Source organism: Salvelinus alpinus, chromosome 30, assembly GCF_045679555.1.
Source record: "Salvelinus alpinus chromosome 30, SLU_Salpinus.1, whole genome shotgun sequence".
In the NCBI taxonomy this organism is placed as follows: Eukaryota; Metazoa; Chordata; class Actinopteri; order Salmoniformes; family Salmonidae; genus Salvelinus; species Salvelinus alpinus.
The window spans coordinates 12,723,780-12,832,549 of NC_092115.1; the positions used below are offsets into that span (position 1 = coordinate 12,723,780).

Here is a 108,770-nt window from a genome sequence, read left to right on the forward strand (position 1 = left end):
CCCTAGAAAGGCAAGAAACCTAGAGAGGAACCAGGCTCTGAGGGGTGGCCAGTCCTCTTCTGGCGGTGTCAGGTGGAGATTATAAGAGTACATGGCCATTAAGGTCAGATTGTTTTTCAAGATGTTCAAACCTTCATAGATGACCAGCACGGTCAAATAATAATCAAAGTGGTTATAGAGGGTGAAACAGGTCAGCACCTCAGGAGTAAATGTCAGTTGGATTTTCATAGCCAAGCATTCAGAGGTTGAGACAGCAGGTGCAGTCCAGAGAGCGAGGGAGAGGGATAGAGAAGGTCGACACAGCAGATCCGGGACAAGGTAGCACGTCAGGTGAACAGGTCAGGGTTCTGTAGCCGCAGGCAGAACAGTAGAAACTGGATCAACAGCACAACCAGGTGGACTGGAGATGAGGAAAGCGAGGAGTCGTCAGGCCAGGTAGTCCTGAGGCATGGTCCTAGAAAGAGAGCGAGAGAGAGAGAGAAATGGGAAAATTAGAGGGAGCATATTTAAGATCACACAGGAAGCCAGATAAGACAGGTGAATGACACCAAACAGGAATGACTGAACCCCCCCCCCCCCACACACACACACACACACACACACACACACCCCGCCACCTAGAATATTGCAGCATAGATACTGGAGAGCGGCGGGAGGGGGAAACTGTGGCCCCGTCCGACGATACCCCCGGATAGGGCCAACCAGGCAGGATATAACCCCATCCACTTTGCCAAAGCACAGCCCCCACACCACCAGAGGGAGACAGTCTACAGGAAGCAGGTGAGGGCCCTGGCGGAGTGGTGCCAGGAAAATAACCTCTCCCTCAACGTCAACAAAATGAAGGAGCTGATCGTGGACTTTAGGAGACAGCAGAGGGAGCACGCCCCTATCCACATCGACGGGACTGCAGTGGAGAAGGTGAAAAGCTTCAAGTTCCCTGGAGTACACATCACTGACAATCTGAAATGGTCCACCCACACAGTGTGCTGAAGAAGGCGCAACAGAGCCTCAACCTCAGGAGGCTGAAGAAATTAGGCTTGGCCCCCAAACTTTTACAGATGCACAATTGAAAGCATTTTATCGGGCCTGGTACGGCAACTGCACTGCCCGCAACCCCAGGGCTCTCCAGAGGGTGGTGCGGTCTGCCCAACACATCACCGGGGGCACACTATATGCCCTCCAGGACACTTACAATACCCAATGTCACAAGAAGGCCAAAAAGATCATCAAGGACATCAACCACCTGAGACACGGCCTGTTCACCCTGCTATCATCCAGAAGGCGAGGTCAGTACAGGTGCATCAAAGCTGGGACCGAGAGACTGAAAAACAGCTTCTATCTCAAGGCCGTCAGACTGTTAATTAACCATCACTAGCCGGCTACCACCCGGTTACTCAACCCTGCACCTTAGAGGCTGCTGCCCTATGTACATAGAACATCAGACTGTTAATTAGCCATCACTAGCCGGCTACCACCCGGTTACTCAACCCTGCACCTTAGAGGCTGCTGCCCTATATACATAGACCATCAGACTGTTAATTAGCCATCACTAGCCGGCTACCACCCGGTTACTCAACCCTGCACCTTAGAGGCTGTTGCCTTATGTACATAGACATGGAATCACTGGTCAACTTAATAATGGAACACTAGTCACTGTAATGTTTAAATACTGTATATACTGTATTCTACTGTATTTTAGTCAATGCTTTTCCAACAATGCTCATCCTAATATTTATATATTCCTTAATTCCATTCTTTTACTTTTAGATTGGTGTGTATTGTTGTGAATTGTTAGATACTACTGCACTGTTGGAGCTAGAAACACAAGTATTTCGCTACACCCGCAATAACATCTGCTAAATATGTGTATGTGACTAATACAATTTGATTTGATTTGAACAGACCACCAACTTACTAGCCAGAGACAAGGCGGAGTCTAGCCCACAAAGATCTTCCCCACTGCACGAGCCCGAGTGGGCGCAAAACCAGACAGGAAGATCACGTCAGTGACTCAACTCACTCAAGTCGAGTATAGCGAGAGAAAAAGCCTTGTAAGATGTGATGCACACCTAGGGACAACATGAGATAGCACTAACAAGCCAGTGACTCAGCCCCCGTAATAGGGTCAGAGGCAGAGAATCCCAGGGGGGGGGGGGGGGATCACTCTTCACTCCAATGCCTTTCCGTTCACCTTCACATCCCTGGTTCCAGACTACACTCAACCATAGGACCTACTGAAGAGATGAGTATTTAGTAAAGACTCAAAGGTTGAGACCGAGTCTGCGTCTCTCATATGGATCGGCAGACCATTTCATAAAAATTGAGCTCTATAGGAGAAAGCCCTGCCTTCAGCTGTTTGCTTAGGACAATGAGGAGGCCTGCGTCTTGTGACTGTAGCGTACGTGTAGGTGTGTAAGGCAGGACCAAATCGGAAAGATAGGTAGGAGCAAGTCCATGTAATGCTTTGTAGGTTAACAGTAAAAGCTTGAAATCAGCCCTTGCCTTAACAGGAAGCCAGATAGAAAGGCTAACACTGGAGTCGTAGGATCAAATGTTTGGGTTCTAGTCAAGATTCTAGCAGCCATATTTAGCACTAGCTGAAGTTAATTTAGTGCTTTATCCGGGTAGCTGGAGAGTAGAGCATTGCAGTAGTCTAATCTTGAAGTGACAAAAGCATGGCTTATTCAGAGATTTATCACACCCAAAAGTGACACCAGACCGTGACTGAAACAAAGTGCGAGACCTGTGATAGAGACATTGTCATTGGATGTCAGGGTGTTGGAAAAGGAGGTGTCTGGTTAAACAAAAGTGGAGATTTGGAATCTGAATTGAAGACGCACACAACCTTCCCAGTCGGCATATGTAACTGCTTTTGGATTAAAGATAATTTATAGAGGAATATCACAAGAGGACATACCACATTTATTTTATTGTGTTACAATTTTTTTTTTGTGTGCAAATATTCTTACTTTTTAACTCTGCATTGTTGGGAAAGGGCTCGTAAGTAAGCATTTCACGGTAAAGTCTACATCTATTGTATTCACCGCATGTGACAAATAAAATGATATTTGATTTCAGACTGCAACCGGACTGCAAATTGTTGTATATTTCATACATAGGCTACTACATACAAACGTACTGTACAAAATCTCTTGGTCCTTAAACAATGATTATGAAGCAAATGCCATGGTTTTATACTTGTATGTATTAGCAGTACCGAATACCAATTCATGCTTGCTGACTAACTATTGGACTTGACCATAAGGTTACAGAATGTATACATTTTGCACAGAGGTTGAAAGAAACATTTAAAGCTAGCAGGTATTTGTCACGCCCTGACCGTAGAGAGCTTTTTATGTCTCTATTTTGGTTTGGTCAGGGTGTGATTTGGGTGGGCATTCTATGTTAATTTTCTATGTTTTGTATTTCTTTGTGTTTGGCCGGGTGTGGTTCTCAATCAGAGGCAGCTGTCTATCATTGTCTCTGATTGAGAATCATACTTAGGCAGCTTTTTCCCACATGTGTTTTGTGGGTAGTTGTTTTGTGTCTGCACCACACAGAACTGTTTCGTGTTGTTCCATTTTGTTTCAGTGTTCAGTTTAAATAAATAATCATGAACACTTACCACTCTGCGCTTTGGTCCGATCCTTCTCATTCCAACGACGAACGTTACAGTATTGAGCAAACTGTGATGTGCTTCTCATAATCAGAGCCTAAATGGTCATCATATTGTCAGAGTAGTCATTACAATATCAATTCATTTTAATTGCACACATTTTAAATCAAGCAGCAGATAATAATCGGATCACTGTGCTAAAATAGGCCCTCTTCGGTCCTAAAACTGTCCTCTCTGTGTGTCCTCTTCCTGTTTCTGTCTTTAAAACACATTGTGTAAGGAGAGAGTAAAATCCACTCCCCTTAAAACATACAATTTATAAGAATAATAAACCTGATGCAGCTTGAAGATAATAACACATTGTTAAGGTAATCAGTTTGCCTTCCATATTTTAGCCAACATTGTCCTCTGGTGGAATGAGAAATTTACCCATAAGAAGGGTTTTACCAAGTTATGTGGAATTGTTTTAAGGTCATACCAAGGATCCTTTTGCTATTTGATTTATAATTTTAAGACCCCTTGAAGTATAAAAAAAAAAAAAAAACATTGTGGGGGGGCTTACTGCTATTAGCCGATACAATCACATTGAATAACAGATTCACTACATGGAAAAGATAGTCCCCCCCCAAAAAATGTAAGGACATTTTTCTGAAGTGTCTGTCCTATATCAGAGATATACAGTAAGAAATATCAGGATTTTTAATTTTTTTTTTTTTTACATGCATTTAACCCTGTTACGCGGAGCGGGTGAACCCAAGAGCAGACTCAGACGAGGAGACTGGGATAAAGTAACCAAGGTATTTTTTGAAAAAACGGGGAAGATGGGGTGCAGGGCACGAAAAGCTTGGGCGGGTTGCAGGGAGCTAAGTGCTGAGGCTGAGGCTGGAGCGAGGGGAGTTGGGGCTGGGTAAGCAGGTCCAGAGAGGAATCCAAGGAAGCAGTAGAGGGGGGGGGACCAGGACAGGGTAGCAGGACTGATGAGACGTGGGACTGGAGACAGGGACCAGAGTCAGAGCCGACAGAACTGTAGCGGAGAGGAAAACAGCGTCAGGCAAGGGAAATTAGGCACAACACGAAAACAGAATCAAAGCAGGAACAAACGGCTAAAAACACAGACAGACTGAGCAAAGGTTATGATCTGGCAGCGTGGAAGTGGCAGGGCTGATTATTTGTAGAGGTCTTGATTATGGAACAGGTTGCAACTGGTGAGGATCTGCTCTGACTCCAGCACCCCTATCTCCGCCCACACAATCACACACACACAAAGAGAGAGAGAGGGAGAGAGTACTGGGGGAGTGGCAGCAGGTTAGGGAGACACAGGATGAGCAGTAGAGGGCGTGGTAGGCGCAGATGTAACAAACCCCTTATTTTTGGCACTAAACAGTCTCCATATACAGTATACTGTACTTCCATTAATTTTTTCAACTGGTACAGGGGGACCTCCAGACGAGTCTTGTGAGGCCTGTGGGGTTTACAAGGACAGAATCTGAGTTTAGTTAAGGCCCAGTTTTCCTTTTCGTTTCTGCATCTGGATATGATTGATCCTGATTCTGTAATTCCCCTATTATGCAATCCAGGATCCGATCAAACGGGTTGAATTTAAGCCAGTTTTTCCGGAAAAGGACTCTTTAGGATCATTCTGATCATGGGTCACATTCAGTAGCCAAACGTTGTCCAAAGTTGCAGATAGAAATACCATGAAAAATAGCCAACGTAATTCCTTGTTCTACATGTGAGAGGTATGTTAATTCTAAAAGTTGCATCCTGCTGAACACACGAGTCTTGGTGGTTCCAAACTTCTTCCATTTAAGAATGATGGAGGCCACTGTGTTCTTGGGGATCGTTAATGCTGCAGACATTTTTGAGTACCCTTCCCCAGATCTGTGCCTCGACACAATCCTGTCTCAGAGCTCTACGGACAATTCCTTCGACCTCATGGCTTAGTTTTTGCTGCGACATGCACTGTCAACTGTGGGATCTTATATATGTAACAGTTTAGATTCCGTCCCTCTCCTCGCCCCTACCTGGGCTCGCACACATAGACAACAGCCACCCTCGAAGCATCGTTACCCATTGCTCCACAAAAGCCGCAGCCCTTGCAGAGCAAGGGGAACAACTACTTCAATGTCTCAGCGCGAGTGATGTCACCGATTGAAACGCTATTAGCGCGCACCCTGCTAACTAGCTAGCCATTTCACATCGGTTACACTCATCCCCCTTTTGACCTCCTCCTTTTCCACAGCAACCAGTGATCCGGGTCAACAGCACCAATGTTACCGTTTCACGTTCGTCCCTCTCCTCGCCCCTACCTGGGCTCCTCTGCACACATCAACAACTGCCTCCCACGAAGCATCATTACCCATCGCTCCACAAAAGCCGCGGCACTTGCAGAGCAAGGGGAAAAACTACGTCAAGGTCTCAGAGCGAGTGACATCACCGATTGAAACGCTATTAGCGCGCACCCCGCTAACTAGCTAGCCATTTCACATTGGCTACACATGGACAGGTGTGAGCCTTTCCAAATCATGAACAATCAATTTAATTTACCACAAGTGGACTCCAATCAAGTTGTAGAAACATCTCAAGGATGATCAATGGAAATGGAAGCTCAATTTCGAGTTTCATAGCAAAGGGTCTGTTTTTATTTTTAATACATTTGCTAAAAGTTTTCGCTTTGTCATTAAGGAGTATTGTGTGTAGATTCATGAATATTTTTTTTTTTCAATAAATGTATGAATAATGCTGTAACGTAACAAAAATGATTCCATTCCAGCCATTACAATGAGCCTGTCCTCCTATAGCTCCTCCCACCAGCCTCCACTGATTTCTAGACATCTTTGAAATGTGAGTCAGATAAATAGTTTTTTGTCTTAAAGGGGCAGTGTTGTATTTTGAGACAGGCTTGAATAAGCGAAGTAGCCAACAGACAGAGGGTAGCATAATTTGTCTGATTCTCTGTAATAATGGTATGGGAATAATAATGCTTTTTATTTTGTAAAGTGTTTTCTTGCATCAAACACAACAACATGTTCAGTCACCTCCTTGTCTGAAGGACAAGTGGATAAACAGGTTAATGTCAAGCCCTGCATTATGATTAAATAGCCACAGTAGGCTACATGGCCACTGTTAAGGGTACATGGAAGTTGTACAGAATTTTCACAATGTTTGAGTTTGTGCTCTGCAATATTGTCAACATACTGACATTTTCAACCTCTCCCTGTCTTTTCCTGTAGTGCTCGGTCCTCCTTTTCCTGTAGTCCACAATAATTTCCTTTGTCTTGATCACGTTGAGGGAGAGGTTGTTGTCCTTGCATCACACGGTCAGGTCAGGTCCCGTCTCCCTATAGGCTGTCTCCTCGTTGTCAGTGATCAGGCCTACCACTGTTGTGTCATCGGCAAACTTAATGATGGTGTTGGAGTCGTGCCTGGCCATGCAGTAGTGGGTGAACAGGGAGTACAGGAGGGGACTGAGCACGCACCCCTAGGGAGCTCCTGTGTTGAGGATCAGCGTGGCAGATGTGTTGCTACCTACCCTCACCACCTGGGGGCGGCCCGTCAGGAAGTCCAGGATCCATTTGCAGAGGGAGGTGTTTAGTCCCAGGATCCTTAGCTTAGTGATGAGCTTTGAGGGTACTATGGTGTTGAAGGCTGAGCTGTAGTCAATGAATAGCATTCTCACATAAGTGTTCCTTTTGTCCAGGTGGGAAAGGGCAGTGTGGAGTGCAATAGAGATTGCATCATCTGTGGATCTGTTTGGGCGGTATGCAAATTGGAGTGGGTCTAGGGTTTCTGGGATAATGGTGTTGATGTGAGCCATTACCAGCCTTTCAAAGCACTTCATGGCTATAGACGTGAGTGCTACGGGTCTGTAGTCATTTAGGCAGGTTGTCTTTGTGTTCTTGGGCACAGGGACTATGGTGGTCTGCTTGAAACATGTTGGTATTACAGACTCAATCAGGGACATGTTGAAAATGTCAGTGAAGACACCTGCCAGTTGGTCAGCACACGTTCTGGTAATCCGTCTGGCCCCGCAGCCTTGTGTATGTTGACCTGTTTAAAGGTCTTACTCATGTCGGCTACGGAGAGCATGATCACATAGTCGTCCGGAACAGCTGATGCTCTCGTGCATGCCTCAGTGTTGCTTGCCTCGAAGCGAGCAAAATAATGTTATTATTTTTTAAATAAATTAATTATTACATTTGCTTATCAGTCTATTAAAATCGACATTGATTAAAATGTAATTTCTTTTGAATAAGTTCTTCACTTTGCAATGTCTTGAATTCCGGACTTTTATTCTGAAGGTTTCTCATTACCATTAAAAAAAAGTGACGTCATCGTTAGTGCCGCTAGTAGTCCGAGACTAGCCTTGAATAAATAGTATTCTGCCAGCAGCACAGACAACGACGTCAATTAGTATGTTAATGATTAAAACCTTCAAAAATTTAAGACTGCATTTCAAAACATTGCATAACTCATTCAAATAATATTTAATTTTAATCAATTGCCACTTTTATTGTGGCGACAACAAAATACAAAACATTAATTTATGAAAACAAATATATGGTTCTAAAAACTTTTTTTTTTAGATCAATTAATGAAAAAAATACAATGTTGACACTGATATGTTAAAAATATTGGCCTGTAGAGAGAACATTTCTACCTGTCTCAGCTAAAGTGGGGTGGGAAATACTCAGTAGGGTCTCTACTAACCTTATATGTGTAGTTTTGGAGGGGGACTGTGTCGTACATACCCAGCAGCAATTTGTTCTTCACCCCCTCCATAGCCCCTAATGCTATACAATAGATTGTAAGTAGGATACATATTGACTTGTAGAGCGAAAACCTTTCTACCCGTTGCAGCTAAAGTGGGCTGGGAAATACTCAGTAGGGTCTCTACTAACCAAATATAGTTAGTGTTCTCTATAAGCCAATATGTAATTAATATGCAGTGTCTTGCATTGCAAGGAGTCATCAGTACTCTGTACTCAACCCGTTGCTCAGCACGAGACCCATTTATTTTATTTAACCCTTATTTTACCAGGTAAGTTGACTGAGAACACATTCTCATTTACAGCAACGATCTGGGGAATAGTTACAGGGGAGAGAAGGGGGGATGAAAGAGCCAATTGTAAACTGGGGATGATTTGGTGGCCATGATGGTATGAAGGCCAGATTGGGAATTTAGCCAGGACACCAGGGTTCACACCCCTACTCTTACGATAAGTTCGATGGGATCTTCAGTGACCATAGAGAGTCAGGACACCCAATTAATGTCCCATCCGAAAGACGGCACCCTATACAGGACAATGTTCCCAATCACTGCCCTGGGGCATTGTGATATTTTTTTTTAGACTAGAGCAAAGGGTGCCTCCTACTGATCCCCCAACACCACTTCCAGCAGCGTCTGGTCTTCCATCCAGGGACCAACCAGGACCAACACTGCTTAGCTTCAGAACAAGCCAGCTGTGGGATGCAGAGTGGTATGCTGCTGGCATTTAAGTTTATCTATTGAGTAATTCCAATAACATATATTTGTATTTTATTAAAAGTATTTCTATAAATATATGTCAAATTATCCATGTATTACAATGCTGTGAAAAACAGATGTGCTGCACCTGAGTGCAATTTTTTAAAATCGATTTCCCCAAACTTTAGCATGTCTTTGCAGAGGGACTCTTATTTTGAAGGAGAAAATAAAACGTGTGTTCGTAAGTGCACACTGGCGTGCCAGAGTATGTACATTCATGTCCGTTCATAAATTCAGAGCACACACTGGACGCTCTGGCCGAGGAGTAGGGTTTATCCGAGCGTTCTGACCTCAGAACGGTAGTCAAGCACCCAAGTTAACTGGTTAAAGTTAGCTTGCTAGCTACTTCCAGACATAAATGAGAGAAAACCTCACTCTGACCATTGTTCTCGCAATAGCAGAGCTGTTTAGGCTGTGTTCTTGTTATATAGAGTGTTGGTGACTGTAAATGTGCTGCTCGCAAAAATTTAATAGTTTTTTTTGTCGAAGTTTACTGACACCGGTCATATTCAACGGGTGTTGCGCGTTCATAAATTCATCAGTTATTCGGCACCCTGTCACACTCAGACGAGAGCGCTCTCAATTCGGATTAGATATCCAGAGTGAATTTACGAACGCACCCAAAAAGGATCCGCGATCTTGCGGCCAGCATAACATCCTGATGCTAGGAGAACGGTAATAGTCATCGGTCTGTATGATTCCCCAGTGACGCCCATAAGACCTGAAAATCAACTATTAGCTACGTTATTAACTAGTCACAGAGTGTGGTAAGTGCAATAACGAATCTATGTGATGTTTTTGTCTTCAAAATAGAAACCGGAAAAATTCTAAAATTCCGTATCGCTAGGCCAACTACTGTGCAAACAGTGTGGCTAACTACAGCTAGCTAGCTATCATCGCAGCCACATCACTAACTCTGGTCAATGTTGTTACGTGCGGTTTGATCTTTCTATTTTCCCCAATTTTGTTGAGTAACGAAAGTAAATTGATGCCAGTCACTAAACAAAGTCACTAGCTATGTTACTGGAGTGCTGACACACTTAGTCGTTTCCCAGAAATACCGGTAAACGTTATTGAGCACTTTGTTTTCCTCCAGACTGTCTCTGGTCCATACAGCCATTGGTCCACGCACATGCTCGTTAAGACCGGTGGAGCCGGTGTTTCGGCTCGGAAAGTGTACCTCAATCCAGGGATGAGAAATGTGTTGTACTCCGAATTGTCCCGTTATCCCAACTGTTAAAACGAGAAGATTGAAAGGAATTTATTTAAACGTATTGGTTTTAACAATTGCGATAATTGTACAACTGGGAGTAAAACTCATTTCTCGCCCCTGGTGCGTTTTCCGAAGCCATAATAACTTGCGCGGTGTCTGCAGTGATTTAATAATATAAACATGAAAGTGTGTCGGATCTGCTGGCTAGCTGCTAGCCAGAACTGCTCTGACTGTGACTCGAGTTCGTCTGCAAGTGCTTTTATGTTTTTTGTAATGATAATTTAAATCGTTGTCATGCCCATGGATGCTTGTAGTTATCTATTAGGAATGTGGCCATCCAGCTAGTTTGTGTGATAATTGTTAGCTGGCTAGCTACAGTACAGTAGCTAGCTAACATGTTAGCCAACATAAACTGACATAACCAAATTAAGCAGCTGCTGTGCATAGCATTTGGTTGTCTACAGTAGCTAGTTTCACAGTCATCTATGTTAGCCAGCGGTATGACTGTTATTAGCTGGCTAGCCATACAAGGTCTACGCTAAGTCAGCTAATAGGCTTTTGCATAGTAACAAAAAATAATGGCGTGCATAAATAGAAACATAGGAACCAAGACAGTTGTCTGTCTTGTTTGCTGAACATCGAGGTAAAGGTGGTTTTATATTCACAAATTCAACAGACATTGGCCAAAAGCCATTTTTAAAAATGTAAAAATCAATAACTAATTTACCATTTGTCACCGAATCATCAACCTAGATATGATTTATTCTATAAATGTCTAGCATACTTTTACAACCTTTTGTTTTGAGTAAAAAATCCAGTTTTTGATTTGTGGTCAAAGTTCTAACGAGTCTGTTATACCCTATTAGAAGGGGCCTGGCATAACATTCTGCATCTTCAGTCATATTAGATTACAGGAAAAAAGTACGGGATGAAGGGGTCAGGCCTGACTAACAAAGAAGACAGGTGGATGGATCAAGAGGACCAAGACAACCAAGAGGATCAACATGGGCATTCCACAGTGGAGATAAGGAAAACTAAGAGTGAACCATAACAAACACTACTGTTCAAAAGTTTGGGGTCACTTAGAAATGTCCTTGTTTTCAACAGTGAAGAGGTGATTCCGGGATGCTGGCCTTCTACGCAGAGTTGCAAAAAAAAAAAGAAGCAATTTCTCAGACTGGCCAATAAAAAATAAAATATTAAGATGGGCAAAGAACAGACATTGGACAGAGATATGGCTTTTTCTTTGCAACTCTGCCTAGAAGGCCAGCATCCCGGAGTTGTCTCTTCACTGTTGACATTGAGACTGGTGTTTTGTGGGCACTATTTATTGAAGCTGCCAGTTGAGGACTTGTGAGGCATCTGTTTCTCAAACTAGACACTCTAATGTACTTGTCCTCTTGCTCAGTTGTGCACCGGGGCCTCCCATTCCTCTTTCTATTCTGGTTAGAGACAGTTTGCACTGTTCTGTGAAGGGAGTAGGACACAGTGTTGTACGAGATCTTCAGTTTTTTGGCAATTTCTCGCATGGAATAGCCTTCATTTCTCAGAACAAGAATAGACTGAGTTTCAGAAGAAAGTTATTTGTTTCTGGCCATTTTGCGCCTGTAATCGAACCCACAAATGCTGATGCTCCAGATACTCAACTAGTCTAAAGAATGCCAGTTTTATTGCTTCTTTAATCAGGACAACAGTTTTCAGCTGTGCTAACATAATTGAAAAAGGGTTTTCTGATGATCAATTAGCCTTTTAAAATTACGAACTTGGATTAGCTAACACAACGTGCCATTGGAACACAGGAGTGATGGTTGTTGATAATGGGCCTCTCTACGTCTATGTAGATATTCCATTAAAAATCAGTCGTTTCCAGCTACAATAGTCAGTGATGAATGATCATTGATGTTATTTTAATGGACAATGACGTGCTTTTCCTTAAAAAACATGGACGTTTCTAAGTGACCCCAATCTTTTGAACTGTAGTGTGTGTGTGTGTGTGTATGTATATACCAGAGAGTGGATAACAATATAAAATGCTAGTATTTAGAAGTGGACGGTACATGTTTTGTTTTTAGGCTAAATGTATACATTATGATTTGCCTCAGAACTGTATGTGAACCCCTCTGCAATCTACTGGCACTAACCATTACAACCTAGTACTTCAACAGGCTATTTGGTCTCTTTCTCTATCAAACTGCTAGCGCAAAGCCTACGTGAATATGTGGTTTTTCACCCAAAAATATCAACTGGCTCTAATCAGCTCTACATAATTCAGCAGGGAGGTATGCAACTACCACACATAATACCCATTATACCAGTGGAGAAACTACGTCACCTACATAGGTATTACCATATCCCTTTCAACTCACATTCCTTGCAGAAAGAACTGTTTGCAAACCTTTTAAAACATCCAGAAAGACAGTGGTCTTAGAACCCTTCTAAGAACCCTTCTTAGAACCCTTCTAAGACCACTGTCTTTCTGGATGTTTTAAAAGGTTTACAAACAGTTGGTCAGTGGTCTTAGAAGGGCATTTATACTTTAAAATACATATTGTATGTGAATGGATGTGGATGAAAGAATTCTGCCAGTGTTTTAAAGTCCTAGTTTCATATTTTTTCCTTTACTTCCAACTCTATATATCCAAGTGAGCCTATGAGGACCTTGGGGTTCAGATGTACCATTATACCCTTTGATCAAACGTATAACAGACAGACACTGCTCAAAAGGAGTTGTTTGTGATATCTACACTCAGTTGCCACTTTATTAGGTTCACCACCCGATTCACGAAAATAAATTGCTCCTACATACACCAAGTCCCATGGTCTTTGCTTGCTAGACACTAAAGCATGCAGAGAAGTATTCAGGTATTCTGTTACTGTTTGGTTGAACTTTAGAATGTGCAAAATGACAGCACAGTCTGTGATGGTCTTTTGTAACTCAGAAAAGTTTCAAAACTTGTACTGACTGTAATAAACTCCAACTGGACTTAAACTTGAGCAGTCTTATCTCCTTTCCCAGTTTCATCAACAGTTTTGAATTCGCTCTGTTCCAGATGCATAGGGGGTTGTACCTAATAAAGTGACCAAAGACCACTGAATCTCTAGACTTTCCAGAATGTGTTCTGGGATTACCCAGGGTATTAAACATTTGGCTGTAAGTGTTGAACAGTTGAATCTATTACCTCAGGAGATGGTACCATTCAGCTTGTCTGGGGATGACAAAGAATGACTTTAATAGGAAATTATTGGAAGGGGCCTCTTTGCTGTTAAATTAGAGACGTGTAAATAAATGACTGTTGTGCCTTGTAACTACTTTAAAATGTGGAACTGTTGCACTAAAAATGCAACATTGATTTGGCATACAATTGAAGATTGTAAACTTACAACTTTATGTAAACATTGTGTAACTTCATATAGAACAAATTGCACTTGAAATTAACATTTCTTGCAAATAAATGCATATTTTCACTTTCTTCTGTGACAATCACTGATTTAATCATCTTTAAATGCAATATTTGAGATTTGATGTATTTCTATCAAATCAAAACTGGAATTTGTCCACAAAACATGTTGTAAAAGTATGCTAGACATTTTATAGAATAAATCATATCTAGGTTGATGATTCTGTGACAAATGGTGAATTAGTTATAGATTTTTAAATGGCTTTTGGCGAATGTCTGTTGAATGTCTGATTTAAATGTCTGTTGAATGTGTGAATATAAAATCAACTTCACCTTGGTTTGCTGCTCACCCCAGCAAACCAGTGCAATTGTCCATTCAAAAACATCTGTGTCTCTACCTGTGCATCCATCTGACAGTTTAGAGGAGCTATCACATGGAGCCATCGGGACAGGATGCCAACGACCACGGCCAAAACTCAGTTGGCGACAGTGAGCACCCATGGGAGGTAACAGACATGACCAGGCTCCGCCGCTTCATCTGCTACGGCTCGGAAATGGCCATCTATGACACCAAGGAGCACCGGCTGGGCATGGAGAGTGCCCTGGCTCTGCTCTCCCTGCTACAGGAGGGCAGGGGTTGCGAGGTGGTGGAGGAGGTCAAGAGGCTGGCTCTGGAGGGCAGGCCAGTCAGGGCCAACCCTTCCCTGTTCACCTTAGCTGTGTGCTCCCAACATTTGGACCTGAATACCAGACAGGGGGCGTTCCGAGCCCTGAGTGAGGTGTGCCGGGCCCCCGAGCACCTCTTCATCTTCATCCAATACAAGAAGGAGGCGAAAGAGAGGATGCGGTGCGGGATATGGGGACGGGCCCTGAGGAAAGCGGTGTCGGATTGGTACAATAAACAGGACGCCATGGGTCTGGCTCTGGCGGTGACCAAGTATAAAACGAGAGAGGGCTGGTCGCATCAGGATCTGCTCAGACTCTCCCACGCCAAGCCTGCTAACGAAGGTAAGCTGCAAGAGATTTACAATGTACACACTCTCCAACGCTATTATGAATATACAAGGGTCATGGTGCAAGATTTAGACTACGGAGAATGTTTTTTTGTGTTGATGACATGTTTCTTTTAACAAAAGGGTTATCCTCATGGATGAAATCAGTAATAAAATAGTATCTCAGTAAAGCCTTTATAGTAACAAGTGATTGGTGGTATCAGGAAACGTGGTTCAATGCTCATTTTCTTTTGTCTGATTTATGCTCTGACAACTCTGCTGTGCTTGCAGCGATCGTGTTGATCAGTAAATACGTTATGAAAGGATGGAAGGAGGTCCAGGGGGCATACGCCGACAAGGAGAACTCGGAGGAGGTGATCAAAGTCCTCTCGTACCTGGAAGCGGTTGAGAAGGTCAAACACAGTGCAGACGAGATGGAGGTCAGCCATCTAATAGAGGAGCATAGTCTGGAGCGGGAACAACTTCTGACAGACCACCTGAAGTCCAAAGCGGTGAGCAGTGTGCACCGACCAACTTATGTTTTTAACCAACTCTTTTTTCCCCGCTCAAATTAGTTGGTCCGATATTGAGATGTCCTCGTCACTGCTAGCTTTCTTTGTTAAAGAGTGTAGTCCCACTTTTCACATGTTTGGTTTATTAACTGTGATAGATAGGAAAGATAGAGGAGAGAGTGTGCTGAAATATAGCAGTGTGACAGATTCAAATCCATTACGCGGGAGTATATGTAGGCTGGGGCCTGCGGCTTAGACCAGTAGCCTACTCTAAGCCCAGTAGCCTACTCAAAGCCCAGTAGCCTACTCTAAGCCCAGTAGCCTACTCTAAGCCCAGTAGCCTACTCTAAGCCCAGTAGCCTACTCTAAGCCCAGTAGCCTACTCTAAGCCCAGTAGCCTACTCTAAGACCAGTAGCCTACTCTAAGACCAGTAGCCTACTCTAAGCCCAGTAGCCTACTCTAAGCCCAGTAGCCTACTCTAAGCCCAGTAGCCTACTCTAAGCCCAGTAGCCTACTCTAAGCCCAGTAGCCTACTCTAAGACCAGTAGCCTACTCTAAGCCCAGTAGCCTACTCTAAGCCCAGTAGCCTACTCTAAGCCCAGTAGCCTACTCTAAGCCCAGTAGCCTACTCTAAGACCAGTAGCCTACTCTAAGACCAGTAGCCTACTCTAAGACCAGTAGCCTACTCTAAGCCCAGTAGCCTACTCTAAGCCCAGTAGCCTACTCTAAGCCCAGTAGCCTACTCTAAGCCCAGTAGCCTACTCTAAGACCAGTAGCCTACTCTAAGCCCAGTAGCCTACTCTAAGCCCAGTAGCCTACTCTAAGCCCAGTAGCCTACTCTAAGCCCAGTAGCCTACTCTAAGCCCAGTAGCCTACTCTAAGCCCAGTAGCCTACTCTAAGACCAGTAGCCTACTCTAAGACCAGTAGCCTACTCTAAGACCAGTAGCCTACTCTAAGCCCAGTAGCCTACTCTAAGCCCAGTAGCCTACTCTAAGCCCAGTAGCCTACTCTAAGACCAGTAGCCTACTCTAAGACCAGTAGCCTACTCTAAGCCCAGTAGCCTACTCTAAGCCCAGTAGCCTACTCTAAGCCCAGTAGCCTACTCTAAGCCCAGTAGCCTACTCTAAGCCACACTCCTAGCTGTTTTTTACATCCAGCTCTATGTCTCAATGCCATATTAATGGGAAATATTAGCACCATATAATTATCATAGTGGAATTATCATTTTTTCATGTGTAGGGTCTCAAGACATCCTTATTACTTTTGTGGGATGGGGGTTGTTTTTAGTTCATGTATGATGCCTTTTCGCCACTGCAGGTATGGAAAGCATTGTTAAAGGAGATGCCCATGGAGTCAATGCTAAGGGCCCTGGGTAAGATGACCGCAGACCAAGTCCTGGAACCAGGAAGCTCAGACGTGGCAGCGGTGTGCGAGAGGATCCAGAGTGAGGCGGCTTTAAAGAAGGTGAGGCGTACCTATGTCTCTCTCCTTCTGACAACTGGGATTCATTCACATACTGCTTTCCCAGGGATCTATCTAACTGTTTTATTGTTGTCTTAGGCAAAACTCCACCCTTTCAGCGTCTTGACAGCCTCGGAAAACTACAAAAGGGGCCAAGGCAACCGGGGGAAAGTGAAATGGGAACCAGACGTTGACATCATAAAAGCACTGGACTCTGCTTTCTACAAATGTTTCACAGTAAGTTGAGCGTCACATATACCGATACTCACAGATAGGGCTGTTGGCGGTCATGAAATTTTGTCAGCCAGTGATTGTCAAGCAATTGTTAATTAACATAAACATATTTAGCATAACCTGCAAGCCACTGATGCAGAACTTTGGAACATCATTTAAAAAGTCTAATACATTAATTTCATATAGCTTGCACCATCACAATAAATCCATTATTTATTTTAGACAGGTCTTAAGAAACTTGATATGAAGAAAATGTAGTCTATTTCAGAAGAACAGAATAGCATACTCTGAGTTGTCCTGATCTAGCTATGCCATATGGTTGTGGGCTACACTAGTTCATTTAGCAGACAAGATTTGCTTAGAATTAGTGGCATTATTTTATGGTATGAAGAATAAATTTGAACATAGCTTAATAAAATATAAATTATATTTTCTCCAAACGATTTCTGAGGGAGTGCGCACGTGGCTGTTCTGTGTTGAGCGGTTAACAAAGAAACAGGTCCTCCTATATGCTTAATTTAGAGCTATTTATTCAACTTCAGTTGTGATCCAAACGTTGGGCTATAGGTTTTGATTTTTAATATATTCTAAGGCTGCATGATGCGGCTAATGATTAGAAAAAGTTGCATGAAAGGCATGAGCTCTGCTTTGTTTTTTGCTTACGCTGAACACACTTCATCAGTCTCTCATTCAGAATTTGACAAGCACTTGATAGTGCCTGGAATTTCCCAGCGGCATCCCCCTTGTGTGGGAATATAATAATAATTCCCAGCTGCGTGCTCCAAAGCATCCAGGAGAAGAGCATTCGGAAAGTATTCTGACCCCTTGACTTTTTCCACATTTTGTTACGTTACAGCCTTATTCAAATATTTATTACAAAACAATTCCTCAATCTACACACAATACCCCATAATGACAAAGTGAGAACAGGTTTTTAGAAATTTTTGCAAATGTATTACAAATAAAAAACAGATACCTTATTTACATAAGCATTCAAACCCTTTGCTATGAGACTCGAAATTGAGCTCAGAACAACAGCAAAGGACCTTGTGAAGATGCTGGAGGAAACGGGTACAAAAGTATCTAAAATCCACAGTAAAACAAGTCCTATTTCGACATAACCTGAAATGCCGCTCAGCAAGGAAGAAGCCACTGCTCCAAAACCGCCATTAAAAAAGCCAAACTATGTCATGCAACTTCACATGGGGACAAAGATCGTACTTTTTGGAGAAACGTCCTATGGTCTGATGAAACAAAAATAGAACTGTCTGGACATAATGACCATCATTATGTTTGGAGGAAAAAGGGGGATGCTTGCAAGCTGAAGAACACCATTCCAACTGTGAAGCACGGGGGTGGCAGCATCATGTTGTGGGGGTGCTTTGCTGCAGGAGGGACTGGTGCACTTCACAAAATGGATAGCATCATGAGGTAGGAAAATGATGTGGATATATTGAAGCAACATCTCATGACATCAGTCAGGAAGTTAGAGCTTGGTCGCAAATGGGTCTTCCAAATGGACAATGACCACAAGCATACTTCCAAAGTTGTGGCAAAATGGCTTAAGGACAACAAAGTCAAGATATTGGAGTGGCCATCACAAAGCCCTGACCTCAATCCTATAGAAAATTTGTGGGCAGAACTGAAAAAGCATGTGAGAGCAAGGAGGCCTACAAACCTGACTCAGTTACACCAGCTCTGTCAGGAGGAATGGGCCAAAATTCACCCAACTTATTGTGGGAAGCTTGTGGAAGGCTAACCGAAACATTTGACACAAGTTAAACAATTTAAAGGCAATGCTACCAAATACTAATTGAGTGTATGTAAACTTCTGACCCACTGGGAATGTGATGAAAGAAATGAAAGCTGAAATAAATCATTCTCCCTACCATTATTCTGACATTTCACATTCTTAAAATAAAGTGGTGATCCTAACTGACCTAAAACAGGGCCTTTTTACTGAGATTAAATGTCAGGAATTGTGAAAAACTGAGTTTAAATGTATTTGGCTAAGGTGTATGTAAACGTCCGACTTCAACTGTATATATACACTGCTCAAAAAAATATAGGGAACACTTAAACAACACAATGTAACTCCAAGTCAATCACACTTCTGTGAAATCAAACTGTCCACTTAGGAAGCAACACTGATTGACAATACATTTCTCATGCTGTTGTGCAAATGGAATAGACAACAGGTGGAAATTATAGGCAATTAGCAAGACACCCCCAATAAAGGAGTGGTTCTGCAGGTGGTGACCACAGACCACTTCTCAGTTCCTATGCTTCCTGGCTGATGTTTTGGTCACTTTTGAATGCTGGCGGTGCTTTCACTCTTGTGGTAGCATGAGACGGAGTCTACAACCCACACAAGTGGCTCAGGTAGTGCAGCTCATCCAGGATGGCACATCAATGCGAGCTGTGGCAAGAAGATTTGCTGTGTCTGTCAGCGTAGTGTCCAGAGCATGGAGGCGCTACCAGGAGACAGGCCAGTACATCAGGAGACGTGGAGGAGGCCGTAGGAGGGCAACAACCCAGCAGCAGGACCGCTACCTCCGCCTTTGTGCAAGGAGGAGCAGGAGGAGCACTGCCAGAGCCCTGCAAAATGACCTCCAGCAGGCCACAAATGTGCATGTGTCTGCTCAAACGGTCAGAAACAGACTCCATGAGGGCCCGACGTCCACAGGTGGGGGTTGTGCTTACAGCCCAACACCGTGCAGGACGTTTGGCATTTGCCAGAGAACACCAAGATTGGCAAATTCGCCACTGGCGCCCTGTGCTCTTCACAGATGAAAGCAGGTTCACACTGAGCACATGTGACAGACGTGACAGAGTCTGGAGACGCCGTGGAGAACGTTCTGCTGCCTGCAACATCCTCCAGCATGACCGGTTTGGCGGTGGGTCAGTCATGGTGTGGGGTGGCATTTCTTTGGGGGGCCGCACAGCCCTCCATGTGCTCGCCAGAGGTAGCCTGACTGCCATTGGACCCCTTGTGAGACCATATGCTGGTGCGGTTGGCCCTGGGTTCCTTCTAATGCAAGACAATGCTAGACCTCATGTGGCTGGAGTGTGTCAGCAGTTCCTGCAAGAGGAAGGCATTGATGCTATGGACTGGCCCGCCCGTTCCCCAGACCTGAATCCAATTGAGCACATCTGGGACATCATGTCTCGCTCCATCCACCAACGCCACGTTGCACCACAGACTGTCCAGGAGTTGGCGGATGCTTTAGTCCAGGTCTGGGAGGAGATCCCTCAGGAGACCATCTGCCACCCCATCAGGAGCATGCCCAGCCATTGTAGGGAGGTCATACAGGCACGTGGAGGCCACACACACTACTGAGCCTCATTTTGACTTGTTTTAAGGACATTACATCAAAGTTGGATCAGCCTGTAGTGTGGTTTTCCACTTTAATTTTGAGTGTGACTCCAAATCCAGACCTCCATGGGTTGATAAATTTGATTTCCATTGATAATTTTTGTGTGATTTTGTTGTCAGCACATTCAACTATGTAAAGAAAAAAGTATTTAATAAGAATATTTCATTCATTCAGATCTAGGATGTGTTATTTTAGTGTTCCCTTTATTTTTTTGAGCAGTGTATTTATACATTTGCAGAAATAACAAAAAATACTTTTTGCTTTGTCATTATGGGGTATTATGTGTAGTTTTAAGGGGGGTAAACAATTTAATCAATTTTAGAATAAGGCCGTAACGTAACAAAATATGGAAAAGTCAAGGGGTCTGAATAATTTCGAATGCACTCTGTGTGAAAATCGTTTTGTTTTAGAAGTGACCGTTATCATGCACCTGTCTCGGGAACAGATGCTGGGGGGAAAACAATGTATCATCTATGCACTTAATTTGCAAACGGTGGACGCTTTTCCCGTGGTTAATTTTCATGCCAGCCAGGTAGGTTATACTCTTGTTGTAAAGTGAAGCGATGTGTTTAGTGTTAAGAAAGTTGAGAAATAAATATAGTAGGCCTAGCCTATAGAAAGCTGATGGGATCCTCTTTTTAATAGAGGCCATCAACTGTTTTCTCGTGTTTGATTTTCGATCACTTTTGCATTGATGTCACAGTGATTAGAGGGACAATAGAGTGCTGAGTAGGCTACTAATGACCATTAGCAGCATCAGAGCTTGGAGAACCCTAGTTACCGTGGCTAAATGGTCACATGGAATTTGACTGCGGTCGTTACTCGTCACCGCCGGTGTGGCGGTAAAGCGGTCACCGTAACAGCACTACTCACAGAGCATCCCGCTGTTCTGAGTAGTGTCCACAAATGCGAAACGTTAATTGTCCACCACGATGAAATGGATAAGTTTGTCGCACACGATATCTGACGGCACTGGCTCAATTTTTACGAAACTTGGGTGAATGATGCGTCGTGCCATAGAGATCCGGGTTTTTCAAAATGACACTGACTTGGCCCAAGGTGGAAGCTATAGTAATTAACTGAAATGTGTTAGTCACACGCAATATCTTAATTGGGATGCATCATTCTTGGGGGACGACATGTTTACTGGTGCATGTTTTTTTTATTTTTTTCATTACATTTGAGTCATTTAGCAGATGCTCTTATCCAGAGCGACTTACAGAAGTAATTAGGGTTAAGTGCCTTGCTCAATGGCACATTGACAGATTTTTCACCTAGCCGGCTCTGTATCGAACCAGCAACCTTTTTCGGGATACTGGACCAGCACCAGCACCGTTAGGCAACCTGCCACCTTACTTCACTTGTGTTCCTTTCCTGAGAACGTGGAGCCGGCGGGGAAGCGCTTTATGGTGGCGGTGGACATTAGCACATCGCTGAGCAGCATTGTTAAGGGGACCTCCGTCAGCACAGCTGTAGCGGCTGCAGCCATGGCCATGGTAAGTCAACACACTATGAGCAGGTACTCCTAAACAAGGCTACTAAATGACTAATGTAGTAGTTTGCAGCTGTGTTTCAAAGCGGTGTCTCTAACAGTTGGAAGACGGGTCTCTGGAGGAAGGTATAGTCAAGGAAAGGGTCTGTTGTCACATTCTATGGATTCCTGCCACGTTTCCCCACATTCCCCCATCTCAAGAGAGCACAGGCATTGCATGCGTGCTTTGTAATGAGGACTTGTCATTTTTACATTTGAATGATAATTCCTGGCATCTTAGAGAGGGACTATTTCAGCATTGTGTTCTAAGTTGGTTGTATCTATGTTACAGGTTTTTGCGCAGACGGAGGCAGAGACACAGGTTATGGCCTACTCTGAAGGAGCTATAGTTCCTTGCACCATCACTGAAGGCATGTCTCTTCGACAAGTAGCAACCGAGCTGGTCAAGGTATGGAAACAAGAAGTGTCTCTCTGCAAACTATGCACCTCTGAATGACAAACTTTTTTTTAATGGAAAACTTGCTTGGAAAAAACGAATTTCACTTGCCAAAGTTTCTAAAAGTTCACTGAAAGGCAATAAGAAAAGCTCATTTCTGTTTTGCTACGCTGGGCCCTACTGAACATGATCAATTTCTCAGATAAAATATGAGGTTGTAAAATGTAATGACTATGGGTTGTGTTCATAGCTGACCTCCTGTGTCAACCACCTGTTCACAGATCCCCAGTGGCTATACAGACTGTGCTCTCCCCATCCTGTGGGCCTCGGAGAAGACGATCACCGTGGACATGTTCATCATATTCACCAACAGTGCCTGCTGGCACGGCGAGGCCAATCCAGCGGAGTGTCTGAGGATGTACCGACATGTAAGACACTTTGCTGTGGTGTACCACTGTCCTTCCCCTCTTAACTCCTTATTTTTTTGGTTGCATAGATATACAGCCTCATTATTACATCATTATATTGTATGTCATTACGTGGAACTACACACGTACGTGGAACTACAACACTGTAGTGGCAAACATGGCATGACACAGCCACAAATATTGTATGCTCTGATCGTTCTTAATCATGTCAAATTAAGTAGCCTGTTCAACCTCTCTTTCGTATCGTCTGAGATTCCCAAAAATTGGAAAGCTGCCGCGGTCATCCCCCTCTTCAAAGGGGGGCACACTCTTGACCCAAACTGCTACATACCTATATCTATCCTACCCTGCCTTTTTAAGGTCTTGAAAAGTCAATTTAACAAACAGATTACCGACCATTTCGAATCCCACTGTACCTTCTCCGCTGTGCAATCTGGTTTCAGAGCTGGTCATGGGTGTACCTCAGCCACGCTCAAGGTCCTAAACGATATCATAACCGCCATCGATATGAGACATTACTGTGCAGCCGTATTCGTCGACCTGGCCAAGGCTTTCGACTCTGTCAATCACCACATTCTTATCGGCAGACTCAACAGCCTTGGTTTCTCAAATGATTGCCTCGCCTGGTTCACCAACTGCTTCTCTGATAGAGTTCAGTGTGTCAAATTGTAGGGCCTGTTGTCCGGACCTCTGGCAGTCTTTATGGGGGTGCCACAGGGTTAAATTCTCGGGCCGACTCTCTTCTCTGTATCCATCAATGATGTCGCTCTTGCTGCTGGTGATTCTCTGATCCACCTCTACGCAGACAACACCATTCTGTATACCTCTGGCCCTTCTTTGGACACTGTGTTAACTAACCTCCAGACAAGCTTCAATGCCATACATCTCTCCTTCCGTGGCCTCCAACTGCTCTTAAATGCAAGTAAAATTAAATGCATGCTCTTCAACCGATCGCTGCACGCACCTGTCCGCCCGTCCAGCATCACTACTCTGGACGGTTTTGACTTAGAATGTGTGGACAACTACAAATACCTAGGTGTCTGGTTAGACTGTAAACTCTTCTTCCACTCACATTAAGCATCTCCAATCCAAAATTAAATCTAGAATCGGCTTCCTATATTGCAACAAAGCCTCCTTCACTCATGCTGCCAAACATACCCTCGTAAAACTGACCATCCAACCGATCCTCGACTTCGGCGATGTCATTTACAAAATAGCCTCTAACACTACTCAGCAAATTGGATGCAGTCCATCACATTGCTATCCGTTTTGTTACCAAAGCCCCATATACTACCCACCACTGCAACCTCTACGCCCTCGTTGGCTGGCCCTCGCTTCACCCTCGCCGCCAAACCCACTGGCTCCAGGTCATCTACAAGTCTCTGCTAGGTAAAGCCCCGCCTTATCTCAGCTCACTGGTCACCATAGCAGCACCCACCCGTAGCATGCGCTCCAGCAGGTATATCTCGCTGGACACCCCCAAAGCCAATCCTTCCTTTGGCCGCCTTTCCTTCCAGTTCTCTGCTGCCAATGACTTTAACGAACTGCAAAAATCACTGAAGCTGGAGACTCATATCTCCCTCACTAGCTTTAAGCACCAGCTGTCAGAGCAACTCACAGATCACTGCACCTGTACATAGCCCATCTGTAACAAGCCCATCCAACTACCTCATCCCCATACTATATTTATTTCTTTATCTTGCTCCTTTCCACCCCAGTATCTCTACTTGCACATTCATCTTCTGCACATCTACCATTCCAGTGTTTAATTGCTATATTGTAATTACTTCGCCACCATGGCCTATTTATTGCTTTACCTCCCTTATCCTACCTCATTTGCACACACTGTATATCGACTTTTTCTATTGTATTATTGACTGTTTGTTTATTCCATGTGTAACTCTGTGTTGTTGTATGTGTCGAACTGCTTTGCTTTATCTTGGCCAGGTCGCAGTTGTACAGTAATCCCTCGTTTATCGCGGGGGTTACGTTCCGAAAATGACCCGCGATAAGTGAAATCCGCGAAATATAAAAAACAATTTTTTTTACAATTAGCAACTATTACATGTATACAAATACAGTGACTCACGTGTAGGCCGTTTCGTCGACATTATGGGTTTAGGAGATGTTCGAAATTACAAGATAATTTGGCCAACTTAATGTAAATTTGCCAAGCTGTTTTATGTACGTACACATAACTGCACGAGACGACAAAATGATAGCACAATTCGTAGCATGTTTTGATACAAGAAGCGGGAGTGAGTTTTTAGCGAATCAGAATGCAGAGCACAATGCACCAAAAAAAAAAAAAAAAATGCATTATGAAAATCCGCGAAATAGCGAATCCGCGATAAGTGAACCGCGAAGTGGCGAGGGATCACTGTAAATGAGAACTTGTTCTCAACTAGCCTACCTGGATAAAAAAGGTGAAATAAATAATAAAAATAAAATGAATGGTATATTGCCCAAGCCTAGTCAGAGTCTGGAATATAAATATATGTACCAGTCAAAAGTTTTTATTTTGACTATTTTCTACATTGTAGAAAAATTATGAAGACAAACTGAAATAACACACATGGAATCATGTACTAAACAAAAAAGTGTTAAACAAATCAAAGTATATTTTAGATTCTTCAAAGTAGCCACCCTTTGCCTTGTTAACAGCTTTTCACACTCTTGGCATTCTCTCAACCAGCTTCACCTGGAATGCTTATCCAACAGTCTTGTAGGAGTTCCCAAGTATGCTGAGCACTTGTTGGCTGCTTTTCCTTCACTCTTTAGTCCAACTCATCCCAAATCATCTCAATTGGGTTGAGGTCGGGTGATTGTGGAGGCCAGGACATCTGATGCCGCACTCCATCACTCTCCTTCTGGTCAGATAGCTCTTACACGGCCTGGAGGTGTGTTTTGCGTCATTGTCCTGTTGAAAAACAAATTATAGTCCCACTAAGTGCAAACCAGATGGGATGGCATATCGCTGCAGAATGCTGTGGTAGCCATGCTGGTTAAGTGTGCCTTGAATTCTAAATAAATCAGACCGTGTCACCAGCAAAGCACCATCACACCACCACCTCCATGCTTCACAGTGGGAACCACACATGCGGAGATCATACGTTCGTTCATCCGCTCTGCGTATCAGAAAGACACGGCAGTTGGAACCAAAAATCTAAAATTTGGACTCGTCAGACCAAAGGACAGATTTCCACCGGTCTAATGTCTATTGCTCGTGTTTCTTGGCCCAGGCAAGTCTCTTCTTCTTATTGGTGTCCTTTAGTAGTGGTTTCTTTGCAGCAATTTGACCATGAAGGCCTGATTCACGCAGTCTCCTCTGAACAGTTGATGTTACCTGAACTCTGAGGCTGGTAACACTAATGAACTTATCATCTGCAGCAGAGGTAACTCTAGGTCTTCCTTTTCTGTGGCGGTCCTCATGAGAGCCAGTTTCATCATAGCGCTTGATGGTTTTTGCGACTGCACTTGAAGAAACTTTCAAAGTTCTTGAAATGTTCCATATTGACTGACCTTCATGTCTTAAAGTAATGATGGACTGTCATACGTACATCCAAGATGGCGTAGCAGTCGGACGTGTGTTTGTCGTGTCTTGTCCCGTGTAAATAGTCTTCGTATTTTTCGTATACATTTCGTATATATTTTAATTTCACTTTCCATCTAGGAACTGAATATACATTCCTACATTCCGCCTCACCCAATGTGGTACGGACCTGCTATTTTTTATACTTTAGAACCGTAACCCCAATCAGAAGCTAGCCAGATAACTAGCTACTAGCTAGTAGTCAGTTAGCCACTGCTGCGGTCTACACCCTTAACTCGGACACAGCCAGCTTCAATACCGGGCCAATACCTGCCAGTCTGCAAGCGCGATATCAACCCAGAGCATATAGGACTGCTTTTTCTCTACCACATCACCGGATTCCTGACGCAAGCTCTGGACAATTACACCGTATCATCACAGCTAGCTAGCTGCAACCGAGTGGCTACTACTGGCTAACACCTCTGTCCCGAAGCAAGCACCAGTTAGCCTTGAGCTAGCCTCGAGCTAGGCCCATCTGCCGGCTAGCCGAAGAGGTCTACCAGCGAATTCTTGGGCTACAATACCTCTTTTGCCAATTGGACTGGACCTTTTTTTGCCGACACAGAGCCCTGCCAATCCATCACAACTGGTCTAAATCAGCTACAAGCTAATTTAGCCATTTTTTTGCCGCTGCTAGTAGCTTTTACCTTCTGCACAGACACCAGCCCTGTTATTAGCCTGGATATTACTCACCAATTTACCAGCATCGGACTGTCTCTCGACAACAACGCCGGATTCCTGCCGTAATCCCTGAGCCACTACTTCTGATCCTCACAGCTAGCTTGCAGCTAGCGCAGCTAGCGCCACTGCCACGAAGCTAGCACCAGTTAGCAAACACAATTCTACAATTCACAACCTCTCTTTCGCCATCCGGCTTGGATTCTCTGTCGACACGACCACGTCTGAGCAGACCCCCTCCGTCTGAGCAGACCATCCCCCGGGCTACTAACTTTAAACGCCGCGTGCTAGCTTAGTGGAGGCCTCCCTGCTCCATCTACGGCTGCCCCCTGGACACTATGATCACTTGGCTACATAGCTGATGCATGCTTGACTGTCCATTAATTCACGGTACTCCATTCTGTTTATTTGTGTTTTATCTGTCGGCTCTGTGCTTTAACTCAGGATCTGTGTGTAGTTAATCCGACCCTCTCTGCCTAGTCGTCGCCATTTTTACCTGTTGTTGCTGTGTTAGACTAGCACCCTGTTATTGCTGCTGTTATCTTACCTGTTGTTTTAGCTAGCTCTCCCAATCAAGACCTGCAATCACTTTATGCCTTATTGTATGTCTCTCTCAAATATCAATATGCCTTGCATACTGTTGTTCAGGCTAGTTATCATTATCATTGTTTTGGTTTGCAATGGACCCTGTAGTTCCACTCTCCGTACCTCTGATACCTCCTTTATCCCACCCCCCACACATGCGGTGACCTCACCCATTGAGACCAGCATGTCCAGAGATACAACCTCTCTTATCATCACCCAGTGCCTGGGCTTGCCTCCGCTGTACCCGCGCCCCGCCATACCCCTGTCTGCACATTATGCCCAGAATCTATTCTACCACGCCCATAAATCTGCTCCTTTTATTCTTTGTCCCCAACGCTCTAGGCGACCAGTTTTGATAGCCTTTAGCCGCACCCTCATCCTACTACTCCTCTGTTCCTCGGGTGATGTGGAGGTAAACCCAGGCCCTGCATGTCCCCAGTCACCCTCATTTGTTGACTTCTGTGATCGAAAAAGCCTTGGCCTCATGCATGTCAACATCAGAAGCCTCCTCCCTAAGTTTGCCTTACTCACCGCTTTAGCACACTCTGCCAACCCTGATGTCCTTGCCGTGTCCGAATCCTGGCTTAGGAAGGCCACCAAAAATTCTGAGATTTCCATACCCAACTATAACACTTTCCGTCAAGATAGAACTGCCAAAGGGGGAGGAGTTGCAATCTACTGCAGAGATAGCCTGCAAAGTTCTGTCATACTTTCCAGGTCTATGCCCAAACAGTTCGAACTTCTAATTTTAAAAATTAATCTCTCCAGAAATAAGTCTCTCACTGTTGCCGCCTGCTACCGACCCCCCTCAGCTCCCAGCTGTGCCCTGGACACCATCTGTGAATTGATCGCTCCCCATCTAGCTTCAGAGTTTGTTCTGTTAGGTGACCTAAACTGGGATATGCTTAACACCCCGGCAGTCCTACAATCCAAGCTTGATGCCCTCAATCTCACACAAATCATCAAGGAACCCACCAGGTACAACCCTAAATCCGTAAACATGGGCACCCTAATAGACATTATCCTGACCAACCTGCCCTCCAAATACACCTCTGCTGTCTTCAATCAAGATCTCAGCGATCACTGCCTCATTGCCTGTATCCGCCACGGGTCCGCGGTCAAACGACCACCCCTCATCACTGTCAAACGCTCCCTAAAACACTTCTGCGAGCAGGCCTTTCTAATCGACCTGGCCCGGGTACCCTGGAAGGATATTGACCTCATCCCGTCAGTTGAGGATGCCTGGTCATTCTTTAAATGTTACTTCCTCACCATATTAGACAAGCATGCTCCGTTCAAAAAATGCAGAACCAAGAACAGATATAGCCCTTGGTTCACTCCAGACCTGACTGCCCTCGACCAGCACAAAAACATCCTGTGGCGAACTGCAATAGCATCGAAGAGCCCCCGCGATATGCAACTGTTCAGGGAAGTCAGGAACCAATACACGCAGTCAGTCAGGAAAGCAAAGGCCAGCTTTTTCAAGCAGAAATTTGCATCCTGTAGCTCTAACTCCAAAAAGTTCTGGGATACTGTAAAGTCCATGGAGAACAAGAGCACCTCCTCCCAGCTGCCCACTGCACTGAGGCTAGGTAACACGGTCACCACCGATAAATCCGTGATAATCGAAGACTTCAACAAGCATTTCTCAATGGCTGGCCATGCCTTCCTCCTGGCGACTCCAACCTTGGCCAACAGCCCCGCCCCCCCCGCTGCTACTCGCCCAAGCCTCCCCAGCTTCTCCTTTACCCAAATCCAGATAGCAGATGTTCTGAAAGAGCTGGAAAACCTGGACCCATACAAATCAGCTGGGCTTGACAATCTGGACCCCCTATTTCTGAAACTGTCCGCCGCCATTGTCGCACCCCCTATCACCAGCCTGTTCAACCTCTCCTTCGTATCATCTGAGATCCCCAAGGATTGGAAAGCTGCCGCGGTCATCCCCCTCTTCAAAGGGGGAGACACCCTGGACCCAAACTGTTACAGACCTATATCCATCCTGCCCTGCCTATCTAAGGTCTTCGAAAGCCAAGTCAACAAACAGATCACTGACCATCTCGAATCCCACCGTACCTTCTCCGCTGTGCAATCCGGTTTCCGAGCCGGTCACGGGTGCACCTCAGCCACGCTCAAGGTACTAAACGATATCATAACCGCCATCGATAAAAGACATTACTGTGCAGCCGTCTTCATCGACCTGGCCAAGGCTTTCGACTCTGTCAATCACCATATTCTTATCGGCAGACTCAGTAGCCTCGGTTTTTCTAATGACTGCCTTGCCTGGTTCACCAACTACTTTGCAGACAGAGTTCAGTGTGTCAAATCGGAGGGCATGTTGTCCGGTCCTCTGGCAGTCTCTATGGGGGTACCACAGGGTTCAATTCTCGGGCCGACTCTTTTCTCTGTATACATCAATGATGTTGCTCTTGCTGCGGGCGATTCCCTGATCCACCTCTACGCAGACGACACCATTCTATATACTTCCGGCCCTTCCTTGGACACTGTGCTATCTAACCTCCAAACGAGCTTCAATGCCATACAACACTCCTTCCGTGGCCTCCAACTGCTCTTAAACGCTAGTAAAACCAAATGCATGCTTTTCAACCGTTCGCTGCCTGCACCCGCACGCCCGACTAGCATCACCACCCTGGACGGTTCCGACCTAGAATATGTGGACATCTATAAGTACCTAGGTGTCTGGCTAGACTGCAAACTCTCCTTCCAGACTCATATCAAACATCTCCAATCCAAAATCAAATCAAGAATCGGCTTTCTATTCCGCAACAAAGCCTCCTTCACTCACGCCGCCAAACTTACCCTAGTAAAACTGACTATCCTACCGATCCTCGACTTCGGCGATGTCATCTACAAAATAGCTTCCAATACTCTACTCAGCAAACTGGATGCAGTTTATCACAGTGCCATTCGTTTTGTTACTAAAGCACCTTATACGACCCACCACTGCGACCTGTATGCCCTAGTCGGCTGGCCCTCGCTACATGTTCGTCGTCAGACCCACTGGCTCCAGGTCATCTACAAGGCTATGCTAGGTAAAGTGCCGCCTTATCTCAGTTCACTGGTCACGATGGCTACACCCACCCGCAGCACGCGCTCCAGCAGGTGTATCTCACTGATCATCCCTAAAGCCAAAACCTCATTTGGACGCCTTTCCTTCCAGTTCTCTGCTGCCTGCGACTGGAACGAATTGCAAAAATCTCTGAAGTTGGAGACTTTTATCTCCCTCAACAACTTTAAAAATCTGCTATCCGAGCAGCTAACCGATCGCTGCAGCTGTACATAGTCCATCTGTAAACTACCCACCCAATTTACCTACCTCACCCCCCATACTGCTTTTATTTATTTACTTTTCTGCTCTTTTGCACACCAGTATCTCTTCTTGCACATGATCATCTGATGATTTATCACTCCAGTGTTAATCTGCTAAATTGTAATTATTCGATTTATTGCCTACCTCATGCCTTTTGCACACATTGTATATAGATTCTCTTTTTTTCTACCATGTTATTGACTTGTTTATTGTTTACTCCATGTGTAACTCTGTGTTGTCTGTTCACACTGCTATGCTTTATCTTGGCCAGGTCGCAGTTGCAAATGAGAACTTGTTCTCAACTAGCCTACCTGGTTAAATAAAGGTGAAATAAATAAAAATAAAAATAAATTCTCTTTGCTTATTTGAGCTGTTCTTGCCATAATAAGGACTTGGTCTTTTGCCAAGTAGGTTCTATCTTCTGTATACCAACCCTACCTTGTCACAACACAGCTGATTGGCTCAAATGCGTTAAGAAGGAAAGAAATTCCACAAATTAACTTTTAACAAGGCACACCTGTTAAATGCATTCCAGGTGACGACCTCATGAAGCTAGTTAGTGTGCAAAGCTGTCATCAAGCCAAAGGGTGGCTACTTTGAAGAATCTAAAATATATTTTGATTTGTTTAACACTTTTTTTTGGTTACTACATGATTCCATGTTTGTCATTTCATAGTTTTGATGTTCAGTATTATTAGACAGTGTCGAAAATAGTAAAAATAAAGAAAAACCCTTGAATGAGTAGGTGTGTCCAAACTTTTGATTTGTACTGTGTGTATATATACAGTGCATTCGGAAAGTATTCAGACGCCTTGACTTTTTCCATATTTTGTTAAGTCACAGCCTTATTCTAAAATTGATTAAATAGTTTTTTGCATCAATCTTCACGCAATACCCCATAATGACAAAGCAAAAACATGTTTGTAGGAATGTTTGATAATTTATTCTAAATATCCCATTTACGTAAGTATTCAGACCCTTTACTCAGTACTTTGTTGATGCACCTTTGGCACTGATTACAGCCTCAAGTCTTCTTGGGTATGACGATACAAGCTTGGCACACCCTGTATTTGGGGAGTTTCTCCCATTCTTTTGTACAGATCCTCTAAGGTTGGATGGGGAGCGTTGCTTCACAGCTATTTTCAGGTCTCCAGATATGTTCGATCGGGTTCAAGTCCAGGCTCTGGTTGGGTCACTCAAGGACTTTCTGAGACTTGTCCCGAAGCCACTCCTGCGTTGTCTTGTCTGTTTGCTTAGGGTCATTGTTCTGTTGGAAGGTGAACCTTCGCCCCAGTCTGAGGTCCTGAGCACTCTGGAGCAGGTTTTCATCAAGGATCTCTCTCTACTTTGCTCCGATCATCTTTGTCTTGATCCTGACTAGTCTCCTAGTCCCTTCCGCTGAAAAACATCCGCACAGCATGATGCTGCCGCCACCGTGCTTCACCGTAGGAATGGTCTCAGGTTTCCTCCAGATGTGACACTTGGCATTCAGGCCAAAGAGTTCAATCTTGGTTTTGTCAGACCAGAGAATCTTGTTTCTCATAGTCTGAGAGTCCTTTTAGGTGCCTTTTGGCAAACTCCAAGTTGGTTGTCATGTACCTTTTACTGAGGAATGGCTTCTGTCTGGCCACTTTACCATAAAGGCCTGAATGGTGGAGTGCTGCAGAGATGGTTGTCCTTCTGGAAGGTTCTCCCATCTCCACAGAGGAACTCTGGAGCCCTGTCAGTGACCATCGGGTTCTTAGTCACCTAGGCCCTTCTCCCCCGAATGATCAGTTTGTCCGGGCGGCCAGCTCTAGGAAGAGTCTTGATGGTTCCAAACTTCTTCCATTTAAAAATGATGGAGGCCACTGTGTTATTGGGGACCTTCAATGCTACAAAAATGTTTTGGTTCCCTTCCGCAGATCTGTGCCTCGACACATTCCTGTCCCGGAGCTCTACGGACAATTCGTACGTTCATCTCTAGGAAACATAATGTGTCTCCTTCCTGAGCGGTATGACGGCTGTGTGGTCCCAAGGTGTTTATACTTGCGTACTATTATTTGTACAGATTAATGTGGCACCTTCAGGCGTTTGGAAATTGCTCCCAAGCATGAACCAGACTTGTGGAGGTCTACACATTTTTTTCTGAGGTCTTGGCTGATTTCTTTGGATTTTCCAATGATGTCAAGCAAAGAGGCACTGAGTTTGAAGGTAGGCCTTGAAATACATCCACAACTACACCTCCAATTGACTCAAATGATGTCAATTAGCCTATCAGAAACTTCTAGAGCCATGACATCATTTTCTGGAATTTTCCAAGCTGTTTAAAGGCACAGTCAACTTAGTGTATGTAAACTTCTGACCCACTGGAATTGTGATACAGTGAAATAATCTGTCTTTAAACAATTGTTGGAAAAATTGCTTGTGTCATGCACAAAGTAGGTGTCCTAACCGACTTGCCAAAACTATAGTTTGTTAACAAGAAATTTGTGGAGTGGTTGAGAAACGATTTTTAATGACTCCAACGTAAGTGTATGTAAACCTCCGACTTCAACTGTATTTTACACAGGTTTTGTGTATGTATATGTATGTATCTATCTATATCTCGGCAAAAAGAAACATCCTCTCGCTGCGTTTATTTTCATTAACTTAACATGTGTAAATATTTGTATGAACATAACAATATTAAATAACTGAGACATAAACTGAACAAGTTCAACAGACATGTGACTAACAGAAATGGAATAATGTGTCCCTGAGCGAAGGGGGGATCAAAAGTAACAGTCAGTATCTGGTGTGGCCACCAGCTGCATTAAGTACTGCAGTGCATCTCCTCCTCATGGACTGCACCAGATTTGCCAGTTCTTGCTCTGAGATGTTACCCCACTCTTCCACCAAGGCACCTGCAAGTTCCCGGACATTTCTGGGGGGAATGGCCCTAGCCCTCACCCTCCGATCCAACAGGTCCCAGACGTGCTCAATGGGATTAAGATCCGGGCTCTTCGCTGGTTGTGGCAGAACACTGACATTCCTGTCTTGCAGGGAATCACGCACAGAACGAGCAGTATGGCTGGTGGCATTGTCATGCTGGAGGGTCATGTCAGGATGAGCCTGCAGGAAGGGTACCACATGAAGGGGGAGGATGTCTTCCCTGTAACGCACAGTGTTGAGTTTGCCTGCAATGACAACAAGCTCAGTCCGATGATGCTGATACACACCGCCCCAGACCATGACGGACCCTCCACCTCCAAATCGATCAGGCCTCGATGTAACGCTCATTCCTTCGATGATAAATGCGAATCCGACCATCACCCTAGGTGAGACAAAACCGCGACTCGTCAGTGAAGAGCACTTTTTGCCAGTCCTGTCTGCTCCAGCGACAGTGGGTTTGTGCCCATAGGCGATGTTGTTGCCGGTGATGTCTGGTGAGGAATTGCCTTACAACATGCCTACAAGCCCTCAGTCCAGCCTCTCAGCCTATTGCGGACAGTCTGAGCACTGATGGAGGGATTGTGTGTTCCTGGTGTAACTCGGGCCGTTGTTGTTGCCATTCTGTCCGGCAGGTGTGATGTTCGGATGTACCGATCCTGTGCAGGTGTTACACGTGGTCTTTCACTGCGAGGACGATCAGCTGTCCGTCCTGTAGCGCCGTCTTAGGCGTCTCACAGTACGGTCATTGCAATTTATTGCCCTGGCCTTATCTGCAGTCCTCATGCCTCCTTGCAGCATGCCTAAAGCACGTTCACGCAGATGAGCAGGAACCCTGGGCATCTTTCTCTTGATGTTTTTCAGAGTCAGTAGAAAGGCCTCTTTAGTGTCCTAAGTTTTCATAACTGTGACCTTAATTGCCTACCGTCTGTAAGCTGTTTGTGTCTTAATGACAGTTCCACAGGTGCATGTTCATTAATTGTTTATGGTTCATTGAACAAGCATGGGAAACAGTGTTTAAACCCTTTACAATGAAGATCTGTGAAGTTATTTTGATTTTTGCGAATTATCTTTGAAAGACAGGGTCCTGAAAAAGGGACGTTTATTTTTTTTTTGTGTGTGTGTGTGTGTGTGTGTGTGTGTGTGTGTGTGTGTGTGTGTGTGTGTGTGTGTGTGTGTGTGTGTGTGTGTGTGTGTGTGTGTGTGTGTGTGTGTGTGTGTGTGTGTGTGTGTGTGTGTGTGTGTGTGTGTGTGTGTGTATACAGTGGGGAGAACAAGTATTTGATACACTGCCGATTTTGCAGGTTTTCCTACTTACAAAGCATGTAGAGGTCTGTAATTTTTATCATAGGTACACTTCAACTGTGAGAGACGGAATCTAAAACAAAAATCCAGAAAATTACATTGTATGATTTTTAAGTAATTAATTTGCATTTTATTGCATGACATAAGTATTTGATCACCTACCAACCAGTAAGAATTCCGGCTCTCACAGACCTGTTAGGTTTTCTTTAAGAAGCCCTCCTGTTCTCCACTCATTACCTGTATTAACTGCACCTGTTTGAACTCGTTACCTGTATAAAAGACACCTGTCCACACACTCAATCAAACAGACTCCAACATCTCCACAATGGCCAAGACCAGAGAGCTGTGTAAGGACATCAGGGATAAAATTGTAGACCTGCACAAGGCTGGGATGGGCTACAGGACAATAGGCAAGCAGCTTGGTGAGAAGGCAACAACTGTTGGCGCAATTATTAGAAAATGGAAGAAGTTCAAGATGACGGTCAATCACCCTCGGCCTGGGGCTCCATGCAAGATCTCACCTCGTGGGGCATCAATGATCATGAGGAAGGTGAGGGATCAGCCCAGAACTACACGGCAGTACCTGGTCAATGACCTGAAGAGAGCTGGGACCACAGTCTCAAAGAAAACCATTAGTAACACACTACGCCGTCATGGATTAAAATCCTGCAGCGCACGCAAGGTCCCCCTGCTCAAGCCAGCGCATGTCCAGGCCCGTCTGAAGTTTGCCAATGACCATCTGGATGATCCAGAGGAGGAATGGGAGAAGGTCATGTGGTCTGATGAGACAAAAATAGAGCTTTTTGGTCTAAACTCCACTCGCCATGTTTGGAGGAAGAAGAAGGATGAGTACAACCCCAAGAACACCATCCCAACCGTGAAGCATGGAGGTGGAAACATCATTTTTTGGGGATGCTTTTCTGCAAAGGGGACAGGATGACTGCACCATATTGAGGGGAGGATGGATGGGGCCATGTATCACGAGATCTTGGCCAACAACCTCCTTCCCTCAGTAAGAGCATTGAAGATGGGTCGTGGCTGGGTCTTCCAGCATGACAACGACCTGAAAGACACAGCCAGGGCAACTAAGAAGTGGCTCCGTAAGAAGCATCTCAAGGTCCTGGAGTGGCCTAGCCAGTCTCCAGACCTGAACCCAATAGAAAATCTTTGGAGGGAGCTGAAAGTCCGTATTGCCCAGCGACAGCCCCGAAACCTGAAGGATCTGGAGAAGGTCTGTATGGAGGAGTGGGCCAAAATCCCTGCTGCAGTGTGTGCAAACCTGGTCAAGAACTACAGGAAACGTATGATCTCTGTAATTGCAAACAAAGGTTTCTGTACCAAATATTAAGTTCTGCTTTTCTGATGTATCAAATACTTATGTCATGCAATAAAATGCAAATTAATTACTTACAAATCATACAATGTGATTTTCTGGATTTTTGTTTTAGATTCCGTCTCTCACAGTTGAAGTGTACCTATGATAAAAATTACAGACCTCTACATGCTTTGTAAGTAGGAAAACCTGCAAAATCGGCAGTGTATCAAATACTTGTTCTCCCCACTGTATATATGACACTAAGATTGCACACAGGTGGACTTTAACTAATTATGTGACTTCTGAAGGTAATTGGTTGCACCAGATCTTATTTAGGATCTTCATAGCAAAGGGGCCGATACATATGCACGCACCACTTTTCCGTTTTTTATTTTTTATAATTTTTTATAAAAAGATTAACTTCACAAATTTGGACTACTTTGTGTATGTCCTTTACATGAAATCCAAATAAAAATTAATTTAAATGACAAAATAGGAAAAACGCAAGGGGGTGAATACTTTTGCCAGGCACTGTATATGCAGGTGTGAATTTACCACATGTGTTTCTTCAACTTGATTGGAGTCCATCTCAAGGATGATCAATGGAAACTGGATGCACCTGAGCTCAATTTTGAGTCTCATAGCAAAGTGTCTGAATACTTACGTAAACAAGGTGTTTTTTGTTGTTGTTTTTTGTAATACATTTCTAAATCTGTTTTTGCTTTGTCATTATGGGGTGTCGTGTAGATTGAGGAAAACATTTCATTTAATCAATTTTAGTATAAGTCTGTAACGTATCAAAATGTGGGAAAAGTCAAGGGGTCTGAATACTTTCCAAAGGCACTGTGTGTGTGTATATATAATGGTGTGAATAGACAGTATGCAAAGTATATGAATATAAAAGAGTCTCCATTTTGTTTTTGCTAGAAAATGGGTATCTTCTCCAAACTTATGGTGTGTGGGTTGACCTCCAACGGCCTATCCATCGCTGACCCCGCCGAGGACAGGGGCATGCTGGACCTCTGCGGCTTTGACCTGGGAGCCATAGAGGTCATCCGTAACCTAGCCCTGGACCTGATCTGAGAACAGATTCTGGACAGTGCAAAGACGAGAAAGAAGAATATGGAGAGAATTGGTGGAAATACCTTGAAATGGATGTGGCTTGAAACGACGCAGAGAGCGGATTTAAAAAAAAAAGTTGATATTTACAATAACAATTTCTTCAATTTATCATAAATATCATAACCTCATAAAAATGATAAGATCTCCCTATTGGTCATGTTGAGAGGTTAGCATGTCTTGGGGGTAATGATGCATAATGTGCTTTCATTTCTAAATGGTAAAAAGATGAAAATACTCTCAAATAAAAAGTGACATCTGTACTTTTTGGGCTCCCGAGTGGCACAGCGGTCTAAGGCACTGCCTCTCCATGCTAGAGGTGTCACTACAGACCCTGGTTAGATTCCAGGCTGTATCACAACCGGCCGTGATTGGTAGTCCCATAGGGCGGTGCACAACTGTCCCAGCGTCATCTGGGTTAGAGTTTGACCGGGGTAGGCCGTCGTTGAAAATAAGAATTTGTTCTTAACTGACTTACCTAGTTAAATAAATCAAATAAATACTCACACCTCATATGTAACATTTGAGCTCAAATCCAAAATGCTGGAGTATAGAGCCAAATTCAAAGTTTTAGCTTCACCGTCCAAATAAATATGTAGGGGGGTTTATGTATGAAGGAATCCCTGTATACATCTACCACTGGAGGATGGCTCAAAATAATGGTTGGAACACCATTTCACTTCAGTCATTACTACAAGCCTGTCCACCCCAATTAAGGTGCCACCAATCTCCTTTGATATGTTATAGCAAGTTTGATGTGAACATGGAGCCCTTTTTAATCTTGTCAATTTTCATCATTTAGCAAACTCACTTATCCTGTGTGGAGAAAATCAACAGATATTTCACTTAGTCTGTTCAGGGATTCGAACCAGTGACCTTTTGGTTACTATCCCAATGTGCTTAACCGCTAGGCAACCTGCCTCCCCTTGTCCCTTTTGTCTTCTTCAATTGGTCTAATCACTATATAGAAGACTAATCAACTTATTTTGTTTGATTGCAGTATATATTTTTTGGTTTTTTATTAGGTCAAACTCATAATAGAATAGACTTGGTGCACTTAAACATGTAACATGCGAATCCATTTAGTTTATTTTGCTTTGTCACAAGTCAAAACAAGGAAGTATTTGATGCCAAGAGATGAGAGAGTGACTGTCATCATTGTCACTGGCAGTTTTTGGCAAACCTGCAAAATTGGTTTATTCCCTGGGTCATGTTCATTAGGGCAGACGTTCGAAAAGGTTTAAAATCTTGTACAATGGAAAATTGAAAATGAACGTTTCTTATTGGACATTTGCAGGAAGTCCTTCCCTGTTTCAATTGGTTTTCTATTTGGTGCCTAATGATCACGACCCTGGAATCTATTGATTTTATGCATTACCAATGGCTTTTTCTATTGCTATATCATGTTTTTGAAGGTCTAAACAAGGCCATTTAATAGTCTGAAGACTGAAGCTGCTAGACGCACATAAAAAGTATTCCAGTGTAGGAGGTTTATGATAAACAAGCACTAATGTTAGAATGTCAGTTACTAATGTTCCATAGAAACTCACTAGCTACTTTTCCATTGTAATAGATCCCACTGAATGTATCTTTGTCATACTTGTGTAACACTGTAGATATTTAAAATGCAATGCTTTATAATTCTTCAAATATTGAATAAATAAAATGGGATAATACTAAAATGCGTTTACCTTTTAGCAGTCAATTCAATGGGAGAATGATGGCTGAAGCTAAAATAGCGGAAGTGGAAAGTATTAACTGTGGTTTATTGAATTGATATTTTCTGTCTTCTGTCATTTCAGATCAACCCTAATTTAGACAAGACAACCTTAATAAAGTATTTCATGGACATTTCTTTACTATGTGTGTATTTACTTTACCAAATGTACCTTTTACAGAGAAGGCAAGCAAGTATTTTGTGGCTATAAAAGGGAATTCAAATTGTTTTGAGTCATAATGGCCATGAATTAATTATGATACATTTATGCATTTTATATATGGAGAACAGAGATAATAAAAAGTGAAATGTAATGCAATTTGTGTTCAGAATAGACCTATCCATTGACACGGAACACAAATACAACAGGAAATTGGGATCAGGCATTCTGTGAGACCACATTGGATTATGTTGATAGGTGACTGGGGGCCTTGCAATCACGCTCGCTAGTTACATGAAGACAAGTGAAGATGGCGGACGTGTTGAGTGTTCTTCGCCAATACAACATCCAGAAAAAAGAAATCGTCGCCAAAGGAGACGAAGTTATCTTTGGAGAGTTCTCTTGGCCCAAAAATGTCAAGACTAACTATGTCATTTGGGGGTATGTTAAATTAGCTTATAAATTGGTAAATTACTCGCTTCAGTCGGCCTGTTGTAGCTAGGCTAGCTAGTAACGTTAATAGCTAATGTTAGCGAGATAAGGTTGTTGATGCCAGAACTTTTCTTGCCGTGTTTAAAAGGTGCTAGCTACTATTTGCACCGAAAGATAGCACATGCAGTTATCATTTATTGTTAGTTTGGGGGGTTTAACTAGCACGTTAGCTAACTATCTAACGTTAATTGCTTTGTGCAAAAGCAACTACCCAGGCAACGTTGTCATAAGCCAGCTGTCATGCTTGCAAACCCGCCGTAGTTAAGTTACAGTATTGCAACTAACGTTAGCTATTATTGATTTCCTCGGGTGACCGTACCTGTCACCATGTTTTTACATTTCTAGCTTGCCAGCTAGACATTACTTTGATGTTTTGTGTCAGCTAAGTATTTCCTGGTTTTTGCAGAACAAGCAGTCGTTCAGGCCGTATGACATGAAATAGTTGGACAACCTCATTTTAACCCAACAAGTTGGACCATTTGGAAGTGTCATTGAAAAGCTGTGACATAGTCGTCACAGCTGGTCACTATTTGTGTGTAACGTCATTAATAAAATACAGGATTTAAACTATTTATCTAAGCCTTCACTATTAATGCATGCATTGTGACTAAATTCCAGATTAGTTCCACAAGAGGGCACCTGGATTTTACTGAAAGAACTGTAGACAATGGGCAAAACTACTGGTCAACGCTGACTAGTGTTGCAAAATTATTTTAACTTTCCCAACATTCCCTGGTTTTCAAAAAATCCTGGTCGAAGGATTCCCGATTTCATGTTTATTCCGTGAATCTTCTAACAAACATTTCTGGAAAACCTAGGAATTTTGGGAAAGTTATTTTTAATTTTGCAACGCTTAAGCTGAATGTAATGATTTTCAGAACTGGAAAGGAGGGTCAGCCCAAGGAGTACTATACTCTGGACTCCATTTTGTTCCTGCTCAACAATGTGCATCTCCCTCATCCATCCTACGTGCGAAGGGCTGCAGTAAGTAGACTTCATGTCCTCACTGCAAGTGAGAGTTGTATAGAGTTAGTTGAATACTGCTGCCATGTGTCATGGATGTTCTGTCTTAAGTGTTGCCAGTGGTCTATTGATTGTCATTGCCAGAGGCGTTGTTGTGACCTTGGTAAATTGTGTTGTATTTCACTGTGATTTACATGGGTTTTCTGATCACCCCCTAAGACAGAAAACATTCCGGTTGTCAGAAGACCTGATAGAAAGGGCTTGCTGTCCTATCTCAATGGGGAAAGTTGTAAGTATAAATTGAAACCAAATCAGATTTAACACTGTGAAATTAATGCACACACGTTGATTCCATTGAAATTATTGTACTAAAGCAATTTCCATTTTGATTTCTCTTCACAGCTACTTCGACAAGTATCGACAGAAGTGCCCCCATAGAGATTGGTTTGCAAAGGCCAACGCAAGGTAGTTTTAGCATTTTGAATATGACAACTCTTCCATTGATTGAATGATTTAATCCCTGTATATTAGAAAATGTGTTCCCTTGAAACGGATATATCAACAGTCCATGCTGTAAGGCCTAATATACTATTTTGTTCACCATTGGCCTGTGTTGCACATGTAATCAGCTTGGTGAGAGTCATTTTAGATATTGTGCAGATTAGAATTGGAAAGGTATTGCATAATTTTGCACAAGTTGGCTAATTTATCCTTTATTGCATCAGTCAAACGAGCAGCAGATGAGGTGTCATCTGAAGCCAAAAAACCAAGGATTGAGGTATGTAGTATCTTTGACCGGTGCCATTCAGACTCCTCAGCTCAGTTCTTTATAGAACGTTCTCCTCAGCTCTAAAGGAATTCTCTATAGGTATCCTGTTTAACAAGATGCCAGATAACTTGCCCGTTAAGACAATTTTATCCAAAGCAATTTACAGTACAGTGAATTCATACATTTTGAGAATATGATCCCTGCAGAAATTGAATACATGGTTGTCTTTTATCATACGGAGCATTTTACCATTCTAACACATTCTGTTGTTATCTAGGATGAGGAACGAGTGCGACTGGACAAGGAGCGTCTGGCTGCTAGACTGGAGGGCCACAAAGAGGGCATAGTGCAAACTGACCAGATCAGGTATGAGGCGCCTACACCCTTCCATCATCCAGTCGCTTTTATTTTTATTTTTTATGGTTCAACAACACAATGCAACTGGCAGTATCAAGCTGAATTGCGAGTATTGATTTGTTAAAAATACCAAAACACAATAAACCAAAAATATAGGTTCTAAGCAATGGATGAAAGTACCTAGTAATGTTTATAATCTGCTGTTGCCTTGAGTAGAGCAGTCTTATGACTAGCGTTAGGATGGGTATGAAGGTACTGTCATTGAACGTCCGTAGTTACAAAATGTGGGCCTTTATCATGAAGCCATTCACCGTTGCTACACAGGTTTTAAGAAGCTAAGGTATCCCAATGAGAGCAGGCTGACATAAATACAAACCAGGAACCTTGCCTTATTCACTAAACACTTTATTATTTAAATTCGCTGCTCAATCAACCCCAAACATTAATTTCTACTTGAGGGAGCCTAGCTTTTTATTAGCTTTTTTTCTATTTTCTTCTCCCCACTAAATTATCATCTCAGGGGAGTGGGAAAGTGCAAAAATAACGAAAACATTTCCAAATCACACATGCATATAATATACACTTGTACGTGTGTAAAATAGGACAAATGTAAGCACCCATCTAATTATTCATGTGTTCTGTCATCTTAGCTGGTGAAATAAGGGCTAATAGAGATCACCTCTGCCCCCAGGTCACTGTCCGAGGCCATGTCCGTGGAGAAGATCGCCGCCATCAAAGCCAAGATTATGGCCAAGAAGCGCTCCACCATCAAGACAGACCTGGATGAGGATATCACACTGAAGCAGAGGAGCTTTGTGGACGCCGAGGTGGACGTGACCAGGGACATAGTCAGCAGGGAGCGGGTGTGGAGGACCAGGACCACCATCCTACAGAGCACTGGAAAGGTCAGAGGTCAACCCCTAGACTAGAGTGTCTATGACTATGGGGTGCGAGGGTCATGCTGTCATTATCCCCCTGTGGATGCGTCACAATCAACCTCATCCGCCTATGTTGAACTTGAAAGGTGACACCGCTAGAGCAGTGTTTGTCAGACAATGAGACATCCCAAAAATGGGTATTTTCACAAAATCGTATGTAGCGTTGAAACGGTTTGTCCTACAAACTATTGAGCCCTCTGAGTCTCATGAACACGATGGTGTTTTGCTCTGTGATCTCAAGTGTCAGGAGACTCGCCTGAAGTTGGTACAACCGATCTGCCAACTTCTGTCTATAGCGTCGGACCCGTTTGAGCTACACTCTAATATAACCCCTCTGTGCAATGGTGACTGTCTCACGAACATATACAATACCAGTCAATGTTTGGACACACCTACTCATTCAAGGGTTTTTCTTTATTTTTACTATTTTCTACATTGTAGAATAATAGTGAAGACATCAAAACTATGAAATAACACATTAAATCATGTAGTAACCAAAAGAATGTTAAACAAATCAAAATATATTTGAGATTCTTCAAACTAGCCACCCTTTGCCTTGATGACAGCTTTGCACACTCTTGGCATTCTCTCAACCAGCTTCGAGGTAGTCACGATGGGAACCACACATGCGGCGATCATCCGTTCACCTACTCTGCGTCTCACAAAGACACGGGGTTTTTGTGGACTTATCAGACCAAAGGACAGATTTTCACCGGTCTAATGTCCATTGCTTGTGTTTCTTGGATCAATCATGTCTCTTCTTATTGGTGTCCTTTAGTAGTGGTTTCTTTGCAACAATTCGACCAAGAAGGCCTGATTCACGCAGTCTCCTCTGAATAGTTGAAGTCTGTTACTTGAACTCTAAAGCATTTATTTGGGCAGCAATCTGAGGTGCAGTTAATTGCCAATTTCTGAGGCTGGTAACTCCAATGAACTTATCCTCTGCAGCAGAAGTAACTCTAGGTCTTCCTTTCCTGTGGTGGTCCTCATGAGCCAGTTCCATCATAGCGCTTGATGGATTTTGCGACTGCACTTGAAGAAACTTTTTCAAAATGTCTTAAAGTAATGATGGACTGTCGTTTCTCTTTGCTTATTTGAGCTGTTCTTGCCGTAATATGGACTTGCTCTTTTACCAAATAGGGCTATCTTCTGTATACCACCCCTACCTTGTCACAACTGATTGGCTCAAATGCATTAAGAAGGAAATAAATTCCACAAAAGGCACACCTGTTAATTGAAATGCTTTCCAGGTGACTACCCCATGAAGTTGTTTGAGAGAATGCCAAGATTGCAAAGCTGTCAAGGCAAATTGTGGCTACGTTGAAGAATCTCTAATATATTTCGATTTGTTTAATACTTTTTTGCTTACTACATGATCCCATATGTGTTATTTCATAATTTTGATGTTTTCACTCTGATGCAAACTAGTCTCCTTTCGGCGAAATTCAACGTTTTTAATCCAAAATGGGTGACCTATTGATAAGTGTAGATCCAATGAGAAAAGTTTGGGTGGGGGCTTTGGATGTCTACTGGCTGTATGCGAACGAGTGATGGCATTTGGAGCAATACTGGCTGTATCCAAGGCTCAGCCAGTCGTTCACATAACAGAATGCAGCACGCGACTGAAGAGAGAAGAGACAACCAACTTGCTAGTTACATCATCAGCGTGCGCTCTGGAAAGACAGCGGGAGAGTGGAATGGCAGTTTGCCAGTTACAGCAGCGCGTCCCCTGAACGATAACGAAGAGGTAGCGTGAGAAGCCTGACCACGGAGACGGGGGCTAGAAGGTGATGAAGTGTACTTCATGAGCTGTAACCGAAAAACAAGTGGCATTTGGAAAGTTTGAGGTGAGGGAGAAACTAGTGGAACAAGTATTGTTAGCATTGTTTAGTATCTTGTTAGCCAGCCAGAGAGATGTTGATCAACATCAGCCAACTTAACTGATGAAATATTTGAGTTTATGGTGTGAAAATGAGCTTGCTAATAAAGTCAGACAGCTAATGTTAGCTAGCTAACTTTACATCAGATGAGCTAACATTAGTATCCTGACCAATTCGTTATAGTTTTCACTGGTCTACGACTCCTTGCGTTCCTCAAGTTATAACGCGTTAGTTGCTTACTGGACCCTGGGAATCTGTGAAATGTTAACTAGCTAACGAACTAACCACTATCTGTGAACTAATGTTTTCCCTCTACAGTATGTGGTTAATATTCAGAATGAGAGAATTAGGTGAAAATGAGGCGTTGCTTGTTAAACAAGTGGATTCAGGGATGAAGTGTAGCTGGAGCTGGGCCTGAGATGAAAGGAACACCATACACTTTCCCTTTTTCTCACTTTTTCAATGCAGTGGATAAAAAGGGGTATTCCAGGTGTACTCTCTGCCTGAAAGAGACCCGTGGTTGGCATAATTGATATCATGCTCTGTTGGCATATTGTAGAACAGGCAGAAAGTGTACAATGTAATAATGTGCAGTGTAGCCCGAAGAGATTGCGTATTTTGTGTTTGAATTTGACAGTAACACTTGCGTGTGAGTGGGTGGGGGTTTATTTAATGTTTTACTCAGTGAATGTTATTTTTGCACACATGTAGCCTTGTGCACTTGATCAATGTCTAACATGGTGGCCACTATAATAGAGCAAAAATAGAATGCCTGTTTCATTCTATTTCTACTTTAAGATGTTTTCCCAAAGTGCAATAGTTAGATGTGTGTAGTCACAAGCATTCTATTATAAACATTCTATTATAAAGGCTGTCATGGTAACAAGCATTCTATTATTAACATTCTATTATAAAGGCTGTCATGGTAACTGCAATATTAGTGTATTGTTTTTTTTCTCAAGACTTGAGTGTCATTTGCAGTAAAGTCTAGGCAACAAATAACTTTGGATTGCTTTCTTTACATTTCTTTTTTAGCTGTGAGTTAGGTTCACATTAAACACTTTATTTTACACACAGAGACTGATCATGTAGATCATATTTTGTTTAATTAGTTAACCTGCATTTCCCACTAGTGTCACCTTTTTGGTCCGTCACCACTTTGCATCCCTGTTCACTATTATTCTACAAGGTAAAAAAATAATATAGAAAAACCCTTGAATGAGTTGGTGTCAACTTTTGACTGGTACTGTACATGTCTGTTTTGCTCTGGGACACCCACAGGCCTCACAAGACTTGTCTGAAGGTCCCCCGGTACCAGTTGAAAAGATGTATGGAAGTATTTATAGACTGTTTTTAATGCAAAAAAATATGGGGTTAAATGCATGTTCAAACATTTGATTCAAAAAAATATATGCTATATAGAAGAGACTTCAGAACAAATTCCTTTTGACATTTTTGGGGGACTATCTGTTCCATGTAGTGACTCTGTTATTCAATGCATTTGTATGGGCTAATGGCAGTAAGGCCAAAAATACTTTTTCATATAATTTTTTATTATATATATCTTTATACTTCAAGGGGTCTTAAAATTCAATCAAATACGTAAATTATCCTTGGTATGACCTTAATACAATTCCATATAGCTTAGTAGAACCCCCCCCCGGCTTAGACTCTGATGGGTTAAGGTAATGAGATAGACATTATTAGGAGGAACACGCATGTATTCACTCCATGTAGACATTACCGTATTCGGATCAGCTTCCCCAGTCCTAGCCTTGGAAGGGTGGCGGCAATGGTCCATATCCGTAGCTGATCAACAGTCTTTGGCTTATCTGTTTTCACACTTCAGTGTTCTTTTAATGCCTGCAGGTGGCAGCATCACCTCACCTTGGTTTGGTGGTGATATCTGCTGTTCTCTTATTAAACAGAACAGTAGATATCTCGCCTACCTTTTTTACACTGACGTCTACCTTTTTTTTTTTTTTACAATGTGCTGATACCTCTTATGCTCTTGCAGAACTTCTCCAAAAACATCTTTGCCATCCTGCAATCGGTGAAGGCCAGGGAGGAGGGACGCGCTCCTGAGCAGAGACCAGCACAGAACACCACTCAGGTGGTAAGGAACAGCCCATGTTTGATTTTGGATATAAACTGATGTAGATGTACCTTATAGTTTGATTTTGGATACACGCTTTTGCATCCTAGGAATCCAGCCATGTGATTTCATTTTTGCCGTTGTGATGTAATTAATGCATAATTGAGACTGACTTCCATAACCAGTAAAGGCTCTTGCTGAGGAGTTCCATAAAAATAAATACCTCCCTGTTCTAATTTCTCCAAGAAATGGAGCTTGAAATTAACTGGGAGTTTCTCCAGAAAAAGGTCAATGAGTATTTAACCCGTCGAAGCAGGGTTGAGCGTAGTATTACCACTGAACTCTCCGTTATAGTCGTCTCTCTTTGGATCATTCATTGGAAATGACCTGTGTTTTAAGTGTAACCTCTTATCTCCCCTCAAGGACCAGTCCATTAGGAACAAACAGCCTGTCCCAGCTGCTTATAACCGATACGATCAGGAGAGATTCAAAGGAAAAGAGGGTGAGTGGTAGAGCTGGGATGATAAACCGAAAATTATCACTTATCGCTGGCATTTGACTGATTATCGTTCATTATGATAAGTAGCCTATACTAGAGAAATGTGATGTTTTTAAATTAATTTTGCTGCTATATTTGATTGTTAATGGGACAATTGATGGCTACAATCAAACTAGTTAGTAGTTTCAAGAGAAGTGTGGTGCACATGAATGTTATAAAATTGATTATCTATTTATTGTTATTGCATCAATGCATGCCATTTATCGTGATATGGATTTTTGCCAATATCCTCCCAGCTCTAGTGAGTGGGACCAGGGCACATATTGTCATGTGACGTGTGCTGCTTTGTAAATATGGCCATGAATAGTAACATTTGGTGTGTGTGTGTGTGTGCATTAGTTTTAGCTGACCTGAATGAAAGTTTGTGTCTCTAGTCACGTACGCATGCGATGTATATGTTCATAGATGGTGCTTTACTTTGTAACGTAAATATATATTTTAGTGTTATCCATTTCATTTCCTTACACAGTAATGAACAAATGAAGATACACCAAAAAATGTTACCTATTTTTTTAATGAAAAGTAAGATGCATTATTGATTAACTAATTGTGTCCTTAGAAACGGAGGGTTTCAAGATTGACACCATGGGAACATACCACGGCATGACCCTGAAGTCTGTGACGGTAAGCTCATCCTTTCGTCTTCTGCTACCCTAGGCATCTTGTAGTTTAACATATATTCAGGATGTTTAGTCCATGCAGGAATCGAACAACCCCATCGTTGAAGGGTGACCCTGAAGGAGGCACAGTGATGCCAAAACATTGGTGATTTACCCAATAAATTACTGGGAGTTTATATAGTGTGTGACTCTATTTTTATAGTTTATTTAGTCCGCACCTCTACATAACATATTTTTATAAAAAATAAAAAAGCCAGCCCAAAACATTTTTAGGGACATAATTACATAAAAATACAATTTAATAAATAAGGATGACCATGCTTTGTAATGTTTCTAAAACAATACATGAATTGTTAAGAAGTAATGTGGTATATTGCTCAATTTAATGCAAATGATCAGAGAACGGAGGTTACTGTGGTAATGGGGACACTCGACTCCTGTCACGTGTTTCTGTGAGATTTGGGATCTGAGCAATGGATCTTCGCTTTGTTGAAGCAGCAGACTAGAACTAATGTTGAAAAACAACCAAGCTTGTAAACAAAACAATGTAAATAGCGAAGAAACACAAGGACAAAGTCTCACTTTGTAGACTTTTGAGTAAATGCCTGTTCGCAGCACCTCCAAAAATGATTCTCAGTACTTCACTGTGAGCTCAGCTCCCCTGCCAGGCAGTGTTGCTGTGTGAGGTGTAGTATTATCTATTAGTAGCTATGAAACAAAAGAGCAGAAATACTTTGAAAACAGATACTGCAGAGTATTTTTCTAACTTGCACATGTGCTTATACTTGACTTTTGACTTGTTATTCGCATATGTAATGCTCGCACTGTAGAGCCCTGCAAATTGACCACCTGCTAATGTGGCTGGTGAAATACATTCTTACCCTTCCAATACCTCAATCTACTCGCATTTGACAGGTGTTAATTTTATTCTCTGTGTACCACCCAGATCTGTTTCCTCTCTCAACCACATGCTCTACTCTTGCACATATCCTATCTTTCATTCTTCCTGCATGTCAACTGCTACTTGTGAGATGAGTCAATGTTCCTTTTGTTTTTTGATACCACTAGAAGTGGTTTTACCACTGCTCAAGTATGCCCAAAGATCTTTTGGGGGAATAATTTAAGTACCCTTGAAGGCACTTTGAAACCCGACATAAAAAAAGGGGGGGGGGGACATTATTTAAACCCAAGTTGAACAAAATGTATTCCAGACCGTGACAGTCCACCAATACAGTCTAAGATTTATCAGTATCCCCTGTTCAAATATAATGGGCCCTTCATGCAAACACAGCGATGGAGCTCATTTTCACACGTAGTTCTATGTACTTTCGTGTGGCTTAAATGTTGGAAAGGCCTGTATATGACGCTCCATCGCGCTGTTTGTGTAGCGGCTTTAATTCAGGTCTTCCTCTCTATACCAACGCATATAATATGAACTGGAGTGCCAGTAAAAAAATGACTGTCCTCAACCAGTAGTTTGTCCAAAAACGTGCTTTAATCGGTTACATCTGCACAGGCCATGATCTAACATCACCCTTGATCCTCTGTCACCAAATAGGTTGTACCCATGCAGTCTCTGGTGAAACCTGCCCATCTAGTCGTTGGATGCATTGATGCAGGCGTTGTGCTTGTTGCGCTGCAGGTGGTGCCAGTACTTGAGCAGTTCGTTGGGGTGAAACTGGTGGGAGGTGATAAGGTGGCTGTACTTGCAGCTGGAGTAGGACACCCGCCAGTGGTTGAACAGGAACTCATTGGGTGGGGGTGTGGGTTCGATCCGTAGCTTGGCCAGGCAGATGCCCATGTAGACGTCCTCCAGATGCAGCCTGCGAATGCCTAGAGAGGCCCTGTAGATCTTCCCCGCCAGGTCCCCCGAGAACACGTAGCCAGTTCCTGAGCAGAAGGTGGGGTACCTCTCGCTTGGATACAGCTCAGGGGACATGTACCACTTGCTGTTCTTATTCCTGTTGGGCGCATAGCCCTTCATCAGGTAGCCTGTGAAATAGTCACGTTTGGGCAGATTTTTGGGCCGGAGCAGCTTGTGGACGAGATACTCGGTGTTGACAAACATGTCACTGTCTGTCTTCATGACGTAATTGGCGCCCGGGCAGTGCGCGGCCACCCAGTGCATGCCCATCAGGGTTTTGATGGTCAGGTTGTTGTACGTGTCCATGAAGTCCTGCTGGATGATGTCATGGTGCCTCCTGCTCTCTGCCTCCAGGCTGCTCTGCTGCAGGCGGCCCACCTCACCCTTCTTCACGCCCAGCAAGAAGAGCCGGGCAAGGCCTGGGACCACACTCTCGTTTCCCCATGTTTGCCGGATGGCCTCCCTGGCCTCCACCTGCTGGGCCTCCGTGGCTATCAGCAGCACCAGTAAGGGTTCTGGGTCGCCCTCCCGGCACTTGTTGGGCTCGTTGATGATGTAAGGGTAGGGTTCCGATGTCAGCAGGCCCCCTAGCCCGACCTCTCCGCTCAAGCTAGCATTAGTCGCCAGCGAGCTCTCAAGTCCCGTAACCCGCTGCGGAGAGGAGTCCCCCTGAGGGGAACTGAGGTTGGCATTCATTTTCGGAGGTGCAGGGGGAACCGGTGCATTCCTCCGTTGAATCTGTGAGGAGCTGTGATTTCCTTTGTCTATGGCGTGTAGTCCTCCCTCAGTGTAAGCCACTGGGTTCTCCCTCCGCAATGTTGGGCCCTTGATGCCCGGCAGCCAGTCCTGATGACGCAAGATGACCAGGACCACCAGCAAGGAGAGGAGAGACAGGAGCCTGGCGACGTGAGTGCAGCAGTAGCGCCGCCTCCACTGCATGGTGGCTGTGTGCACCACCTCACTTGGACAGCGGCGACACCCGGTCAGGTGCTTGTCGTGTGCGAACAAACCTTTATTGCCGATGACAGGGTGACGTGTCGGGAGTTCCTAAGGGAACTACACCTGGGGTGGTGCATGCTGTACTTCCATTCAAGTCACTTTAAATTGCTGGTCAGATGTCAGTCCTGCCTGTATGTTTCAACCAGCTTCATGCTCTGAGACGAAGTGCAGTCTTCAACAGAGGCTTTATCTAGGAGAAAAACAAGTTATTTATATATATATATATATATGAGGTAGATCAGCTTTAATATTGCAGATTGTAGCTTCCATCAATGTAATTGTCTGCATTTCCAATCCTCCATATATTTTTCTGGTAAATATATATATTTTTATACATGCACTACTGTTCAAAAGTTGAGTCAGTTAGAAATGTCCTTGTTTTTGAAAGAAAAGCACATTTTGTCCATTATTAAATTAACATCAAATTGATCAGAAATACAGTGTGGACGTTAATGCTGTAAATTACTATTGTAGCCGGAAACAGCTGATTTTTAATGGAATATCTACAGTTGAAGTCGGAAGTTCATAAGATCATACTTTTCGGAGAATTGTCATTTGGTCTGATGAAACTAAAATAGAACTGTTTGTTCATAATGACCATCGTTATGTTTGGAGGAAAAGGGGGGAGGCTTGCAAGCTGAAGAACACCATCCCAACCGTGATGCACGGGGGTGGCAGCAATGTTGTGGGTGCTTTGCTGCAGGAGGGACGGGTGCACTTCACAAAATAGATGGCATCATGAGAAAGAACAATGTGGCTATATTGAAACAACATCTCAAGACATCAGTCAGGAAGTTAAAGCTTGGTCGCAAATGGGTCTTCCAAATGGACAATGACCCCAAGCATACTTCCAAAGTTGTGGCAAAATGGCTTAAGGACAACAAAGTCAAGGTATTGGAGTGGCCATCACAAAGCCCTGACCTCAATCCCATAGAACATTTGTGGGCAGAACTGAAAAAGTGTGTGTGAGCAAGGAGGCCTACAAACCTGACTCAGTTACACCAGCTCTGTCAGGAGGAATGGGACAAAATTCACCCCACTTATTGTGGAAGGCTGCCCGAAACGTTTGACCAAAGTTAAACAATTTAAAGGCAATGCTACCAAATACTAATTGAGTGTATGTAAACTTCTTACCCACTGGGAATGTGATGAAAGAAATAAAATATGAAAAATCATTCCTTAGACTAGTTGAGTATCTGGAGCATCAGCATTTGGGGGTTCGATTACAGGCTCAAATGGCCAAAAATAAAGTACTTTAGACTGACGAGTTTCAGAAGTTTCTTGTTCTGAGAAATGAAGGCTATTCCATGCGAGAAACTGAACATCTCGTACAACGCTGTGTACTATTCCCTTCACAGAACAGCACTAACTGTCTCTAACCAGCACAACTGAGCAAGAGGACACGAACATTAGTGTCTTGTTTGAGGAACAGACACCTCACAAGTCCTCAACTGGCAGCTTCATTATATAGTACCCGCAAAACACCAGTCTCAACGGCAACAATGAAGAGGCGACTCCAGGATGCTGGCCTTCTAGGCAGTGTTGCAAAAAAAAGCCATATCTGACCGGCCAATATAAAGAAAATATTAAGATGTGCAAAAGAACAGACACTGGACAGAGGAAGATTGTAGAAAGTGTTACGGATAGACAAAACTAAGTTTGAGGTCTTCGGATCACAAAGAAGAACATTCATGACATGCAGAAAAACTGAAAATATGCTGGAGGAGTGTTTGACGCCATCTGTCAAGCATGGTGGAGGCAATGTGATGCTTTGGTGGTGGTAAAGTGGGGGATTTGTACAGGGTCAAAGGGATCTTGAAGAAGGAAGGCTATCACTTAATTTTGCAACGCCATCCAATACCCTGTGGACGGCGCTTAATTGGAGCCAATTGCCCCCTACAACAGTACAATGACCCAAAGCACAGCTCCAAATTATGCAATAACTATTTAGGGAAGAAGCAGTCAGCTGGTATTCTGTCTATAATGGAGTGGCCACCACAGTCACCGGATCTCAACCCTATTGAGCTGTTGTGGGAGGAGCTTGACCGTATGTTACGTAAGAAGTGCCCATCAAGCCAATACAATTTATAGGAGTTGCTTCAGGAAGCATGGGGTGAAATCTCTTCAGATTACCTCAACAAATTGACAACTAGAATGCTAAAGGTGTACAAGGCTGTAATTGCTGCAAATGGAGGGTTCTTCGACGAAAGCAAAGTTTGAAGGACCCATTATTTCAATTAAAAATCATTATTTATAACCTTGTCAACGTCTTGACTATTTCCTACTCATTTTGCAACTCATTTCATGTGTTTGTCATAGTAAACAAGGACATTTCTATGTGACCCCAAACTTTTGAACGGTAGTGTACGTACGTACCTACATACATTTTAAAATATATATATTTTCCTTTTATAATTTCCCGCAAACACGACAAACAATAACACTTATGCTTCTACTTCCAGCTTATACATACTATATACATTTTACATAGAACATTTTACGACAGTTATATTTTGTTTTTAGACCTGGCCATCCTCTATTTCTGATGTCCATCCAGTTTGATTTCTATTTGCTGTATAATTGTAACTGATTGTTAACACCCAAGCTGAAACCATCAAACACTTGGTGTGGGGTGACCTGAGCGATTTGTATTGGTGTCTCGACCATAACACTTCATCTACTAATTAATTATTAATTGTGAGAAGTGTAATCGGCTCTTCAAAGCTTATGAGCCCTGTTTTAGCATGTCATTTTAGAGATTAGACTGGCTAATGAGTCTCACCAACAGCTCTCTCAGAAAGCAGGGAACTGTCATTCATACTGTGTAAAACTGGCAAAGTGTCAAACTGGGCTGGGTGCGCCCCTAACACTGTGTCTGGTCTTTGACAGAGTTGGAGATCCAGTACAGTTGTTTTTACACCTATGCTGCGGTTGAATTGTGTATCGTATGAAACTCTACACTGCGACTGATTTTGTCACGTAGTGACGAGTTAGCATCAATTGTTTTTCGTGATGAAGAAAAGAGCAGTTGGGAGACGGCTACGTGTTTATCATTCTGAGCAGATCTCTGGTCGGGTCAGAGATGACTAACGGATCTCTGGTCGGGTCAGAGATGACTAACGAGGTTCGTGTAGGAACTCATCTGTCAATTGAGGCAGACCAGTCAACGACTATTCCTTTAGAGAGAGACTATTCTGATCTGCTGTATACCACGTACACTGGAGGCATTGATAAAGCTGCTTGGGAAAAGTACTTGTTTGGAGATGAGGAGAAAAGGACTGTTTGATATTGCTTTGCATACATTTATGTGTCAGTTAGTGTTATTTGCGTATCTCCTTGTGAAGCATCTTTTTTTTTTTTAAAGGTGAACACCTATAGGTGGGTGGACTAGATGGTGAGCTTCTCTGACAATTGGAGGAATTCATACTGAGATGGGAAGTGGTCACATTTGGCACAACAACTCGAGCTGACTGACATTTTTAGGAAAACTTTGCTCCGGCATTAAGTAGGTTTGGTTTAGATTGCTGTAAAAGCAATGCTCCATTTGCCCTTTTTGTGCCAGTAGACCCCAGGAGTGGTGTGGGTTCTCTCGCATTCGACTGGATTACATGCTGCCCTCTTAAGACGCCCCCCCCCAGACAAAGGGTTGTTTTGTGCGTGCGCTGAAAAGCCCAATGTTAAGCCCTCATGGAAACATCCTCAGGAACACAAAGAAACACTTACACACCAATATGTTCTAGACAAAAACAAGCCAGAAACTGTGTATTTGGCCGTTTTTACTACAACTATGTTGTTGAAGAGTGACGTGTGAGTATTTGTCAGCTGTGTTTGTGCTGGAATTGAGCATGTCGGACTAGAAGACATACCTGTTCCCAGTGCAAGTCGTTTCGGAGGAGGACGGAGGGATTGTTTTGCACATCTCTCAGGGTAAAACAACCTCCCCATGCCTCTGCCCAGTGCTGCCCCTAGATTGAAAGGTTTATCTATATCCTCTTCTCCCTTCCCACAACACACCTTGGCTCTCATCACCGTCGCACAGTTACACTTCTATCGCTGCTCTTCTCCCACTGGGTGGTTGGCCCAATCACGCGGCCACTGCTTCTATGGATCCAGTCCTCAGGTTTGGATGCCGTCGTTCCTCTGCAATGTTTTCTCAGTTATTCCTCTTACTGCAAACATGCCCATACGCAGAACCGTCCCTCCGTTGGTTTCAGTTCAATATTACTCATATGGGAACACTGTGTGTTTGGAGCACCAGCAATGCACTCTCGGGTTCAGTGTTGCTAATAACTTGAGGCTAACAGAGCCGTAGAGATGAGATCCAGCAGATCACCGGTACCGCTGCTGAGCTTGGCAAAGTTGTCCCGTACTCTGCACTCCACTCCAGTCGCTCCCTTGCGATGTTGCTAGGCAGAATGCGGGATGAATGTATACCTGCCTGTTCTTTTCTCTGTACGTCTCTGGTTCTCTCAGGCACTCTGCATCTGTCTCACTGCTCTTATCTTTTCTGCCCTCGAGCTTCCTTTTTCCTTCTCTCTCTCTGGGGGGTGATACTGAGGGGGCAGGGCTATTTTCTCTGTACGGTCTGATAGACAGCTGCAGGCTTGGTGATTAGTATGCTCCACGTCTCACACTACCCATGGCTCTAAAAGAGGGGGAGGGTTTCTGAACTATTAATTCCTACTCCCCCAATGGAGGGTGAAAGAATTTGAGGGGAGGGTTACAGTGCTCCTCTCCCAAGGCATGTTGTCTTATGTCTCTATGTAGTGGTGTGTCTCGTCGTAAATGTGTTCTTAACTGACTTGCCTAGTTAAATAAAATGTAGCCAATCTCTCAATAGCTGATCTTCTCCAGAGCATTTTTAGGGACTCCAAACCTTAGGCTAAATGCCTTTTTTCCACCCTTTACCGGAGTGACAATTGTAACTAGCGTGTTCTCGCTGGAGCACAACAAAATGCTATTTCACCCTGCCACCCTGGCTTTATCTCTCAATTCTTTCCCCTTCAGGTTTCTGTGTGCGAGAGGGATGTGAGAAGCTTCTAGTGTGGTGGAATAATGCGGGTCCGGTTGTGGTGTTTTCAGGCTAAAATAGCACCCCACACACACAAGTCAGCTGGAACAGATCCAGCTCGTAGAAGCCCAGCAGCAGATTTTATTTTAGAATGGAAAATGTATGGTTTTATACAACAAATGTTAGTGCATCGATTCTTTCCTCTATTCAAACTGAATCGTTTCAAATTTAAAGGTATTGGAGCCCATGTATCTAGATGGGTAATTCAATCATCTTGAAAGGGAAAGCTGCACATCCCTAATGAATGTTAGAGACCATGAGTTGGATGGAACTTACCTTCTTTCTGCCAGTATGTCGAGTTGGATAGGAGCAAAGCAGGAAGTCTGTCCAATGTTTTTAGTTGATTTAAACTAAACTAACATTACAAATGTTTTTATTTCATTGCATGAGCCTTATTCGTTATCATTTGAATGAACATTCTATATTACATGGAAATTATTGCGTCACAATACCAGACAGCCATTGTTTGGAGAAGTGTATAGCTGCAGCCCAATATGGCAAACAGGATGGGTGTGCAGTGCTGTTTCCCTTTCGTTTATTACCTCAGTCAGACTGACTCAACTACCGTACATTGCGCTACTGTGTTAGGCCAGACAATTGATTCACTGTTTGAATGATTTCTCCCCCCCCCCCCCCCCCCCCCCAAGAAAAGTGAAGCGAGCGAGCAAAATTATGTGTATGTACAGTTAGTCGTAAGTTTACATACACTTAGGTTGTAGTCATTAGAACTTGTTTTTCAACCACTCAAGTTTATTGTTAAAACCTCTTCGGGCTAGGGGGCACTATTCACGTCCGGATGAAAAGTGTGCCCAAAGTAAACTGCCTGTTACTCAGGCCCAGAAGCTAGGATGTGGATATAATTGGTTGATTTGGATAGAAAACACTCAAGTTTCTAAAACTGTTAAAATAATGTCTGAGTATAACAGAACTTATTTGGCAGGCGAAACCCCAAGGACAAACCATCCAGGGGGAAAAAATGGAGGTCACTGTTTTCAATTCGCTTTCTATGGGAAACAATATTTGAGGCACCTGGTTGCAGTTCCTATGGCTTCCACTAGATGTCAACAGTCTTTAGAAATAGGTTGATGTTTTTCTTTTGAGAAATGAAGTAGGGCTGTTCATTGTGAGTGTCAAGCCAAGTGGACTCTATTGTTGGTTGCGCACGACCTGGAGCTCGTTGATTTTATCCGCTATTGAACACAGTATATTCCGTCTTAAATTTGGTCGATTATTTACATTTTAGGATACCTAAGGTTGGGTTAGGAAAGTTGTTTGAAATCTTTGGACCAAGTAACAGGTAACTTATTAGATAATTTGTAGTCATGTTGGGTGAGTTGGAACCGGTGTTTTTCTGAATCAAACACGCCAAATAAATGCACATTTTGGGGATATAAAGAAGGAATTTATCAGACAAAATTACCATTTGTGATGTTTCTGGGACATTTTGGAGTGCCAACAGAAGATCTTCAAAGGTAAGGCATGAATTATATCGTTATTTCTGACTTTCATGTCACACCTCCCTGGTTGAAATATGTTTGTCATGCATTTGTATGCTGGGGCGCTGTCCTCAGATAATCGCATGGTTTGCTTTTGCCGTAAACCGTTTATGAAATCTGACACGTCGGCTGGAATAACAAGAAGTTAAGCTTTATTTTGATGTATTGCACATGTGATTTTATGAAAGTTAAATATTTATTTTAATTTTAATTTCGCGCTCTGCAATTTCACCGGATGTTGTCGATGTTCCGCTAGCGGAACGTCTAGCCGTAGCAAGTTAACAAACTAGTTTTGGCAAGTCGGTTAGGACATCTACTATGTGCATGACAAGTCATTTTCCCAATAATTGTTGAGACAGATTTATTTCACTTATAATTCACTGTATCACAATTCCAGTGGGTCAGAAGTTTACATACATACACTAAGTTGACTGTGCCTTTAAACAGCTTGGAAAATTCCAGAAAAGGATGTCATGGCTTTAGAAGCTGCTGATAGGCTAATTTACATCAGTTGAGTCAATAGGTGTACCTGTGGATGTATTTCAAGGCCTACCTTCAAACTCGGTGCCTCTTTGCTTGACATCATGGGAAAATCAAAAGAATTCAGGCAAGACCTCAGAACTAATTGTAGACCTCCAAGTCTGGTTCATCCTTGGGAGCAATTTCCAAATACCTGAAGGTACCACGTTCATCTGTACAAACAATAGTATGCAAGTATAAACACCATGGGACCATGCAGCCGTCATACCGTTCAGGAAGGAGACGCGTTCTGTCTCCTAGAGATGAACGCACTGTGGTGCGAAAAGTGCATCTCAATCCCAGAACAGCAAAGGACCTTGTAAAGATGCTGGAGAAAACGGGTACAAAAGTATCTATATCCACAGTAAAACGAGTCCTATATCGACACAACCTGAAAGGCTACTCGGCAAGGAAGAAGCCACTGCTCCAAAACCACCATAAAAAAAAAGCCAGACTACGGTTTGCAACTGAAAATGGGTACAAAGATCATACTTTTTGGAGAAATATCCTCTGGTCTGATGAAACAAAAATGGAACTGTTTGGCCATAATGACCATCTGTTTGGAGGAAAAGGGGTTAGGCTAGCAAGCTGAAGAACACCCCCCCAACCATGAAGCACGGGAGAGGCAGCATCATGTTGTCGGGGTGCTTTGCTGCAGGAGGGACTGGTGCACTTCACAAAATGGATGGCATCACGAGGAGGGAAAATTGTGGATATATTGAAGCAACATTTCAAGACATCAGTCAGGAAGTTAAAGCTTGGTCGCAAATGGGTCTTCCAAATGGACATTGACCCCAAGCATACTTCCAAAGTTGTGGCAAAATGGCTTAAGGACCACACAGTGAAGGTATTGGAGTGGCCCTGACCTCAATCCTATAGAAAATTTGTTGGCAGAACTGAAAAAGAGTGCGAGCAAGGAGGCCTACAAACCTGAGATGTATATAAACTTCAACTGTATATATATATGTATGTGTGTGTCTATATATGAACATGAAGTGGATAAGGAATAACAGTACTTTACTACATTGTCCTATGTGCTTGTGCAGGCTCTAGGGCCTAATGTGAGCTTCAAGAGTTATATTATTCCATGAGAAAAGCTACACTTTTTTTCTAAAAGAATGCTGATGTCAGTGTTTATAACCATGAGAAAGGAAACACAGTGGAAAGTGTAACTTGTGACAGTTTCGTTATTCCTGATTTTTTTTTAAACATTTTTTTTGTGCAATCCAATCTCGTGATTTTGATGTGTAGGGTAATAGAGAACACTATAATAAAATAATAAAAATCTAATTCAAGAATGATTGACAAATAATTGTAATCAATTAAAATGTTGATGCATATTGAGTTCATTACCTGAATACATCTCTATATAGCCGTTAACAAAATATTCTTACAAATATGATTAGGCCTCATAGACTAGGCCTTGTAGAAAGAGGGTCAATCAAGTTAGGTCTGCATACATACATAAATTCAGCCATAGTATAGCCAATCATCAAAATATATTTTTTATAACATGCACAGTTAGAAGCATCACTCTATATGGAGCAGGCTTGACTAAATTCGAGCCCAGTAATTTTGCTCACCGCGGCCTCTGATTGTCTCGTCTGGCTGCCACATAAACCCCCCCCCCCCACCTTGGAGACATGCGATCACATCATTGTGGAGCTGCTGATCTGCACAAGGTGTGTGCATGCCACTGGCGATGTACACTGCTCAAAAAAATAAAGGGAACACAAACAACACAATGTAACTCCAAGTCAATCACACTTCTGTGAAATCAAACTGTCCACTTAGAAGCAACACTGATTGACAATAAATTTCACATGCTGTTGTGCAAATGGAATAGACAAAAGGTGGAAATTATAGGCAATTAGCCAGACACCCCCAATAAAGGAGTGATTCTGCAGGTGGTGACCACAGACCACTTCTCAGTTCCTATGCTTCCTGGCTGATGTTTTGGTCACTTTTGAATGCTGGCGGTGCTCTCACTCTAGTGGTAGCATGAGACGGAGTCTACAACCCACACAAGTGGCTCAGGTAATGCAGCTCATCCAGGATGGCACATCAATGCGAGCTGTGGCAAGAAGGTTTGCTGTGTCTGTCAGCGTAGTGTCCAGAGCATGGAGGCGCTACCAGGAGACAGGCCAGTACATCAGGAGACGTGGAGGAGGCCGTAGGAGGGCAACAACCCAGCAGCAGGACCGCTACCTCCGCCTTTGAGCAGGAGGAGCACTGCCAGAGCCCTGCAAAATGACCTCCAGCAGGCCACAAATGTGCATATGTGCATTACCTGAGCCACTTGTGTGGGTTGTAGACTCCGTCTCATGCTACCACTAGAGTGAGAGCACCGCCAGCATTCAAAAGTGACCAAAACATCAGCCAGGAAGCATAGGAACTGAGAAGTGGTCTGTGGTCACCACCTGCAGAATCACTCCTTTATTGGGGGTGTCTGGCTAATTGCCTATAATTTCCACCTTTTGTCTATTCCATTTGCACAACAGCATGTGAAATTTATTGTCAATCAGTGTTGCTTCCTAAGTGGACAGTGATTTCACAGAAGTGTGATTGACTTGGAGTTACATTGTGTTTTTTAAGTGTTCCCTTTATTTTTTTGAGCAGTGTATTTTCCTCGACATGCTAGCTGTTCTTGGCGGCTTATCTTCACCTCATGCATTCCGTCCTGGTGTTATCGGTTGGTCTACTATTACTGGTAGTAATGGAAAAATGTAAGTTATGAATCGCAAATCACCATACAGCTGACACACTTCAATTTCATCAATCATTTTGACTTCAGTTTGGTTGTCCAAAATACTATCCGCTTGCACTGTGTCTTTGCTCATGAATGCCCTGCTCTCTGGCCAGGCAATTGGTTCAATGGTGTTGCGTCTATTAATCGCTTCTAATAGATCTGAAAATTATGCATTAAACATGAATTTAACCAACTGTGTTTTATGAGTGACGTCCCACGTTTAACTTGTACACACACAGTGGGAATTTGCACTGGCTTCAGCCATGACGACATGGGCGAGAAATGAAACATCTGCACGTCGCCTGCATGTGTGAACGTGTGTGTTTCACTGTCCAATCCGAGGCCGGAACATTTGTTTGGTCTCTTGCGCATCAACTTGGGGAAAGCCTCAAGGGTGAGCGGACAGTGCATTATAAACAAAGCTCTGCATATATTGCCACCGCATATATATATATATATATATATTTTTTTTTTTTGCGGGGTGTGGAGTTAAGGCGGGGCATCCGTTAAACCGTAATTCGACTTTGTCCGGCCTTAGTTTTACACAAATAATTGGGTGTACTGTTGCTTCAGGCATGGTATGCGTCCACTTACTGAGACTGACTATTGGCTACTAGGTATCTACTTCTCATGCAGTTGCTGGACAGTAAGTGCTTGTCAAGCGGGAGCGAAGGGCACTGTGTCCTCCCCATTGACTAGTAGACTGTGTATGTATCAAGGTAACATCTAGATGGTTATCAATATTATTTATTTGTTTAGGCTGCTGTCCTACTTTAAATAAAATCATATGAGGGAGGGGTGGGAAATTGCCACGTTAGCTACCGCCAGCAACACGACCTTGATACCCAATAGGAAGCAGGACGGAAGTGTGGTGGAAATTCTACCTTTTTAACTAATAATGAAGGTATTAATCAAGGTATTACTTTTAATTAAAAAATGTATTATTATGAGGCTGGTCATATTTCACGCAGGTGAAATGGAGTGAGAGCCTGCTGTACAAAGAGTACAGGATCATTTATATAGTCAAGCTACCCCATGCAAGAATCTGCAAGACACGTGACCCTATGTATGTTTGTGTAAGGGGGAAAAAGGTTGCCTCAGTCTGTCGCAAACTTCATACCTCCTCTATCAGTAGCTCAACGGTTCCCCCAAGTTGGTCAAACTAGTGCTTTTGATTGTCGGCCCAGATGTATTGGTCTACTAGTTACACAGGATGAACCTTTTTCCCAGAAACGGGCTCCGAACAGAACAACAGCTTTATCACTGTTTTGCAGGATATAACCTTTACTCTGTCTCCAGTTATCTTAAGAGGGACCGGTCAGTTTCTGTCTTGGCTAAGCTCTCAGACATCATGGGGTCTTTCTACACACACACACACAGAACAGTTAGAACAGGCCTCTGTTAATGCGCACACACACTTTTCTATCTTTTAGTTTATTTAACAAACTTAAGCCCAATGCCTATGCTTAAAGATGGATATTTTAGTACAAAAGCATTAGTAAGGTTTAATAAAAAATGCCCCCACAGCAGGGCGGTGCACTGGTCGCCGACTTATCGACTCGTCGTGCAGCCCAATCAGCCACACAAAGGTCTTGAGTGGCAGCAAATCTGCACAATTAGCTGATTGGCTTTCCATACACCCACTCCTTTCGACTCGCCCATACTCTGTGCTCCATATTGGGCTGCACCTACCCATACTTGATTTAGTGTATCCATGAGTTTACTAGTTAAAAGGACAGGGTTCTATTCATTCTACTTCTATGTGTGCTGCTGCATTGTGGTGGGGGGATGGGGGGGGGGGGGGTGTTAACCTCACTAGGGTCTGTGGGACGCCAGCTTCCCACCTCAACAGCCAGTGAAACTGCAGGGTGCAAAATTCAAAACAACAGAAATCCCATAATTAAAATTACTCAAACATACAAGTATTTTATACCATTTTAAAGATACACTTGTTGTAAATCCAGCCACAGTGTCCGATTTCAAAAAGGCTTTACGACGAAAGCACACCAAACGATTATGTTAGGTCAGCGCCAAGTCACAGAAATACAGCCATTTTTCCAGCCAAAGAGAGGAGTCACAAAAAGCAGAAAAAGAGATAAAATGAATCACTAACCTTTGATCATCAGATGACACTCATAGGACTTCATGTTACACAATACATGTATGTTTTGTTCGGTAAAGTTCATATTTATATAAAAAAAAATCTGTTTACATTGGCACGTTATGTTCAGTAGTTCTAAAACATCTGGTGATTTTGCAGAGAGCCTCATCAATTTACAGAAATACTCAAACATTGCTAAAAGATACAACTTATGCATGGAATTTTAGATCCACTTCTCCTTAATGCAACCGCTGTGTCAGATTTCAGAAAAAGCACACCCTGCAATAATCTGAGTACAGCGCTCAGACACCAAGCCATACAGATATCCGCCATGTTGTGGAGTCAACAGAAGCCAGAAATAGCATTATAAATATTCACTTACCTTTTTGATCTTCATCAGAATGCACTCCCAGGAATCCCAGTTCCACAAATGTTTTATTTGTTCGATAAAGTCCATTTATGTCCAAATACCTCCTTTTTGTTTGTGCGTTTTAGTACACAATCCAAACTCAGGAGGCGCGGGCAATTCCAGGCGAAAGTTCAGACGGAAAGTCATATTACAGTTCGTAGAAACATGTCAAACGAAGTATAGAATCAATCTTTAGGCTGTTTTTATCATAAATCTTCAATAATGTTCCAACCGGAGAATTCCTTTTGTCTGTAGAAATGCAATGGAACGCAAGCTAACTCTCACGTGAGAGCGCGTGATCAGCGCATGCCACTCTGGCAGACTTCTGACTCATTCAGCTCCCATTCCCCCCTCTGTCACAGTAGAAGCATCAAACAAGGTTTGAAAGACTGTTGACATCTAGTGGAAGCCTTAGGAAGTACAATATGACCCCATAGACACTATATTCGATAGTCAATGACTTGAAAAACTACAAACCTCAGATTTCCCACTTCCTGGTTGGATTTTTTTCTCAGGTTTTTGCCTGCCATATGAGTTCTGTTATACTCACAGACATCATTCAAACAGTTTTAGAAACTTCATAGTGTTTTCTATCCAAATCTACAAATTATCTACGTATTCAAGCTTTTATGGCTGAGTAGCAGGCAGGTTAATTTGGGCATGCTTTTCATCCAAAATTCCGAATGCTGCCCCTTACCCTAGTGAAGTTAAGAGTCCATATATCCGCAGAAACACTCAACCGCAGGAATGTCAGGCCGTCCCATCGTCAGTCAACTGTTTTTAACCTTTTTTCCCCCCTTTGTCACATGCGCCGAATACAACCGGTGGAGACTCATGTGAAATGCTTACTTACAAGCCCTTAACCTCTACGGGATGGGTGTCCCTAAACCAGGATGGTTGTTGCTAATGTGACTAGAATGACGTTGTATTCAACAGCCAACTGTCTTATATGGGCAGAAAGCGTAAATTCTTGTTAATCTAACTGCAGTTTCCAATTAACAGTAGCTGTTACAGTGAAAAAATACCATGCAATTGTTTGAGAGTGCACAACAAACTTATCACAGCTCACCCAGAGGCGGCGCTCCTAGTAGCCGGGGTCTTGGTGCATGGCAACTTAAATCCGTTTTACTACATTTCTATCAGCATGTCACCTGTGCAACCAGAGGGGGGGAAAAAACTCTGGACCACCTTTACTCCACGCCAACAAAGCTCGCCCTCCATTTGGCAAATCTGACCATAATTCTATCCTTCTGATTCCTGCTTACAAGCAAAAATTAAAGCAGGAAGCACCGGTGACTCGGTCAATAAGAAAGTGGTCAGATGAAGCAGATGCTAAGCTGCAGGACTGTTTTGCTAGCACAGACTGGAATATGTTCCGGGATTCCTCCGATGGCATTGAGGAGTGCACCACATCAGTCATTGGCTTCATCAATAAGTGCATCAATGACGTCGTCCCCACAGTGACCGTACGTACATACCAGAAGCCATGGATTACAGGCAACATCCAGACTGAGCTAAAGGCTAGAGCTGCCGCTTTCAAGGAGCGGGAATCTAACCCAGAAGCTTGTAAGAAATCCCGCTATGCCCTCCAACAAACCATCAAACAGGCAAAGCATCAATACAGGACTAAGATCGAATCGTAATACACCAGCTCTGATGCTCGTCAGATGTGGCAGGGTTTGCAAACCATTACAGACTACAAAGGGAAGTACAGCCGAGAGCTGCCCAGTGACACGAGCCTACCAGACGAGCTAAACTACTTCTATGCTCGCTTTGAGGCAAATTTATTTTATATAGCCCTTTGTACATCAGCTAATATCTCGAAGTGCTGTACAGAAACCCAGCCTAAAACCCCAAACAGCAAGCAATGCAGGTGTAGAAGCACGGTGGCTAGGACGTGTAATGCGAACATGCGCTGACCAACTGGCAAGTGTCTGACATTTTCAACCTGTCAGTCTGTAATACCAACATGTTTTAAGCAGACCACCATAGTGCCTGTGCCCAAGGACACTAAGGTAACCTGCCTAAATGACTACCGACCCATAGTACTCACGTCTGTAGCCATGAAGTGCTTTGAAAGGCTTTGAAAGGAACACCTATGTGAGAATGCTATTCATTGAGTACAGTTCAGCCTTCAACACCATTGTGCCCTCCAAGCTCATCAATAAGCTGAGGACCCTGGGACTAAATACCTCCCTCTGCAACTGGATCCTGGACTTCCTGATGGGCCGCCCCCAGGGGGTAAGGGTAGGTAACAACACATCCACCACGCTGATCCTCAACACAGGGTCCCCTCAGGGGTGCGTGTTCAGTCCACTCCTGTACTCCCTGTTCACTCATGACTGCACAACTCCAACACCATTAAGTTTGCCGATGACACAATGGTGGTAGGCCTGATCACCGACAACAACGAACTAGCCTATAGGGAGGTCAGAGACCTTACCGTGTGGTGCCAGGACAACAACCTCTCCCTCAACGTGATCAAGACAAAGGAAATTATTGTGGACTACAGGAGAAAGAGGACCAAGCACGCCCCCATTCTTATTGACGAGGATGTAGTGGAGCAGGTTGAGAGCTTCAAATTCCTTGGTGTCCACATCACCAACAAACAAACATGGTCCAAGCACACCAAGACATTTGTGAAGAGGGCACGACAAAGCCTATTCCCCAGAAGACTGAGAAGATTTGGCATGGGTCCTCAGATCCTCTAAAGTTTCTACAGCTACACCATCGAGAGCATCCTAATTTGGTTGCATCACTGCCTGGCATGGCAACTGCTCGGCCTACGACCGCAAGGCACTAGAGGGTAGTGCGAACGGCCCAGCACATCACTGGGGCAAGCTTCCTGCCATCCAGGATCTCTATACCAGGCGGTGTCAGCAAGGCCCTAAGAATTGTCAGACTCCAGCCACCCTAGTCATAGACTGTTCTCTCTGCTACCGCACGGCAAGTGGTACCTGAGCACCAAGTCTATGTCCAAGAGGTTTCTAAACAGCTTCTACCCCCAAGCCATAAGAATCCTGAACACCTAATCAAATGGCTATCCAGACTATTTGCCTTGCCCCCTCTCTTTTACACTGCTGCTGCTCTGTTATCTATGCATAGTCACTTTAATAACTCTACCTGCATGTACATATTACCTCAAATAACCGGTGCCCCACACTGACTCTGTACCGGTACACCCCCATATAGTCTCGCTTTTGTCATTTTACTGCTGCTCTTTAATTATTTGTTACTTTTATTTCTTATTCTTGTCTGAATTTTTTTAACTGTTTTGTTGGTTAGGGGCTCATTTCACTAAGGTCTACACCAGTTGTATTTGGCGCATGTGACTAATAAAATTTTATTTGATACATTCACCTCTGAAGGTAAATAATGTACTTACATTCAGTAATCTTGCTCTGATTTGTCATCCTGAGGGTCCCAGAGATAAAAATGTACCATAGTTTTCTAGATGTGTGGAAGTTAGTGTATAAACTAATGATCCATCATGTATGACATTCCTGGGAGTGTCTACTTACATTTTTTATTACCATATCATTTTGGTATGTTCTCTATAGTTATGTACTTAAATGTATCAATTAACCAATTCGGCACATTTGGAAAAACTCCTGGCAGACTTGATACAAAATATTTTGCAGTAATGTAATGCTTCACTGGATCAGTCTGAAACTTTGCACACTGCCTCCATCTGCTGGCCAAAATCTATATTACACCTAGACTCCTATCTGAAAGTATGGCCTTTCTCTTGCATTTCAAAGATGGAATAAATAATGCATGTTTTTTATCTTTTACCACATCTGTGTTATATTCTCCTACATTAATGTCACATTTCCACAAACTTCAATGTTTTCTTTTCAAATAGTATCAATAATATGCATATCCTTGCTTTAGGTCCTTAGCTACAGGTAGTTAGATTTGGGTATGTTGCAAAAAAAATTCTTACTCTAGTTTTTATTTGTTACACAATTAAATAGCCATAACAAGGCTATATACAGGGGGTACCGGGACAGATTTCATGTTTATTTTATTTTCATGACGGTCTTCATCCGTAACCGTTGGTTATACTGTGCCAGTCCTAGCTGCAGCTTGACCAGTGTGTTTGTGTTTCAGGAGGGAGCGTCTGCCAGGAAGGCCCAGACACCAGCCCTGCAGCCCGTCCCCAGACCAGGTCTGTATCTAGCAGCACCAAAGTAGATCAAATGAAAACGACGTGTTTAAAGTAGGCCTTCGTAGAGACGGCTTTACAAGTCATTCAAAACTCCTATTTCAGTGGTCACCACCAACCGTGGTCCAGAAAGTAAGTTTTGGTGCTGGGCTGGAATGAAACCCTGCACACCATGTTGTCACGCTGGACTCATAACATGGTGTGTGATTCAAAGTCCTCTCTTTATTGGTTGAATGGAGAACGTTGTTAATGGGCTGGCCTGCATGCCCTGTACTCAATGTTCCCTCTAAGCAGTAGCCTCCCCTAGGACTGCCTCGCAGAAGAAATATATCAGCCCACGGAGAGAAACACGAGTTTGAACTTCACTCAGCTTTCTAGAGTAGTGGTCACAAACCGGTCACTTGTTTTCCTATTCGATTGCCAAACATTTAAAAAAATAAAAAATAAAACGATAAAGCCGCAAAAAAAATTGGGGTCCTTGGCTGTTGGTGGTAGGTGACCTGATTCAGCTGCCTTGCGTGCCGGGAAGGCCAGCTGTTACCATTTTGAACCACTTCATGTCTGAAGGTACAAACCCCGCCTTCCCGGTGGGCCCAGAGAGCAAATCGAGTGGGGGGGATAGCCTAATACAGACAGAAGCATGTCTGTTCTATGAAATATATTTACTTTGTAATAAATGTTTGAGTGGATAATTATTTATATAATCATAATAAAATACTAATAATTTTGAATCATAACAATTGTGTCCAATGGGGTTAATGCAGATAGGCTTTAGCATGGGGTTTGTCCTTGTACATTTTATAGCCACTGCTTAACCAGTTGGGATACAGGTGTTGTGCTATTAGAAATAAGCAACATCTGATAATTTAGACCATGCGTAGGCTATTTCCAGTATGTTAAAATAATGTAAATATTTTTTTTACTAATGTTATTTGGACCATTTCTGGAGGTGGAAATTATAATTTAGATGGTGTCAGCATAATTTTTATTAATTTGAGTAGAATGTCCTTTATAAAAAGTCACCAGTCCTCCTACGTAAAAATGATCCCGGGGGAGGACCCCAGACCAGACCCCCCCCCTAAACAAGGGGACTGAAATTGGTCGAACTTGCAGTTTAATACATGTACAGAATTATCATCTTTCCCTAAAAGCATGATGGTCATGACTTTCTTACATGAAAGTGGAGAGTAACTTGGCCCCAGACAATCTATCTGAGATCGACATAAGTTTCAGTCTTGGGATTTTTGTTGTTGCTTTAACCCCTGTCTTTGGATACTCTTTTCAAAACCTTTCTTGGGACAACTGTCAATTGCTTCAAGGTTGCACACCTTCACCAAAAGCCTCCAAGGAGCGCCGTCAGACCAGTGTTTGGCAGCTGTCATCAAGCGTCCGTCATTGTTTCCACCCAAATCATTTATGGGGGAAGTGCAGAGCAGACATGAGGTCCGAAGCTCGAGGTCACCGCTCAGGCCCTTGATCGCAAGTTTGTTCTGCTATCCAGTTCTGACATTCGGCGTGGCTGTGTGGAGGAAAAGTCACGTTCGGTGTGTGTGTGTGTGACATCCGTCCATGTTGTGAGCGATAGCCTGACAGCCAGAATGTGACACATTTCCACCGCACCGCTGATGTAGATTAATAGATGAGCTCAGTTTGATAAAGTAGCAGATGTCACAAACACTAGCCTGGAGGAAGGAATGCTGAAATTCAGCTTTAAGGAACTCACCACAGTACACAACACATTCGTTTAAAAGGGTCGTTACTTTTTCTAGTCTGAAAACAGGAAGGAATTCAATGTGACTATACAGTCTAACTTCAAGATGTGTCCACATCTCACGCCATTGAATGTGTAGACCCAGCTGTCTCTAATCCTGAAAAAATTAGTCTGGAAATTACATGGTGCTTATCCTTTCCATTCATTTTGGATAGTGGCATATAACTGCATCATGTTCAAACATGGCCTGGGTTGTGGACTTAACTCAAGAGGATCGCTTTTGAGTTATGAAACAATCGGAAACATTGAGTGTTATGTCCCTTTAATGACAACTTGACTTTTTAATTTGATTTGTGAACCACACATTTCAATGTCCTTTTTTGCAAATTGTTGCATTAATGCAACCGTGTCTCAACTCTGTCACAAAATATATTAATAATCAAGGCAACAACCAGCATAAATGTATCTCGGGCAGAATCAATGCTGTTTTGTGTCTGTTCTTGGTGTTAAAGAGATGCAAGCTGTTAAAACCGAAGAGGAAAATCTATGTTTGGAAGCCTCCGATGACACACATAGCTCTGTTGGATGAGATCTAGGCCTATATTCAGAGTCTCAGAGTTGGAGTGCTTATATAGGATCAGTTTTGCCTTTCAGAGAAGAATGAATTTAATTATATGAACAGTTGGTGACCTGATCCTAGATCAGCGCTCATAATCTGAGACTCTTTGTGAATACGGGCCCTTTAACTATACAATAAACTATAGTAAGAGCTGCTTTGCTATAGTGAAATACAGGAAACATACTAAAGCAGCTGCTCGCTACTCATTGTATCCAAGCCTCTAAACACACGGAGACAAAAAAAATAGCTATAGGTCGTGTCTCGGAACGAACAAGTGAAACTGAAATCGGTAAACAGGACAGCAGTACATTGGTTTGATAATACGTGTGTTCAGTAAGCCAACGCCATTAAGGTTTTTTTTTTTTTTTATTGGCTCACTAAAGCAGTGCATTGGCTTTACCTGGTCTATGGCTTTCTGTTGAAAGCTGAATAGAAGCCAGAGCTGTGTCCTCTAACACATTTCATATGTCTCCTTCTCCCTGCAGTTTCCCAAGCCAGACCCCCACCAAATCAAAAGAAGGGTAAGTACTGCTACGTGTGTGTGTTATTGATGAATGTTGTTAAATGGAAATATATGAACTAATGCATATTGTGGTCCTGTTTCATTGCAGGCTCTAGGACTCCCATCGTCATCATCCCAGCGGCCACCACATCCCTCATCACCATGCTCAATGCCAAGGACCTCCTGCAGGACCTCAAGTAAGTATTGTGTGTGTGTCTACAGGGAAAAACGTTGATAAATCCTTTTGGTGTTCAACCCTGGTAAGTCATCATCAATACACGCACAGTATTTATGCAACTATTTGTGGTGCTGGGTGTTGGTCATTATTAATAATTTGAATTGTCTTCTGCTTTGTACAAATACATCGAGCATAAAGTGCTAAATAGGAAGCAGGTGTTTGACTGAGCCAAACCCTTATCCGTTGAAATGTACACAAGCATTTGTCTAAGTGGTAAAAGTTTAAGGTACATGACATTTTAAGTCGAGTTTTAGCCAAGAAAAATACACATTCTTATTTGATTAATAACAGTACTTCACGACTGAGGCTTAAACAATGAAACCCTCTGCAATGCCATTGTTCGCCACCTCCACACCTCACGAAGGTGAAATACACCGGCGTGTTCATTGAAGGTGCATACACACACACACAGACGCACATGAGTGGAGTAATTGCTATTTTGCAGTTTAATTGGCGTCATAAATCACTGGACGTCATAAGATGGCGGTGGCTCCGGCTGTGTGGATGAGCAGCATGGAGGTGGAGGGAGAGCTATAACCAGGGTTCTGACGGCAGAACACAGGGTCTAGCTACCCACCCCCTGCTCTGCGAATACATGACAGCTCTTTATAAACGCCCCCAGCTCTGCGAAGACATGACAGCTCCTTCTAAACATTGCTGCACATAGCTGTTGGCTACTAAGCCAGCCTGTTGCCTGAGGTCAGAGTGTCCGGTTACATTTAAAAACAGGGTGTTTTAATAGGGGGTGGGAATTACTTTTGGTAAAAGAAAATGAGCGCTTATTATTGGCCTTTAACGTCAAAGAGAATAAACATAATTAGGTCAAGAAACTGGTTCTCCAATACTGCCCTACAAAACGAAAGAGCGGGAGCTGCAAATTTGGTCAAAAATGACTTATTGACATTTTTGATACGTTAACTACTAGGGCTGCGAATTTCCAGGGACCTCACGGTACACCGTGTTTTGTGTATGGAGAGGCTAGCAGTTGCTAAGTTTCAAAACAGGCAAACTAAAACAACCCTACGGGGGATGTGTTTAGTGTGACTGGGAGAAGATGGGACTTGTTTTTTTGTAGTTAGCGTACTAGGGAGACAATGGAGGGCTTTGAAGGCAGAGGCTGGAACGAATGACGGCCAAGTGGAAACCATTCAGACTGGGCTAAAAATAAAATCTGTGCTGGAAATGAATAATAAGACTTCATTATTTCATTACTTAGTAACTTGATCTTATCACACCCAAGTTGTCAACATCTGTCCTCTTGGGACCACTACTACCAATTATTCATATGTATAAAATAAATTCCAAAAACACAACTTCATTATTAGATTTATAATGCCTTTGAGATTTGCGTATATCCATAAAGCTCTGTCACCTTCATCGTCCCAAAAAATACTTATTTTTAGCTTTGCCCCCCTTTCTGAAGAACAGTTGATAACAGTAATGCATCCTTGAACTTGGTTATACATGCGTCAGTGATAAGATTTCTCAGGAATCTGTAATTCCTGCTTTCTGACGTCCTCTCATACTGAATTGATATTAACCAACATGTTTATTTTTTCATTGCCCCTCCCTCCCTCTGTCTGTCAGGTTTGTGACGCCAGAGGAGAAGAAGAAGCAGGGCATCCAGCGGGACAACGAGGTGCTGCTCCAGAGACGTAAGGACCAGATTCAGCCCGGTGGGGCAACGCTCAGCGTCACTGTGCCCTATAGGGTTATTGACCAGCCCCTCAAACTAGCACCGCAGGACTGGTGAGTCACCAGACATGATCATTTGTCATCTTCCATACATATGTTCCACTCTGTATCGTCACCAGGACCGTACATGACGGTTCATTATCGTCCACACATGCATTGTACTCAGTAGGACTGAGTCACCAGGACTGTACAGGACTACACAGGGCTCTAAATAAATAAAAAAAAATCATTAGTAGGCACTGGTGCTCCTAACTTAGAAAAGTTAGGAGCACCACACAAATGTAGGAGCACCAAAAAAATTGATGTTTCTAGTTGATTGAGATATTGCCTACTTTGGGCCTATATATATACTTACTTTTGAAGCACATATTCTGAAGGTATCCATTTTACTTTCTGTGCCATACCCACAAAATGTTTGCATATACTGGTAATGATACCAGGTTCTTAGTAGGGTTGCACGATTTGAGCAAAAAATCTAATTGCAATTTTTCTACCAAATATTGCTATTTGACTTGTGAACTGTTTGAGTAATAGAAATATAATGATTATTCTAATTCTATGGTTGGTATTTGGCATGACAACAAATGGAAAAAGCCAGGTAGGAGTTATGTCAGGGTAGGAACCAAAGTGTTGGTCAGTGTTTCCCAGGGGACCCTAATCACATTTGAATAAAAGATTCAGAACTGCTGTGCGCAAACATGCTCATCTACACCACTGGTACCAACCTGTATTAGAGCTAACGTTTGCTTTGCCCTAGCTAGGACATTTAGCTAAATGGCATTTAGTTAGCGATTTAACATTATTTTAGGCACATACCAGCTTCCTTTAACTAACCTATGTTTTGCATAGAGCAAGATGCACAAACTAATACTATAAGAGAGAACATGTGGACTCATATTTAGAAGCAACGTGGAAAGCAGCATCTTTTTTTGTTTTGGAAGAATATGTTGAGTGCATGAATTTGACAGCATGCTGAGAGAATAAACAGCATGGACGAGCGGTGTGCTTGCCTGCTTGAGGGGCTTGGTGTCTTGTGGCCTGAGACCTGGAAGCAAGCAGCCGCAGTAGGCAGCTTGTCTTGTTTGAGTAGCCGTGCACCGGGAGTCTCAAACTCAAGTGATGGTATCTTAGTATGTACATGGTACTAAACTCAGGAGAAAAAAAAGAAACGTCCTCTCACTGTCAACTGCGTTTCTTTTCAGCAAATTGAACGTGTAAATATTTGTGTTAACATGAGATTTAACAACTGAGACATTAACAGAACAAGTTCCACAGACATGTGACTAACAAATGGAATAATGTGTCCCTGAACAAAGGGGGAGGGGTCAAAATCAAAAGTAACAGTCAGTATCTGTTGTGGCCACCAGTTGCATTAAGTACTGCAGTGCATCTCCTCCTCGTGGACTGCACCAGATGTGCCTGTTTTTGCTGTGAGATGTTACCCCACTCTTCCACCAAGGCACCTGCAAGTTCCCAGACTTTTCTGATGGGAATAGCCCTAGCCCTCACCCTCCGATCCAACAGGTCCCAGACGTGCTCAATGGCATTGAGATCTGGGCTCTTCGCTGGCCATGGCAGAACACTGACATTCCTGTCTTGCAGGAAATCACGCACAGAACGAGCAGTATGGCTGGTGGCATTGTCATGCTGGAGGGTCATGTCAGGATGAGCCTGCAGGAAGGGTACCACATGAGGGAGGAGGATGTCTTCCCTTTAATGCACAGCGTTGAGATTGCCTGCAATGACAACAAGCTCAGTCCGATGATGCTGTGACACACTTCCCCAGACCATGACGGACCCTCCACTTCCAAATCGATCCCGCTCCAGAGTACAGGCCTCGGTGTAACGCTCATTCCTTCGACAATAAATGCGAATCCGACCATCACCCCTGGTGAGACAAAACCGCGACTTGTCAGTGAAGAGCACTTTTTGCCAGTCCTGTCTGCTCCAGCGACAGTGGATTTCTGCCCATAGGCGACGTTGTTGCCGGTGATGTCTGGTGAGAACCTGCCTTACAACAGGCCTACAAGCCCTCAGTCCAACATCTCTCAGCCTATTGCGGACAGTCTGAGCACTGATGGAGGGATTGTGCGTTCCTGGTGTCACTCGGGCAGTGGTTGCCATCCTGTACCTGTCCCGCAGGTGTGATGATCGGATGTACCGATCCTGTGCAGGTGTTACGCGTGGTCCGCCACTGCGAGGACGATCAGCTGTCCGTCCTGTCTCCCTGTAGCGCTGTCTTAGGCGTCTCATAGTACGGACAATGCAATTTATTGCCCTGGCCACATCTGCAGTCCTCATGCCTCCTTGCAGCATGCCTAAGGCACGTTCGCGCAGATGAGCAGGGACCCTGGGCATCTTTCTTTTGGAGTCCGTAGAAAGGCCTCTTTAGTGTCATAACTGTGACCTTAATTGCCTACCGTCTATAAGCTTTTAGTGTCTTAACGACCGTTCCACAGGTGCATGTTCATTAATTGTTTATGGTTCATTGAACAAGCATGGGAAACAGTGTTTAAACCCTTTACAATGAAGATCTGTGAAGTTAATTGGATTTTTATGAATTATCTTTGAAAGACAGGGTCCTGAAAAGGAACTTTTCTTTTTTTGCTGAGTTTATATGATCGACAGTACCTGACAACATTGTTGTAATGCTTGGCTGTACATGAAAGTACCCTACATCCACATACTGCTACACCACTTTAGCAACCAGCCCCTCAAAAGTTTACAAATGACTTTCCTCTAAATCTGGCTTACAATGCGTACTGCCATTTTACTGGACTACACACATTCAGTACAGTGACATGTTGTATTATTTGTCTATTGGGTTTGTGTTTATATTTAAATATAACCCTGAGGTGCCTTATTGCTATAATAAACTGGTTACCAATGTAATTAGAGCAGTAAAAATAAACGTTTTTTTTCATACCCATTGTATACGGTCTGATATACCATGGCTGTCAGCCAATCAGCATTCATGGCTCAAACCACAGTTTAATTTGGTGGTTGCTTATATTTGTTCTATTTCACACATGTGCAAGTGTGTGTTACTACGCATGTGTGAATTGGATATGTTTTTAGTTTGTTTTGCATATTTCAACTCCCCCTTAGGCGCCTTTTTGGAGAGTTGGGTCATGGCCAGGGTCTGCCGTTATCAACTACGACCCTGGAGCAATTAGGGTTAGGTGCCTTGCTCGAGCCCATCGACAGATTTTTTTCACCTAGTCAGCTCGGGGATGCGAACCTGCAATCAGAATGTCTGCCAGGGTTAGAAAGTTGATATTGACTTTGTTGTGCAGGGATCGTGTGGTGGCTGTGTTCGTGCAGGGCCCTGCCTGGCAGTTCAAAGGTTGGCCTTGGCTGTTGCCTGACGGATCTCCTGTGGACATTTTTGCTAAAAGTGAGATTCCTCCCATTTTCTCTTGCTGTTATACACACGGGTAGCATTTTTGACAAGGTAATTGAATTTCTTGTTGCAGGTAACTACTGGTAATTAGTATGGTTACCCAGTTAAAGTGTCACCCATACGGGTCTTTGGCTCCCAACCTGTTATACCTGTTCAATGAACTGGACTTAGGTTAATGCATATTTGCAAGCTAACCTGTACGACCCAAGTCTCAACTAGTATTGGTCCTACCTAATTGACCGTGTGTGGTTGTGGTCGCCCTGCAGTAAGAGCCTTTCATCTGAAGTATGACGAGCAGAAGATGGATCCCAACGTTCAGAAGTGGGATGTCACCGTGTTGGAGCTGAGCCACCACAAGCGCCATCTCGACCGGCCCATATTTCTGAAGTTCTGGGAGACCCTCGACAGGTGTGTTCCTGTGTTTGTTCTTGAAAGCACATAGGTGCACATGTATGCTCATGACACAATGGGGTTGATATTAAACCCACCTCCTCTGTCATGTACCCTCCCCTCCTTCTAGTCTGGGATATATTTTCAATAAAATGTCTGGGGGAAATTACTGAAGGGGGAAAAAAGTGAAATGAAGATTTCTGTGTAGATGGGTTATTGTAAATGTTAGCACTCGTATACATGGAGCTAAATAATCTATCTGTAAATGTTCTCTGGGGTTAGACACAGTTGGGATGTACAGTATATTTGAATAAGATGACATTGTAGAATGCATGAGCTCCTACTGACCAGTTCTCGTCCTGTTCCACCTACAGATACATGGTGAAACACAAGTCCCACCTGAGGTTCTGAGCCCGGACCGTGGCCTCCTTCCTCCACAGGTCCCGTCAAGGCATTTATAAACCCCCTGCCACAAACCTAGCCCCCCCCCCCTTCCTCCTCCCTACCAGGACTACCTCTAGAAGAGACTGGGTACCCTACTAGCACTTTGGGCTCCCAGAAAAAGCCCCCGTGTTCAGATAGTCCTTCAGGAAAATACCTTCTACCTGGTCTCTATAGTTACAAGCAGCAGATGCAGTATGTCACTCTGGACATGGGGAGGGGAAGTTGGAGCTTCCAATGTTTTTTCAAGTTCTAATGTAAAATAAAAAATAAAAAAAACTATATCAAAACTATTTTCTAACATCAGAGGATCTTACTGTGGAGACCGAGGTTGAAGAGAGAGCGAGATGGAGAGAGAGAGAGCGGATGGATAGATGGAGGTGAGAGAAGAAACCTCTTCTCGTACTATTTCCTTTGTGAAATGAATCCTGTACATTCCATGTGAAACATGAGCTGGCTAAGAAGCCCTCTGGAAATCTGGTGGTGCAAATTAAAATCACTGGATATGAGACCTCTGTCAGAATCATTTTCCTGTGTTTTTACTTTCTTAATAAAGGTACCACCCCCCAGGCTGCCTCTGAAATGGCACCCTACTCCATATATAGCGCACTACTTTGTCTACGCAGTGTCTAAACACAGGGCCCTGGTCAAAGGTAGTGCACTATGAATGGAATATGGTGCCATTTGTGACTGAAACCCAGTTTGACAGAGTGTAGGTAGGCAGCCCATAGAGAATTATAGAGGGCTCTTTGTTTCTGTTATTATGGTGTCAAAGTGCACAGGCAGCGCCATTGATGCCATCTCCATTTTGAAGTAGTCCATTTTCTTAATCTACTACTTCTGAGTTGGTAAACCGAAAGGTACACAGTGCCACCTGGAGTGTGTTTGAACAAGGCCAAGGTTGATTTACTGCCACCTGCAGTTATGGAATGTTTGCTCACCAGCTAAATTAATTTGCTGATCACTTCTGGTGACCTGGATGGATTTTGCAATCCTTCCTTAAGACATAGGAAGTCCCACCAAGTTGACTACTTAAAAATGGTGGCGGTCCTCAATGGCGCTGCTTTTGGGCACTATGATGCAGCCCTGTAGCATCTGAATGATGTTCCATGCGATCCAAATGTATATATGATATAAGAGCCAAACTTTCTGAACAGACTTTGAAGAAAATCAAAAAAGCTATTCTCTTATTGATGCATATCAAAGATCTTTATGATTCAGTGGGATTGATATGTTCACATTTTTCAGACAGTCAATTCCAGCCTTTGCTCCCTAGTGTTTTTTTGTGTGGCGCAAATGAAAGGAATGATGGCGAATATTGCATTGTTATGTGTTCACAGTGCAAATGGATCATAAAGCTGGTAGAGGAACGTGTCTTGATTGTGTTGCTGTTTACTTCTACCTTTACCATGCAGAGATGGGTTTTTCCTGCCCACATGACCTGAACCCCACTAGGGCCCATTTTTTTGTCCTGGTTACATATAGTTATGAAAACTGAACTTATAACACAATACAGTAACATCATAATATTACCTGTCTTACTGACATTTACTGTTGGTAAATGGAACAGTGGCTTTGAAGAATAGTCTTTAAGTTTAAAAATGGGTGTGTAATCAGTCAGCTTTGTAAAATAAAATACCTCAGTATATCAGCTACTTTAGAACAGCAAAACTATGCCAGTGTCTAAAATGTGGTGGGAAAAACACATGGTGAGTCAACCAATTGTTACCCAATGAGTCAGACTACTTTTTTTCACTCCTTTTTTTAAACTAGGCAAGTCAGTTAAGAACAAATTCTTATTTACAATTACGGCCTAGGAACAGTGGGTTAACTGCCTTGTTCAGAGGCAGAAGGACAGATTTTTACCTTGTCAGTTCAGGGATTCGATCTAGCAACATTTCGCTTACTGGCCCAATGATCTAACCACTAGACTATGATCTAACCACTGCTGCCCCGAAATATACAGTACCCTGAAATGGAACTTTGCCCACTTATACTGGAACACAACCAGGTAGTGTCGAAGATGGAGAACAGATCAGGCTTCCTGTAAATTCCGAGCCATGTCTCTGGGTCCTATTCATTAGATGCCAAACAGAAGAAAGTGGACAAACCTTAAGGGACTTCATGCACTTGTCCAAAATGAAACGCTCGTCTTCCGTCAGCAAAATCTTTTCGCTATGACGTTAACTTGAATTGTGTTAGTCACATGCTTCGTAAAACAACAGGCGTAGGTAGACGAACAGTGAAATGCTTACTTACGGGAGACCTTCCCAACAATACAGAGAACTTGGAGCAAAAAAACTAAACAATTGTCGAATTGGTCAGGAGCCCGTAAAATGGCTGCTATACATTGCAGCGCCATTCTAAGAGGTTCCATGTGCAAGAATGTAGATGACACTGGTGTAATAAATGACCAGCCACCCTCTGTAGTTATGTTATTATGGGACGTGAAGGTGACCTGACCAAACCAAGATTGATTGACTCGGGGGTGGAGTTGTCGAAATTGGATATCTGATCTCATCACTGGCAGTGCCACAGTCTGTGACCATCTTTGGTCAGATGATACATTTTTATAAATAAGTAGGAATGTTGAGTCATAATTTAGAAACAAGTATTGAAACAACCCCTAGCAGCACAGAGGTAAGTTACAACATTAACACGTTATAATATTGGCCAGGTGAAGTCCAGGAGTGGAGAAACAGATGTCTTGCTCACCTGAAGGGTGGTGTAGATGCATCAGATCAGTGATGGCAGTCAGCTAAACTCTGGGTATGGTAATGTGGGGTGTCTAGAAATACACACACTTTAATGTAGTTCTAGCCTACATCATTTACAAACTAAAATGCTATTTGGAGAACAGCAAGAACAAACAAATGACCCCACACATTAATTATCACCGCAATATTAGGTTTAAATGTCTGTGCAATGGCGTGTAGAATGTACTACTGAACCTTATACATACTACTTTACTTGTGAAACAGAGCGAACAGTGCAACATGAAATGGGACACATAATACATTTGCTATCAAGTCTCAAGGCCGAATTCAAAAACCGACATCAATGTGAAAGTAACCGGAGCATTAAACCGTGGACTGCGAATATAAACTATGCTAGATAATTCCAACACATGCATTGAAATAAAAGGCATACATAAAATGATTTACTTAGGCCTACAATTGACAAAAGGACGCATGAAGACAAACTCGACCAAAGAATTAAGAAAATCGTAAAATACAAAAGGAAAATCTACACATTAAGGCCTCGCGTGCCATTCAGCACCACTGAATGGACACTGCCTCCGTACAGGTAGACATAGAGGAGCTCCGTGGCGTGTGGCTGAGTGGACACTGCCTCCGTACAGGTAGACATAGAGGAGCTCCGTGGCGTGTGGCTGAGTGGACATCGTCTATGTCTAGTAGCTAGAATTATTCAGTTTGTGGCCAGTTAGACATTTTTGGGGCACGGTTGAGTAAGTAGCCTACAATGCTTATATGCAAGTCATAACTGGCTCGCAGATCTTTAGAGACGTTAGGATCAATTGTAAATTGGCACTCACATGGAAAAGGTTTCCCACCGCCTGCTATTGGCTATATGAAGCCACCCTCGTGGAACGGCGCATACAGTGTACTATATGACAGTGTCGTCTCGTGTGATTCCCACCAAAATTGTTGCTCTGCATTCAGAGCAGTTTTGCCAACTCCTCAGTAAGGAAAGTCGCTATTGGCTCCACATAAAAGTCGCTAGATTTTACATTTACATTTAAGTCATTTAGCAGACGCTCTTATCCAGAGCGACTTACAAATTGGAAAGTTCATACATATTCATCCTGGTCCCCCCGTGGGGAATGAACCCACAACCCTGGCGTTGCAAGCGCCATGCTCTACCAACTGAGCCACACGGGACCACACACTAGATGACGTCATCACCAAATTTGCATAATTGGCCATGTGCATGTAATTGTGATGGACGCTGTAGGAGAGAGGAATAACGTCGTGGGACAGACAAAAGTGAGTAAAAAAGACCCTAAATATGTTTAGAACTACAAAATAACTTTCTTCTGTCGATTCTTGGTTTTTTTTATGTCACAATTCCAACCCTCCTCCTTTATCCGGGCTTGGGACCGGCAAAAGTGACCCTAAAGAGACACTCTGGTGGAGTTACTTAGTTTATTTTTTATTTTAGTTTTAGTTTTTTTGTTTAGTTTTTTACATTTACATCCCTCCCTAAGGCGGGATCAGCGGCGGCTTCCCGCATGCGCGATTTATTTGCAGTCTGGACTCGGAGGGGTTAACATCTCCTGCTCTGACTGCAGCTGGGAGGGACTGCTGCGAGAGGACTGGGCCGCCTGTATGTGCTTTTGGACGAGGCAGCTCGTTGAGAAGAGTAAGAACAATACGTACTTTCACGTCAGTCTCCAAAAGTCTCCAATAACACCAGAAAAAGTCACTAGATTTGTCGCTTTTTTGAAAATGTGTCGCTAGAGAGGTCTGAATACTTGCTAAATATAGCAACAAAGCCACTAAGTTGGCAACACTGATTCAGAAATGTTCCTTATGTGTGCATCCTGCTCATTTTTGCATTTGCGTGTGCATTACTCACCGCAGGGAAGGAAAACATTCTGAGAATATTGAAACATTGTATCAACGAACAAGGCGGCTCTGAGAAGATTTTAACATTTTGTATCAACAAGGCGGCTCCGAGAATATTAATATTGCAACATAGTAGCCAAGGAGGAGGCCGCCCGCACAACTTTTTTCCCGGGGCCAGTTTATCTCTGAGTATTGTGTTGCCTAGCAGCATCTGCGCTGCCTAGCAGCATCTGCGCTATTTGGGCGCTCATTGTATATTTAAGTGATAGTAACCGAAAGGTTGCTGAATCGAATCCCTGAGCTGATAAAGGTAAAACATCTGTCTTCTGCCCCTGAACAAGGCAGCTGTGCCCTAGTAGGCCGTCATTGTAAATAAGAATTTGTTCCCTGTTAGGCCTTCATTGTAAGTAAGAATTTGTTCTTAAAACTTCAGGATCGGTGGGTCTCCCACGGCACGGTTGAGCTAACGTAGGCTAATGTGATTAGCATGAGGTTGTAAGTAACAAGAACCTTTCCCAGGACATAGACATATCTGATATTGGCAGAAAGCTTCAATTCTTGTTAATCTAACTGTACTGTCCAATTTACAGTAGCTATCACAGTGAAATAATACCATGCTATTGCTTGAGGAGAGTGCATCATTTGGAATATGAAAACCAATAAGGCACATTTGGGCAGTCTTGAGCCAACATGTTGAACAGAAATACAATGGTTCATTGGATCAGTCTAAAACTTTGCACATATACTGCTGCCATCTAGGCCAAAATTGAAATTGCAGCTGGGCTGGAATAATACATTATGGCCTTTCTCTTGCATTTCAAAGATGATGGTACAAAAAAAATACACAAAAAACAGTTGGTTTTTTACTTTGTATTATATATTTTTTACCTTTTATTTAACTAGGCAAGTCAGTTAAGAACAAATTCTTATTTTCAATGACGGCCTAGGAACAGTGCCTTGTTCAGGGGCAGAACGACAGATTTTTACCTTGTCAGCTCGGGGATTCGATCTTGCAACCTTTCGGTTACTAGTCCAACGCTCTAACCCCTAGGCTACCTACCAGATCTAATGTGTTATATTCTCCTACATTTCCTTCAGATTTCCACAAACTTCAAAGTGTTTCCTTTCAAATGGTACCAAGAATCAGCATATCCTTGCTTCATGTCCTGAGCCACAGGCAGTTAGATTTGGGGAAGTCATTTTAGGCAAAAATTGAAGAAAGGGGCAGATCCTTAACTGAATAAATAAAAAATTAACAAAACAGTTTTTACAGCAAGAAGTAAAAAAGTTAGCCCAACTAAGTAATCATTTAATGATTTGCATTATCTCAATTATCATTCTGTCACTGCATGACAATGCACATTTGTTATAGTCTACAATTGTAAGTCGCTCTGGATAAGAGTGTCTGCTAAATTACTTAAATGTAAATGTAAATGTTATTGTCTTTTGAAGCCAAAAACAGGACATGTACTTGTGGGAAATGCTCTAAATAGCAAGTTGTTTATTTTCATACCAATAGACATGAAACCAAAATTACACTAGCCTACTGGGCGGATAAATTAAAATAACAATTAAGCTTACAGCTATTACAACATATATTTGTAATAGCAATAAAACAACTTTCGGCTTTGAATGGTCACCAAAAGGAGGGCTCGCTACCTCCCAATTCCAAATTAACTTAACCCCTGGCTATCAGATTACAAGGTTTACAAGACCAAGTTAAAATGCAGTCATCAATTTCAAAGCAATCGGCACACTGCTTAAAAGGGATTGGAATGATTTGAGTCTACTTCTCTTGTTGTGGCCTACTTCACATTTTTGGTCTTGAGCTAGGGTATACCCGTCCATACCCATTTGATATAGGCTTAGATAGAACTAACAGTAGTACCAGGTGTGTAGTAGTAGGTGTCTTGGTCCTGGATGGATAGCTCTTTTCTATCCATCCGTCAAGCTTGGATTGGTCGTTGTGGCTTCGTGCTTGGATTGTAGGAGTTGAGCAGGTGAAGGTGTTGGCTTTATAAAGGGCTGTGCAACCCACTAAAGCAGGAGGGTATTCATTAGTGCATACCGTAGCAAACTGTTTAGCAGGAAAAAGCTTTGCCACAAAAACAAGCTTTCTTATTGGACAAGTTGAGGTTAGTCCCGCCCCGTTTCCGCAATTTCCTTCGATTTGACTCCTAGTGAATACTCCCCTGGATGTCTTCCCTTTCAATGGGAGTCATTCGTTGCCAGATTAATGACAATGGATGGCGATGGGTGATGATTGTTCGACAGAGCACGCACAAACGGTCGTCCGTCTTTTTACTTATGTCATACACAATTTAATCCGTGTTCATGCGTCTGAGTGTGGCCATAGTCATATGTAAATCCTCTTCTCTCTCCCTTCTTGTTTTTATATCTCCTCCTTGGCCCAGACGGCATCCCTATCACTGCCCACAATCACAGGGCTCTCCAGAGGGTGGTGTGGTCTGCCCAACGCATCACCTGGGCACACTGCCCTTCAGGACACCTACAGCACCCGATGTCAAAGGAAGGCCAAAAAGATAATTAAGGACATCAACCACCCGAGCCACGGACTGTTCACCCCGCTATCATCCAGAAGGCGAGGTCAGTACAGGTGCATCAAAGCTGGGACCAAGAGACTGAAAAACAGCTTCTATCTCAAGGCCATCAGATCCTCTCTACTAGGATTCTCTGCCTCTAACCCTATTACAGGGGCTGAGTCACTGGCTTACTGGTGCTCTTCCATGCCGTCCCTAGGAGGGGTAAGTCACTTGAGTGGGTTGAGTCGCTGACGTGGTCTTCCTATCTGGGTTGGCGCCCCCCCTTGGGTTGTGCCGTGGCGGAGATCTTTGTAGGCTATACTCGGCCTTGTCTCAGGATGGTAAGTTGGTGGTTGGAGATATCCCTCTAGTGGTGTGGGGGCTGTGCTTTGGCAAAGTGGGTGGGGTTATATCCTGCCTTTTTGGCCCTGTCCGGGGGTATCATCGGATGGGGCCACAGTGTCTCCTGACCCCTCCTGTCTCAGCCTCCAGTATTTATGCTGCAGTAGTTTATGTCGGGGGGCTAGGGTCAGTCTGTTATATCTGGAGTATTTCTCCTGTCTTATCCGGTGTCCTGTGTGAATTTAAGTATGCTCTCTCTAATTCTCTCTTTCTTTCTCTCTCTCGGAGGACCTGAGCCCTAGGACCATGCCTCAGGACAACCTGGCATGATGACTCCTTGCTGTCCTCAGTCCACCTGGCCGTGCTGCTGCTCCAGTTTCAACTGTTCTGCCTGCGGCTATGGAACCCTGACCTGTTCACCGGACATGCTACCTGTCCCAGACCTGCTGTTTTCAACTCTCTAGAGACAGCAGGAGCGGTAGAGATACTCTCAATGATCGGCTATGAAAAGCCAACTGGCATTTACTCCTGAGGTGCTGACTTGTTGCACCCTCGACAACTACTATGATTATTATTATTTGACCATGCTGGTCATTTATGAACATTTGAACATCTTGGCCATGTTCTGTTATAATCTCCACCTGGCACAGCCAGAAGAGGACTGGCCACCCCTCATAGCCTGGTTCCTCTCTAGGTTTCTTCCTAGGTTTTGGCCTTTCTAGGGAGTTTCTAGAGTGCTTCTACACCTGCATTGCTTGCTGTTTGGTGTTTTAGGCTGGGTTTCCTTACAGCACTTTGATATATCAGCTGATGTAAGAAGGGCTATATAAATTTGATTTGATTTGTTAAATAACCATCACTAGCTTAGAGGCTGCTGCCCTATATACTGTATATACACATGGAATCACTGGCCACTTTAATAATGGAACACTAGTCACTTTAATAACGTTTACATACTGCTTTACTCATCCCATATATATATATATATACACTGTTTTCTATTCTACTGTATTTTAGTCAATGCCACTCCGACATTGCTCATCCTAATATTTATATATTTCTTAATTCCATTCTTTTACTTTTAGATTTGTGTGTATTGTTGTGAAATTGTTAGATATTACGGCACTGTTGGAGCTAGGAACACAAGCGTTTCGCTACACCCGCAATAACATCTGCTAAATGTGTGTGTGACCAATAAAATTAGATTAGATTTAGTGTGTGTCTTTGTGTGCGTGTGAGATTTATGTTAACTTGGCACCATATGTTCCTCCAATATGATGATGATCCTACTTGGCATGCAAAATGTCCACATTACATTGTTCAAGATGTTACATGTAAAATGTCATACTCGGAAATCACACACCTTGGAGCAATGTTGGAGCTACGGCAATGGATGTCAGATTCTCTTGGACAGAGGCGTGGATGTCAGATTCTCTTGGACAGAGGCGTGGATGTCAGATTCTCTTGGACAGAGGAGTGGATGTCAGATTCTCTTGGACAGAGGAGTGGATGTCAGATTCTCTTGGACAGAGGCGTGGATGTCAGATTCTCTTGGACAGAGGAATGGATGTCAGATTCTCTTGGACAGAGGAGTGGATGTCAGATTCTCTTGGACAGAGGAGTGGATGTCAGATTCTCTTGGACAGAGGCGTGGATGTCAGATTCTCTTGGACAGAGGAGTGGATGTCAGATTCTCTTGGACAGAGGAGTGGATGTCAGATTCTCTTGGACAGAGGAGTGGATGTCAGATTCTCTTGGACATTTCCAAAGGGAGAAACAGACAGAAAACTCCCCAACAAATCACGTGTTTGGGTAGGCGGGGCATAAAATATGGTCTGGAATTGTGCTCATATTTAGCTGGGGAAGAGGCGGATACAGCAGTGATGTTGAGTGGTGTCTCATTTCTGACTCCTCTCTGTCCCAACTGAAGCCGGAACTTTTAGGCCTGATTTAAAAAAATATATAATACAAAATAAATATATTTAATTTTTTTGTTGGGGTGGGGGACTCGAATTACCGACCAGGTCATCAGCTATCCTATTAAAAACATTTGCTTCCACCCTATGGCAAAATGTGTAGAATTGCAGGAAATTTGTTATAAAACTGCAAAATCTACCCCATGGCAAAATGTGTGTTTGTGTGTGGGGAGGGACATCGGGACACCACCCGATGTCACAGGAAGGCCAAAAAGATCATCAAGGGCAACAACCACCCGAGCCACTGCCTGTTCACCCCGTTATCATCCAGAAGGCGAGGTCAGTACAGGTGCATCAAAGCTGGGACCGAGAGACTGAAAAACAGCTTCTATCTCAAGGCCATACAGCCATCACTAACATTGAGTGGCTGCTGCCAACATACCGATTCAAATCTCTAGCCACTTTAATAATAAAAAAGTGGATGTAATGAATGTATCGCTAGTCACTTTAAACAATGCCACTTTATATAATGTTTACATACCCTACACTACTCATCTCATATGTATATACTGTACTCTATACCATCTACTGCATCTTGTCTATGCCGTTCAGCCATCGCTCATCCATATATTTATATGTACATATTCTTATTCATTCTTTTACACTTGTGTGTATAAGGTAGTTGTTGTGAAATTGTTAGTTTACTTGTTAGATATTGCTGCACGGTCAGAACTAGAAGCACAAGAATTTCACTACACTCGCATTAACATCTGCTAACCATGTGTATGTGACCAATAAAATTTGATTTGATCAGACCAGTTTGCCCTTCCTGATTCTAGAATTTTCGTTGGCGTGGAAGTGTGTGTGTGTGAGATAGGACTGTAGTAGGAGGGTCTTTGGGGTGGGCCCCTCCCCCTCCCAGAGGTTTCTTCTCACTACATCTGTTGACTTGACCTCAAGCCAAATTCCTGGCTCCTCCGTAGTTCCGCTGCTGGCCTGCCTTATCAGAGACAAACTGTTGCCCTTCGCCTCCCTCAGTAACTTTCCATACACATTCCTTATTGAACCTTCAATGACACAGAACATAAACAGTTGTGTGTAACGTAACTGACTTGCCTAGTTAAATAAAGGTTAAATTTAAAAAATAAATATTTTAAAAAAGTAAATCAACAAGTTCTTTATATAGTAACAGGAATAAGTATATTTCTAGTTATAACCCAACAACGTAAAACAAGAGAAGAAGCCAGCTGGTGCCTGCTTCCTGTAAAGAGGTCCCTGGTGTGTTTATCTAAGGTTTAAAATATGTATGCTCTCCCTAGCTCCCGGACATTTAATGGGCTCCAAGTCTGATTTACCACTCAAATGAATGAAGCTGCTGGGAGTGGGGCAAACATAAAAGCTAAAGCCCAGTGTCCCTTGAAAGAAAAGGAACAGGATATCTATGAGCTGTGGCCCAGAAAGGTTACTGCAGCACATTGTAATTGGCCCTTGGAGAATTGCCCTTTTCTATTTAGGCTGGAGTGACAGTTTTAAAGGCACAATCTGGGATATTAATGATTTATACCCATTGCTTCTTGAAGAATATAGGTTAATGCCTCATGGGCTTAGAAATGTTTCTTCCCCTATCATACCCCAAAATATAATGTACTCCATTGATTTACTCCATCTATACATTTGAGAGTAGTTTCAATTCCCCAGCCCAATTTCTCAGCTTTATACCGAACCAAGTGGTGTGTCTGTCGTTTCTGTCATGAAACAAACTAAAGATTGTGTCTGTAATGCTACTCTGTATGTTGATGCTGTGTCTTATCGTGTTGAATTCAGATTCAAGTAGGCATGTTATTGGCAGCTATTCTCATGGGTAGAGACCCTACTGCTAAGCCTGATGTGTGACACATGGGAAATGTCACTTGTTTGCTGGGTTTTTTCGGCAGATTAACATTTTGAAAGTATTACAATTAATCTCCCGTGGTTTTTATCAAGTTTGAGCGTGTCATTTGACATCTGATGTAAGTTTGAGAATGCGGGAGAATCATTAAGGTATACTGTAGGGGAGAATGCCTATCAATGGCAACAGTCACCCATTTGCTATGCACAGTACACTGACTATAGTCACATCATCAGTTATCTCCAGTATATTTCCGCTCCATCTATTCGACATGGTTGGTAGTTATGGTTACACACAATCGTACAGTTGCTGGTATTAAAAATTCCCCCTCAATCTATTTACAAGGACGACTCAGGACATCCTTCCTTTTCCTCGCTCGACTGCATAGTCTGCATATTCATTTCATTACGGGAAGAAGAAAAAAAATGGCTCACCTATTCTTCTCAAACTGTCACCTTGTTTCAATAGTGGGATCGTGTGGGCTTCTGGTGTGAACAATCCTCCTCGCTTGTGTCTGTAGGGTGTCTCACTTGTGTCTGTAGGGTACATCAAACCTATGATGAATATCAAACACATAACTAGATGGACGGTTTCAGGACCGTTCTCCCTCCACAATTGATTAGACAGCTTTGACCTTTGAGCCATGAACGATTGTAGAGGCAGGTGGGTGATGGAAGAGGGAATGGGACTCTGTAGAGGTGGGTGATGGGACTCTGTAGAGGTGGGGGATGGGACTCTGTAGAGGTGGGGGATGGGACTCTGTAGAGGTGGGTGATGGGACTCTGTAGAGGTGGGTGATGGGACTCTGTAGAGGTGGGTGATGGGACTCTGTAGAGGTGGGTGATGGGACTCTGTAGAGGTGGGTGATGGGACTCTGTAGAGGTGGGTGATGGGACTCTGTAGAGGTGGGTGATGGGACTCTGTAGAGGTGGGTGATGGGACTCTGTAGAGGTGGGTGATGGGACTCTGTAGAGGTGGGTGATGGGACTCTGTAGAGGTGGGTGATGGGACTCTGTAGAGGTGGGTGATGGGACTCTGTAGAGGTGGGTGATGGGACTCTGTAGAGGTGGGTGATGGGACTCTGTAGAGGTGGGTGATGGGACTCTGTAGAGGTGGGTGATGGGACTCTGTAGAGGTGGGTGATGGGACTCTGTAGAGGTGGGTGATGGGACTCTGTAGAGGTGGGTGATGGGACTCTGTAGAGGTGGGTGATGGGACTCTGTAGAGGTGGGTGATGGGACTCTGTAGAGGTGGGTGATGGGACTCTGTAGAGGTGGGTGATGGGACTCTGTAGAGGTGGGTGATGGGAGGGAGAATGGTAATATTTGTATAGTATGGCTGCTGATGCAGCATTCTAATGTACTCATACAGAGGCTGAGAATGACCTATACGGGAGTCACCATAACATCTCATTTGTATCACATGTGATAGACAGAAATCTAACAGAAATCTAATCCTCCAAGAGTAATTGTTGTGGTGTATCTTACATTTCGAAAAAGCTGTGGAAAGAAATGTTGTACAATAAGGCTTTGAGAGTGGTGAAAAGCTTTATCTCCCCTTCTGCATTCTTCGTAGATGGGTTGCGTCTCAAATGGCACCCTATTCCCTATATAGTGCACTACTTTTCACCAGGGCCCACAGTAGTGCACTATGTAGAGATAGGGTGCCATTGGGGACGGCACAATGAGCTTTCAGCTTTGATAGGCATGTACGAGTCGATCTCCGTGGTATCATCCTCAGGTCCGTCGCGGGGTTAATTGGATGTGCTTGCTCCAAATCCGTGGCTTTAGTGTTTCAGTCAGAGGAAGTATTTTGTCCCGGAGGTGCTGCTGTGTTCATGTCCTTTCCCCAGGTAGGAATGCAGATAGGATGTTCCCATGGCCCCTCTGGTTCCCAGGCTCCAGACAGGGCCAGGGGGATACACCGTGAACTCGTTCACGCCACAGCTTGGCTCACTGGAGGTCACAGACACAGCACTCATCACAACCATCAGTCAGAATCAACACAACACATTAGACTGAAGTGTGGGGAAGTCTTTTGGATCCTTGGTAAGATACAGTGCATTCGGGAAGTATTATTACCCCTTTTTCCACATTTTGTTACGTTACAGCCTTATTCTAAAATGGATTAACATTTCCAAAATCCTCATCAATTTACACACAATTCCCCAAAATGACAAAGTGAAAACAAGCTTATAGAAATTTTGCAAATTTCTTTAAATATTTAAAACAGAAATACCTTAGTATTCAGACCCTTTGCTATGAGACTCGAAGTTGAGCTCAGGTGCATCCTGTTTCCATTGATCATCCTTGAGATGTTTCTACAACTTGATTGGATTCCACCTGTGGTACATTCCATTGATTGGACATGATTTGGAAAGGCACAAACCTGTCTATATAAGGTCCCACAGTTGACAGTGCATGTCAGAGCAAAAACCAAGCCATGAGGTTGAAGGAATTATCTGTAGAGCTCCAAGACAGGATTGTGTTGAGGCACAGATCTGGGGAAGGGTACCAACAAATGTCTGCAGCATTGAAGGTCCCCAAGAACACAGTGGCCTCCATCATTCTTAAGTGGAAGACGTTTGGAACCATCCAGACTCTTCCTAGAGCTGGCCGCCCGGCCAAACTGAGCAATAGAGAAGGGCCTTGGTCAGGGAGGTGACCAAGAACTCGATGGTCACGCTGACAGACCTCCAGAGTTCGTCTGTGGAGATGGGAGAACCTTCCAGAAGGACAACCACTTCTGCGGCACTCCACCAATCAGGCCTTTATGGTAGAGTGGCCAGATGGAAGCCACTCCTCAGTAAAGGGCACATGAAAGCCCTCTTGGAATTTGCCAAAAGACACCTAAAGGACTCTCAGACCATGAGAAATAAAATAATGTGGTCTGATGGGAGGGGGAAATGGGGAGAGAGAATGAGAGAAATGGAGATGGGGAGAGAGAGGAATGGAGATGGGGAGAGAGAGGAATGGAGATGGGGAGGAAGGGAAAAGGAGATGGAGGGACATGGAGAACTGGAGGGAGAGAGGGTGTTACGAACCCCTTTTGCCCTGCAGTCTAGGGGGGGATGGAAACGAGACCCGTAACATATCTCATGCAAATCACACCAGTGAAAAAGTAACAGTGAGAACGAAAAACCACAGACAACTCAAACCTACCGTCAAACAATTCTGGTTTATTTTAAACACACGGCAATGGGGTGTGAGAAAAAGATGCTGAGCTGGACCCAAGGAAAGAAAGAATAAATATTCTAACAAACCCCTAAGCTAGTCTAGCCTGCTTTAAGAACAACTAACTAACTAACCAGAAATACAGTGGGTGGTCCGCCCAGTTCTAACTAGGGTATTTAGACACGGTTTCCCTACGGGTAATGTACCATGGGCGACTTGGCTGGTTATCCCCTTTTCCCACCAACAAACAGTCATACACCATAACAATACAATACTCACAGGATAACAGACAAAGTGACATGTAGTTGCAAAAACAAAAGCGAGATCTCCAGAGAGAACTGATTGGGATACTTTTAAACCAAGGGAAAGGGGATGTGATTGGGTAAGGGAAACGGAGCAGGTGTGTCTTCTGATTAGCGACTGATTGGCAACTGATTAGGGAATGATGATTGCCACCTGTGAGTAGGGGAGAAGGAGAGAAATACACACAGGATACCTGTATCCGTAACAGAGGGAGAGGTGGGGATATGGGGACAGGGAGGGAGATGGATAGCGTGAGGGAGAGGAATACTATGTAGTGTAGATGAAGATATTTCCTTTGTAACTCTGTATGGGCAGTACTCTACAGCAGTGGCTCACACAGTCAACCTGATGTTCTGCTGTGAGATTAATGGAATCGTTTGGGAGTCTTCTTCCCGGAGACGACCAAATCCAAATCCTCAACTTTTCAATTAAGTTGTCTTGGCAGGAATATTTTCAGGAATGCGAGGAGAACTGGGTGAAACTTTTCATCAATTGACTCCGCTGTGGTTGAAGATACCCTCAAGGTCAACTCAACTCGTTACACCTTAAGTCGTACAACTGATGTACAGTCGTGGCCAAAAGTTTTGAGAATGACACAAATATTAATTTTCACAAAGTCTGCTGCCTCAGTTTGTATGATGGCAATTTGCATATACTCCAGAATGTTATGAAGAGTGATCAGATGAATTACAATAAATTGCAAAGTCCCTCTTTGCCATGCAAATGAACTGAATCCCCCCAAAATATTTCCACTGTATTTCAGCCCTGCCACAAAAGGACCAGCTGACATCATGTCAGTGATTCTCTTGTTAACACAGGTGTGAGTGTTGACGAGGACAAGGCTGGAGATCACTCTGTCATGCTGATTGAGTTCGAATAACAGACTGGAAGCTTCAAAAGGAGGGTGGTGCTTGGAATCATTGCTCTTTCTTGGTTACCTGCAAGGAAACATGTGCTGTCATCATTGCTTTGCACAAAAAGGGCTTCACAGGCAAGGATTTTTCTGCCAGTAAGATTGCACCTAAATCAACCATTTATCGGATCATCAAGAACTTCAAGGAGAGCGGTTCAATGGACCAGCAAAAACCCACAAATTCTGACAAACTCAAAGCATTGATTATGCAAGAATGGGCTGCCATCAGTCAGGATGTGGCCCAGAAGTTAATTGACAGCATGCCAGGGCGGATTGCAGAGGTCTTGAAAAATACGGGTCAACAATGCAAATATTGACTCTTTGCATCAACTTCATGTAATTGTCAATAAAAGCCTTTGACACTTATGAAATGCTTGTAATTATACTTCAGTATTCCATAGTAACATCTGACAAAAATATCTAAAGACACTGAAGCAGCAAACTTCGTGGAAATTAATATTTGTGTCATTCTCAAAACTTTTGGCCACGACTGTACAGCACATTTAACACAACAGTAGTTGTGTACAAAAGGTTATACAAGCAACCTCATCAAAAATGTATATTCTGTCATAACTATTATGTGTTGTAAAATGTGTTGTTGGAGTGTGAACTAAAAGGTAGGATACATAGATAGAAATGACTGTCTTTTATTTTAGTGTTTGTGTGTGTGTATATATATATGTGTGTGTGTTTGACATGTGTTTCTACTGTACAGAGAGAATGATCTTATGAAAAGGGAATCCTTGGTAAGCCTCCGGTAGGAGCACAGATGTGATCTGATGTCATAAAGTTATCCCCTGTTGTTATTATTTGTAGTCCATCTGTTGTTATTAGTTGTAGTCCATCTGTTGTTATTAGTTGTAGTCTTATCTGTTATTATTATTTGTAGTCCATCTGTTGTTGTTATTGGTTGAAGTCCATTTGAATTGATTGCTAGTCCATCTGTTGTTATTAGTTGTAGTCTTATCTGTTGTTATTAGTTGTAGTCTTTTCTGTTGTTATTAGTTGTAGTCCATCTGTTGTTATTAGTTGTAGTCCATCTGTTGTTATTAGTTGTAGTCATATTTGTTATTAGTTGTAGTCTTATCTGTTGTGATTAGCTGTAGTCCATTTGAATTGATTGCTAGTCCATCTGTTGTTATTAGTTGTAGTCTTATCTCTTGTTATTAGTTGTAGTCTTATCTGTTATTATTATTTGTAGTCCATCTGTTGTTGTTATTAGTTGAAGTCCATTTGAATTGATTGCTAGTCCATCTGTTGTTATTTGTTGTAGTCATATCTGTTGTTATTATTTGTAGTCCATCTGTTGTTATTATTATTTGTAGTCCATCTGTTGTTGTTATTAGTTGAAGTCCATTTGAATTGATTGCTAGTCCATTGCCGTTTTTCTTTTCTCTTTTCCGGGGTTCCTATTGGATTAAACCGGCCAACCTGTAACGCCAGGACCACTAGTGGGACTACTGCATCCTTTTGTTTTGTCCAATTCATGTTCTATGGAATAATTACTCTCAAAATATTGCTTTCAGTTTTTTGGGCTTTTATTACTTTTCAGTTTTTGTCTAGTCTAGCTAGATAAAACTGCCACGGTACAAATACCCTGGCCTTTTAATTTATTAATATATAGTATGAAAACTTAGACAACTGGTGTCACTCTCTTCAATTCACTTTTATGCTCTTCCTTTTTTCAAAATCACAAACAACATAACATTGAATCGTAGAATCACATCCAGTTGCATATTTACTTACGAGGTGATGCTTGTTTGTCTGCTGATGTAATGCGTGTATATGGGAGGCGAAGTCAAGTGCAGGAGAGCAGAGTAAAATAAACAGGTGCACTTTAATACCGGTTAACAAATGACAGCACATAACACATACAAGAGCCCAAAACACGGTCTAAAACAAAAGTGCAACGCCTGACAATTATCCACGTAACAAATAACAATCACTCACAAATACAACATGGGAACAGAGGGTTAAATAATAAACAAGTAATTGGTGAGTGAAGCCAGGTGTGATGAGACAAAGACAGAACAAATGGAAAATTAAAAGTGGATCGGCGGTGGCTAGAAAGCCGGTGAGTCGACCGCCAAACGCCGCCCGAACAAGGAGAGGGACCGACTTCGGCGGAAGTCGTGACAGCTGAGCTCATACACTCTCATTTCTAAAACCTACTTCATTTTTTGTCTGGCTTTTCAAGAAAACATAATATGGGAAGACAAGGAATATCACATTTTGAGGGGAATCTAACAGGCATCTTCTTTTTCAAATGAACGGATCGCAGTAAACAATCAGATGGGAGGATAAATTATATAAGACTACCAAATAAATAATATCTCTATCTGTCGATTTCTAAGGATGGTACATTTTCCACATCACTACAACCCAGTGTGTCACGAATCCCGCTTCCTGAGTCTGTTTTTGCCTGTGTTCTGTCCTGGAGTGTTTTTTCCGGTGTCCTGGAACGCACCCTGTCTGGTTGCCGGGCGACGTAGCTAGTTGGAGGATCTCTGAGTACCCGCACCTGTATCCCATCAGCAATCTGCACACCTGGTCCTGATCATCACCCCTCCACTTCATAAGCGCTGACCTGACATCCATTCCCTGCCGGATCGTTAGCCATGAACAGTATGTTGTGCCAGCGTATCAGCCTCCAGTTTGATAGAGTTTGTTTTGTTGTTTTGTACGTCTTGCTTGCCTTGAACTTACCTCCGTTTTTTCTGTCTACAGTCATTCACCCGGAACACTCATCCCATCCCTACCTGGTCGTCGGTGACTTCAGTTACTTCCTTGGATCTGCTTACTCAATTCCATCAACTCACCTCTGCTGCCCGCTCCGCTACTTGGATTTATCTATCACTACATTTAAACTTGTATAAATAAATACTCACCTTCGTCTTACTCTCCTTGTCCTGGTCTGCTTCTGGGTTCTACTTTAGAGAACCGTGACACAGTGATAAAGACAAATGAAATCAATCTCCCGACACATTTCCTCCCCAGACAGGCACCATTGGCCCTGTTCAAAATGCATCTGTCCTTCCTTGTTTTCTTGAGGTAATCACAGGTCTAAAATTGATTGGATAGCTGTAAGCATGGTAACCATCCTATTACTTGCACCAATTCATATCTGTGATTACCTCAAAGTGGGTAGGAAGGGCGGATGTGTTTCTGGACTATTGGAACAGTGCCATTGTTTGAATCATAGCCTTCATCAGCTTGTGTATTACCAAGCCAGTTTGGGAGGGGACTGCATCATCATCAGCTGAGGGAAAACAACGATGGAGGAGGAGCCAAAGCAGGAATTGATGGAGAGGCAATTGAGCTTTCCCGTCAATCAAGAAGGGCCAGGAATGAGATTGTAACAAATTGCTGTGTGTAAAATAGATAGGGGTGAAATCAGTGGAGATTCGGGACTTGGACTCCAGGGCTTATATACGGAGGAACACTAATTACCTCAAACCCTCACTCTGTCAGCAAGTGTGTGTGGCGGAAGAATCATAATTAGCACGGTAACATAGATAATTAAGATGTCTTATCTGCATAACATGCTTATGTGATTGAACTGTTGAACTCTTTGTTATTAGAATGTATCCCTTCGGACTCTGGTGTTGGCAGTTGCACTTCCTCCCTCATATGGGCCTCAGTCACCTGGGGCCCAGAGAGGGGAGAAGTCAAACTTGTCCATCACATGTCCCTGTTGCTATGCAGAATATCAGAAAGAGAAGCTGACAGGAGGGAACATTGTCTTCATATGTGAATATGTGTCTTTACCTACTGCAAACCATGTGAAGGGATGGTGTGATTAATGGGGAACCAATTACTTGTCTCCACAATGTCTGTGCACCAGTCACTCCCTCCTTTGACCTTGGGGGAGATAAGGTCTGAGACAGGATGTGTGGGGTAGTGTCTGGAACCATTGTACATCCTCTCTGATGTTGCACCTATCCTGGGATAGTGGATGACCCAGAGGCTCACTCCCCTCATTGAGCTCTGTGAGAGGCAAATCATGTATTTACCTGATTTGTTTAATAATAATAGTTTACAATTATATATACTTAACAAACAGTAAAACATTACTAAGGCTGTGTTTTTGCAAAGGGATGGGTTCTACTCCAGCTCCCTGCAGCTAGTCTAGGTGTGTGGTCAAGGACATGGAGTTTGCTTAAGATAGGGGTATCTGGAGCTGACAATTGATTTATGCAATAGAATGAGTTGGTGTTTCTGTACTGTGAGGTACCAGGGATGAGATAAGAGCCTTGTCTTAGGGGCCAAACTCTGTACAATAAGAACAGTCTTCATAGCAAATGCTATCTGGCTGGGGGATACTCCTTTCTTATATATCAAGTCTCACCTTGTGACCCATTCCATACATCTGTTGTTTGTCATGGAGACTAAGGGGGTGTATCTTTGCTATAAAATATCTTTGTATTCTTTGTGTTGAGGCTCTCAACCCAACAGTCAAGAGTGTTGAGTTGATCAGCCTTGTTATTGCAGAGCACTCACATCATTCACTTGTGTGTGTATTGTGACCTGCTTTCCCTATTAATAAATGAATAAAGATTTAGTTTAAGTATAACTCTGACTTGTGTGATAAGTTTGTCTCTCGTCATTTGATAATAAAGAAATAACGACCACATTTGGCGACGAGGATGGGATGTGAATCTTCACTTGGTGACCGCTCCTGATGACCTGGGTAAATAGTGCATGAGGGATCCCTCAAACTTGTCATCTCAGGGAAACCACACTCCATGAACGAAGCAGATGGACCCATCTGAGAGGAAGTGAGCCGAGTGGATACCACATTGTTAAAAATATATACACTACCGTTCAAAAGTTTGGGGTCACTTAGAAATGTCCTTTGTTTTTTAAAGAAAAGCTATTTTTTTGTCCATTAAAATAACATCAAATTGATCAGAAATACAGTGCCTTGCAAAAGTATTCATTTCCCTTGGCGTTTTTCCTATTTTGTTGGATTTCAACCTGTAATTTAAATAGATTTTTATTTGGACTTCATGTAATGGACATACACAAACTAGTCTAATTTGGTGAAGTGAAATGAAAAAAATAACTTGTTTAAAAAATTTATAAAACAGAAAAAACAGAAATGTGGTGCGTGCATATGTATTCACCCTCTTTGCTGTGAAACCCCTGAATAAGATCTGTTGCAACCAATTACCTTCAGAAGTCACATAATTTGTTAAATAAAGTCCACCTGTGTGCAATCTAAGTGTCACATGATCTGTCACATGATCTCAGTATATATACACCTGTTCTGAAAGGCCCCAGAGTCTGCAACACCACCAAGCAAGCGGCACCATGAAGACCAAGGAGCTCTCCAAACAGGTCAGGGACAAAGTTGTGGAGAAGTAATGATCAGGGTTGGGTTATAAAAAAATATCCTAAACTTTGAACATCCCACAGAGCTCCAATAAATCCATTATTTAAACATGGAAAGATTAGGGCACCATAACAAACCTGTCAAGAGCGGGCCGCCCACAAAAACTCACGGACCAGGCAAGGAGGGCATTAATCAGAGAGGAAACAAAGAGACCAAATATAACCCTGAAGGAGCTGCAAAGCTCCACAGCGGAGATTGGAGTATCTGTCTATAGGACCACTTTAAGCCGTACACTCCACATAGCTGGGCTTTACGGAAGACTGTCCAGAAAAAAATAAGCAAATACATTTGGTGTTCCCCAAAAGGCATGTGGGAGACTCCCCAAATATATGGAAGAAGGTACTCTGGTCAGATGAGACAAAAATGTTGCTTTTTGGACATTTTGGCCAAACGCTATGTCTGGCGCAAACACAACACTTCTCATCACCTCAAGAACACCATCCCATCCCAACACTCATCACATGGTGGTGGCAGAATCATGCTGTGGGGATGTTTTTCATTGGCAGGGACTGGGAAACTGGTCAGAATTGAAGGAATGATGGATGGCACTAAATACAGGGAAATTATTGAGGGAAACCTGTTTAAGTCTTCCAGAGATTTGAGACTAGGACGGAGGTTCACCTTCCAGCAGGACAATGACCCTAAGTATACTGCTAAAGCAACACTCGAGTGGTTTAAAAGGAAACATTTAAATGTTTTGGAATGGCCTAGTCAAAGCCGAGACCTCAATCCAATTGAGAATCTGTGGTATGACTTAAAGATTGCTGTACACCAGCGGAACCCATCCAACTTGAAGGAGCTGGAGTAGTTTTGCCTTAACGAATGGGCAAAAGTCCCAAGGGCTAGATCTGCCAAGCTTATAGAGACATACCCCAAGGGACTTGCAGCTGTAATTGCTGCAAATTTTGGCTCTGCAAAGTTTTGACTTTGGGGGGGTTGAATAGTTATGCACCCTCAAGTTTTCTGTTTCTTTGTCTTATTTCTTGTTTGTTTCACACACAAAAAAATATTTTGCATCTTCAAAGTGGTAGGCATGTTGTGTAAATCAAATGATACAAACCCCCCCAAAATTCTTTTAATTCCAGGTTGTAAGGCAACAAAATTGGAAAAATGCCAAGGGGGTGAATACTTTCGCAAGCCACTGTACAGTGTAGACATTGTTAATGTTGTAAATGACTATTGTAGCTGGAAACGGCAGATTGTTTTATAGAATATCTATGTAGGCCTACAGAGGCCCATTATCAGCAACCATCACTCCTGTGTTCCAATGACACGTTGTGTTAGCTAATCCAAGTTTATCATTTTTAAAAGGCTAATTGATCATTAGAAAACCCTTTTGCAATTAGTGCAGCTGAAAACTGTTGTCCTGATTAAAGAAGCAATAAAACTGGCCTTCAACCTCTCTAGGGTACGTGGGACGGTAGCATCCCACCTGGCCAACATCCGGTGAAATTGCAGAGCGCGAAATTCAAAAATACTCAATTCAAATATTTAACATTCTTGAAAATATATGTGTTATACATCAAAATAAAGCTTAACTTCTTGTTAATCCAGCCGCTGTGTCAGATTTCAAAAAGGCTTTACGGCGAAAGCAAACCATGCAATTATCTGAGGACAGCGCCCCGCATACAAAAGCATGAAAATCATATTTCAACCAGGCAGGTGAGACACAAAAGTCAGAAATAGTGATATAAATAATGCCTTACCTTTGAAGATCTTCTTCTGTTGGCACTCCAAAAGGTCCCAGTTACATCACAAATGGTCCTTTTGTTCGATAATGTCCTTCTTTATATCCATAAAAACTCAGTTTAGCTGGCGCGCTTCAGTCAATAATCCACTCAGTTTCCCTCCATCAAAATGCATACAAAATGAATCCCAAACGCTACTAATAAACTTTTCCAAACAAGTCAAACAACGTTTATAATCAAACCTTCGGTATCCTAATACGCAAATAAACTATAAAATTTAAGACGGAGAATAGCATGTTCATTCCCGGAGATAAATAAGAAAGAACGCGCTTTCCTCCACGAGCTTGGAAACACTACAGCCAAAATGGGAGCCACCTAGAAAAACTACAATTTCTGGGTCATTTTTCCAAAAACCAGCCTGAAACTCTTTCTAAAGACTGTTAACATCTAGTGGAAGCCCTAGGAACTCCAATCTGGGAGGACTTGGCCTTATTATTAAAATACTAGCCATTGAAAATAGTGGTAAGCTGAATTTTTTGGGGGGGGATGGTTTGCCCTCGGGGTTTCGCCTGCCATATCAGTTCTGTTATACTCACAGACACTATTTTAACCGTTTTAGAAACTTTAGAGGGTTTCCTATCCAGATCTACCAATTAGATGCATATCCTAGCTTCTGGGCCTGAGTAACAGGCAGTTGACTTTGGGCACGCTTTTCATCCGGGTGTCAAAATACTGCCCCCTACCCTAGAGAAGTTAAACTAGTTGAGTATCTGGGGCATCAGTATTTGTGGGTTCGATTACAGGCTCAAAATGGTCCGAAACAAAGAACTTTCTTCTGAAACTAATCAGTCTATTCTTGTTCTGAGAAATGAAGGCTATCCCATGCGAGAAATTGGCAAGAAACTGAAGATCTTTTACAACGCTGTGTAATACTCTCTTCACAGAACAGCGCAAACTGGCTCTAACCAGAATAGAAAGAGTGGGAGGCCCCGGTGCACAACTGAGCAAGAGGACAAGTACATTAGTGTGTCTAGTTTGAGAAACAGACGCCTCACAAGTCTTTAACTGGCAGCTTCATTAAATAGTACCCGCAAAACACCAGTCTCAACGTCAACAGTGAAGAGGTGACTCCGGGATCAAACTAGACACTCTAATGACTCCTGTGCCTCCCCTCACGTATGAATCTCCCTTAGCAGCAGTGGTGGACAAACTACTCTCTGGACTGGCCATGCTGGTGTTGGGGATGACGTCAACTCTCAGACCACAGAGGAAGGGTGCGGCTGGAGGAGCCAGACAAGCAGACGGAAAGAGTCACAACCTAGAGGAAGGGGGAGAGGAGGGCCTGCGTGGACACCCTCTGCTCAACAACAGCCATGATAGTTGCCAACCAACCAATGGCCAGGGCCACCCAAACCGGCGGCCCCTCAGCAACAGTGGGGTTGACAAGGGGGCCCTCGAGGCAGATGACAACCTGTGACCTGGCAGACGGGGCTGCCTGCACAGATGACCCTGTACAATCCAGGACAGGAACAGGAGGAGGAGAATTGACATGATGAGGGGACAGGGAAAGAACAGGGAGAATCATCAGAACCAGTAGAAAACCCAGAGCCATACCCTTCCTCGAATTGAGCCAACTGTGGAGGCTTGCGTCAATGGTGAGTCAATAATATTTCTTGTTGACACTGGGGCTGCTATGTCTGCCATTAATTGAAAGGCTATGAAAAAGCCTCCCATGTCTAGTGAAACAGTCAAAACTGTAGGGGCTTCAGGCCTCCCATTCAGAGAACATGTAGCTATGCCTCTGCCTGTCTACTTTTGTGAGGAAAAATGTCAACACCAATTTCTCTACTCCAATCACTGCCTGGTCAATCTAACGGGCAGGGACCACTTGTGCAAATTAGGCATTAATGTAATGTGTGTCCCCTCACGGCTCACTGTTATACATGAGGAGGAGAGGGAGCAATTGATGCTGATGTCTGAGTTTTGTGACTGGTATTATTCATGGGACGTTGATAATGAGGTGTCCAGTATTACTCGTGTTTTCTTAATGGCTAAAACCCATTGGGGCCACGAGGGCAGTTTCATGTCTGAAGCAGACTTACATTGCACCTACCATTGTTCACCATTGACAAGAGACCTGAGATATGAGAACAAATGGCTGTTAGAAAGTGTAGCATCAGAATCAGTACAGTGTGAGGGTCTGTATTGTAGCAGTGATTTCTGTGCTCTAGGGGCAATAGCTCTACATGTTTGCACAGCAATAGCTCTACATGTTTGAGGATAGCGCACCACACGTGTCCCTGGCAAAATCAGACAGAGTTGAGTGGGCGGATACTGGGGTTTGGATGAAGGGACTGGTGAATGCTTATATTTACTGCTACAGACACCAGGCGCCCCTCCAGAGCACAGTATCCAGTCAGTAAAGAAGCTACTGCTGGTATTACTCCGGTACATGCTTCATTGCTAGAGTACGGAGCGTTAGTCCTGTGTCCAGAGTCACCTTGATAACCCTGTCTTGTCAGTAAGGAAAGCCTCAGGGGACTGGCGTTTAGTTCAAGATTAAGGCCAGTTTAAGAATGCTGTCTTTGCCCCTGTGGTTCCCAATCCAACTACGTTATCTGCAGTCCCAGCCACAGCTAATTGGTTTTCTGGTATTGATTAGGCTAATGCATTTTTTTTTAGCATTCCCGTTGCACCAGTCACAATTCTGGTTTCCTTTCACATTCCTTGGAAAGATATCAAAACCAAGGTCAGATTTCACCCTGTGGAAACAGTGTGGGTTCCTCACGTCCTCTGGGAAACAGTTTCTTAATTTAAACTTGTTGACAACCTTTTGAAAGCTATTCTTCTCCCTTCTGAAATAGCTGTATGTAAATGTTTGGCTCATACTAACTCTTTTGCTCCTGTCTCCAAGGGCAACACAGTGGCTGATTTGGCAGCAAAGCAGAAGATGTGTTACAGATGGTTTCACTTCCTGTTAACTTTTTCTCAACTACTTATATATCTGACTTACAATTCTCTGTAGGTCCAGCTGAATCAAGGAAGTGGAAATGACTTCGTACATACGATCAGGTGTAGAAACTCTGGCTGGGCCCTGTGCTTTGTTACCAGTCCTAACACGTTCTAACACGTTACCAGTCCTAACACGTTGTCACATGGTAGAGACCATGTGTCAAAGGGGAGAGTAGTTGATTTTGTTAATACATTTTGGTTTGCACCTGGGTTTTCTGTGTTTGCTGGACAATTTTGTGCAAAATGTGTGATTTGTATGAATAACAACATGGGAAGAGGGATTCCCATGCCTATGTCGGCTCATCCAACACCTGAAGGGCCCTATTGGCTCCTCACGAGGTTCTGACAGGTAGAACAATGAAAATGATCAAATTCCCCTTTCCCAGAGAACAAGTTGACAATGATGGGCTGTGACGATGACATGGTCAGTTATTGTACTGCTCTAAACAATGTTCTGAAGGCTATTTTCCCCAGGGTGAAAGCAGCTGAGCCATAGCCTCTGGTGGGGATCCTGCACAAACTGCAACCAGGTGACTGGGTGGTGGTGAAAGACCTGAGACGTAGGTATTGGAACCAGCAGAGGTGGATTGGACCATACCAGGTGTTGCTGATTACCCCCACTGCTGTTTGCGTAGCTGAGAGGTCTACATGGATCCACGCCAGCCACTGCAGGAAGGTGCCATACTGCCCACCAGACCCTGAGGATGGAGGATCTGGGACACTGTAAGTCACCGACCAAATGGCCATGGGAGGACCGTGAGGAGACACCCCTCATCTTGGTGGGCGCCTTGGGGTGACCTGCCTGATCGCTGCGGCCGTGCTGACACCGATGACGGCGGGACCTGCTCCAACGGAGGATGCAACAATCCCATGGCAGGACTCCCTCCCACCTTGGGTGAAGACCAGAGAGAAGAGGGCGATGCGACCCATCCACCATCCCCATGACTAGGGAAGGAACTTGTTCTTCCAGACGTTGAATCAGACTGCACAGATAATTCTACAATCTGTTATGTCTGTGGGCATGTTCAAAGAGATGACTGTCCTATCTGCTGTGATGAGGCCTGTGTTTAGACACTGATTCTCCTGTAACTTAGGGAGCATTTCTTATTTCTGTATTTTCCTCAACAATGTATTATTCTGTGTGATTAAACATGTGCAAGTATGTCTTGAAGAATAAAGGTTGTAAACTCAGTTTCCCAACGGAGGAAGCTTACATGGAAATAAGGTACTCGACATTGAAGGGATTTGATTCTCTATTTTATTCTTTTAATAATTCATCTACTCTGCAACAAATGTTAGTAAAATATCATGTTACTCTTCTGATGTCTCCGGAAGGGACTCCGTCCCTTGAGAGGGGAATGTGGTGGAAGAATCAGAATTAGCTCGGTAACATAGATAATTAAGATGTCTTATCTGCATAACATGCTTATGTGATTGAACTGTTGAACTCTTGTTATTAGAATGTATCCCTTCGAACTCTGGTGTTTGCAGTTGCACTTCCTCCCTCATATGGGCCTCAGTCACCTGGGGCACAGAGAGGGGAGAAGTCAGGCTTGTCCATCACATGTCCCTGTTGCTATGCAGAATATCAGAAAGAGAAGCTGACAGGAGGGAACATTGTCTTCATATGTGAATATGTGTCTTTACCTACTGCAAACCATGTGAAGGGATGGTGTGATTAATGGGGAACCAATTACTTGTCTCCACAATGTCTGTGCCCAGTCACTCCCTCCTTCTGCAATGGGGGAGATAAGGTCTGAGACAGGATGTGTGGGGTAGTGTCTGGAACCATTGTACGTCATCTAGAGAAGCTTAACCAAGTTAAATTCTCTCCCCTCCCTCTTTCCCCCTCCTTCTCTCACTTGCTGACCTTCAACACGGGGGTCCCACGCTGGTGCGTACTTAGCCCTTACTCCATGTTCACCCATGACTGCGTGGCCACAGGTTTTTAATGTTTTGTACACTCAGTGTATATACTGTATTCTAGTCATGGCTCATCCTATATCATTTACTTTCGATTTTTACACGACCAATAAACTTTGATTCGATTTGCAGGTAAAGAACTGCACTTGAGTCTCAGCTCTAAATGGTCTCTCTCTCTCTCTCCTTCTCTATCACTGTCTCTGTCTCTCTCTCCCTCCCTCTCTCTCACCCTTGCAGGTAAAAAAATGCCCTTGAGTCTCAGATCTAAATGTTCTCGATCTCTCTTTCTCCCGCTCTCCCCCTCTCTCTCCCGCTCTCCGTCACCGTGGCAGGTAAAGTCTCAGATCTAAACGACCATCACCATCAACACAAAGGCATTGATGTTTGCTTAGTTTATTTTTTATAAAATGTTTATTTAACCTTTAATTTAACCTTTAATTTAACCTTTAATTTAACATTTAATATAACATTTAATATAACATTTAATTTAACCTTTAATTTAACATTTAATATAACATTTAATTTAACTGTAACATTTAATTTAACCTTTAATCTAACTTTCATTTAACATTTAATTGAACCTTTGTTTAATATTTTGTTTACCCAACTCCTCTTCTTCTCTCCCCTCGTACAAGATTCCCATGGCTACAACTGACCCTTGGTTTACTGTTGCAACCACTGGCGAAATCCCTTCACAATGATCTCAAACTGTGTTTCTAATACACAAGAAAATAAAACACAGAGACTACCCCTTGCTAATCATGAAACTCTTGGGGTCATTGCTGCTTCACGGGAACCTGGTAAAATTATATTTGTAGTGTAAGTTAGTTAGTCACTGAATGGCTCTGAATTCACTGTCAGCATGCAGTGAAAGCTATACCTAGTGCTCTCAAATCGTATCCTGATGTCGACAGCCGATGGGAGTTGTACTCATAACATTGCTAACTTAGCTAGTTAACATACATTTCGAGAAAAAAATAGTATTAAGTGGCTACCTAGCTAGTGTTAGCAACGTTTGGTGGTGAATGAGACAGAGCTAGCCAACCAGTTGAGTTTGAAAACAATGCAACAAAAGGATAATCTCGGATTAGAAAAATACTCCATGAACAGGCTCTGCATTTCAGAAATCACAGTAGCAAGTACTCCTGGTGCACTGTTAAATTATTTAGCCATTTAAACAAACATTTTTCTGGGGCGGTGCATAACTTAGGGTCAATTAAGTGGTTCATTTGCATATTCAAATGTTAGGCGAGTTGTTTTCTTTTTTCTTTATGAGACCCCAACGACTGAGACGAAGTTAAGGGATCGTTTGCTGTGGCTCTGGACACTAACACTTGAAGAGGCGTTGACACCTCAGCTGTGGCTCTGGACACTAACACTTGAAGAGGCGTTGACACCTCAGCTGTGGCTCTGGACACTAACACTTGAAGAGGCGTTGACACCTCAGCTGTGGCTCTGGACACTAACACTTGAAGAGGTGTTGACACCTCAGCTGTGGCTCTGGACACTAACACTTGAAGAGGTGTTGACACCTCAGCTGTGGCTCTGGACACTAACACTTGAAGAGGCGTTGACACCTCAGCTGTGGCTCTGGACACTAACACTTGAAGAGGCGTTGACACCTCAGCGGTGAACGATATCAGCAGAATACATTAGCAGCTTTTTTTATGTAACTGTAAGCTCCCTGCTAGGCCACTACCTGATGTGTCCCTTGCTGTTTCCTGGCATCTAGGCATTTTAGCAGCTCTTCAATAAGAACCTGTCCTTTATTTTATTTTTTAAACAAGGCTGTTTATTTTTGAAGATGTGATAGAATGAGATGAGTGGTAGTGGTGAGACGTGTTTTGATTAAAATGATGAATGAATTAAAGGAACACGTAAAAGAGTGAAGCAGAACTGATCAAAAGCAAATCTAAGACCATCGGAGTACTTTCCCCAATATTTATTTATGATGATTTTCACTGATCTCGTCCCTTTGATTAAATTCAGACTAAGACGGTCTAGCAGCCATGGATACACCATGGAGAGAGAGTTGGTAGGTAGACTAGTGCTGCAGATCAAAGAACAGCTATGTGTCTAGTTCTCGATACAATTCTAAATCTCCCTCGAAAAGAAAAGCAACACGAAGATGTTGGGTGTGTGTTGCTGTGTGAATCCCTATGGGGGCGAACATTCTGAGACAGCATAACACAGGACAATTACTTTGTGTTCTAGATAATGAATTACATAGAATGCTATTGGGCCTAGGGAGGATGCAAAAGATAAATACAAAGATTTGATTTGGCTATGAGACAAGCCAAGGAGTGCTTCTGTCTCCTAGTTTTCTGATCTGCAGGTTGATTTTCATAAGCATTATCACATACCATTATCTGGTTAGTCTTATAGCGGTCAGAAATCAATGATAACTATTGAAATAGCTATTCCTTCTATCAATGTAAAAAGGTAAAAAATCTATTTCATATAGAGATCTCTTTCATATACAGTCTGAGTGTTTGAGATAGGTGTCATTTTATCAAGCTGTACCTTCTGTCTAATAAATGTGAGAGTCTACTACTTAAGATAGCTCTCTCAAGGGTCAGTGTAAAGCCGTCACTCTGCCATCTCCCTTCCTCTTAACCTGAACCCTTCCTCAGGGACGTTCTGCTGTCTTCCTCTGAGCTCTTAAGCATTTATCAAACACCACACACACACACACACACACACACACACACACACACACACACACACACACACACACACACACACACACACACACACACACACACACACACACACACACACACACACACACACACACACACACTTTTATCTAACACCACACACACACCGACAAGCGTGTGGGCACGCACAGACACACACAACCGCACGGGTATACACACACACACACACACACACTCTGAGACATTCCGAGCACCAAGCACAGGCACCTGACAGGATTGCCCAGGTCCGGTTCTGGCCGTTCTGCCGCACTAGGCGAGACATACCAATGAGGTCTACTGATGGTGAAATTGTAGGACATGAAATCCTTGTTATTTAATTGCTGTAGTTATCATTTGTTTCTACAACGACCACTCTGTAGACCTACTTCTGAATACTAAGTTGCTATTATGACTTCTGTCTCCTGTCATAATACTACAATATGATAACCTATTAGCATCGTAGCAAATCTAACTATACTGAACAAAAATATAAACACAACATGTAAAATATTGGTCTCTTGTTTCATGAGCTGAAATAAAAGATACCAGAAATTGTGCATATGCACAAAAAGCTTATTTCTCTCAAAAATGAATTTACATCCCTGATAGTGAGCATTTTTCCTTTGCCAAGATAATCCATCCACCTGACAGGTGTGGCATATCAAGAAGCTGATTAAACAGCATGATCATTACACAGGTGTACCTTGTGCTGGGGACAATAAAAGGCCACTCTAAAATGTGAAATTTTGTCACAACACAATGCCACAGATGTCTCAAGTTTTGAGGGAGTGTGCAATTGGCATGCTGACTGCAGGAATGTCCACCAGAGCTGTTGCCAGAGAATTGAATGTTAATTTCTCTACCATAGGCGTTGTTTTAGAGAATTTGGCAGTACGTCTACCGGTCTCACAACCGCAGACCACATGTAATCACACCAGTCCTGAGACCAGCCACCCAGACAGCTGATGAAACTGAGGAGTATTTCTGTCTGTAATAAAGCCCTTTTGTGGGGAAAAACGTATTCTGATTGGCTGGGCCTGGCTTCCCAGTGGGTGGGCCTATGCCCTCCCAGGCCCACCCATGGCTGCGCCCCTGCTGAGTCATGTGAAATCCATAGATTAGGGCCTTAGGAATTTATTTCAATTAACTTATTTCCTTATATGAACTACAACTCAGTAAAATCTTAGAAATTGTTGCATGTTGCGTTTATATTTTTGTTCAATATATTTAGGATATTATGGGATATCAAACACAACAGGGGGCATAACTACTTGAGAGCCTGGAGGTAGTTTATCATATTTAATATGAATATTTGACAACAGTACTCACACCATAAGCATTCCAATCCATCATAGTCCCAGGGAGCTTCAAGAAACATGAACTCAGTGCTCTTCATTTGTTTCAATCTGTCTAATGCTTACATTGTTTGTTGGTAGTCTTTTATCTGCTACACCAAAGGGTCACTTTGGTTGTGCAGCGCTATATCGTATTTTTGTATATTGCTTGGGATATAGTACTCAGATTACTGTTTAACAAGTGGGAAAACAATGGGTTAAGTACAATAAGCTCATATATGGATCATGGGTTGGTATAAACATGACACCTCAATACCTTATGGGAATGTAGTTGTGACATCATTCAATCAAACCAAATCAAAGAGGCTCTGCAAACCGAAACAAACGGATCAATACATGCATGGTCATCAATAACTACATAGTTAAAATGATGGTGCCTCTACACTTGAAGCTGATTTCCATGTGTCGTTTTTTTTGCTATTGTTAATTTGAATGCCGTGTTTTGAATGTAAAAAGACGCGTATCAATTCATTCATACTGTCTAACATGATAAAAACAGAATTCATTAATAATATGTTGATTAATGTGCACTGACACTGTCAAATATATACAGTGGGGAGAACAAGTATTTGATACACTGCCGATT

General features: G+C 43.1%; 3 protein-coding genes across 7 annotated transcripts; 2 read left to right on the forward strand and 1 right to left on the reverse strand.

Moving 5' to 3' along the window:
* The first annotated feature begins 9,679 nt into the window (after positions 1-9,679).
* On the forward strand, positions 9,680-39,371 carry ro60 (Ro60, Y RNA binding protein). Of its 3 annotated transcripts, XM_071377577.1 has the most exons (10): positions 9,680-9,910; positions 11,255-12,696; positions 14,172-14,762; positions 15,038-15,258; positions 16,578-16,724; positions 16,821-16,958; positions 21,712-21,828; positions 22,156-22,272; positions 22,542-22,688; positions 37,329-39,371. In XM_071377577.1, the coding sequence occupies exons 3-10, from the start codon at positions 14,189-14,191 to the stop codon at positions 37,482-37,484; spliced, it is 1,617 nt and encodes a 538-aa protein (XP_071233678.1). In that variant the 5' UTR covers positions 9,680-9,910; positions 11,255-12,696; positions 14,172-14,188; the 3' UTR covers positions 37,485-39,371. The 3 variants fall into 3 exon arrangements, with proteins under 3 accessions (XP_071233678.1, XP_071233677.1, XP_071233679.1); XM_071377576.1 differs by lacking the exon at positions 11,255-12,696 and having other exon boundaries at positions 9,682-9,910; XM_071377578.1 differs by lacking the exons at positions 9,680-9,910; positions 11,255-12,696 and having other exon boundaries at positions 14,638-14,762; positions 15,054-15,258.
* Positions 39,372-39,627: 256 nt separating this feature from the next.
* cdc73 (cell division cycle 73, Paf1/RNA polymerase II complex component, homolog (S. cerevisiae)) lies at positions 39,628-77,819 on the forward strand. Of its 2 annotated transcripts, XM_071377027.1 has the most exons (17): positions 39,628-39,838; positions 40,768-40,873; positions 41,072-41,141; positions 41,255-41,317; positions 41,578-41,630; positions 41,899-41,987; positions 42,670-42,883; positions 46,814-46,912; positions 47,315-47,393; positions 48,010-48,074; positions 67,392-67,449; positions 70,262-70,297; positions 70,388-70,475; positions 72,104-72,265; positions 75,508-75,608; positions 75,881-76,022; positions 76,379-77,819. In XM_071377027.1, the coding sequence occupies exons 1-17, from the start codon at positions 39,708-39,710 to the stop codon at positions 76,413-76,415; spliced, it is 1,593 nt and encodes a 530-aa protein (XP_071233128.1). In that variant the 5' UTR covers positions 39,628-39,707; the 3' UTR covers positions 76,416-77,819. The 2 variants fall into 2 exon arrangements, 1 of the variants encoding a protein (XP_071233128.1); XR_011671921.1 differs by lacking the exon at positions 75,508-75,608 and having other exon boundaries at positions 39,668-39,838; positions 76,379-76,738.
* LOC139560348 (beta-1,3-galactosyltransferase 2-like) lies at positions 49,547-55,446 on the reverse strand. Of its 2 annotated transcripts, none has more exons than XM_071377030.1 (2): positions 54,948-55,446; positions 49,547-51,123 (listed from the first exon to the last, which is right to left on the reverse strand). In XM_071377030.1, exon 2 carries the CDS (start codon positions 50,871-50,873, stop codon positions 49,665-49,667), a length of 1,209 nt encoding a protein of 402 aa, XP_071233131.1. In that variant the 5' UTR covers positions 50,874-51,123; positions 54,948-55,446; the 3' UTR covers positions 49,547-49,664. The 2 variants fall into 2 exon arrangements, with proteins under 2 accessions (XP_071233131.1, XP_071233130.1); XM_071377029.1 differs by having other exon boundaries at positions 54,800-55,446.
* Positions 77,820-108,770: the final 30,951 nt, after the last annotated feature.

Bases quoted from the DNA above. Each gene is read 5' to 3' on its own strand.
- ro60 (XM_071377577.1), top strand. From the start codon at position 14,189: ATGGAGCCATCGGGACAGGATGCCAACGACCACGGCCAAAACTCAGTT. The intron at 22,273-22,541 runs GTATGGAAACAA...ACCTGTTCACAG, and splicing joins TAGCAACCGAGCTGGTCAAG to ATCCCCAGTGGCTATACAGA. The intron at 22,689-37,328 runs GTAAGACACTTT...TGTTTTTGCTAG, and splicing joins GTCTGAGGATGTACCGACAT to AAAATGGGTATCTTCTCCAA.
- cdc73 (XM_071377027.1), top strand. From the start codon at position 39,708: ATGGCGGACGTGTTGAGTGTTCTTCGCCAATACAACATCCAGAAAAAA. The intron at 42,884-46,813 runs GTCAGAGGTCAA...ATGCTCTTGCAG, and splicing joins TCCTACAGAGCACTGGAAAG to AACTTCTCCAAAAACATCTT. The intron at 75,609-75,880 runs GTGAGATTCCTC...GTCGCCCTGCAG, and splicing joins TGTGGACATTTTTGCTAAAA to TAAGAGCCTTTCATCTGAAG.
- LOC139560348 (XM_071377030.1), bottom strand. From the start codon at position 50,873: ATGCAGTGGAGGCGGCGCTACTGCTGCACTCACGTCGCCAGGCTCCTG.